The sequence below is a fragment of the Leptonychotes weddellii genome, chromosome 4, assembly GCF_054177405.1.
Source record: "Leptonychotes weddellii isolate Sample4059 chromosome 4, ASM5417740v2, whole genome shotgun sequence".
Taxonomy (NCBI): domain Eukaryota; kingdom Metazoa; phylum Chordata; class Mammalia; order Carnivora; family Phocidae; genus Leptonychotes; species Leptonychotes weddellii.
Window position 1 is genome coordinate 15,261,076 of NC_138372.1, and position 141,088 is coordinate 15,402,163.

General features: G+C 49.6%; 2 protein-coding genes, 2 long non-coding RNA genes and 1 pseudogene across 10 annotated transcripts in view; 4 read left to right on the plus strand and 1 right to left on the minus strand.

Moving 5' to 3' along the window:
* The first annotated feature begins 8,964 nt into the window (after positions 1 to 8,964).
* ZBTB40 (zinc finger and BTB domain containing 40) lies at positions 8,965 to 82,132 on the plus strand. Of its 5 annotated transcripts, XM_081817694.1 has the most exons (20): positions 8,965 to 9,133; positions 31,909 to 31,999; positions 37,469 to 37,523; positions 45,133 to 45,887; positions 46,893 to 47,026; positions 54,944 to 55,133; positions 55,755 to 55,897; positions 59,517 to 59,709; positions 61,458 to 61,594; positions 62,001 to 62,202; positions 62,543 to 62,676; positions 64,319 to 64,487; positions 64,786 to 65,244; positions 66,033 to 66,239; positions 69,977 to 70,141; positions 72,689 to 72,903; positions 74,095 to 74,257; positions 74,970 to 75,056; positions 76,242 to 76,468; positions 78,193 to 82,132. In XM_081817694.1, the coding sequence occupies exons 4-20, from the start codon at positions 45,209 to 45,211 to the stop codon at positions 78,385 to 78,387; spliced, it is 3,699 nt and encodes a 1,232-aa protein (XP_081673820.1). In that variant the 5' UTR covers positions 8,965 to 9,133; positions 31,909 to 31,999; positions 37,469 to 37,523; positions 45,133 to 45,208; the 3' UTR covers positions 78,388 to 82,132. The 5 variants fall into 5 exon arrangements, with proteins under 5 accessions (XP_081673820.1, XP_081673821.1, XP_081673822.1 ...); XM_081817695.1 differs by lacking the exon at positions 37,469 to 37,523; XM_081817696.1 differs by lacking the exons at positions 31,909 to 31,999; positions 37,469 to 37,523 and having other exon boundaries at positions 76,242 to 76,459.
* Positions 32,441 to 36,557, minus strand: LOC145721031 (small ribosomal subunit protein eS24 pseudogene; annotated as a pseudogene).
* On the plus strand, positions 59,730 to 61,409 carry LOC145721197 (uncharacterized). The gene is made up of 2 exons (XR_014144713.1): positions 59,730 to 59,801; positions 59,898 to 61,409. It is a non-coding gene; the product is annotated as an uncharacterized LOC145721197 (long non-coding RNA).
* Positions 82,133 to 99,459: 17,327 nt separating the features above from the next.
* LOC145721082 (uncharacterized) lies at positions 99,460 to 105,880 on the plus strand. 2 transcript variants are annotated; one of them, XR_014144548.1, is made up of 5 exons: positions 99,460 to 99,545; positions 100,806 to 100,911; positions 101,814 to 101,977; positions 105,269 to 105,390; positions 105,703 to 105,880. It is a non-coding gene; the product is annotated as an uncharacterized LOC145721082 (long non-coding RNA). The 2 variants fall into 2 exon arrangements; XR_014144549.1 differs by having other exon boundaries at positions 101,858 to 101,977.
* Positions 105,881 to 115,688: 9,808 nt separating this feature from the next.
* The window catches only part of EPHA8 (EPH receptor A8), a 30,330-nt gene continuing 4,930 nt past the window's right edge, over positions 115,689 to 141,088 (plus strand). Inside the window, exons 1-10 of one of the 2 annotated variants that reach the window (XM_081817691.1) lie at positions 115,689 to 115,745; positions 121,513 to 122,176; positions 129,990 to 130,145; positions 132,236 to 132,571; positions 136,615 to 136,739; positions 136,817 to 136,979; positions 138,217 to 138,310; positions 139,397 to 139,464; positions 140,304 to 140,468; positions 140,649 to 140,834. In XM_081817691.1, the coding sequence (XP_081673817.1) occupies positions 121,579 to 122,176; positions 129,990 to 130,145; positions 132,236 to 132,571; positions 136,615 to 136,739; positions 136,817 to 136,979; positions 138,217 to 138,310; positions 139,397 to 139,464; positions 140,304 to 140,468; positions 140,649 to 140,834 (1,891 nt within the window). In that variant the 5' untranslated portion in view covers positions 115,689 to 115,745; positions 121,513 to 121,578. The remainder of the gene's footprint in view (positions 115,746 to 121,512; positions 122,177 to 129,989; positions 130,146 to 132,235; positions 132,572 to 136,614; positions 136,740 to 136,816; positions 136,980 to 138,216; positions 138,311 to 139,396; positions 139,465 to 140,303; positions 140,469 to 140,648; positions 140,835 to 141,088) is intronic. The other variant, XM_081817690.1, reaches the window with a different exon arrangement.

Here is a 141,088-nt window from a genome sequence, read left to right on the forward strand (position 1 = left end):
AAATTAAATAAAATCTTTTTTAAAAATGTTAAATTCATCAGTCTTTTCTCATTTGGTTTTTGGATTTTGCATCAATTAGAAAGAACTTCACTACCTCAAAGTTATAATTTGCCCACTTTTCCCTAGTACATTAATGTGTACAATTTTTTAGCTTTAAATCTTTGATCAATTTTTAGCTACTGTAGCATAAGATGTGGGATATAGATAAAACATCTTTTTCAAATGATGAACCCAATTATTCCCAAACCATTAATTATAAAATTTACCTTTTCTTTCTTACACTTTTAGCATATACTAAATTTCTATGTGTGATTTTGGTCTATGCTTGGACTTCTTATTTTGTTCCATTGGTTTGTTTGTCTTTTCGTGTGCTAATTGCCCACTATTTTAATTGCTGAGGCTTTAGAATATAGTTTAATATCTGGTAGAGCTGGTTCTCCAAATTCTTTGTTGTCTATTTTTCCATTTAAACTTTATAATCAGCTTCTTTGCAGAAAAAAAACCACAAACAAACCCTGTCAGTATGTTTGCTGAGAATTAATATTTTTATGATGTTTAGTTTAGTCTTCTTGCTATTTAAGAAATGGTATGTCTTCCTTTGCTTTTTTGTTTTTTGGTTTTTTTTAGAGAGTGGGGGAGAGAGAGAGAGACAGAATCTTAAGCAGGCTCCATGCCCAGCACAGAGCCCGGCACAGGGCTCAATCTCACGATCCCGATATCATGGCCTGAGCCGAAATCAAGAGCCAGACACTTAACCAACTGCGCCACCCAGGTGCCCTGGTATATCTTTCTGTTCAGGTTTTCTGTTGTATCCGTCACTGATATTTTAAGTTGATACGTTGGTATTTTTTTCTTTTGTTGCTATTGTAAATGCAGTCTTTTCTTCCATTAACTCTTCTAACTGAGTTCTATGTAAAGTTTACACATTGATGCATCAGTCATGGTTCTCCAGAGAAAAGGAACCAATAGCATAGAGATCGAGATTGAGATAGAAATATCTAGGAGGAGATGTATTTTGGGAATTGGCTCTCACAATTACAGAGGCTGAGATATGCACTGATATACCATCTGCAAGCTGAAGAACCAGGAAAGCTGGTGGTGTAACTCAGTCCAAGGCCAAAGGCCTGAGAACAGGAGGAGCTGATGGTGGGATTCCCAGTCCAAGGCATGGGCCTTTGTCTTCTAGTTGGTTTCTGTATGTTTGTCTAATACATCACCGCCTTACTTTACCACCTTCTCCTTCCTCTCCCTTCCCACATTCCCTCTAGCTTTCTCTCCCTTCTCTCTCATTCTTTTTTTTTTTTTTTAAGATTTTATGTATTTATTTGAGAGAGAGAGAGAGAGTGAGTGTGTGTGTGTGTGTGTGTGTGTAAGCAGGGGGAGGGGCAAAGGGAGAGAAAGAATCTCAATCCAACCGCGCGCTGAGCGTGATGCCGGACACGCAGGGCTGGACTCACAACCCTGAAATCATGATCTGAGTCAAAGTCAGGAGTCGGCCACTCGACCGACTGAGCCACCCAGGCACCCCTCTCGTTCTTTTTCTTATAATTGGTTATTCAGGAGATTCTCTAGGATTTTCCAGGTATATAATCCTATTATCTCTCTTTTCTCTTATCTGATGGTGTTGAGTAATACATCCAACATAACGTTAAAAAAAATAGGGGTGGGGGCGCCTGGGTGGCTCAGTTGGTTAAGCGACTGCCTTCGGCTCAGGTCATGATCCTGGAGTCCCGGGATCGAGTCCCACATCGGGCTCCCTGCTCAGCAGGGAGTCTGCTTCTCCCTCTGACCCTCCCCCCTCTCATGTGCTCTCTCTCTCTCATTCTCTCTCTCAAATAAATAAATAAAATCTTAAAAAAAAAAAAATAGGGGTGATGGTGGCCATACTTGTGTTGTTCCTAACTTTTACAGAGGAACGCACCAGGGTTTCCCCATTAAGCAGATGCATTGTGCTAATAGTTTTCCTCTTAAAAGGAAAAATCGATAAATTGGATTTCATGAAAATTCAAAGTTTCTGGTCTTTGAATGACACCATCAAAAAAAAAAAAAAATGAAAAGGCAAGCCAAGACTGAACTATTCATAATGCATAGATCTGATAAAGGACTTGTATCCTTGTATCCAAAATATATAAAGAATTTCTATGACTCAATAATGAGAAAACCAACAACATGCAAAAGGAAATGAAAATGAAAACCAAAAGCAGATACCCACTTCACACCCGTTACAATGACTACATTTAAAATAACTGACAGTACCAAATGTTGACGAGGAGGTGGATTAACTGGAACTCTCAGCATTGATGTTGGGAATATAAACGTTACAACTGCTTTGGAGAACTCTTTGGTTGTTTCTTATAAAGGTAAATAAACAGCTACTATATAACCTAGCCATTCCATTCCTAGGTGTGTTACCCAGGAGAAATGAAAAACACACATCTACACAAAGATTTGCACACAAATATTCATAGCAGCATTATTCATAATTCCCTAAAGCTGGAAACACCCAAGTTAACAGATGAACGAATATACAAATGGTGGCCTATCAATACCAAAGGGCCCAGCAATTAGAAAGAATGAAGTATTGATAAACTTAGCAACGTGGATGAAGCTCAACTAAGTTATACTGAGTGAAAGAAGCCAGGCACAAAATACTACATACTATATAATTTCAATATATGAAATTCTAGGACAGACAAGAATCATCTATACTGACAGCAAGTAAATCAGTTTTTGCGGGGGGTGGGGGTTGCAGAAGGGCAGTTGAACAGGGAAGGGGCAAGGGAAAGAGTGCACTTTTTCAGGTGATGGAAGTGTCTTAGGACTCTGGTTTCTAGTCTAGCATGAAAGAAACTTGGAAATAGCCACTCTGTCCTAACAAGTAAAAATCTGAATAAACAGAAAAATCAATTCCTCTTAGATCCATCAGAGAAGTGAGGTCACAGGGCAAACTGCCCCCCCCCCCCAAATTGAGAGACAGACACGTGGACACAGAGAATCACAACTTATCTGAGCAGAAACCCATGAGCAGAAACCTTGGTGGGAACCAGTGTAGGGACAGGGAAACCTGAACTGTAGTTGATAAATGCTGGAGGCTCAGTGTGGACAAATCTGAGAGTTAAAAACTCCAGAGGGACGGGTCATGGGGAGGTTAGTCTTGTTAGTTTGTGTTAGTGTTACCTCGTGGAGCTCCACTAATGAATATCAGAGAAAAATCCCTTGGTGCTTTTGTCAGGGGGAGCGGAAAGGAACAATTGGGAAATACACCAGAGCATTCTATCCTTCTTAAGAATAAGGTCTGCCCTTGTTAGGAAACGATTTAACCAGAATCTAATCTGTTGAGGTTTTTATCTGAGCCTAACTGACCTGGGGGAAGGGAAATACCCAATTCTAACCCTCTCTAGATATCCTGTACCATTTAAGGGGCCAAAGTGATTCCAGAGTTTATATGGAAAGGCAAAAGACCCAGATTGGCCAACTCAATATTGAAGGAGGAAAACAAACTTGGAGGACTGACAGGACTCAACTTCAGGACTTACTATAAAGCTACAGTAATCAAGACTGTGGTATCGGCAAAAGAATAGATCAATAGAACAGAATAGCCCAGAAAAAAAACCTATATGGAGTTAGCTCATATTTGGAAAAAGTAGCAGAAGTGATACAATAGAGCAAAGATAGCTTCAACAAATGGTGCTGGGAAAACTGAACATCCTCGTGCAAAAAAAAAAAAAAAAGAAAGAAAAAGAAATCTAGACACAGACCTTACTCTTCATAAAATTAGCTTAAAGTGGATCACAGATCTAAATGTAAAATGCAGAACTATAAAACTCCTAGAAAATAACAGAGAAGAAAAATCTAGGTGACCTTGGGTATGGTAATGACTTTTTAGATACAACGCCAAAGTCATGATCCATGAAAGAAAGAATCAACAAGCTGGGCACATTAAAATTAAACTTTCTGCTCTGCAAAGGCACTATCAAGAGAATGAGAAGATAAGATACAGACTGGGAGAAACTATTTGCAAAAGACATACCTGCAGAAGGACTTTTATCCGAAATATGCAAAGAACTCTTAAATCTCAAAGAAAACAAACAACCTGATTAAGAAATGGGTCAAAGGCCTTAACAGACACCTCATCAAAGGAGATATACAAATAACAAGTAAGCGTATGAAAAGGTGCTCCACATCATATGTCATCAGAGAAACACAAATTAAAGCAACAATGAGATATCACTATACACCTATTAAAATGGCCCAAATCCAGAACAATGACAACACCAAATGCTAATGAGGGTGTGCAGCAATAGGAACTCTCATTCATTGCTGGTGGGAATACAAAATGGTATAGCCACTTTGGAAGACAATTTGTTGGTTTCTTACAAAACTACACATACTATTACTGTACACTCCAGCAACTGTGCTCCTTGGTATTTACCCAAATTCAGAACTTAGGTCCACACAAAAGTCTGCACACAGATGTTTATAGCAGCTCTATTCATAATATCCCAAACTTGGAAGCAACCAAGATATCCTTCAATAGGTGAATGGATAAATAGACTATGGTCCATACTGATGATAGATTATTCAGTGCTAAAAAGAAATGAGCTGTCAAGCCATGAAAAGACATGGTGGAAACTTCAATGCATATTACTAAGTGAAAGAAGCCAATCTGAAAAAGCCACATACTGTATGATTCCCATTATATGACATCCTGGAAAAGACAAAACTATAGAGACAGTCAAAAAGTCAATGGTTACCAAGGGTTGGAAGGAGGAGGACAAATAGGTGGAGCATAGAGGATCTTTAGAGCAGTGAAACTCTTCTGTATGATACTATAATGGTGGATATATGCCATTCTACATTTGGCCAAAACTATAGAATGCACAACAAGAAGAGCAAACCCTCACATGAACTGTGGACCTTGAGCGATAATGATGTGTCAATGTAGATACATCAACTGCAAGAAATGTATCATTCTGGTGATGGTAGGGGAGGCTATGCATATGTATAGGCAGGGGGAATATTGGCAATCTATGTACCTGCTGCTCAATTTTGCTGTGAATCTAAAACTGTTCTAAAAAATAAAAATGTTCTGTATCTTGATATAGAGGTGGTTACACAGGTGTATGTGTTTGCCAAAACTCCACTTTAAATGAGTACATTTTCTTGTATGTAAATTATGCTTAATAAAGTTGATACTAAGTGACATGAAAAATTATGCTGGCTTGCATCTGCAGAACAAAATAAAGGATATCAAAAGAGCTGGAGAATGAGGACATTATAGTAGGTGAGAGATAAAGATCAACTGGACTTTGGCCATGGAAACGGAGGGTATATATTTAGAGGTAAAATCAGTCAGACTAGGTGACTGATTGAGGGTGAGCAACGGAAATGTCAAAGGCAACTTCCAGGTGTCTAACCTGAGCAATCAGACAGAGAATGGTGGTGGGTGGGTTGTCCTTTCTGAGCTAAGTTGCTGAAGAGGAGAAGCAGGTTTGGCTGGAAAATCATAGCCTCTGTGGATGCTCCATCTCCATGGAGATGTCAATTTCATTTCATCATTCTAAATGAATGAATGATGAAATAAAGCATCTTTTGTTTCGGCGGGGGGGAAACCAAGGCAAGGGATTCATTCACAATAAATGATATTGGTAGGACCAGACCCACAGAAGGGCTCCAGATTCCATTGGCTGGGCAGCCCCTTTGCAGCGAGGCACTCTCCCTGCAGTGAGGCAGTCTCCCTCCCCCGAGTCTTTTGTCATGCCGGATGGATGAGCAGGCGGCTGACCTTTCTGAGTCATTCAGCAAATTCCAACAGCTTTCTCATCTGAGACTCACTGGTCTCCACTGGGCAAGATCTGAAGACCAAGCTTCATTTGGATTTGAGAAAAGGGTAGTGGAATTTGAACACTTAAAAAGCCAGGAAAAAAGAATGCCAAGGCCCAATACCTACTCTAACAAATAAAAAGCGTATGTCAAGCATCTAGCAAACTTCACCTCTACAAATACCGCCACGGCCTGAGGGAACAGCAGAGACATTTGACCGGGCAGCAGCTGTGGAGAGGGTGCTATTTAAAGACTCAGCTTTTGCAGCCCAAGGACTCTGGGCTTAGGATTTGATTAGAAGGCAGAGAGGAGACAGCAAAGACTGAGAAAAGAACCAGATTTGGGGAAAAACATCAGCGGGTGGTTGGCTGCTGATGTGAACCACGAGTATGTGAAATGAGTTCGTTTTAATAAAATTATGTCTCTCCATCTCTCTCTGAGTAAATTAAATATGTTAATTCATGGAAAGCGCTTGGAACAGTGTCCAGCACATAGTGCAATACTGGAGGAAAACTCATTATTATCATTATTATCCCTCCATCTACCCACCTACATATATATGCCCCGGGATGGAGAAATGCTTCAGCTATAGTGATATGTTACTGCTAAGTGCTAGGATTTATAGTGATTCTGTTTCTAAATCTCTCGTTCATTTTTTTTACGTGTAATCCTTGAACTCTTTATAATGGACACATATATTTTGTAAAACCCTCAAGTCATTACTCTGAGGGGAAAAAGTGAAGACTCTGGAATCAGACTTCCTAGGTTTAAACCCCAACTCTCCTTCTTGGGAGCTGTGTCACCTTCTCTGAATCTGTTTTCTCTTGCATAAAAGAGGGTAATAATGTCACCTACCTCTTTGGGGGATGATGAGAATTCAATGAGATAATCTAGGTAAAGCTTGGCCTGGTACCTGGCAGAGAATAAGGGAGAGGTAAATGAGGCCTGGCTGTTATTAGCAGTAGAAGTGGGGTTGGCTGTTCTATTACCTATGCCAGGGACCATGTCTATTCACCTCAGTGTCCTTGGCATATAGTAGTCACTCCCGAAACAACTGGTGGTTTAGCTGGAGCCCCCTCGGGCATCAGCCTGGGAACATTCTCTATCAAGATACAAGAAAGGGTGAAAAGTTCTCAAGTACCTTCCTCCTTTAGGTCAAGGATTGGGTCCTTCTGGCGATTGGGAAGCACAAGTTATTTCTCCAAAAGTCCTTGAGGCTCTCTGGAGAGATGAAGTGCTTAGAGGTTCCCGTCTTTGTTTTCTTATCCTCCCATGTGATGGCCAGACGGAAGCCAGTACCATTGTTTCCATGACCCTATGCTGTTCTTCATGAACTATAGGCAAGGCAGTCCCCTGGGAACTTCTAATAATGCAAAACCTCACGTAAACAGTCATGGAGAAACTGCAGCCATTGACCCATGACTCTGTATGAGTGTGTGTTGAGGGCTGGTATTCTTTGTTTGTTATAGCTAAAACAGTCCTTCAGAAAGAAAGAGTCCTTCCTATATTTTATAAACATATATTCCTTTTAAAATAAGAAATACAAAATTAAGAAATCCTGTTCTTTGTAACTGTGGTCCCAGGAATTCATGTATGTGGTAGCCACATTTCTCGTGTTTTCTCCTAGTCCCTGTAGGATGCAGAACCTTGTTAAATGGAACAGGGAGGACAGATCATGGCTGCAAACTTATTCCTACTGTTTGAGCTGTTTGAACCGCAAGCCATTCACATTTACATACAGTACATCAGCAATAATCCTGTTCTGCAAAAAAAAATCCATTAATTTGAGAACTATTTTTTGAGCACCTAAGATGTGCCACGTACCATTCTAGGTATTTGTTGCTTGTTTGCCAAATCTGGCAACCCTGTATATTGGGGGCTCCTATTAAAGGAGAATGCAGAGACGGTGGAAATGCATGATCGGGGGGATAACAGCTGGGGTGTAGCTCTAGGGACTACAAAAGTGACTGGGTGTCAGCTATAGTAAATCTGACCCTGAATATGACAGGGACATGTGTGTATAATAGTGAAAGTGACTAATTGGGCAGTAACGAGGACAGCTGTGCACCCAGTAGGGGCCTGCTAAATACTGGCTTGACTATGGGGCAGCGAAAGTAGCTGAATGACAATGACGGTGAGAACAACCGAAAGGGTGACAGCTGGGCACAGGGTCCAATTGCTACACTGCACGGAACTGTTTGAAGTTTGTGGTCATTGACAGTGGTCGCCTACCGGACAGTGACAGTAAACAATAATGAACCCAATGACAGCAACAATGCAAGTGACAGTTCTGCCCAGCAGATTGAATTTGTGACTAAAAACGGTGATGGAGTGGGAGTCAGTCTGACAATGACAGCTCTCAGAACGACCGAATATTGACGTTGTGGATTTAACAGCTGTAACCACAGAGGGAACTCGGCATTGTACTGAGACTGCTGGATTTGGGCGGCATGACTGGCAGTGACAGAAAAATTGCGCGTCAGTGACAGAGTGACAGTGTGAGGTTCAGTGGCCCAGCACTGATGTGACTTAATTTGTCGGATACTGTCTGGATCTGACTTAATCTGTTGGGCTGTATGAGGGTGGCAACAGGAGCTCCAACGTGGAACGCTCACTGTGCAACAAAGCGTGAGAAAGAGTAACTGAGCAAAAAAGCTATGATCGCCCCCCTACACACACCCCCTAAATTCCTGAGAGGGACGAGGGAGAGGCGGGATCAAGGTATCTTCAAGACACCACGATTGGCTGACGCGAGCCTGTTAGCCTATCACGGCCGAGCCGTGCCAAACCTGTCCACCAATGAGGATGCGTCTGCAGACGCGGCTCAGGTCACGTCTCCGCCTCGTACGTGAACGTGTTTTGGAAAAATGTAGAGAAACCTTTTGTGTCTACTTCTGTGCCATTCTTGAAATAAGATCCTAAGCCTAGCACTGCCCCAGCAAGAGTCCGTGGAACCCCACTAAAACTTTCAAAAGAGAGTGTGGGGAGAGGAGGGAGTGGCCAAGGGTCATAGGTCAGAGAACAAGCCCGCAACCCGCTAGCCCCAGCACCCTGGCATTGGTGGAGGGCGCGCGCGACGCAGGCCCCGCCCCGTGAGGCCCGCCCCCGGCACGTGACTGTGGCGCGCGGGGCAGGCCGGGCCGCCCCCTCGCCGCTTATACTCCTTACGCGCCGGCCTCAAAATGGCCGCCTTCTGGCGTCTCTGGCGCTGTTGAATGGAGAAAGCTTTATTGTTCCCTTCGGGCAGGAGTGTTCGTGTCCTCTATGGCGCTGTCAATAAAGAACGGCAGTTTGAATCGGTGCTGAACAGGTAACCATAGAAACGGGGCTGGGACTCAGCTTGGAGACCCCTTTAGCAGCTGAGGCCCGAGAGGCGCCCCAAATTAGGGGCGCGCTGAGACCCTTCGGCGTGCGACCTCCGCGGGGCTCTGCCAAGTCCCATCCGCCTCCTCTCGCCCGGGACGCGGACCCCCTGGGGCGGCTCCCACCCCGAGCGCAGGCTCGGCTGTAAGTCTGCGGTGGGGAGAGGCCGTGGGGCTGCGTCGGGGCGCACCCGGCTTGGCCCCAGCCTGGGGCCTGCCCGCCGCCTGGGGCCTGTCCTCGCCCCTCACCGTCTGCTGTTTGGCGCGATCTGAGGCCTCCTCGCTGCTGCTTCTCGAGTCTCTTCCCCCGCTCTTCTGCCAAGTGCACCAGGCGTCGGGAAACTCCGGCCTTGGGCCAATCCCCACCCCACCGTTTTTGTCTGTCGGGAACTAATAGTGGTTTTTACATTTTTAAATGGCTGGGGGGCGGGCGCGAAGAAGACTTTCATGTAATTTGTGAAATGTATATGAAATCAAATATCAGTGTCCTCAAGTGAAGTTTTATTGGAGCACAGCCATGTTCATTGTTCTGTATCATCTATGGCTCCTTTCTTGCTACAAGGGCTAAGTTGAGTAGTTGGGATAGATACGGCATAGCCCACAAAGCCGAAAATACTTAGGCCTGGCCCTAAGCAGGAGAAGTGTGCCAGCCTCTGCCCTGGACACAAGTAGACTGGTCAGTGTTGTCCAGCGGTTCTTCTGATCACTTCTCATGGAATGGGAAACTTCAGTTAAAGCTACCCCGTACACCTAAAGCTCTGGCCTTATTGATCTGTTATTCAACGTGGGAATTGTTTCCCCTATTTTTGATAACAGTACCATCCATCTAGCGCCTACAATAAGCCAGGATTTTCTTTATGTTCATACCCAGAAGTTTTTTTGTTTGTTAACAAACTTCGTAAGTAAGTGTCCATATTTCCACCTAAGAGAGGAAGCCCAGATTCTGAGGTTAAGCTTCCTAAGGGTGCAATAGATTATAGGTCTGGCAGATTGAGCTCACCCTAGGGAGCCCTCTGCTTGGTAACCCACCCCACACAGCTTCAACTTCTTTCAAGTCTCAACCTGGGGCTCCTTGGTTCTGGCTTGAAATTGTATCCAAATCTGTGTATGGTTTATGGAGATATAATTACAACCTCAAAATGAAGTTTTTCTTTCCTTAGCTAAATCGTCAAACTTCTGCCACACCTTCCTTTCTAATTTAGATGCCTTTCTTATATGGCAGTCGTTCCCAAACAGGCTATGCATCGCTAGTTTGCAAATGATTTCAGAACACTCCATGCCTGCATGCATGCTTTCATGAATCATTCAGTATTAGTTGAGCACCTGCTATGTACTAGGGATGATTCAAATCCCTGGAAATAAAGTGGTGAACAAGATCAACATGATCTTTAGCCTTTCACAGAATTTAAATTCAGCAGGGTCTTGGACAGATGGTATACAGGTAAACAAAGGTAATTTCAAATACAGCTGTCATAGCATCATAATAAAATTAGTAGTTAGTTATTAAGTGATTTCTGCATGCTAATGCACTATGTGCTTTATTTACGTGGATTATCATTCAGTCTTCTCGCTAACACTATGACAAAGGTAGTATTAGTATTTCCATTTTAAAGATGAGGACACCGAGACTCAGAGAGGAGAGATGTCCAAGGTTACATAGCTAATATTCAAGGGAGCTAATATATGAACCTTAGCTGATCATACCACCCTGTATTATCCCATGTGTTTATTATCTTTTCTACCAATTTGGGATGCCCTCAAGGACAGGACCACACCTTACCTGTTTTTGTATCAGCTGCTAGCCAGTGTTCACAGCCTGTAGTCTGGTAAGTATTTAAACAAATTCAGGCCATTGGTTGAGCAAATATTTGACTGCCTGCTATGTACCAGACACCACTGTGCTAGGCCTTACGATTACCATGAGCAAGATGGACCTAACACCTCTTGTCTAAGGCAAATAGTAGCATCTGTGATGAAGGTAGTCAAATAATGCTAACCTGGAAGACCCCCTTTTACCGGAATGGCCCAGTAAGCTGCTGGAGAAAGATAGCTGAAGCTGAAACAAGGATCCAGTCCAGCAAGAAGGGAAAGGGGAGACAACTGGGAAGGAAGAACTTTTTAATAGGATCAGAGATTGTGAGGTGGCAAGAATCTGGGGTGTTGGAGGGCTGGAAGAAGTGAGTAGTGGTGCTGTGATTCAGTCCCGTGCTCCCAGTCTCTGGCCCCTGAAGCCAGCTTTACTGCTGAGAGAGTGGCCCGCCCATGGGCCAGTTACAGATTAATATGTGAAAGGCGGATGATGGTACCTCCTCCAAGGGTTGTTATGTGGATTAAATAAGAGAAAATGTAATAACAGGTTGGGTGTTTTCTTTTTGTTGTTACACATGTTGCTGAGTTCCAGTTAGAGAAAACTAACCAAATTTGGCCCCAGATGGAAATTTATCTGAAGTGCTAAATAATAACAAAAATCCAGGATTATGTTATCAACAGAACTGAGGATGTGTATGTATGTTTCTATATTTGATGGGGTGGGGGGACAAGAACAGATCTTATTTTTTCTTAATGTTTCTGTTGAGAGAGGAACTCTTCCAAATGGCTTTTAATTTTTTTTTCAACCAAATTATACAACTGTCTATTCAGAACACTTTTCATTATTTTAGTGTGTTCCTCCATTGAAGGCATGTGCATTTTCTTAAGGCAGTCTAAGAAAATGATAGGTTTCTTCTAGGTAATGGTCATTTCAGAGTTTGTTTGCAAATGATTTTGGGTTTCCTCCAAAAGTTCAAAATAATGTTGCGTACTTTATGCAAGGCATTGAATGCTTTAAAGCAAGTAGCAGACTTTCTGAATTGGTAAAAATTAGAAGGTATTTGGGTTCATGAATGTGAAAAATTGCAGAGGCAGTAAGAAATCAAACTGTATAAGAAGATCAGCCATGTCAAGTTTTGCTTTAAACTGTGTCTAGTAACTGGATCGCACATATCCTTAGAAGATGTAATCCCTCCCAGCAAATGGAGCAAGGAACTGGACAGAGAGTGGCATGTTAATGCAATGCAATGTTAACAATAAGCCCTGCATTAAATTGCTGTTTTAGTTTTGGGTGGGACCTTCACATTTCAAGTATTCAGTTTTACTCTGTGATTTGGGTCTGTTGGGTTCCAGTAAAGAGAAGGTGGTAACACTAGTTCTGAAGGATAATATAAAACTGCAGTAGGAGCGAGGGCATACCAATTTGTTTTTCAATCTATTTTATTTCAGTTCAAAGCATCATTGCAGACAGGCACTGCAGGAAAACAAGCCACACTTTGGCAATACTCAACTGCTTTTGGAGATAGAAGAAGACTGAGTATAACCAAAGTGTGGCTTGTTTTCTTGGGCTATCTGTCTGCAAAGAAGCTTTGAACTGAAATAAAATAGATTGAAAAACAAATTGGTATGCCCTGTTGCCTCATACGGAGTATTTACGTTACCCTTCCGGAGTACTGCCTACACCAGCACCCCGGAGGAAGACAGTGACCCCTCAGCCGCTTTCAACTGTTCAAGAGAGTGAGCTCTTTGATTTTCACAAGGAAATTGAATTGGAATTTATGGTTTTCCGGATCTCCAATAGGCTGCTTTCTAAAGCCATCATCTCGATAATTCGAAGAAAGCAAGTTGTAACCATGTAGAGGAAAGAATTAAATGTTAAGGGCATTTAAATTTAGAGAGGAGACTGTCACTTTCTCTAAGTCATGGAAGGGATACGGTATGTCATTTGCAGAGACTCTTGCAGTTTTGAGGCTTCTGCAGCCCTCAAGGGAAAGAAGGGTAAGGAAAGAACTCTAGCTTTCCTTGTATTTCCCTAATGTTGTTATTTAACCCCAAATCCTCAAACTCATGACACCAAGTATTTAATTTCCTTAGATGAAGTAAATACATTATAGCTGATCCCAGGTTGTTAATCTGGGATAAATGGTTGAGTTGCAGGGGACCCACAAATCCTTTAAATTTGCCTGCAAATTTGTCTGAGTGTCATTTTTTTGGGGAGTGAGTCCATTTCTCTAATCAGGTCTCAGAGGGATCCTTGACCCTCGAGGTGCAGAGCCAACAATGAAATGTCACATGTAATACCACTGGCCCAAAGTAGTGTTGAGAATCCCCCTGAAACCAGTTATTTCTTACTGCTGTATGGTCTTGACTGCAGTTTTGAAAGTATCTTTTCGGGCCATGTTTCCTGTCAGAAGTGGCCAAGCATAGTTGAGTGATCATGTCTGGTAGAGGTATTTACCCAATGAGGTACTTCAGAAATGCCTCAGAGGTCATTGTCATGATTTTACAGGAGACTGCCACACTGATGATGTGTTGTCTTGGCAACCTTGGTAGCAGTTGCCATATTTGTTTCTTCTGACAGGTGAAAGGAAGAGTGGTAGCAGCCTAATACTTTGGCTCTAGGCATCAATTTCGTGCAGATGGACTCGGTTCCTCAGGACCTTAGGAGGGAGAGAGGAGAAGGAGAGGGATGGATTCAAGGAGGCAGAGACAGAGGAGTGAAGGAGGAGAGATGCTGCCCCTGCTTTGTCCTGGCATCCCTCTGTTGTCTGTGGAGGGAAATAGAGCTCTTTCTGAAACCAAATTTATCTCACTTACACTAATATTAGGACCTCTGAAAAAGTCAACTCAAAGATGCAATTTCTGGTTTATTAGAAAAATGGAAAGAAAAGGAAGGAACTGTCTTTAAGTCTTTATCTTGGGATGTTTTGCAAACATGGGACCTCAGTAGAAAACTGCTGTGGGCCACAGTTTGTTTGGCCCATACAGTGTTTGTCAGTGAGTTGCTTGTATTTACAGAGAGAGATTTTACATCTGTCTGACCCCTGGAGGTATTTGCATGAGTGACCTCTGCTATTAGCAGAGAGTCTAATTCTGGGACTCTCAATGTTTGATGAAGTAAATTTTTATGAAGGAAAGGGCCCAAGAAGGATAGAGGGAGATTAGAAACAAAGGATTACTAGCTTTTGGGGCTCTAAATATTGGTTACTTGAAATTTATTAAAATAAAAAACAAAGTGAACAGTATGTGGTTCTATTTCTGACTTTGAGAAAATATTGCAAGAGGTCAGCTAACCTGCTAGTTTCATCTGTTTCTCAGCTTTCTAAGACTGCAGCCTGACTGTTGGATCTTCGTCCTTGACTCCTTTAGCTCCTTGTCCCCACTAGCTCTGAAGGATGATGTCAGGGGCTCTGGCAGCAGTGAACTTGCCATTTTTCTTCCATCTGGTACTTACCTTCGGTTCCTAATCTCAGTGGATGGCACCACAGAGTTGCAAAAGGCAGAAAGTCCCCCCATGTTCTTCCCCTTCTGTCAACCCCCTACCCTCCTTCCACCCCCTACCCACAAATAGCACACATTTATTTAGGCTACAAGCCTACTGATGTCCCCTTTCTCTTTTGGTTAAAGCTACTATAATCTCTTGCCCTGAATTACTACAACAGCTTCAGAACTGGCCAGCTGGCTTCTTCCTTTGTTCCTTTCTAATCTATTTTGTACACTGTTGCCAGTGATCTTTATAAAGCACAGATCACATGTGACTGTTTCCCCCTTGCTTAAAACTCTCGGATGGCTTGCCTGCCCTCAGGACAATACAGTTCCTTGGCTTGGACTGTGCTGCCCTCAGGCTCTGGCTAGGCCTGTCTCAAGCCTCATCTTACTCTCTCCCCTCCTCTCACCCTTTCTACTTGAGTACCCAGTCCATCATGCTCAGTGGGCCACAGAGCTTCATCCTTCCCAGGACAAGTGGGCGGCACTCTGGGGCTTTGGATTTTCCTGGCCCTGTTACTAACCAGGCCGGTAGCAGTACCGCTGTCTGCACTGACTGTTAGATCACCGAATGTTGTTTGAGTTTTTATGTGGTTCCTTTGTCCCGGGACTATGTGCTGTTTCAGATGTGTAGTCAAATACTGTCCTGAGGTCAGTTGATGTATTTATATTTATTATGCCACCAACTTGATAAGCTTTATCAACAGGCTCATTTGTTTTAAACTTTAAGAATTGCTTTTAGGGCACCTGGGTGGCTCATTTGGTTAAGCGTCTGCCTTCCGCTCAGGTCATGGTCTCAGGGTCCTGGGATCGAGTCCCGCATTGGGCTCCCTGCTCGGTGGGGAGTCTGCCTCTCTCTCATTCCCTTTGCCCCTCCCCTGGCTCCTGCACACTCTCTCTCCCTCTTCCTCTCTCTCTTTCAAATAAATAAGATCTTAAAAAAAAAAAAAGAATTGCTTTTAAAAATCTAATTTTGTTTTTTAACTATGTAAACCATTTATGTGGTTCAAAAATCAAAACTACATAACAAGGTGCGTTCATAGAAGTTTTTATTTCATACCTGATCCTCCTCCTCTGTTTCTCTTGAGTCTTCCTATCAAAGTTTTGGGGGGTTTGCCCATCTGTTAGGTAAGAAATCATTTCAGTATAGTTTAAATTTGTTTTCTCCTTTAATGAGATACAGGATATCTGCTCAATGTCTGTGGTATAAGTTGCAAAAATATTTTTTCCAGTATGTCATATGCCTAACTTTGCATATGTTGTTTTATTGCTGTACAAAAGTTTTACATCTTTATATATTATATTTATGGGTCTTAACAGTGTATTGCTTTAGATTTTGAGTCACAGTTAGGAAGTCTGCCCTGCTCTTAATTTATGGGGAATTCATTATGTTTTCTTCCAGTATATGTATGGTTTCACTTTTTATTTTTTAAACATCTAAGGTTCTTATCCTTTTGGAATTTATCTTTTTTTTAAATTTATTTATTTGACAGAGAGAGAGAGAGCGAGAGAGGGAACACAAGCAGGGGGAGTGGGAGAGGGAGAAGCAGGCTTCCCACCGAGCAGGGAACCTGATGCGGGGCTTGATCCCAGGACCCCGGGATCACGACCCGAGCCGAAGGCAGACACCCAACGACTGAGCCACCCAGGCACCCCTGGAATTTATCTTGACATTTGGTTTGAGGAAGGATCCAATTTTATCTTTTCCCACGTATGAAAAGTTCTTACTAGGGGGCCTCGGTGGCTCAGTCAGTTAAGCGTCCAGCTCTTGATTTCAACTGGCCCTTCCAGATGTTAAAAAATTACAAAGCGTCTAAAATTAAGATGGTTTTGTAACGGCATATGAATTGACAATCAAACCCATGGAACAAAATAGAAAATCCAATAAGAAACCCAAATGTATACAACAGTTTAGTATCCAATTAAAACAGCATCTCAAATCAATAGACAAAAAATAAGAACTTTCTTTTTTTTCTCTTTCCTTTTTTTTTTTGAGAGAGAAGAGAACGGGGCAGGGGGTGGGGGGAAGGGGGTGCTTGTTGATTTTCAGTCTTAACTTAAAAAAAAAATTCCTTTTAGAATCCTTCCAGAACTTCTCAGAGGGGTGTACACACCCACATACTCAAAACTTTTTATATATCATTTCAGATAGTTCATAGATGTCCCCCCCCAGCCCATCCTGTTATATTGTCCCCTCAGAACCCCTTCTCTTGTCTGTTCTCCTCCATTCTCAGTACGTAGCTCTGTGATCTTGGGGTCATGAGGCTGGGCTCATGACCTGAGTTGAAATCAAGCAGGAAGGGGAAGATGAAAGAGCGAGCCTGTAAGACCCATATATGGGAAGATTGTCCTTGTACAGGGCACCTGGGTGGCTCAGTCGTTGGGCATCTGCCTTCGGCTCAGGTGGTAATCCCAGGGTCCTGGGATCGAGCCCTGCATCGGGCTCCCTGCTTGGCGGGAAGCCTGCTTCTCCCTCTCCCACTCCCCCTGCTTGTGTTCCCTCTCTCGCTGTCTCTCTCTCTCTGTCAAATAAATAAATAAATAAATAAATCTTAAAAAAAACAAACAGTGACCTTGTACAGACATCCAGATATTCCTAATTGTACAGTCTGTGGCTGTTAATTCACTGCTTTGTAGTATGTTGTTCTCTTTGCCCACATCCCAGAACTTTAATAAATAGCATGTTGATAATGATAGTTATCATTTATTGAATACTACAAAGGCCAGGCGCTGGCTAGGTATTTTCCATAATTATTTCTTGTAATCCTTATAGCAACTAAGCAATAGGTTTTAGTGTCTCCATTAAAATATGGAAGTTTCAAACACACAAAAGTGTGAATGGCATTATGAGCTCCCATATACATGTTACCTCCCTTTTACAGTTGAGGAAACAGGTTTTGAAAAATTAAGTAACTCAAGGTTACAAAGTTAAAGTCAGGTTTAGAACCCAACTCTTTTTAGCTCCTTATTAAGATTATTTTTCAGGGGTGCCTGGGTGGCTCAGTTGGTTAAGTGACTGCCTTCGGCTCAGGTCATGATCCTGGAGTCAGGATTGAGTTCCGCATCAGGCTTCCTGCTTGGCGGGGAGTCTGCTTCTCCCTCTGACCATCCCCCCTCTCGTGCTTTCTCTCTCTCTCAAATAAATAAAATCTTTAAAAAAAAAATTATTTTTCAAATTTTAAACTCCCAACTGGCCAGGGAAAAGCGAAAGCAAGGGAGACAGTTAAGAGCCACTCCATTCTAAACTCCAGCTCATAGTATTACATTAGTCTTCCCTTCTAATTCGTATCACAAAGATTTCCCTCACTTCTGTTTGCAAACAGTAAGCCCTCCTATCACCCCTTCCTCCTCGTTCCCTAATGCTCTGCTCTCACTTGCCTTCTCTTGGCCTAGTTTTATGAGTGCAGTCCAGTACTAGTTGATTTTTAAAGGCCTGCCAGTGTTTTGAGTACCTGGCTCCCAGCATGATATTGGGAACATAGTAGGAACTTGTGAATTTAAATAACAGTAAAATTTGCTGCTCTTATTCATTTAGCCCATAGGTTTAGTGTGGTACTGTAACTTGTGAATGATGCTCTGAAGCCCTGGCAGTCATTAGATCTGACCACCCTAGATACTGGCTGCTCATATAGCTGGTACTCTGCTGTCAGCTGCCTCAGTTCCAGTCAGGTTCAAACCTTTCTAAGGTCAGAGTCCAAGACAGCAGAATAATTGGCCCCTAGAGTTCTGGATTTTTTTCTCAGGCAGTGAAGTGTTGAGGATAAAATTTTCATGTCTTCCTTTGAACATTTTTGAGCAAATACTATGGGATCCCATAGCTCTTTCCCAAAGTTAGAAGCAATAGAGAAGTTATCCTCTTTTGCATTTTTTGTTGTTGTTAGCTCCTCAAGTTAACCCTTTTGTCATACTCCCTGGTGATAGACAAGAGAAAGCTAGAGATGAAAATAATTCCTGCTTCTTCAAAGACAAAAAACTTCCAGCACTCGGAGGAGAGGAGAATGGAGTTCATCTGCGAAGTGTGCACAGAGGTCTAGCGAAGGTTGGGTGATCTGCATGGTGTCCTAAGGCAGTAATGTGGGCAGTGGGAGCTCCATAGTCTTCAGTGCTTCTGATACTCAGCTACTGAGGTATAAGAAGAGTAGGATTCCAAGCTGAAAGTGATCTGTTCTTACCTGTGCCAGTTCTTTGAGAGCAGGATTATGCTGAATTTCTTCTCTGTAAGGACAGCTTTAGTTAAGGGTGTTTGGCTGGGCTCAGTAAAGAGCTGCTGGATGGACAGGCACACACTGTTCCCTGACTAAGGAAATGGGGCTGTAGAGCCCCGCTGGGGCTTTATGGGCTCCACCTCCCCCAGCAGCACCATCACCTTCTTCGTGGCCTTGGACAAGTCAGGGCCTTGACAAGTGTGTGTGGTGCCTCATATAACACAGGATGAGTAGCCCCTAAATTAATGGCATCTCTTCTTTAAAAACACTTTATTTATCTACACTATCAATGATGAGCACTGGGTAATATATAGAATTGTTGAATCTCTATATTGTACACCTGAAACTAATATAACACTGTATGTTAACTATACTGGAATTAAAAACAAACAGCAGCAACAACGAAACCCCACTTTCTTTACTATGTATCTCTGCACTGCCTCTGAACAGAGCAGTTACCAAAAAAGTAGGAGAAAGACTGAGGGATCAAGAGCTTCACAGCTTTTTCAGTCCCACGTTTGGGCAGTATCCAGCGGTGAAAGTTCCGGCTCTGGAGTCAGACAGCGTGGGTTCATTTACGGACTCTGGCACTCAGCGGCTTTGTGATTTGGGGCAAGCCGTTTACTTTTGATAGGATTCTACTTTCTCAGTTGAAAGTGGAATTAATAATGGTAACTACCTCACAGGTTTTGCAAAAATTATATAAGGCTACCATGCAGAGTGCTTGGCATAGTGCCTGGGATATAATAAACCTTTGCAAATGTAAGCTCCTATTGTTAGATCCCTCCCTTAACCCTTCTGAACTGTGTCCTTTTCCCTTTCCAAAATGTGTTCTTCGTTGCTTTCCACTTACAGAGTGTGTACCAAAAATACAGGTAACAGGAAGAGTCTCATTTCTGTCATTACTGATTTGGAAGATCTTAAGACACTTGTCAACACCTTCGTTTCCTCATCTACAAAATGTCTGAATTGGACCAGGTGATTTCAAACTTTCCCATATCTCTGGCTAATTTTCAATGAGTTTAAGGCCTTGAATTCTCTCAGATTATAGCCCAGCACTCTCTGTTATGAGAGGCCTAACCCAGCCCATTTTCTCTCCCTTTCCTAGCTGACTCCCATCTCAGACCAGCTGTTTGAAACTAGCAGTGTGGTTGTCTATAAAGTTTATTCTTTTTTATTTTTTAAAGATTTTATTTATTCATAAGAGACAGAGCGAGAGAGAGAGAGGCAGAGGGAGAAGCAGGCTCCCCACTGAGCAGGGAGCCCGATGCGGGACTCGATCCCAGGACCCTGGGATCATGACCTGAGCCGAAGGCAGACGCTTAACCATCTGAGCCACCCAGGCACCCCAAAGTTTATTCTTTTTTTAAAAAAAATTTTTGCAGTATTTGACATATAGAAGATACATATGTAACTTAGATAAGTGATGAGGCAGAGTGATTTTTTAGAAGTACATCTGTGAACGGATTATCCAACCTAAGAACTATAAAATAAAATATTTTGGCAGGTGGATTTTATGCTTCCTTTTGACATTTAATGAATGTTTACAAAGTTATAGGAAATGTCCTTCACGTATTGACTCATATACATGCAGTGGCTTATTAGTGCTTATAGCTACCCCACTAATAAGCACTAACATCCCTATTTTACATATGAGGAAAGTGAGGCCTAGAGAGGCCACTGGCATAAAGCCACACAGCCGTTGAGAGGGACAGCGCTGTGATTCGGCCCCTGGGCAGCGGGCGGGCTGGCTCTAGAGCCTCTGACCCTTACTGTTAGGCACCTAGTCTCTTGAGTCACCAGGCCTGGTTTGGTATTGTGTAGTTGCCTGAGTTCTCTAATTTGTACATTAAGTGGGTATCTTTGAATTTGAACTTTGGTACGGTGTTACCGTGTGTCCAGATTGATTATTCCCAGCTAAGGAAAAGTGTATTCTCAAAATCAAGTTGGTGAAACCTTGGAACTTATCCACATCTTCAGTCACTGAAAAATGCCTATAAGTACCAGTGACAAAGCCAAGAGTTTGTTTGTTTGTTTGTTTTTTAACATCTAAGAACTTGGATATAAAAGCATTGGAGTGATGATTGCTTGTTGAGACTCTCGACTGTCGGATGGAAGAGTCCCAGTAGGTGGAATGCAGTCACTCGTTAGATGACTGTGTTGCTCCAGAGCTTTTGCAGTTTGGCCTGTGAGTCATCTTGGGTGAACTATTCAATCAGAGCAGCATGGCCGGAAAGGCAGGCAAAAGACAGATAAGCCTCTCAAAGCCTCCTTCCAAGGCTAGCCTTGAAAAATTGCTTGTTTCTAGGAGTTAGAAGATAAGAGGATACAAGCAGTTTGTTACGCTGACTGTTCTGATGTTTTGTCTCATTGTGTTTTATAGAATGCCTCAAAAGAAGAGTTTCATTAGAAATTGAGAGAATCTGGAAATAGAAATTAGTTTAATATAACGGTTATTATAGGCTTATCAAGAATCAGATGCTGCCAGTTTTGAGATGTGGAAAACAACCTTTCTAGTGGTCCTTAGTCCGTTCTGTCTCTGCCTCCTTGAGAATTTAGGTGGGGTGGTGGCCCTGGTAGTGATGATAGTGGCTAGCAGCTGATGCATTTATTGAGCACTTACTGTGTCCTCAGTGCATACTGCTGATGCTTTAGGTGTATTAACTCCTTTAATCTTCTAACCACCCAGTGAGAGAAGTACTATTATTTCCCCTATTTTGTAGATGAGAAACCTACGCCCCTCAGATCACATACTTTGTGATTGGATGTTCAAGCTTCACACCAGGTAGTCTGGCTCCAGCTCCATCCTTAACCACTAAGCTACACTGCTGCTCAGGACAGCCGTGGGCCCTCTGCCCCAAAAGTGTGCAGTTGGACAACATTGCCTGTAATTTAGAGAACACATGGACTCTTCTTTCCTTTCCTAGTCCATGGACTCAGGTTTAAACCCCAGGCTAGACTTGTATAAATTCCCTGCAGGCAGAGATTATATCTTATTTAATTTTGCTTGGCACATTGTAGGAACTAAATAAATGTTTAATGAATGAATAGGTTGTTGGAAATGACACTGGCTTTGAAGCCAGCCAAACCTACCTGGGTTTCTATTTTTAAATTCCATAATACATGTTTACTATAAAAAATTCTGAAATGTATGAGGAAGAAAATAAATCCCCCATCATAACACTACCTAGGAACCTACTGTTAGCATTTTGACATATTTTCTGTCAAATGTGTACATTTTTAAATGCAAATGTGTACATACATGTACATAAATTTTTTAAATGCAAATGTGTACATGTGCATATATTTTTAAACCAAATTGGAATTATATATACAATTGCATGCTGGTTTTTTTTTCCTTTTGGTATATTGAGAGCATTTCCTCATGTTATTAAAAATCTTCAAGAGTCTAATTAAAAAAATTTATTTAGCTATAATTCACATACCATACAATTTACTGTTTTAAAGTGTACAACTTAAAAGTCTGTGTAACCATCACCACTTTTTAATTCTAGAACATTTTCATCACTCCCCAAAAAAACCCCATACCCATTAGCATTCACTCCCCAACTCCCCCTCCTCCTAGCCCCTGGCAACCACTAATCCACTTCCTATCTCTGTGGATTTGCCTGTTCTGGACAGTTCATATAAATGAATCCTTCAGCATGTGGCCTTTCATGACTGGCTTCTTTCACAGAGCATAGTGTTTCTAAGTTTCACCCCTGTTGTATGTTTTCTGTATTCCATTCCTTTGTATGGCTGAATAATATTCCACTGAATGGATATACAACATTTTGTTTGTTCATTTATCAGTTGGTGGACATTTGGGTTGTTTCCAGGTTTTGGCTGTTATGTATAACGCTCCATGTGTGGATATATGTTTTCATTTCATTTGGGTTAGACCTAGGATTGGAATTGCTGGCTCATATAGTATCTCTGTTTAACTTTCTGAGGAACTTGTAAACTGTTTTTCACGGTGGCTACACATTTTACATTCCCACCAGCAATGTGTGAGGGTTCCAATTTCTCCACATCCTCAGCAATACTTGTACTTTCTGTGTGTGTGTTTGTTTTATTATAGCATCCTAGTGGGTGTAGAGTGGTAGCTCTTGGCAGTTTTGATCTCCATTTCCCTAATGGCAACTGATATTGAGCATCTTTTCATGTGCTTATTGGCCATTTTGTATATCCTCTTTGGAGAGAGATTTATTCCAATCCTTTGCCTGATTTTAATGGGCTTATTTGTCATTTTGTTGGTGAGTTGTAAGAGTTCTGGATACTGTATTCTGATATGCTAATATTTATATATTCTGGATACTACACCCTTATCAGATAAAAGATTTGAGAGTATTTGTTCCCATTCTGGGGTTCTCTTTTTACTTTCATAAAAGTATCCTTTAATACACAAAAGTTTTTAAATTGGATAAAGTCCAATTTAGTTATATATTTATTTATTTTTGGTTGCTTGTGCTACAGGTATCCTATAGAGAGCCTAATTTTTTACTGGCTGCATATTTCATAATATGTCTGTAATATCATATTTACTTAAAAACCTCATATTGTACATCTAAATTTCCAGTTTTTTTTTTACCAGTGATGCTATTCTTCTGAATTCAGTATACATAAATATTTCATTATATCTCTAATTAATTATTTCCATATAGATGGATTCCTAGAAGTGGGTCTAAAGGCATAAATATTAAAAAAAATTTTTTCTTCTATAATGGGCTTCTCATTCTTTTTTATTTATCTATAGTTATACAACTGATATATAAACATCCTGGTAAAACATTCAGACAGTGAGCATAGAGAATATCCTCCCCAACCCCCACAAATTCTCATGTCTTCCTCCAAAGACACTTTTTATAGCTCTAGATGAGATTACTTACCGTATTATTTTCCTAAAGGATTTTTACCAGTTTATACTTTCATCAGCACTGTGTGGGCACCTGTCTCAATGCTCCCTCCCTTGCGTTATTAATGCAAGTAATATTTTTATAATAATAGCAGCTAACACTGAGCATTTACTGTTGACAGGAACTTTGCGAAAACAATTCAGATGCATTATCCCATTTCATCTTCACACACACACACAAGAACTGTAAAGACATTAAGGTCACAGTGATTAAGGTGACTTGCCCCAAGGTCACTGAGTGTTTGAGGCTTTAAACTGAAGTCTGCCAAATCAGAGTGCGTGGTCTAGAACTACTGCTTCTCAAATATTATCACTGCAAAATTTTTCCAATTTGATCGCCCCAAAATAGCATTAATGTTTTAATTTGCATTTCTTTAATTATTCATAAGGGTGAACTTTTTAAATCAGTTGGTTTGTGAATTTTCTTTGTCCATTTTAAAAAACTGAAATGTTAATGTGTTTTCTTTATTGATTGTATGATCTTTCTATTCTAATATTAACCACTTATTTTTCACTTCATATGACACGTTTGTCATTTATCTTTTAGTATTGTTGATACTGTTTTTTGGAAGTTTGTTTTTATGTAATCACATCTATTGATTATTTGTGAATTTCTTCTGTTTCCTTTATGTGTAAAAAGGCCTTTTCCATCATGACCTCAGTTACACATAAATTCAATAAATACGTTACCTTTTAAGTATCTTAAATAGTCACTTTAAAAATGTGTTTTTTCTTTCTATTCTTGTTAAGTCATAAATCTACCTTACAGTTCTACTAATGACAGTGGTTTGGGGATTTGCAATCATATATTCCCTGAGACACTTTTGGGCAGTTTTCTGGCTTGAGGATAATTATTTTCTCATTGAAAGAGCTATCAGTGGTTGGTATTTAATCAACATTCAAAGAAAAAAATAGCAAATGTGCTGTGTAACACCCCTAGTGCTAGTGGCCCGCCAGTCTGTGAGATACCTAGGAAGCCCTCCGCACTGCACCCCTTCCCTGTTTTGTATACTTAGGAGTTTGGTATTTTGGTTCAAATGCTGTCTTGAAAACCCAGAAATCTGGATCCTGGGTTTGACCCTGCCATTATCTAGGTACATGACTTGGCAGGTCACTTAATTTCTATCAGTTTTTTCATCTGTAAAATGACAGGCCTGAATTACATAGTCTCTAAGGATAATTTTAGTTGCAAAATTCCCTGATTTTTATTATCCTTCTGATCAAGAATCATTTCACGTATGTTTGGTATTGATAAATACTTTTAAAAAGTTGTCATTAGTGATGTGTGGCAGAGTGGCTGAAGGGAGGCAGAGTGACAGGTGACAGAAGTGCATGGGAGGGGGGAGGGGGTGAGGAATGGGGAAAGAAAGGGAGTGAGGACTGAATCTGGTAATAGCCAGGGAGAAGTTAGAGGGTGGCTAAGTTTGAAGTGAGCTGGGAGCTTCAGTGGATGGAGCTCCTTGCAGGAGGGGTAGTTCTGATCTGATAGATGCTCAGAGCATTGAGTGGAAAGCCTGTGGGCAGGGGCAATAGGAGGGCACTGCTTGCATTTGAGAGAGACTGAAAAGTCAGCACATGGGCAGTGCTACTAAATACCTGCACAGGGTTACCTCAGAGACAAAGCTGAGTCCAACTTTTTCAAAAGAGAGACTGGAGCCATAGAAGAGTCCAGGTGATAGAAGGGACACGACAGAACGCCTTGTGGTTCCTGTGTAGTGTACATTGATGCTCAGACTCTACCTGCCCGGGTGAAGACAGATGCACCAAGTTTCCACTGAATGTTGGTAGCATACACTCTCTTCTGATGATACTTGACCTTGCTGCTTGAATTTTTTCACACGTAATTGTAAAGAGTAGGCCTATTTCACTAATAAATGAACTAATAAACTCACTTTCTAATTTATACTTCTTCTCTTATGAGTTTAGGCTGTGTTATCAAACCTCCAAAGTCCAATTAACTGTGGGACTTTTATAGGATGGAGTGTTTGTATCTGCAAGGTTGACAACCAAACTAGACCTTTTGGTAAATTAAGTTCAAGCCATCAAGGGAAGTCTCTTGGCAGGCAGCCAGCCAGCCTGTTCCAGTGGCACTCTTTCCAGATACACATCTCCATCCATCTTTGAGCAGAGACCAGCAAATAAATAAGGTGTCTCAAATGCAGGTGCTCCTGTCAGGCCAGCCAGCAGCACATCTCTCTCTGTGGAGAGGGGTTGAGGAATGCTAACACTGAGCCCAGAAATTCTGTCAAGACTAAAGTAGTAATTAAGAACAGGGAGCCAACAGATCTTCATTTGAACCGTGCTCAGACTTATTAACTGTATGGTCTTGGGCATAACCTGTTAGACATTAGTTTCCTCATCTGTACATTAGGGGTAATAATGGTATCTACCTCATAGGGATGTTAGGGAAATTAAATGGAAAAGTATGTGGACAGTGCTTAGCACAGTGCTGGACATTATTACTGTCATGGAGCAGTTGATGACTTCGTCAAAGGCATTCAAGAGATTCAAGCATATGAAAAAGAGCAGAGACCAGTGGATTGGGCAAAAAGGATGTTTTAATCACCTCTTATTCACCCTGTTGCTGAGGGAAGAATTCCTACCCTAGGATTATGGGGATGGCTGAACACACAACAGTGGACACTGGCAGGTGGGACTGACCTCAGCTTTTATTAGTCACATATACTCACAGCCCCAGAAGAGGACACAGTCTGCTGCTCAGGGCCACACGGGGTTGCACTCAGGAGCAGAGTGAACAATCAGGGGCTGTGGGAGGCAGGCTTTGTAGTATCAAAAGGGTGAGGTGCCTCCTGGTTTCTGCCCGGGGATGTGATTGGCTTGCTAGAATAATCTTGGGGGCTGATAAGGAACTGAAACCCACTACTCACGGATAAACAGGAACTGGACCTTAGTCACTTTGATAAGGAGGATTGTTTGGCTCAGGGATCTTGTGTACTAGAGCAGAGTGGGTAATAGAATTTGTAGTTAGGTCATTTGAGGCCTTCCTGATTTCATCAGATGGCAAGGCAGCACATAATATTGAGCCTTGATTTTAGATTTTGTGCCACAAAAGAGAATGCAGGCCTTGAAATGCTGTTCAATACAGCTGTCGGGGAAACTGGGTAGAAGGCTATGGAAGATAAGTAGAGGTGTCTGATTCTGGGCAAGACATGGCATAGTGGCTGGAAAGGAAATACCACGGTAGTTCATATATAGTGTCATAAGCAGAGATCTCTTCATTGTTTTCGGTTCAGCATACATTCATTGATTGGTTGTACCATCCTAGGCCCTTCCAAGGCTTAACCAGGTTCAGTTGACCATGTTAGATCAGGAGCAGTTTGACCTCTAGTTACTTTGGCAGCAGCCAGGGAAGCCAGACCAGCCCTGAAGACCAGATTGCTGAAATGCATTCTACAGGAGTTGGGGTTGGTGCTAGGCCGTAGAGCTATTTGCCTCAGACATGGTTATTGGAGTCCTCCATATTTTGTAGGTTTTATTCCCAGAGCTATTACGGAGTTTGTTTTTCTGACTGGAGCCAAAAGCAGATGCAGAAGGAAAGGATCTGAAGATGACTTGAGATTTTTTAGAGGTGAAGAGTTGCTTAAGACATGTTATGAAAAAAGTGATTGGAGGGGCACCTGGGTGGCTCGTTAGGCGTCTGCCTTCCACTCAGGTCATGATCCCAGGGTCCTGGGATCGAGCCCCACATCAGGCTCCCTGCTTGGCAGGAAGCCTGCTTATCCCTCTCCCACTCCCCCTGCTTATATTCCCTCTCTTGCTGTCTCTCCCTCTGTCAAATAAATAAAATCTTAAAAAAAAAGAGAAAGAAAAAAGTGATTGGAGAACAGGCAGTGTTGTATAGTGCTTTGTTCCTCAGAGAGGGTTCCTGGACTGACAGTATCCATATCACCTGGAGCTTATTAGAAATGCAGAATTCAGGCCCCACCCCAGAACTTCTGGATCAGATTCTTTTCTTTGACAGGATCCCAGGTAAGAAACCTTTTAGTGGATAGAAGGGCAAGAGCTTTAGGTCAGGCAAACTGGATTAAGATCTCAGTTCCTCTACTAATTTGCTGTATGATCTTGGGCCTCTTCCTTAACCTTTCCACTATTAGGATTTATTGTAAATTGGGTTTACCTATCTTGCTGGATTGTTAGTATTAAAGGAGGTAACATAAAAAGTGCTTAGAAACATAGTAAGGTAGCTCTTATTAGTAGTTATTTGATAAATAATATCTTTATATAATTTGACAGAATATGAAAAGAAAGAGCAGGATATCATTAGGACTAACTCTGTCATGAGAGATGAGTTGATAATTGAGAAAAATATCCTGAGCTGATGGGGCAGTGGATGTGGTTGGCTCACTAACAATTTTCCCTCAGTGTGAGACCGTAAGTGTACTTGTTAAATAACCAAGAGTTGACAGCTATACTTCTTAATGGCCGCTGAACTCTTGGAAGGGAAAATTATCTGCGGAAGTGGTAGCTAAGTCTTGGCATCCAGCAAGTCCTTCACATTATAGAGGACAGAACCATGGCTTGAGAATTGAGACCTGGGCTCACTTCTGCCCCTTGGTAACTCATAACCCTTAACCATGCATTTAACATCTCTGAGCCTTAGTCTTCATCTATAAAATGAAGATTAATGGGATGAGGTGTAAATCCCAGTACACAAGCAAGGGATTATCATCTCCATATCATCCTTACTTGGTGTCTACCATATTGCTCACTAGACAGCATCCAAAGTCCCAGAGGTGAATTTTATACTTGATGCCACCAGCCACTTGAGAATCTTCACTCCTGGGGTTCTTTGGAGTTGTTCAGGTTACCTGGATTTCCCAGTGACCAGAAGGTACCTTAGGAAAGTACATAGGCCATTCAGGTATTGCTATAAATCTCAAGGACTGGAACCGTAGGAGACTAGACTTTGGAATGGAATGAGAATGATGGTGGTAATACTGTCAGAAACAACAATGACAATACATATGACAGGTTACTACCACGAATCCAGGAGTGCCAAATACGGAAACCTCCATCCCTTACACTACATGTTACTGCCTTTCAGGCCCTCCGTGTAAGAGACAAGACCAAATGACAACTGCTTTTAGACTTGAGAAATCTGCGCCCACTAAAAGCTGCAGTCACCTTTTCTGACCTCACCCATCCACCTTGTATTCTCAGAAATAATTGCTAGTAGTTCTCTTTTAACTTAGCTGATTCCTTAGATACCTTACATTTTAAATCATCTTTTTGTGTGTAGCAAATGCCCCATTTCTTGTCTCTGAATGTGTGATCTTTGCTCTAATTATGTTGAGAGTGCCTGTTATTTCACCTGACTCTGGTTGTTTGTGAGATACTAAATAGCCATGGGGTTAAAGCTGACTCGGATCAAAGAGCAACTCAGCCTCTCAGGACCTCAGTTTCCTCGCTTAGGAAGGGAAGAGATTGGACTAAGGTCATTTGGTCATGCGACAAGAGTACGTGATAGATAAAGTAATGAACTTCTGTTTGCTGAAAGCAATGAATAGGACTCTCCAAGGTCTCTTCCAGCTCTCTGGTTCCAGCAGAGCCCAGGCATCAAGGTAGAAGTAAAGATTTTATTCAGGAGAAAGGGATTATCAGCAGCAACAGAAAAAAAAAAACTTTAAGCAGATAAGGTTGCATTGAGCCATACCGTAAGAGAGATGTCTCAGACCATGAGATAGATGTGAGCAAAGGAGAGTGCAGAATTGTTAGGGCAACCAGAATCGAGTACCCTTGATTATGTAATAGAATGGCTTTTCTCTCTTGGATGTTGGAACACACAAATCTAGGAAGAGGTGGGCCCAACTTCTCCATGGAACTCCATAATACAGGATGTCTAAGGCAACAACCTGTATAGACAACATAATAGAGGCGACCTGTTCTTCCTTTCCATTGCTAGTCACTTTCCTTATTAGTCCAGCCCTCATGTCACTGGGAAAGCTCTGCTTTAATTGTGCTATTCCTATTTCAGAAGCTCCTCCCTCAAAACAGGTGGAAGTTCCTCTGCTTATTTTCTGGCCTCCCTAACCTAGGTAGCCTTGTGCTCCACCCTTTCTCTTCCGTGAGTGGTTTTGGAGACCCTCCCTAGCCAGCCCAGTGTCCATAATAATGATGGCAGCTAGTTACGGATGTCCTTCCAGAGCTGGGTGCACATACATGATCCTGGACACATACATGATTTCCAGCACCCAGGCCAGGTGTGCCTCTTCTGGAACGGAGTTCATGACTCTTCCTCTGTCTGGAGTTCTTTACCTTTCACCCTGGCCTGTTCGAGTTGTACCTCACTTGCGTTTACCAGCTGTAGCTCTTGCCTTTTCCTTGCCACTCATGGGGATCAGTCTGTTTGTTTGTTGTTGTTTTTCTCTTCCTTTCCTTCTTGTCTCTTACGGATTGAGTCCTTTTAAGAGATCTGTTTTCAATCATTCTAGCATTGGATCAACTTTATTACCAATTCCCTGTGGACAAAGATCTTGTTTTATATGCATTTGAATCCCTCACAGCACTTAGCAATGTGCTGAGTAAATAATAGGCAAATGACCCATAATTAGGAATAGGACGACATGTATATATAGTATAGTAATTGGGGAATGGGAGGTCCAGTTCCTGAGGTACAGAAAAGAGCCTCCTACTCTCCAGTAGTGACAACAAAGGCCTTTGTTTGAGTGCTTTGCTAAGGACATCACCAGCACTTGTGGATTTCAGAACATCTATTTTATTTAATTAAGCAGTGCATATCGAGAGTAAGTCTTCAGTGTTGTATTCCTCCTTGTTCATCAAAGGGATTGCATGTTTCCTACGAACTATGACTTAATTCTCACTTCTGCTTTTTCTGGTTTTTGTCTTGCCTCTTTTTAACTTAAAGAATTCTTAAACTTTCAAATCCTTTTTGGAAGTAGACAATAAAAATTTTAATAAATAATAAATAAACAAACAAACCAATAAATATTCTTTGTGCTCCTTTTAGAAAGCTGGCCTAGTTTCCACTTTGTGTTGAATTCCCATTTGTGTTTTGGGTCATTATGCAGCACTTGGTTCAGCCAATTAAGTTTTTTCTTTCTAAGTATCTTTATTCTATATCAGTATAGTCTTTTCTTAAGGCTTTAATATTGTTCCTTTGAGGAACGTCCATCTTTGTGGTGCTCTTTTGTTGCTTAAATGTTCTTCCCTTGGGACCTTTGGCAGTTTTCCCAAGGCTAGCAATTTCAGTAAGTGCTTATTAATAACATAATTTAGGTTGCCTCTATACAAGGACCTACAGGACTTAGAGATTCCAACATGCCGTGTTCTAACTCTGAAAGGTACACTTTCACAACATTATATCTAATGCTGTATTCTCTCCCCTCAGTTTAACTTCCCCAACAAAGGGAATTAGGGGAAACAGTAAAATATGTTAGAGGCTCTTACATTTTAGTTGTGAGATCAGCAAAGTATAGTTTAGCCTCTATAGTACATTTCACTAGCCCCCAAATCACCAGTGTATCCCTCATGATTATATATTAGATTTATTTAATAATAGTATTCTGTACCTGAAAGTGGTCTACGAAGATTATATAGTTTATTTACAGATAGATACTTGAGCTGTCAAGTCAGATGGCTAGTTTCAAAACAATTTAATGAGGATGATTCACAGTCTAGTAATAACAACTACCACATGTAGTAGTTTCTATGTGCTAGGCACGGCTTTAAGTGTAAACACGCCCACTCATTAATTCTCTTATAAGTAACATATAGCTGATTTTTTAAAAACCCAATCAGAGAACCTCTCTGCCTTTTAAAGATTTATTTATTTGGGAGAGAGAGAAAGAACGTACGCATGTGTGAGACTTGAACACAAAGCCTAATGCTGGGCTCGATCATGATCATGACTGAGATCACGCGACCTGAGCTGAAACCAAGAGTCGGACACTTAACTGACTGTGCCACCCAGAGGCCCCATCTCTCTGCCTTTTAACAAGAAAGTTCAATTTGTTTATTGTGATTAATAATACATTTGGACTTATTTCTGCCATCTTCAATTGTTTTCTATTTAATGCGATTTTCTTTTGCCTTTCTTTTTTCCTTTTCTCACTTGCTGTTGGATTAATCACATTTTCTTTATTTTCTTTTGTACCCCCTGTTTGCAAATATTTATCTTTCTATTTTCCTACATCCTTACCTGTTAATATACATACTTCATTTAGGCTAAAGGCTAAAGTCAGTCATTGTTTTTGTCATCCTCTTGACTCTTGGAACACCCTGACTCTGGTCTCTCATCTTCCATGTTGTTGTTGATTGTTAATTTCAGAGAGGCATTGGATTTCTACGAATACAGAACTTTAGAGCCTGGCTGCCTGAGTTTGGACCCCAGCTCTGCCACACATTAGTGTAAACCCTAGGTAAGTTATGTAACCTTTTTGTGTGACAGTTTTTTTAATCTGTAAAATGTGGATAATAAGAGTACCTACTCCATAGAGTTGTTGAAAGGATTAAATGAATTAATATATGCAAAGCATTTAGAACAGTGCTTGGCACATAGTAAGCTTCCAGTAAGTGCTAGCACTATGGTTGTCATTATTCTGTTTTGTTTTTAACCTCTCCTTCCAGTACCCATTTTTATTTTTTATTTATTTTATTTATTTTTTTTTTAAAAGATTTTATTTATTTATTTGAGAGAGAGAGAATGAGAGACAGAGAGCAGGAGAGGGAGGAGGGTCAGAGGGAGAAGCAGACTCCCTGCTGAGCAGAGAGCCCGATGTGGGACTCGATCCTGGGACTCCAGGACCATGACCTGAGCCGAAGGCAGTCGCTTAACCAACTGAGCCACCCAGGCGCCCTCCAGTACCCATTTTTAAACAGTCAGTGCATTTTAAGTATACCAACACATTTCTTAATTTTTTATTGAGATATAATTAACAACTGAGCTTAGATGTTATGTTTGAAGAGTTTTGACAAATATCTATTCTTTAAACACCACCCAGAATAAGATGTAGAACATTTCCATTCCCCAGAAAGTTCTTTTGTGTCTCGTTCCATTCAGTCCCTTCCCTACACCATCCCAACAACCTCCACACTACTATCTGATTTTTATCACTGTTAATTAGTTGTACCTGTATTTGTTTCCTATAAGTTGAGTCATATGTGTGTACTTTATGCCTGGCTTCTTTGACTTAACATAATAGTTTAATGGTTTATCCATGTTGTTGCATTTATTAGCAGTTTATTCTATGTTATAAGAAACCTCCACGTAGTTCTCCTACGTAGTTGTACCGTTTTACACTTCTGCTAGCAGTGTATGAGAGTTCTAGTCATTCCACATCCTCACCAGCATTGATGTTATCAGTCTTTCTGATTTTACCTTTTCCAGTGGATTTGTTTAGCAGTTTCTTTGCTTGCCACTTGCTATTTCTTCTTATGTTCTATCCTTTTTTGTTTTTTTCCTGGTTTAGTTTCCTTCTTAAAGTAATTCTTCCAGTGATGGTCTGTGTCTGTTTGTTTGAAGATAATTTTATTTCAATCTGGATATTGATACTTGATTGTTATTTTCCTTAATATTCAAAAACTGTTATTGCATTTTCCTCTGGCATCTGTTGTTATTTATTTATTTATTTATTTTTCACATTAACATTCTTAGTTTATTAATCCTCGCATGAAAAATCTGCACAACCACCACAGATAAAGCCACTGCAGCATCTTTACTCCTTCTTTTTGCCAGCACCAACATTGGCTTTTGCAGTCCCCCTGACTTTCTTCATTCTGTTCTTGGCGTTCCTTTCGCTTTTTTCTTGATGTCTTCTTCTTCTCATACAGGCCATGTCTTGCAAGTCTGTGTTTGGGTTCATTTTTCTTTGCATAATCCAAGGAATCATAAATCATGCCAAAGCCAGTTGTCTTGCCACCACCAAAATGGATTCTGAATCCAAACACAAATATGACATCTGGTGTGGTCTTGTACATTTTGGCTAGTTTTTCCTGAATTTCTGTCTTAGGTACTGTTGCCTTTCTGGGGTGAAGAACATCAATGACCATCTGTTGCCGCTGAAGTAGTCAGTTAATCATGAACTTCCTGGTCCAGATAGTTACTGTGTCATTTATGATGGCGGCCAAGCCTAATGTTATTTAAATAGAAAGTCTATATCAGCCTAGTTGTCATTCTTTTGTAAGTAATGTCTTTTCTCTTGGTTTCCTTACAAATTCTTTTTCTCCGTGTTGTTAATATTTTGAAGTTTTCTTCTGAAGACTCGTGTTTGTCTTTAATTCTAGAATATTCTCAGAAATTATCTTCAAATTGTTTCTCCTGTGCTTTTTCCATTATTTCCTCTGGAACACCTTCTCATTCTGTCTTCTGTGTCCTTTAACTTCCTTTTCATATTTCTGTTTTTATAAACTCTGCTACCTTCTGAGTAATTTTCCCAGACTTCTCTTCTTAATCACTAATTTTTTCTTTAGCTGTGTCTAGTTTATTTAATTTATCAATGTGTGAATGCCAGTGACTTAATTTTTTATAAGTTCTTTTTCACATCTGACTATCCTTTTTCCATATTATCTTGTTCTTTGATTTTGACTTCCTTCATTTTGCCTGTTTATTAAAATGAAATATAATTAATTTATAGCATTTTTCATAGTGTTCTATTGTTTTTATGGTTTTCAATCCTTGGGGCTGCTATTTGTGCTGATTCCTGCATTTAGTGACTTTCCTTCTGGTGATTCTCATCTCCTCATGTGACTTTTTAGTTTTACTTTTTGCCTCTTGGGGGTGGTGCAGTGAGCCCCCTCATCCATGACACTCTAGCATTTCTCTGTCTGAGCAAGGCTCCCCTTGTTTGATTTTATTTTTTATTTTTCTTTCTCACCTCCAACACCCTCATTCCCCTCCCACACTATAGGCACCTACTCTAATGTATTTGATAAAATGTCTTTGGCTACATATGTGGCCTTATCAAATATATGGTATTGTTCTGATTATATGTTTTTAACTTATATAAATGCTATTATGCTCTAGATCTCATTGTGGTTGTTATTTTTTCACTCAACACTGGGTTTCTATCCATGTTTCTGTCTTAGTAGCTAGTTGTTGCTTCTTTCTAATGCACTGTTTTCCATAGTATACCTCCTGTACATTTACTTAATTCTTTTAGTGATGGACATCTAAATTGCCTCTGATCTTCCTGCTACCAAAAACAATGCCCCAGTGATCTTTCTGGCCTTGCTTCCTTATGGACCCATGTAAGAATTTTTCTAGGATATGTACGGAGGAATATGATTACTGGGTTACAAGGCATATATATACAGAAAATTTCACTAAATATTAGCAGAATGTTTTTCAGAACAGCTATATCAATTTATATACCCACCAAGTGCCCTAGATTCAAACTCAAGTTCTACCATGTGTTAACTGTGAGATCTTGGAGAAATTACTCAACCTCTCTGGGCCTTAGTCTCTTCATCATAAAAGGGGATAATTACAGCATTTGCCCCATCAGGTTGTTGAGAGGGCAAAATGAATTAATATGTGTAAAGCATATTCCTGAATATAATAAACACTTCCTGAATACAATAATCATTAGATAAATGCTAGCTGCTATTACTACTATTATTTTTTTTAAGATTTTATTTATTTGAGAGAGAGCACAAGCAGAGTAGAGGGAGAGGGGGAGAAGCAGATTCCCCACTGAACAGGGAGCCCGATACAGGCTCGATTGGGATCATGACCTTAGCCAAAGGCAGATACTTAACTGACTGAGCCACCCAGGTGCCCCTATTACTGCTATTTTAACAACTACTATTACTGCTTGTTGATTAATTAGAAGTAAGCTTTTCCTTCTCTGAATTGCCTGGTTACATCATTTGCTCCTTTTCCCCCCTTGGATTTTAATTTTTTTCTCTAGATTTGCAGGAATTTCTTATATCTTCTAGGTATTAATTCCGTGTTGCCTTTGTGCAATATTATCTCCTGAATTTACCCTTTGTCCATTGTCTGTTAATCATGTCTTTGATAGAAACCTTCACTATCACTGCAGATTCATCATCCCCTCCCCCCCCTTTTTTTTTTTGGCATTTGGGGCATTAAGAAGTTTCCCTACCCTTGCTTCAGAGATACCTTCTGACATTTTCTACTGTTAGCCTTTATAGATTTACCTTTCACGTTTGTGTCTTCCTCATATGGTATGTAAGAGTGAGCTCTGTTCTGTGTTTTTCTTCTTCACTGTGTGAGTCTCTGTGCCTTGGGTTGTGAAAGTACTCTGGTTTTTTCTGTTGCATGTCAAAGACCAGTTTTTATGTTAATTTCTCAGCTCAGGATTCCTGTATGATACAAATTTACATACCCACACTTGCCTCTGTATGGCATAGGCCTGCATTTTAGATTTCTTATGGGTGCTTTTTCCTCTTCTTAAGGCCTATATAATTAACAACTTTTATTGCTGCTTCCGAGCCAGTGAGCAGAGATTTTCTCAGACTGCATATCAAGGAAGGATAGGTATTTGAGCCTCTGGGCTTTGTGCAAGGGTCTCAGCTTCAACTCGCCCACCTTCTACCTGCCTGAAGCTGTATTTCTAGTCTCCATGTGAGGATTAATGCTTTCTCCTCCAAGCTCTGGGCCTGTATTGGTGTTTGAAACCCCTGTGGGCCACCATGGTCTCAACACCCACTTAATGTTCCAGTTTTGATTTTGATGTCTCTTTCATTTTAGGTGCCTGAGGATTTCTTTTTTTTTTTTTTTAAAGCTTGACTATATATTTTAAAGGCATTTTAAAAGTGTTTTATCCAGCATTTCTGTATGAAGTGGGAGAAAAGGTCCATTTACATCAGCTTGGCATGCCGTTTTGCCAAAAGTTTGCTCTTCAATTAGTTATTCCTATTAATCTTAGTAAAATTTCAACTTCTAACATTGCCAGCTTACATTCATTAAGTAGCCCTTGATCACCCTTGAAAGTTTTCTGCCTTACCTATCTCCATTCTCCCTTTATTGCAAGTTTATGACCATGTTTTTAATATCTGTGTATTGATAAGCCACATAATTCAGTTCACTTTTTTTGAACCTTGCTCAGTTGCTTATTCTGCTACAGTTATTCTATTATTTTCCCATCTAATTTTTCTTAAAGATTTTATTTATTTCAGAGAGAGAGAGGGAGTACACGAAAGCATGAGCCAGGGGAGGGACAGAGGGAGAAGCAGACTCCCTCTGAGCAGGGAGCTTAGCTCGATGTGGGGCTCGATGCAGGGCTTGATGCAGGGCTTGCTGTGGGCTGGATCCCAGGACGCTGGGATCATGACCTGAGCCAAAGCCAGCCACTTAACTGAGTGAGCCACTCAGGCGCCCCCCCCATCTAATTTATTTATTAACAAAAATATGAAATAGCTCTGACCACAAGGTTCTGTAGTGAATGCTCAAAATACCTACCTCTGGATCATTGCTAGATCTTTTTTTTTTTTTTTTTTCAATCTGATGAAAGCTGTAGATAACTTCCCCAGAAAAATGACCAAAAAACATCTTAAGTAAGTTCGTCCTGAAAATAGAATCCCAATCACTTGTTTCATATTAATAAGAATATTTTAAAAGATCTAATATATGTCCAGGTAAGTGTTTTGATTTATTGAATTCATAAGGCCTATGGTTTCTCTTAGGGGAAAAAATCACATTCTACTGATATAATTCATTCTTTAGAAAAACTTTAGTGTCTGTTTAATAGTTTATACTTTTTGTTATTTGCAAGTTGAATTCTTGTTCTGATTTTTTCCTCAGTTATTAAAATAAGTTAATTTACAAATTTTAAGAATTACCTTCTTTTTAAAAAAGATAGTCCCTACTTTTGCCTGTTTTAAATCTTACAGAATCTTTTTTGTTTGTTTGTTTTGTTTTCCACCAGTACCAGGAGATAGGAATTCCAGTCCTGCCCCTTCCGCTGCTACTAGTAGAGCAAGGTGGGTAGCTCCTAGTCTGCAGTTTATTTGTTTTTAAAAAATAGGCATTTTTATAATACAGGTATCAAGACAAATTGTACTCAAACAGTAGGGCTAGATGTTCTTAAATATATTCTGAGTAAACTAAAAATATTATATAAATTCATAAATGTTCCATAATATTAAATATCATGGTATAGATAGGGTTTGGGGTGATTAGAACTGAAAACTTTACATTCATTTTATGAAGTCTTATAAATAAGTGAACTTTATTTTTTAGAGCAGTTTTAGGTTTACAGCAAAATTGGAAGTACAGAGTACAGTAGAGTGTTCCCCACACCCACACAGCCTCCCCCACTATCCCACAACGCAGTTTGTTACAATCAGTGAACCTACATTGACATATCATTATCACTCAAAGTCCACTGTTTTCATTAGGGTACATTTCTGGCATTGTGCATTCTATGAATTTTGACAAATGTGTAATACAGGAATCCACCATTGTGGTATCATAAAGAATAATTGCACTACCCTAAAAATCCTCTGTTCCTCGCCTATTTATCCCTGCCTTCCTTCAGCCAGTGACAACCACTGATCTTTTGACTGTCTCCTTCGTTTTGCCTTTTCTAGAATGTCATATAGTTGGATTCATTCAGTATATAGCCTTTTCAGATTGGCTTCTTTCACTGAGCAATATGCATTTACCTTTCTTCCATGTCATTCTATGGCTTGTTAGCTCATTTCTTTTTAGTGTAGAATAATATTCTGTTATCTGGATGTACCACAGTTTATCTACCCATTTACCTACTAAAAGACATTTAGATTGCTTCCAGGTTTTGGCAATTATTAGTAGAGCTGCTATAAATATCTGTGTGCATGTTTTTGTGTAGACAGTTCATTTGGGTAAATATCAAGAGCACAATTGTTGGAGCATATGGTAAGGATATGTTTAGTTTTATAAGCTGCTAATCTGTCTTCCAAAGCAGCTGTACCATTTTGCATTCCCATTAGCAATAAATAGGAGTTCCTATTACTATAAATCCTCACTACATTTGGTATTGTCAGTGTTGTGGATTTTGGCCATCGTAATAGTTTGCTTTAATTTGCAATTCTCTTATGACATATGTTGAACATTTTTTATACTTGTTTTTTATACTTGCTATCTGTATCTCTTGGTGAGATGTCTGTTAAGGTTTGGTACATTTTTGAATCAGGTTGTTTCCTTATTGTTGAGTTTTAAGGGTTCTTTGTATATTTTGGATAGTAGTCCTTTAATAGAGGTGTCTTTTGCAAATATTTTATCCTAGTCTGTGGCTTGTTTTCTCATTTTGTTGACATTACCTTTCACAGAAAAACGTTTTTTAAAATTTTAATGAAATCTAGCTTATCGGTTATTTCGTTTAGGGATCATGCCTTTGGTGTAGTATCTAAAAAGTCATCACTGTACTCAAGTTCATTTCCATTTTCTCCTATGTTATTTTCTAGGAGTTTTATAATTTTACATTTCACATTTAGGTCTGTGATCCATTTTGAGTTAAATTTGTAAAGGTTTGGTGGTCTGTGTCTAGATTCATTTTTTTACACGTGGATGTCCAGTTGTTCTAGCACCATTTGTTGAAATACTATCTTTGCTGCATTGTACTCTTTGCTTCTTTTTCAAAGATTAGTTGACTATTTTTGTGAGCTAATTTATCTGTTCTTTCACCAATACCACATTGTCTTGGTTACTATAGCTTTGTAGTAAATCTTAAAGTTGAATAGTGTCAGTCCTCCAACTTTGTTACTCTCCTTCAGTACTGAGTTGGCTAATCTGCCTCTCCATATACACTTTAGAAACAGTTTGTCAATATCCACAAAATAACTTGCTGGGATTTTGATTAGGATTGTGTTGAAACTAGTCAAGTCGGGAAAAGTTGAAATTTTGATAGTACTGAGTCTTCCTGTCCATGAACGTGGAACATCTCACCATTTACTTAGTTTTTTTTTTTTTTTTTGATATCTCTCGTCAGAGTTTTGTAGTTTTTCTCATATAACTCTTGTACTTATTTTATTGGACTTATCCATAATTATTTTTTATATTTCATTTTTAGGTGCTAATTAAATACTAATTTTTAAAAGATTTATTTATTTATTAGAGAGAGAGTGTGCACGCAAGCGTGAGCATGTGATGGGGATGGGTAGAGGGAGAGAAAAATCTTAAGCAGACTTCACACTCAGCACGGAGCCCAATGCGGGGCTCGGTCTCATGACCCTGAGATCATGACCTAGCTGAAACCAAGAGTTGGATGCTTAACTGTGCCACCCAGGCTCCCCTTAAATAGTGATGTTTTAACTTCAAGTTCCAGTTCATTGCTGATATATAGGAAAGTGATTAATGTTTGTATATTTACCTTGTACCCTGCAGTCTTGCTGTAATTGCTTATTAGGGTTTTTTTGTTGTTGATTCTTTTGGATTTTCTACATAGACAAACATATCATCTGTGAACAAAGACTGTCTTATTCCTTTCTTCCTAACCTATATTCCTTTTATTTCCTTTTCTTGTTTCATTAATTAGCTAGAACTTCCAGTATAATGTTGCAAAGCAGTGGTGAGAGGGAACATCCTTACCTTATTAATGATTTTAGCAAGAAAGCTTCAAGTTTCTCTCTATTAACTATAACATTAACTTGGTTTTTTTGTAGATGTTCTTCATCAAATGGAAGAAGTTTCTCTCTATTCCTAGTTTGCTGAGAGTTTTTTTTTTTTTTTTTAAGGTTCTCTGAGCACCTTTTATGTAGTTTGAATTCTAGGTTGGTTGGGCTTTTTTTTTTTTTTTCCTTCTCAACACTTCAATTATTTTATTCTATTCTCTTCCTACTTGCATGGTTTCTGAGGAGAAATCAGACGTGATTCTTATCTTTGCTCCTCTACAGGTAAAGTGGGGTTTTTTTTCCTCTTTTTCTGAGATTTTTTTTTTTTAAGCTTTCATTTTTTTGTAGTTTGAATATGATACGCCTAAGTGTAAGCAAATGAATAGAGAAAGATATATCATGATAATACTAATCAAAAGAAAACAGGGGTAGCTATATTAATTTCAGACAGAACAGACTTCAAAATAAGCAAAGTTATCAGGGATAAAGAGGGGCATTATATAATCAAAAAGGGGTCAATACTTCAAGAAAACATAATCTCTCACGTGCATATGCCTAACAACAGAGTATCAAAACAAGGAAGGCAAACTGAAAGAGCTGTAAAGAGAATTAGGTGAATCTACTATTATAGTTGGAGACTTTAAACATCCCTTTATCAGAAATGGACAGACCTAGCAGGCAGAACACCAATAAGAACATAGTGGAAGTCAACAGCACTATTAGTCAATTGGATATAATGGGCATCTATAGACTACTTCATCTAACAGCAGCAGATTACACATTCTTCTCAAGATCACATGGAACAGTACCAAGATAGACCAATTCTGGACCAAAAAATACCCTTAACAAATTTAAAAAAAAATAAGAAACCATACAATCTCTGCTCTCAGACAACAATGGAATTAAATTCAAAATCAATGACAGGGTGCCTGGGTGGCTCAGTAGGTTGAGCGTCTGTCTGACTTCGGCTCAGGTCATAATCTCAGGATCCTGGCATTGAGCCCTGTGTCATGCTCCCCACTCAGCAAGGAACCTGCTTATCCCTCTCCCTCTGCTCCTATCCCTGCTCATGCTCTCACTCTCAAGTAAATAAAATCTTGGATATTCTGTTCTGATTATATCCTCAAATTCAGAGATTCTTTCCTCAGCTTTTCTCAGTCTACTAATGAGCACATCAAAGGCATTCTTAATTTGTTGTTTTTGACTTACAGCATTTCTTTTTCATTTTTTTAATTTACATCTCTCTTCCGTTGTTCATCTGTTCTTGCATGTTGTCTGCTTTTTTCCATTAATGCCTTTAGCATTACAGTTTTTAAAAATTCCTGGTCTGATCATTTCTGACGTATCTGACTGTGGTTCTGATACTTGCTCAGTCTCTTCAGACTGTTTTTGCCTTTTAGTGTGTCTCGTATTTTTTTCTTGAAAGGTAGACATAAAGTACTGGGTAAAAGGAATTGTGGTAAATAAGCATATAGTGATGGGATGGTAAGATGTAGGGGAGGAAGTGTTTTATAGACCGATGATTAGGTCTCAGTCTCTTGGTGAGCCTGTGCCCCAGGGCTATGAACTTCACCAATGTTTTTCAGTTCATCCCCTCCTGCAGGGTATTTCTCTTCCCCCAGTTAGGTTGGAATCTGGTAAAATAGTTTCTCCTGAAGCTAGGCCTTGTTAAGAACAGAGTGCTCTGGCATATTTCAAAATGGTTAGTTCTCCCCCGCTCCTTCCAGAAGCAGGAGGGAATTTTTCGCCTGTATTCACCCCTTAGAGCTCCTAGAGGTAAAACTCAAAAGTTATGACTTGGTCCCTCTGGAGTTTTTAACTCAGACTTGTCCACCCTGAGCCTCCAGCAATTTGTCAATTTCAGTTTTTGTTTTCCTTTTCTGGTACCAGTTCCCTGGGATGTATCTGTTGGTGGGTTTCTGCTCTGAGAAGTTATGATTCTCTCTATCTGCCTTTTTCTCCAGTTTGGGGGACAGCAGTTTTGCCCTGTGACCTCAGTTCTCTGACAGATCTAAGAAGAGTTGTTGATCTTTCCATTTGTTTAGCTTTTTACCGTTGTCAGGATGGAATGGTGACTTCTAAGCTTCTTACGGGCCAGACCAGAAGCCAGAACTTGGAAATAGTTTTATTTTTATTTTTTCTTTAAAGATTTTATTTATTTATTTGAAAGAGAGAAAGAGAGCACACAAGCATGAGTGGGGGAAGGAGCAGAGGGACAAGCAGATTCAGTGCTGAGCACGGACCAGACGTGGGCTCCATCCCATGACCCTGAGATCATGACCCAAGCCAAAATCAAGAGTTGGATGCTGAACCAACTGAGCTACCCAGGCACCCCTATTTTTATTTTTATCTTTCAGCTTCAAATGTGGGAAAGTGAAATAGTGGTGGAAGGGAAAGGGGATCACCCACAATCTTGCTAACAAAGAAGGCAGCCAGTGTTATTTTGACGTTTGGCTTTCCACCCTTTTGTCAGTGTATTTTATTTTCTTTCTTTTTTTTTTTTTTTATTTTATTTTCTTTATACAAGTGAGATTATAGGATTTGGCTATCATCATAAGATCCTCAAACCCAAAACTGAACCACATGTCTTCTTCCCAAGACTGTTTTCTTATGTTATCTGGATCATCTCAGCATCCACTCCCACTCGACCAGACCAGGACCTGGGAGCGGTCTCTCTCTTCCCTCACATCTACTCAGACTTTAAATCATGACAGTTACATGTTCTAAATATTTTTGGCTGTCTCTTTCTCTCTCTTCTCTTGCCCCTTCTGTGGGTCAAAGTCCTTATTGATTTATCTCTGAACTCCTGCAATAATAGAGCCTGTCTCTAGCATTATCCCCCTCAATTCTGTGCAGATGTCACTTAGGTGATCCATTTAAGATGCATCTTTGACCATGTGACTTCCCTGCTTAAAGCCTTTCAAACCCTTCAGTGGCTCCTCGTTGCCTTTCGGATAAATCCAAGCTCCTAAGCATGGCCCGTGTATCTCTCTGTGGCCACAACCCCTGCCTGCCAGATTTAGCTCCTGATACTCCCTGTCCCCTGCTTATGTTCCAGGATCACTGAATTCCTTCCAGTACCCCCTGCACCCCTTCCTTCCCACTACTGGAGATGTTTTCTTGTCTGTGCACCTCATGCAGGCTCCCTGCCCGGAGCGCCTGTTGTCTCACTCCCTTCACCTCACCAGGGCCTACTCATTTATTCAGGCAGCTCAGCTCCTCCTCCAGACCTTACTCTGACGGCTCCACACCCCTTTTCCCTAAGCTGGGTTTCTGGGTACAAATCTCTGCCATTATATCTCCTTCCATTCATTGATTCATTACACCAGCTAATCAACAACATTTGTGTGAGGCAGAATTTTAAGCACTGGGATATAGCAGATGATTTTTAAAAGTTCCTTCCCTAACAGAGCTTACATTCCAGTGAAGGGAGATAGATGATAATAAGTAAAAATATATGTCAGTAGGTGATAGTGTAGTGATGATAGAGTAAGAGGGATGGAATGTTCTGAGGTTGGAGAGGAGGCTGGTATTTAAAGGACATGGTCAGGGGAGCCCTCAGTAATGATGTGGCCTTAGAGCAGAGACCTGCTGGAAGGGAGAGTGAGCCATGCACACGTGTGGAGACACCTGTAGATGAACATCTACAGACTGTTCCATGATCGGTAAGGAAGGCAGTGTGCTTAGGGCCGAATGGGTAAGGGGGAGGGTAGTAGAAGGTGGCGTAGAGAGTTAATGCCAACCAGCTTATGAGGGCGGTGTAGGCCATTAGAAGAACTTTGGCTTTTTGCATTTACTCTGAGACCAGAAGCCAGGGAGGCTTCTATGCAAAGAAGGGACAAGCTCTGGCTGCATGCCAAAAAGAGCCCTCTGACTCCTGGATTGAGGTAGGGTGGCGTAGGGGTGGGGCTAGAAAGGGGCAGGGGTGTGGAGACCAGTTAGAGGAGACTGCTGCAATAGGCCAGATCCAAAGTGATGGACGCTTAGACTGACGAGCGCAGAGCCAGTGGAGGCAGCAGGAAGTGATTGGGTTTGGGGTATATTTTGAAGGTAGAGCCAACAGGATTTATAAAGGATTGGATAAGGAGTATAAGAAAAACCCTGGAGTCAAGGATGACTTCTAGAAAGACAAAATTGCTGTGGAGTAGGAAGATGGCAGGAGAGTTTTGGATATAAGTTTAAGCCACCCATCAGGCCTCTGATCGGAGACGCTGAATGGGTAGCTGGAGGTGTGCATCTGGACTCCAGAGGAGAGGCCCGAGCTCAGGATGTCAGCCTGCAAGCTGTCAGCATTCGTTGACATTTCAAAGGTGTGGAATCGGATGAGACAGAAGACGAAAGGGGAGATGACTGAGTCCTGGAGCATTCCAAACTGTAAAGGCCAACATGATGCAGAGGACCCAGCAAAGGATGCTGGGAAGACGTGGCTCGGGAGGTCACGGGAGAACCAGAGAGAGCAGGAGCGAGCGAAACATGTGTTTGAAGCGGGAGGGAGTGACGACCTGTGTGCGTGTTGCAGATAAGTCAAATGAGATGAGGACATTGTGTTGCAGATCTGTTTATATAGTTGCCTCCTTCCGTTGGCTGAGAATTCACTGGAAGCAGGAACGCATCCAGCAGTGTATTATCTACAGTCCTGAAGTGGGTGATATACAAACGCCATTTAACGGCTCCTTTGCCTCAGGCTGGTTGTCTCAGTACCTCTAAGCTTCAGTCTCATCTGTAAAATGGGGAAGGTGTGGTATCTTTTCCATTGAGTCATCATGAGGATCCAGTGAGACTGTCCAGATGAAGCACGAAGCATAATCCCTTTCATAGCATTACGCCCGTGACGCTCTCGTCAGCGTTATTAATCTAGCGTCCCTGGCGCAGCGCCCCTCCTGTTGAGCAACATTGGGCGAACGCATGTGTGAGTTGACTGTTTGTTTGAATATTTCATTCAAGGTCTTTCCCTGTGTGCTTGTGATATATTAATATAGCACTTTTGGGGTTTCTCTAGGAGACAGCACTGATCCTCACAGAGTGGGTTCTGGAAGAAGAGAGGGCGAGAAGTCCTCGGGAGCAGAGAGGAGGCGATGGAGCTCCCCAACTACAGCCGGCAGCTGCTGCAGCAGCTCTACACTCTGTGCAAGGAGCAGCAATTCTGTGACTGCACCATTTCCATCGGTGCCATTTACTTCAGGGCCCACAAGCTCGTCCTGGCTGCGGCCAGCCTCCTGTTCAAAACCCTGCTGGACAACACAGACACCATCTCCATCGATGCGTCTGTGGTGAGCCCCGAGGAGTTTGCCCTCTTGTTAGAAATGATGTACACTGGCAAACTACCCGTGGGCAAGCACAACTTCTCCAAAATCATCTCTCTGGCCGACAGCCTCCAGATGTTTGATGTGGCCGTTAGTTGTAAAAATCTTCTGACCAGCCTTGTGAACTGCTCTGTTCAGGGTCAGGTGGTAAGGGATGTCTCCGTACCATCCTCAGAGGCATTCAGGAAGGAACCGGAGAAGCCTGAAGTAGAAATCCTTGCCTCTGAGGGCGCTGCAGAGTCTCGTCCTTCCCTGGAGGCTTCTGCCCCTCTAGGGGGCCCTGTGAAAGCCGAGACTGAGGACGCAGAGATGAGTATGGGGCCTTCCAGTGCCCAGGAGATGCAGGGGAACATAGATACCCCAGTGGAGACTCTTCATCCATCTGAAGTTTGTTCCCCCTCTCCTGCTGTACAAGCCTTTAGAGAGGCAAAGGGGGCAAGCACAGAGCCAGGTAATCTTCATTTAATAGTTCTTTTATAATCTGTCCTTCTATTGTCAATTACTACATCCAGTGATCTTTATGAATTTTTTTTGTTTCAATGATAAATTTACTAAAATCCACTGCTAGATAGGAAACCAAAATCCAGTCCAATCCAACACAGAATCCAAAGCAAAACTCCCACTGGGGTATTCTTCTTCTTTTTTTTTTAAGATTTTATTTTTTTTAAGTCATCTCTGTACCCAACATGGAGCTTGAACCCATAACCCTGAGATCACAAGTCGCATGCTCCCCCAGCTGAGCCAGCCAAGCACCCCAAGGGGGCATTCTTCTTTTTTTAAAGTGTCTGTGTTTTTGAGTGATGGAAGGCTGAGGATGAGCTACGGAGCAGAAAAGCAATACTAAAATAACAATGTACTGGGGAGGGGGGTGGGAGGATGGGTTGGTCTGGTGGTGGGTGTTGAGGAGGGCACGTTCTGCATGGAGCACTGGGTGTTGTGCACGAACAATGAATCATGGAACACTTCATCTAGAACTAATGATGTAATGTATGGGGATTAACATAAGAATAAAAAAAAAAAATAACAATGTACCAGCGGTGTTTTTGTTTTGAGAAAGAGAGAAAGAAAAAGAGAGCGAGTGGGGAGGGGCAGAGTGAGATGGGGAGAGAGAATCCCAAGCAGGCTCCATGTCCAGTGAGGAGCCTGACTCAGGGCTTGGTCTCACGACCCTGAGATCACGACCTGAGCCGAAATCAAGAGTCGGATACTTAACCTACTGAGTCACCTAAGCACCTCCGATATACCAGTTTTGTTGCTTACCCATTATTCTAACCAGGATGAGGACGGCACAGAGGAGGAAGCTGGTAGGGACACTGTTTTCTGTTACCCACAACTGATGTGCTAGGTGTCAGTTATAAATGCAGCATACGACCTAAAGGTTGTCAGCTTAGACTTTTAAAAATCATCTCAAGTAATGAATCACTGATATTTTTTTTTTATTTTGTTTTGTACTCAGAGTATGAGAGGAAACACCATCAGCTGAATTTTCTTCTAGAGAATGAAAGTGTCTTCTCTGATGCACTCTTGGTTACCCAGGATGTTTTAAAAAGACTAGAAGAATGTTCGGAAATTAAAGGTGCACAGGAGGAGGTAGGTACCATGAGTTTTATTTGTTTGCGGATGTAGTGTTCTCTGGATGCCAGACCAGCTTCCCATACGGGGCAGAACTATGAAAATGCAAAATACTCCAGGGTCTTAGTTTTTTCAAACTTTAATTTTTTTTTTAAAGATTTTATTTATTTATTTGTCAGAGAGAGAGAAAGAGAGCACAAGCAGGGGGAGCGGCAGGCAGAGGGAGAAGCAGGCTCCCCGCCGAGCAAGGAGCCCGATGCAGGACTCGATCCCAGGACCCTGGGATCATGACCTGAGCCAAAGGCAGACACTTAACTGACTGAGCCACCCAGGCATCCCTCAAACTTTAATTTTTTTTTGATATTTATTTTCTAAAGGGCAGTCTTGCAAAAGTACTAGGCAAGATGCTTTCAAAACTAAGTTATATTCTGATCACCAGGCTTACAACCAGTTTTGATCCAGGATACTTAACTGATCATACCGTTTCCTCCTGATTAATCAGGATAAAATGAGGCAGAAAGTAGTCATGGATAACCCCAAATCAAGACTGAATGATAAAAACCAGAGCAGAACAATAAGAAATACTCAAAACAAGGTATGAAATGGACTTAATGTAAACCTTACATAGTAAATTGCATCCAATGTTTAAGAATACAGTGGCCATTTTCTGACATAAAACCACTAACGGTGAACATTTATTGAATACTTACCTTGCTATGCTTGGCACACACGTTACCACATTTAATTCTCACAAAAATCACCAGGGTGGGTACTATTTTACTATTTTTTAGCCCCGTTTTACAGATGAGAAAAATGGTTTCAGGTATATAACTTGGCCAAGGCCGCAGAGCTTGTAGGACTGAGCAAGAATTCAAACTCAAGCATTCTGACTTTAGAGCGGTTCCCTTGCACACTGGGTTTTACTGCCAGTAGGGGAAAATGATACATGTATGTCATGTATGTAGAAGTGTTTAGGAACGGCCCAACAACGGCCCAGTGGTTATCAAGCTCTTATTTCTTAAATAACTGGCCTTTTCTTTCTTTCAATATCTCAGTGAGACGCATCCCCACAGGTGGGCTTCCTCACTGCCTGACTTCCCATCCCTTGAACGTCCACAGCCACTTTAGAACTCTTGCTTCGCCTTTCCCCCAGCTGTGTGTCCCGTGCTGAGCGGGGCTGGCAGAGCCGGTGGGCACTGTCCCCACAGGCTTGCTCATCTGCGTGGTGGGAGGCCTCCCATGTCGCTGTAGGCAATTGCATGACTGTTAGTTACCTTCATCCAAGCAGTGAATGCCTTTCTACTATGTAAGTATTTCCCAGATTCATAGCAAGTGACTTTAAAACAGCAACAACAACAATTCAAGGTCAGGTATTTCTTTTAACCATGGTTAATTGACAGTTGACTGTAAATTACTTTCTTGAAAGAACAGCTTTTCATAACACTGGGTTAACCCCAATGACTCTGTTAGGGAGGTGACAAGTTGTAAAACCTTGATATTCTTTATACCGATAATGCTGAAGGACATTATGGTTTTATATTTTTGCACGTGGATGTTCTCTTAACTGTTCAATCTATCGTTTTTGTTACAAGTTTGTTACCTGGATGGCTTAGAGACACACCTCTTCATTTTCCCTCTTGGGACTTCTTCTCTACTTAATTCTGGTGCCCGAGGAGCAGCAGCATAGATCAGCAGTACTCAGATTATTAGGGTTGCCTGGATACTCACTTGAACTGTGTGTTAAGCATTTTTTTTTCTAATGCTGATACCTAAAAGTGTCTGGCAAATAACAAGTGCTCAGGGGCGCCTGGGTGGCTCAGCTGGTTGAGCGTCGGTCTTCAGCTCAGGTCATGATCTCAGGGTCCTGGGATCGAGTCCCGCATCGGGCTCCCTGCTCAGTGCAGAGCCTGATTCTCCCTCTCCCTCTGCTTGTGCTCTTCTATCTCTCTGTCAAATAAATAAATGAAATCTTTAAAAAATAAATAAATAAATAGCAAGTGCTCAAGAAATTTTTGCTGTACATGGTTTCATCCAACATTTTTTTCCCCTCCCAATTCTTGTCCTAATCTTTTGGTGACAATAACATTAGTAGTACTTAGAAAGAACACTGATTCACTGTTGGGGATCATTATAGGCTTATGTTATTTCTTCCTCGGTTTTAGAGGTCAGAGTAAGAGCTCTACAAATCACTTGGTGGTGGTATTTAAAACTGATTCTGTTATATTCCATAATAAGCCTTTCAGCTGTAGAAAGAAAGAAAAAATGTTTGAAGAGCATAAGCTTCCATTAAATAAAGTATATAGAGTTGGTAAAGTACTGCTTTGTACTCAGGCCCTGTGCTTCTCTTTCTCTTTTTAACTTTCTTTTAGATCAGTTTATTAAGGTATGATTGACATACAGCAAGCTGTATGTATTTAAAGTGTACAGTTTGATAAGCTTTAAAACCTGAAGCCATCACCACAAGCAAGATATGAACATATCCACCACCCCTAAGTTTCCTTATGCCCTTGGTAATCCCTCCCTCCTACCCCTTTCAACCTGCCCATCTCCAGGTGACACTGACCTGCTCTCTCTCTGTGGATGAATTTGCATTTTCTAGAGTATTATATATGAAGGGAGTCATACAGTCTATATTCTTTTTGGTCCGGCTTCTTGCATTCAGCATAATTCTTCTGAGGTTTATTCATGTTGTTGCATATTTATTCCTTTTTATGCCTGAGCAGAGTTCCATTTAGTGGATATACAATTAGTTATTCAGCTCTACCATTTGCTAGTGTTGTGACCTCAAACAACTTAATCTCTGTAAGCTTTAATTTCCTAATTTGTAAAATGGGAATGTTGTCACCTACATCACAGGATCATTGTGAAATTAATAAAGATTATTGATGGAAAACTCACATTAAAATGCCAGGCACAGAGAAGGAGCTCAATTGGTGGTGACTGCTATTGTTTGTTTATACGTTAACTTTGTATTTTTAGACTTAGCTGACCTTGAAACCCCCTTTTTACTTAATGCCTTATAATATCCTAGTGCCATGGTCATCTGTTCTGACACATGAGATGGATTGCTGTTACTTTAAGCTTAATTTGTAAGTCATGCTTTCAAATAGGGACCATTACCCATTTGGAAGTACCTTCCTGAACTGAAGGGGTAGTGTCTGGTACAAAGCCATCAGTCTCTAGAACAGTGGTGCAGTGTATATAAAAATCATCCGGTGCACTTGTTAAAATGTACATCTCATTTCCAGAGAGTCTGATTCTTAGGTTGTGGTAGAGCTTGGGGATCTACATCTTTAACAAGCTCCCCGTGTTGCTGTTTTGGTATCAGTAGACCACATTTCTGGGAAGCACTGCTAGAGAAGTTAATGGCTTGCACAGTTCTTAGTGTATGATGGCAGATGTCACAGTGTCTGTGCTGACACCTCAGTGTTTTGAGGGGCCACCGAGTACACATTTTTCCCAAGTGTTATTCTTTGCTTACCCCTTGATTCAGCAAATATTTACTGAGCATCTGGTGTGTGCCAGGCATTGAGCTGGTTGCTAGGAAAATACATATAAATAAAACTGGATCCCTATCCCTGTAGAGTGTCTTGACAGCAGAGAAGTCCTGCCACATATGTAATTATTTTTTTGGAGTCACCAAACTATGGGAATCCCCAAAAGGCTTCAGTACTGAAAGCATTTGCAAACTGTTCACTTGGAATATCAGTCTGCATTTCAGCTCCAATTGTAAAGGCTGGGGGTTTGTTTGTTGTTTTTCTGTTTAAAGAGTTTTAGCTCCCAAGGAGCTTTGAATGCTTTTTGTTGCTGTTATGTGGTTAATCGGCACAACATTAAAAAGACAACTTAATGTTAAAAATGATCTGTGCTTAGATGTGAAATTTGGAGGCTTGTGAAGGCCTGTGAGTGTTCTGGTTGAGATGGACCAGCCTGTTCCTTTTCTGAAACACAGATACAAGGTGTGCACCTGGCCTGGACCGCCCCGAGTTTCAGGAGGACACCACGAACTAATTAGTGTCCTGCTTATTTTATTTCCTGAGATAAATGTTGAAAGGTGGCAAAGCCATTCCCTGAACAGTGATTGCAGCAACATGGGACGAGGCTGGGCCGCTTGGATTGTGTGAAACCAAAGCCAGAACTGATTAAGGAGAAATCTCTTGGGTGCTGGGATGGGAAAGTGGCTTCTGCCCATCTTTATCTCGGTGTAATATCCCTACCCATTAGAGAAAGCAGATACTGACCTAACAGGCTTTCTGGCTGAGCTGAGCAAATCCTGTGTTTAAAGGCAAGCTCATAATTTTTTTTAGCTTTTATGCAGGAACTTTTAATTGTCTTCTTTCTTTATTCCTAGCCATGTTCCTGCTTTTAATTAATTGTGTATGTAGCAAAGCGAATCTTTGACTAGAATAAAGAGATAACTTCTACTATTGATTTCCTTGCTGTTTGATCCACTTTCCACCTAAAGTTCTAGAAAGATTCCCAAAGCTTAAGGCCTAGTAGCTTTTTTTTCTCTTTCAACTTTGTTTCAAAGGCAAACAAGTCTCCTCTCCTATGTGAATCTGATGTTTTCAACCATGTCACCACTTTGGAGATTTGTCAAGAAGTGCAGGTCTGTGTTTTGTGGACTGTGTTCACTGACAGTGTAGGGTTCATTTTACAGGTCTATGAGAAATGGAAGTAAGTTGTTGTTTTGCCATATCTTCTCTGTGCTAATTATGAAGTCTAAGATAATGCAGCCATTGGTAGAAAGGCTATTGGTTTTATGGCAAGGGAATATGGCAAGATATTCATTTGGTTAAACAAATATTTATGAAGCATCTACTGTGTACCAGTCTGTATACAAATCACTGGGACCAGGAGGAATTGTACAGATTGTCTAGCTATGACCCAGTGTTCAACATGATGTTGACTCTAGTAAGTCCAGGAGAATGCAGTGTAAATGGATTTGGTTACACTCAAAAACTAGGGGTGGGAACTGGTGAAAGGGGTGCTGAGTCACTGGAATAAGCTCAGGGTTTCTTCCCTGGTACTCTACTTACTGGCCACGCAACCTCAGGCAAGTTACTTCACCTCTCTCTCATTTAAGTAGTTGTGGTAATAATGCCTCCTAGGACTGATGTGAGGAGTTAAGTAGATGGCGCATACACACAGTGTCTGGGATGATGTCGAGCTCTTGTGGTCTATGTGATGAGTGCCATCATCTGGCCCTTGGCATTCAGGGGAGACATGGGTGAGTAAGAACACAGCATAACTCAAACAAATCCAAAGGCAGTAGGCAGACAGTTGGGAAAATAAGTAAATTCAATTAAAAGACCTTAGTGTAAGGCAAAGCTTAAATTTTAAAAGGAAAGGAAACTGTCCCATCTTTAAATATATTGACCTATAGTTCATTCATAAATCAAAGTATGTTGATTACATGTGTGACCATAATTTGGTATGAATTTATTGAAGTACCTTTAACTCTAAGAATCAAAGGAATTCCAAATGTTTGTTTAAAGAGCAAAACTCTGTTTTGGGCTCATGTCTTAGAGTTCTGTTACATGGTAGCAGTCAGTGAACCTTAGTCTGCCACAATATGGGACGCCCTCTGTTTAGGCAGATACACTACTTCAGAAAAGGGCTCACTGCACGGAGGAGCCCCAGGCAGCTTAGGGGGCTGATGGAATAACAGTTAAAACGCTAGCTCTGGTGCCAGGTCCCCAGTAGGTTCTGGAAGAAAGAGCAAAGAGCAGGGCTGTCCAGGCAGCTGACTGCTCCCTCTGGCCCTTTCAACCTCTCACCCCTGCTCCTCTTCCCAGATGGTCACACCCTAGTGTCACTGCTGAGCAATGAAGTTAACAAATGTTTTAATTTCACTGCTGAGCAGTTCTGCAGAGGAGGAGACAGCAGAGAGGATAATGAGAAGTGCATCAGATGCCACCATTGATGAAAGCGCCTCTTCCCCACCGGCTCAAATGATAATGCCAGACAAATTGGATACTGAGATTCAAGAGAGCTTCAGGTGAAAGCACACTGGCCTAGGATAGAAGACGGCTAAATGCTGTGTCCGTTAAGATGCATCGAAGAAAAGGGGGAAGGAAAGGAGAAATAAAGAGAGAAAAACATGTTTACTGAGGGCATTAGCATTGAGAAGGTCTGTATTAGGTATCTATTGCCGAATAACAAATTACCCTAACATTTAGCAGTTTAAAAGAACACACACTTATTACCTCACCATTTCTGTGGGTCAGGTATCTAGGCATCCTTCGCAGAGTCCCTGGCTCAAGGTCCAAGACAAGGCTGCAGACAGCTCAGCCTTGAGTGGAGGAGGGTGAGGGTGGGGTGGGGATGGGGAGTGTCTCCTTCTAAGTGCACTCATGTGACTGTTGGCAGGATTCTGAAGTTTCACTTCCAAGCTCACTCACTGATTGTTGGCCAGAGACATCCTTTCCCTGCCACGTGGGCCTCTCTGTAGGGCAGCTCACAACATGGCAGCTTGCCTCCAGAGCGAAGGCAGAGAGTGCCCACATGGACAAGAGGGAAGTCAGGGTGACTGAGCCTCAGAAGTGCCCTCCATTACTTTTGCCATATGCTTTTCCTTGGAAGCACGACATCAGGTTCAGCCCAAGGGCATGAATACCTGGTGGCAGGGATGTTAGGAACCATTTCGAGGCTGCCTACCACAGGTCCCTACTGCTGTCAGGGAAAAGGCATTCCTTAAAGAGATTTTAGAGTGACTAAAAAGAGCATGGAAGGTTGAATGAATATGACTGAAAGCGAGTAAGCATTCAGCTGAGTTGGTATTTCATTTGTTTATTATTTTCAAAATGTAGACAAGATGAGTTACTCAGGTTCATGGAAGTTACTTAATTTAGTTAATGTGTATTCCAAAACTGGGCTTTATCTGAATTTACTTTTGTATATGACTAAAAATCACAGGAGCCTTTTTTTTTTTTTTTAAGTTTAACTTGGCTTTATATGTTCATTCTGTGATCAGGAAGCAAGCTTAAGCAAAGCCAAGAAACACAGTCTAACTTGTTCATAATTTCTGTTTATTTGGGAGGAGGAGAGAAAGATAAAAATCTCTCTAAACAAAAATTTTAAACCTATAATTACTACCAGAATTTATAATAACTGTCTAGCTGAACTTTGCAAGTATAGATATTCATGAGATCCTTTCATGTTGTATGTGTGTGTGTGGTATATGTACAGAAAACCATGACTTTTTGCTTTCTTGTGAGGAAACTCTTCTTTTATAGTATTGACACTAAAAAACATCAAAGGTAGGTTGTAGTTTTGCCAAGTAGAAATATAAAGGCTATGCACATAAAATAAACTTTTGGTTCCAGATTTTTTTAGAATAAATTTATTATTGCTAAAATAGAAATATTAACCCTTCCTTCCAGTTGGCCTTCCTCCCACTAATTTTGTTTATTTCACCACTGGAGTTGCTGATATTTTAGTACTCCAGGGTTAGAAGAGTCCAGATGGTGGCATGTGGTGCCAAGACCTCTGGAGGATAAGGCATTTCTAGTAGAAACTGTGTGGCTCTAGATTTAAACAGAAAGCTTAACATTAGGGAGCTAGTTTTCAGGGTTATCGGCCTAGAGGTGATATGAAAGCTGTATATGTAAGAGTTTTTCCAAAGGGAGATCATACAGGAGAAAAAATAGAGTTGGGATCAGTTTTCGGTACTGCTTATGGTTAGGGATTTGGAAGGAGAACCAGTGAGGAAGGCCGAGTAGGAGGGATCAGAAAGGTGGGTGCTTATCCATCCTGACTGCTTCAGTGTTCTGAAGTCAGAAGAGCCGTGATACAGAAGCCATCGGAATGCCAAATACCACGAAAGGCCAAAGAGGCAGGGATCAAATTGTTGAGGGCCTCACTCACCAAATCCAAGGAGCATGGGGTTCTTGTGGCTGGCTGATCTCTCTTTCCGGTTACTTGTGTCCACAGACTATAATGGGATGTCTTGAGGGTGAAGAAGGACACTCGGCATTCCAGAGAATCCTGGATAAAGTAAGAGATGAGAGCCTGGATGTTCAGACTGTCGTGTCACTCTTGAAGCTGTACCAAGATTCCAATCCTGCAGTAAAGGCAGCACTGTTAGACAGAAAACCAGATGTCGACATGGTGCAGCCAGAAGGTAGGAGAAAACCCTGTCCACCTGGGTGGCTTGAGTTTTATTCTGGGAAGGTGCTGTCAAGTTTGCTCCGGTGATACGTTTCCTCAGCGGCTTAATTATCATTAAGTGATTTTCACATCAGTTCTACACATAATTCCAGAAGCTGCCTGTTGAATATATACAAGCTAAATTTGAGTCTCCATTCCTCTCCCCTAGTTAACTAGTCTGACACCTTGAAGTTGGAGAGGATCATCAGTGTTCTCCTGCCCTTCACAAGCCACACATCCCGGGTGATGTTTTGAGTGCCCAGGGTGAACTGGTTTGCCGGCAGCACCGATGGCTGAAGTTTCTCTCGTTTGGGTTATAGGTGCAAAGCAGTGGCCTTGCCAACCGGAAGTTAACCTCTGCCTGGCTCTGCAGCTTTGTGTTTCGCCAGATAAATGAAACATTTTTCCTTTCATAGCGTTTAAACAGAATAATAAAGTATTTTCCTCTCCAGAAAGAGATTCTGCATTTGGGTGCTCAAAATAGGCTGAGAATCACTTTACTATTCTGTTAGATCTCTCTTGACAAACCGTGCTGTCATCTTCTTCAAATTGACTAGCTTCTCCTGTGCGTCTCTCACACTCTCTCTTCCCCCAGGGAGCACAGAGGAGGGAAAGACCTTGTCTGCTCTGTTACTAGAACACAAAGAGGACCTGATCCAGTGTGTCACACAGCTGAGACCTATCCTGGAGTTCCTGGAAACAGCCAAGGAGGAATTCCTGACTGGCACTGAGAAAAGGGTAACTGCGGTGTCAAGCATCCCTTCCTCCTTCCTGAGTTTATGTAGCGCTTTTTTTAACCTCCTTTGTGGCCCATAGCACTTTTTCCCTTGCAGTGTTTTTATACCTACTGCATAGTAAGCACCTAGATGTTCACATTCTTGAACCGTGTCTCTTTGTACCCTTGGCAGCAGCTGGCTGAGGGGCTTACACATTGTGTCGTATGACGAAATGTTTAGATATGTGGATAGGGTGGGGATAGTCCTGCTCTGACTCAATGAGTTGTTAATGTAAAACAGTTGCCCCAGGAGTGAAAACGTTTAGGCACATTTGTAACTATAATTTTGGCACTTTTCTTTTTTACAGAAACGATACACTGTTCACCTGTAGGAAAAATTGGGGAAACAAGCAAAAAGAAAAAAAAATCTCTCGCCATCTCACCACTCAGAGATGATCATTGCTGACATTTTAGAGCATGTGCTCCCACTTTTTCTCGTTTGAGTCATCCTGGGATAGGCTTATGCAGAATAACTTTGGGTTTTTTATTTAATGTATTGTGAATATATTTCCATACTATAGTATGGGCTTTGGTAGCTGCGTTGTATTTTGTTTAATGAACATACCATAATTCGTTAGTTGTTTGTTGTTGCACATTTGTTTCCAACTTTCTGCCATAATAAATGATGTAGAGAACATCCTTGCACACAAGTCTTTGCATACTTCTCAAACTATTTCCTTCGAGTAATTTCTAAGAAGTGGAATTTTGGAATAGAGAGTATAAAATTTTTCAAGTGTTTGCTATATATTGCCAAATTGCCCTTCAGAAAGGTTGTACCAGTTTACTCTCCCACCAGCAGCTACTAAAATCCTCATGAAACTGCTGTCATGACTTCTCAAGTCAACTAGATAACTGTGTTTGTTGGTGTTATTGATTTCAACTTTGTGCTAAAAATATTTTTATATCTGGAAGGAAGGAGTAGGGACGGAGAACTTCTGTGGCATCAATTCTTAAAGCTGGGAAGTGGCTTACATGTTTGGGAGAGAAAATGTTTAGAAAGCAGTGGTAGAATGGATCAGTAGTAAAGACTGGATCCTCAATTCTCTTTTTCTCAGTGGTCATAAATTGTAGTTTTTTCATATAAAATGGGAACAATCCTTAATCTCAAAATTAGACTTTATAAATTATGTGTTCCCAAAATTATAACTCCTTTGAATTTCTTAGAGAAAGATAATATACAAAATAAGATTAAGCTTCCGGTTTCTCCTTAGGCTTAAGACCGAATGTAATTTCAGGCACTCAGTTTAAGTAAGTTGCTTATAGCTCTAGAAGTACCTGATTCCCTGTTTAGGGATTTCATTCGATTACTCATTCAAACCTTTTCCTTATTAGCTAGATTGAATGTGTCCTTTGAACTGTTTCATTTTCTTGGTAAAACAGCATTTATAGGAAGAGCCCAGACTCAGCCTCATTCTCTGCACCAAGACAGACCACAGTGTCATTTTCCTCTGTCACTTTCAGTTTACTTGACAGAAAGGACTGAAGCAGAAGAACTGTAATTAGTTACAAATCACAAAAACACCTCTTAGAATTGGGGTTCTACCAGAGCTTCATTAAGCTACTTCTTCTCATGAAAACTGAAGCGAAACAATAAACCAGGACCATAGAGGTGAATGTTGATTGAATGGCCACAGTGTGTGGGCATCACATGGAACATGCACTCGAGCCTTTTAGAACTCTCTTCTGTTACAGAATGATGCTAATCAAGGCACCACGGCCCCTATGTATACATACCCTGGGTTCTATAAGAAATGGTAAATAGAAATGTCTTTACTTCAGGATTGGAAACAGATACAAAAATAGTAATTATGACAGTTGTTAACTTACTGCTTACCGTGTGCCGAGCAGTGTGCTGAGGACCTTTTAAACGTTACTAAATTCTACCCTCACATCAACTTTATGAAGTCACGGATATTACCCTCATTTTAAATATGAGGAAACAGACACTTAGGAAGGTGAAGCAGCTCACCCAGAGACACAGCTGCTGGGCATCCATACTGGAGCTCAGACTTGGAAATACGGCACGTTCTCTTAACCGCTGTGCATACAGCTGCCTAAGGGTATCAATACCAACTATCATTTAAAGATCACGTATGTCCTAGACGTTACGTCAGGCTCTACAAATAGCAGCTTCACTTCAGAAACTCCTAATAACAAGTGTGCAAGAGTTGGTATTATTCTCTTCTTTCACAGATGAGGAAGATAAGGTTCAAAGAATGAAAGGACTCACTGAAGGTCACACCGGCTGTGCATTTTAGGACTGGGGTTCCTCCTAGGCTTGTCTGCTTTAAAGCCCCTGCCCACTCTGGACAGTATCTGGCTGCCTCATTATGTATCAGGCCATTGCTTAGGAACTAAGAGCACTGAAATCAGCATGGTTTTTAGATACAGGTGCTTTAATTTTAAATTATGATTCATTTAGTAGGAATCTAGTTATATTAGACATTAAAGAGAATGACTGTGTTCTGTATTGATGAATATGACAGCTTAATATATAATGTATGCATTCCTTTCATATATATAATATAGATACTCCTTTCATATACATGAAACTAATTTGGTTTTATAGCTAAATTTATTTTTCAATGGGAGTTAATTTGATAATGGCGTCCTCTGGCATGCTACTGTGACTGATCTGCTTGACTGTTTCTCCTGAAAGCTGGTATTTTCCCAAAGGAAAGCTCAAAATTCAGTTACTTAAGGAATCTGTAGATTATATGTGTTGAAATAACCTCCCACGTTATCTGTGCCGTAAGAGCCAAGTTATACATAGTGAGTTGTAGTACATTAGGAAATAGTTCTCTTGTAATAGGAAAATAACTATAAAATAACAGTCGTGTGTTTTATTGTTCAACCTCTTGCTGGAGCCCTGTGCCCTCCTGACTCCAGCACACCAAGGAAGAACAAGGGGGTGGAAGTGGGGGATGATGACTGGAGCCATGTGTGTGTGGAGCTGATAAGAGAGATTGAGAATACAGAAACTACAAGAAAAATTATCCAGAAATGCACTTTAAATCTATTATTTTGGAGACCAGACTAATGTGTAAATTATCTGGACATTCAAATTGCTATGAAAATTAAGTAAAAGGAAGTAAAATAACAGGATTGGCCTGAAATTGCAACCTCTTACACAATCATGTAGTTATTGAACGGAGGCTGAAAACCGCTGTAGCTGTATTCATTAATTGCCCGTCTGTTTCTCAGTCCCTGTGTCTGAACGAACCCAGTCTGAAGAACCGGGGGAGAGGTAGGCTGCCTGCGCTGCCATGTGGGCTTTGGGTAGAAATCTCACAAAATGCAAACTGGGGGGGAGGGATGGGGGGAACCACAAAGCGTCTACACAAACCTGCAGTTGAGGAGGAAGGGTTTTCACAGAACTGTTCGTTTGGAGAAAACTTGGGCTTTTTACTGACATAGCACAAGGAGGAGACTCTGGGAATATAAGCGGTGCTGGAGGCCGCGGAGGGGGACCCGGGGACAGGCGCCCCGTCCTGCTGAGAGCCTTGCTGGGTTCCCCGCGGCGCATCAGATGCATCTGGAAGTGCCAGTAACCACTGTCTGCCCGATTGCTTGCCGCTGCAGGTGATCCTGGATTGCTGCGAGGGTGGGACACCCAAGGAGACGATGGAGAAGCTTCTGCACAGTGTGTCTGAAGATAAGACTCTGACTGCAGAGAGTTTGGTAAAACTCCTTCAGGCTGTGAAACCGACATCACCACACTTGGGCCTTCTGCTGGAGAATTTGCAGCGATTAGCCACCTCGTCAGGCACCCCAGGTATCCGTTAATTGTCGGCTCTCTGGACTGGAACCTCTCCCACAGAAAATTAGAGCTTCAACACCCTTTGGGCTCCATGCTGGGGAGATGAGGTAATGGTGAGAGATGCCCTTGTACAACAGAAAGCAGTGATTCTCAGTAGTTCTGGAGTTAAGATCTGAAATCTGAGAACGCCTCTTGTCCATCAGGCATCCCCGTGATGTTCCCGTGGTTCGGCGTTTGTGAAGGTGTGGCTTTTCCAGGGCTGGCACCTGGCACTTGGGAATGCCGAAGGAGCCAGCCGGCTCACAGAGCTCATGATTTTGACAAGCTGGGTTGATAAATCTGAACAGCCAAGACTCTGATCTTGATTTTCCCACTCCCGTGTGAGTGCTGTTTGGTTCTGGCGGTCCCCAGAATTACCCACCCCTCGTGTACCTTCAGTCTGGGGGGACGGGAGTCCCTGTCCCAGTCCTTAGAAAAATGCACCAAGTCTAGCCAGTTCTCCCCATTCCCAGAGCATTTGAGACCGAGGTGGTTTTCAGAAAAAGGGTAGTTGGAAAAGGAGAGAACTTTCTTCTAGCTTATAAAAATCATGAATACCAATACAAACTTGAACCATTTACAAAATAAAGAAGAAAACAACCTCAAACCCTTCCACTTGATTATGTCAGTACTAGCCCATTGACGTATTTGTCACATTATTTTTACAATGGTGAGATATTCTACTGTATTTTATAATTTTATAATTTCCTCTGTTTAACAGTGTCATATAAACTTTCTCCCCCACATTGCAGAAAATGCTCTATAACCCTATTTTTGAAGGCTGTGTAGTTTTCCATTATAGGGATGTATATCATGCATTACTCATGCCCTGTTTAGGGGTACATGTGGTGTAACGGTTAGGGCTATCAAGACTGCCTGATTATTTTGTAGCTGTGTGACCCTGAGCCAATGACTTAACCCTTCTGAACCTCGCTTTTTCCTCTCTGAGATGGGGGTGAGAATGGCACCCATCACATCCATTTTTGTGGCTACTGTGAGACAGTGTATGTGCAGCATTTAGCAAATCATAGGTCCTCAGTGAATATTAGATGTTCTCTTCCCCCTCCTCATCACAGGTGACACAGTGACAAATATCTTTGTACACAGACTCTTTGCCTCCAGAGCATTTCTTAAGGCATGATTCCCAGAAGCAAAGTTAACTGGGCCAAAGAGGAGAATACATTTTTAAATATCTATAAAACCAAAGGAAATGCCTGATAGTGTTTATTTTTCTTACTTTGAAATTAAATAGGACCTTTTAAAAGAGAGTAACAGATTGGCTCAAAGGGCATGAAGAACAATGGGTCAGCTTCACTACCGGAGTCTTGACTCATGCCTGCTAGTATTTTGGATTGCCACATGGATCCTTAACCTCAGGCTCGAGGAATAACATCCCTTGAATCTGTATGTCTGAATCTCTTACAAGCACGCCTTCTAATTACCTCCCTGTTGAGTAATCACTGGCTTTGCAAACCCCTGACTTTGAAAGTGTTAGTGGTTTTGTGACCCGAAGCACCAAGTGATTAAGGGTAAACCAAAGGAGATCTGAACACACGTATATGAGGCCCCAAGCCAGGAGCCGAACTTGCCTTGCAGAGGAGACAGAGCACTTGTGTGATAATGCTCTTCCTCTGTCATTTGTAACTCCCCTCATCCTCTGTAGCAGAAGCCCGTAAGGACATTTTGTTGTAGCAAACATTATTGTTTTGCTAATATCCTTGCAGTCCAAGCAAGCCCTGATGATTATGGGACCGAGCTGTTGAGGCGGTATCATGAAAACCTCTCGGAGATTTTCACAGACAACCAGATATTACTAAAAATGATCCCACACGTGAAGGGTTTAGCCCGTGGAGAAAGAGAGGTAAGAGAAAAAGAGGGGGAGAGGGAGGGAGGGTGGGTAAAATGAGAGAAGGAAAAAAGATGACATATATACATACTTTAAAAATATATTTGTATTTTACATAAATGTACACACACAGCCGTGATGAGAAATGCTAAGGGGTCCGTAGAGAAGGAGAAAAACAAGGTGATTTGATTTCTAGGGCAGAGTGATAAGTCAGAGGTTGTAATTTCTGCAGTAATAAGAAAGGCATTCAAAAGGAAGTGTGAAGAGCTTTGGCAGTTATAAAAGTCTCTCCGGTTGAGAAGTGATGCTGAGAAACCCCCAGAAGTACGTCCACTATAGCCCAGGACTCAGACTCGCAGCTCTGCAGCTGGGCTGGTGCCTAGAGGATCCCTTACATATATTTCTGTGCCACATCTTGAAGGTCATGGAGAAGCTCGTGAAACGTGACTCTGGCTCGGGTGGTTTCAGTTCTCTGATGTCAGCAGTTCTAGAAAAGCAGACTCTCTCTGCAACAGCCATTTGGCAATTGCTGCTGGTGGCTCAGGAGACCAAGACCTGCCCCCTGAACCTGCTCATGGAGGAAATACGAAGGGAATCTGGTGCCGATGCCTTCTTCCGGGCAGGTAGGCGTACCTGATCTCTGTCAGAGCCTTGTCCCCAGTGGAGAGTAGCGTCAGTCTTGCCAGAAAAGAGCAGCAGCTCTCATGGCCATCTTCCACATCCCCACCATCGGAAGTAAGGACTGATAGTTTTTTTCAAGGACATGGGAGTTTGTGCACCTCGTAAAATAAAATACGCAGGAAATAGTCTAAGCTTGTATTAATTTGCCATTTTCCCCACTCCCAGCCCCAGGAAGGAGATTGGTGAAGTGTATCCTCCCTGTGAAGAGTTGAGTTGAGAAGGGTGAAGGAAAAATGGTGCTCATAGCTTCATTCATGAGTTTTCAATCCCCCTTTCTTTCAGTGGCCAGCCCAGAAAGTGCAGCCTTGGAAGCCGTCCTGAGGCATCGCAGACTGATCCTAGAGGCCATCCAACAGGGGGTGGGACTCAAGTGCTTTACTGCAGAGGAGGAACAGCTGGTAGACGCTGTGAAGGAGGTGCGGCGGGGGAAAACCCGTTGTTCCAGAGAGTTCTACCAGGCTAATGCCCTGGATGGTCTCGTTCCTGAGGGGGGCACCAGATTATGCGGGGTGCCTTTTGCGAGCCGAGCCCCGTGCTGAGCCAACACTTCTTTGTTTTTTAATTCTCCCAACTCTGCATGGCAGGATGGTGTCATCCACATATTACAGATGAGGGAACTCAGGCTCCAAGGGGTTCAGTAACATGTCTAGGATGCTCCAGCTGGTCAGAGTTGAAGTCAGGATTTGAACCCAGGCTCATGTGACTCAAACCTAGATGTATTTCATTTGCCTAAACCTCAGTAAACTCAAGGGGAACCATGATACTGTTCCCTAACATGTTCTCAAAAGCAACTGCTTTCAGAGGAAGAAAAGTAAAGTTGGTCATATTACATACTCTGTTCCAGCGTCTAGGAAGAGCCAAGATAAACATAGATAGAACAAAGCTTTTGCCCATATGCGGTAGCAAACAGTGCCAGCTCATTTTCTGTAATGCTTCTCAGTGTGGCCAGCATCCCAGAAAAACCAGGTGGGGACAGTGGGGGGATTCATGGATGTCCAGCCCAGGATCATGGGCATCTCAAGTGGGGAAGAATTATAAAGGGACTAAAATTAGGTTCACCTGCATGTGCTTTTTAATCCAGGTAGGCGTGGAAGGTGTGCAGAAGGGCAGGTTTCTAACACTGTCCACACAGGTGACAGCGCCACCTTGGTCTGACTCTCAGATGGGAAGAAGGTGGAACATATTTCTTTGGGGCTTCACAGGAAGGATGCATCTGCTAGACTCTCTCTAGCATGCTTCCCGCTTCAGAAACGGAGCTCCTGCAGTTGATGAGTTTGAGCCTTGCTAATGAATCTCAGGCCTGCCTCCAGGGACATTAGGTTTATTTAGATAGACTTGAAAAGAGCAGAAATAAAATGTCTTCCCAAACGAAAATTCCATTTGGCCATCTGTGGATGGTTTTGCTTTATTTTCTCAGTGTACGGACTCTTTCTGCTGATAGTTCTAACATTCTGAAAGAGGATGGCTTTGAAATAAAATTCTTGGCCTCTTTAAAGCCCCTCTATTTGAACCGTTCTTTAAAAAGCTGAGTTTTTTTTTCATGAAAGAAAATGTTTAAAAGGGTACATCTAAGGGTCTAAAAATGTGAAGCCACTGATCATGCAGAATTACTTCCAGACACTGAGACAATTATATATTATGAAAAATTATCTTGATCTTCAAGACAGAGCCACCAACTACCAAATCCTACAGCTTTCCAAGCTTTTAATATTAAGATCTAGAAAAGTTCTTGTGGAGACTCCTGGCTTCTGAAAAGTTGCTTCTTGTAGAAAATGCGCAGTGCTTCCTTGCTGGTACCTTCTTTGTATTTGCACGTTTGTCTTGACACGGGCCTCCCTTTTCTTTTCTTTCTTTCTTTTTTTTTCTTTTTTTAAATTTTGCCAATTTCCCTGTTCTCTGGAAAAGAGGGTTCTCCACTACATTTATCACAAGAAATGTAAACTTGTTATAGATGGAGCAGTGCCTTCCTGAAAGTAGCTTTTTTTCCCCCTAAGTTGAAAACCATGGAGAATACTGCTGATATTAACCACAAACCTTTGTCTCATGGTGTTCATTTAGATTCTGAGCATTTCCTCTGAGACAGCCAGCCCTGAAGCTTCCCTGAAAGTAGTGCTGAGCAGAGCCATGGAAAAATCTGTCCCGGCCATCGAAATATGTCACCTCCTGTGCAGCGTCCACAGATCTTTCCCAGGCCTGCAGCCTGTCATGCATGAGTTAGCATACACTGGTAAGGAACAGAGTGGGGTGGGGCTCGCAGGTTGTGTCCGTATTGGAGAGAAGAGGCAGCAGTTCTTAGAAGGGTTCGTCCGTTGCCGCCTTATTCGGTATGCTCTCAGTACCTAGATAGGTCACAAGCAGAGATGTAAACTGATGCTATGGTCATGTATCGGAAAGTAAAGGTGACAGTGGTATTACTCCAGAGTTTTAGAGGGTCCCACATAGTCTGCAGCCTTCTCTAAGAGAAGTTAGGAAGCAAAGTAGAAACGCAGAATTTCCAGAGCCATGCAGTTTTTCTCCGTCTGCAGGCTTCCTTACTCGGGAAAGTGGAGAGAGGGAAAGATGGAAGGTGAACACCAAATTTCACCGTGAAGCCAACGACAGAACAGATGCCGAGCCAGCAGAGGAAGGCTGCCAGCCTGGCAAACAGAGCGGTCAAGGCGAGACCGGTTCCTTGCCAGAGCAACAAGACAAAGACACGTCTGCCTCCCCCAACTCTGCCAAGAAGAGCTTCGTCTGTAAGGCCTGTGACAAAAGCTTCCATTTCTACTGCCGCCTGAAGGTGCACATGAAGCGCTGCCGGGTGGCCAAGAGCAAACAGGTGCAGTGTAAGGAGTGCAGCGAGACCAAGGATTCTAAGAAGGAGCTGGAAAAACATCAGCTGGAGGCCCATGGTGCAGGAGGAGAGCCCGATGTCCCGAAGAAGAAGAAGAAGAGGCTGCCGGTGACATGTGACCTCTGTGGAAGAGAATTTGCCCATGCCTCAGGTACTTTAAAGAAGGCGAAGTAATTTCAGAGGGTGAGAATTCTGGATATTGTAGTGTGGGTCCTAGGCCTTGCCTCTAGCTGTGTGCAGGAAGGGCTATGGATGGGCCTGGGAAACAGAGCAGACTCCTACAGGGGCAGGGTAATGTTTTGAGAAAAGCATGAGCTGTGGAATCAGCCCTCCGAGCTTTAATTTTCCCATCTGTTAAATAGGCACCCTGACACCACCCACTTTTTTGAATTGTTATATAAAGATTTAAGATAATATAGTTAAACACCTACGTACAAGGCCTGCAGTAGAGTTAGTAAATTGTGGCTACTATTATTTATAATAATAACCAGCTATTTAACACCTGACTCTTAGGTTTCCATGTATCGCTTATTTCTTGATAATAAACGAGTCACAGAAACCCTGGGATGTGTAGTCAAAATTGTTTACCCTTGTCCCGGATGTTGGATAAACCCAGTGAAACATAAAAGTGAGTTTTGTTTCACTGTTTCTGGGTGGTGGATCCTATTTAAGAGAGAGAGGGGAGGGGAAAGATAAACCCAGAACACTTGATGCCTGCCCCAAACAGGAGTGGGACCAAGGTGACCTCTGGAGTGCTGGGCAGTAGGCGGCTGAGCAGCATGGCTGAGTGAGGTCCCAGTGAGCATGGCCTACTGTCCTGTGGTTCATGCTGTGCTTCCTCTTGGGGTCTGGCCTCAGACAGTGCTGTTACGTGTCCTCATGCTGGAGTCCTCACGTTGATGACTGGTGTCCCTCTGGTCCCTGGCATGACTTTCCTAGGCATGCAGTACCACAAACTGACAGAGCACTTTGACGAGAAGCCTTTCTCCTGTGAAGAGTGTGGGGCCAAGTTTGCAGCCAATTCTACCCTGAAGAACCACCTTCGCCTTCACACGGGGGACCGCCCGTTCATGTGCAAGCACTGCCTCATGACCTTCACCCAGGCTTCTGCCCTGGCCTACCACACCAAGAAGAAGCACTCAGAAGGTAAGGCGTGAAGAGTTTCTTCATTTTTCCTGCCAACTTTAACTGGATGAACTGCCCAAAAACCCATTTGGAACTAGGCATGACATGTATCTCAAGTAGATTAAAAACAAAAAAACAATGCAAAGTCTTTGTCTGGAGTGATGACGGAAGTACATAGATACACAGGCATGTAAGATGCTCATGGTGAGAGTTTGCGAAGAGAGGCTAGCTAAGGTAGGATTGTGACCGTACAGTTGCAGACTTGGCAGAAAGCCAGGAGTTCCTTGGGCTTGGAGGTGGAGTTCAAGCATGAGAAAAACCCTGGCTGAGCACCTGCTATGGGTCAGGCGGCGGCCGCGGCCGAGTGACGAAGCTGGAACTGCTGTGCTCCCAGAGCTGATGGGCCAGGGGTTCCCTGGTGTAGAGACCAATGCAGTGCAGAGCCGTCGGCAGTGGGATAGGGAATAACCCCAGCCAGATGAAGGATGGAGGAGGGGTTTCTAGTCCTGTCAGAGGCAGGGAGATGCGTGGTCAGTGAGGGCTTCTTGGAGGACTCTCTGCCTTGTTTGTACATTTATGTGTAAGGAAGAACCCCACCATCGGGCACCTGGGGGGCTCAGTCGGTGAAGCGTCTGCCTTTGGTTCAGGTCAGGATCCCAGGGTCCTGGGATCGAGCCCCGCATCGGGCTCCCTGCTTGGCAGGAAGCCTGCTTCTCCCTCTCCCTCTGTATGCTCTCTCTTTCAAATAAATAAATAAAACCTTAAAAAAACCAAATAAAATCCCACCATCATCTCACGTGGATTGTGGTAGCTACGGGCCACCTAACTGGTCCCCTTGCTCTCCTCCTCTCCCTAGATGGTGCTCTCGGGACACAGGCCCCAGTGGTTCTTTTAGTGCTAACCCATATCCTGTCACTCCTCTGCTCAAAACCTTTTTGCAAAGGCTCCTCACCTCACTTGGTGTAAAATCTGAAGGCCTAACGATAGCCCACCAGGCTCCCTGTGACCAGGTCCCCTAAGACCTCCCCTCTTACTCCTCTCCCCACCCTCACCCCGTTCTCCCCACTGCAGCCTCCTTGCAAGGCTCCAGCCCTGCAGGACACCTGCTTTCTTGTCATCCCTCCTCACCTCCTTCAGGTCTTCATTCATACCTCTTCCCCGCGAGTCCTTTCCCGACCACCCCGTGTAAAATCTCAGCCCCAGCCCCAGCCCCAGCTCCAGCTCCCCTGCATCGTTTTCCTCTGTGGGGCTTGTCATAGGATATATTATCTACTTCATTAATTTCTTGTGTTTCTAGTCAGTCTCCCCCTGTTAGAATGCAAGCTCCATGAAGGTGGAGCTGTTAGTCTCCCCCCCGCCCCCACTTGTGTATGAGTGGAATAGTACCTAGCAAGAGTAGAGCCTCAGGAAACATTTACTGAGTGAATGAATTTCTGCAGCACTATTCCAGGCACCGGGGAGAGTGTAAGTGTACACACATGGTCCCATGGAGTTTGCATTCCAGTGGGTAAGAGAGACCATAAGCAAACATGTAATATAAGTTCAGACAGTAGTCACTGCATAAAGTAGGGGAAGCAGCAGGGGAACGTCAGGGTTCGCTCTCATCAGAGGCAGCCCCGGAGACGTGAGGCTTGTGTAGGAAACCGAGTGATGTGAGAGCCTACAGAAGATCTAGAAGAGCATCCCAAGTGCAGAGCCCCCTCCCCAAGTGGGAATGAGCCTGACCTGTTAGACATCAAGAAAACTAGAAGGAGCCAAAGCAGAGTAGACAAGGGAAGAGTGGTAAGAGAGAAGGCCAGAGAGGTCACCAGAGGCCAGGTCTTGTAGGGCCTTAGAAACCAGGGTCAGGATTTTGTTTGTTGTTGTTGTTTTATTTTGTTCTGTTTTTAGGACTTGGGTTTTTATGCAGAGTGTGCTAGTTTCTATTGCTGCTATAACGGATTACCACACACAGTGGCTGAAATCAATGCAAATGTATTATCTCGCCACTTCAGAGGTTAAAAGGCTAAAAGAGGTTTTAGGAAGAGTCAAAGTTTTGGCGAGTGTGTTCCTTCTGGAAGGTCGGGGGGAGAACTTGTTCCCTGTTTTCCCAGCTTGTGGAGGTCGGTCGTGTGCCTTCCCTGGCTCATGGCCATGCCCCTGCAACCTCTGGGTCCCCTATCGTGCCTCCTCCTTTGACCCTCTTGCTCCCTCTTCCAAAGACCCTGTGATTATGTTGGGCCTGCTGGTATAATCCAGGATAGTGTTCCCATTTCAAGATCCTTAACTTAATCATATCTGCAAAGCCCCATTTGCTGCGTGAGGGGACGTATTCCCAAGTTTCGAGGGGTTAGGACATGGGCATCCTTGGGGGCCATTATTCTACAGCAGGAAGCCATAGGACAGTTGGGAGCAGAAGAGCAGTAGGATGTGACTATGTTTTTTGGAGTTAATTCTGGCCACTCTCAACAGTCTGCTGTAATAAGGCAAGAGTCGTGTTCACAGGGAGGCAGGGCAGGCCATTTGTCTGGTGTGGAGGTGACGGGGCTCTCAGCTGGAGTGTGCTAGGGGCGGTTGTCAGACGTTCAAGTTTGGGGATGTGGTATTGAAGCGGAAGTGATAGATAGGACCCATGGTGGGCTGCGTGTGGGTGTGCGGGGAGGAGTTAAGGATGGGTGTGAGGTTTCTGGCATGAGCAGCTGAGGACATGGCCCTGCCATTCACTGCAGCGGAGGAAACCAGAGTGCATGGGGGCTGCTGGCAGGTTGCGGGAGTGCCAGGGATGGAGCCTCAGGAGCTCTGTCTGGGGGACCGGTGACACCTCCAGGCAGAGAAGGACAGTCGTAAGAGGTTGGATGTGTTAAGTCTGCAGTTCTAGGGGAAACTGGGAGCCAGAGATAGAACTGTGGGCGCTATCAGGGTACAGATGGTATCTGAGCTCTGAGATAAGGTTATCTACAAAGGGAGGATAAAGAAGAAGGCCAAGGGCTGAGTCCTGGGCTTCTCAATAATTTCAACTCTTGATTGAAGAAACCCTTTTTCTCCTAACAAAATCTTATTTCAAAGCCCAACATGTGAAAAATGCAAATGACGTTGATTGCTCTAGCTGAAGTAGGCCCTAGGATCTGGGGGATCTGGACCCTCACCTCACTGATTTCTCCACTTCTCTGCTGGCCCAGAAGGGAGCCTGGGGGCACAGCTGGTCTGGTGGTTTCTTACAAATGCCAGTTTTCCAGCCTTGCTCCTTACCTCTATTTCCTAACAGCCTTTGGCAGTCTGGCCATTGTATCCTCATTATGTGTGTGAGAGAATAGAGAAGCCAAATGATTTATAATAACTTTATAGCAAGTCAGCAGGAGGAGGCTTCCCTTCTCTGAGTCCCGTCTGTCACCTCTGTGTGCAGGCGCGATTTTGCACAGCGCGTGTGGCGAGGGATCCAGACCCGGGGGTTTCTGGGCATGAGGATATATATTCTGCTTCCTGGGAGTGGAATGAGCTCTTCCTTACTTGGGGTGGCCTGGTTAACAGATGGGTGGCCTTGTGTGATGAGCTGTCCTTATTCCTCGGGGAGGGGGGCCACACTGCCATCAGCTGTGTGTGAGATGCCATCCGATAGAAGGGCCCAGACCTCTCACCCAGTGTGTTACAAATTGCGTGTGGTTCTAACGCCGTCTCCCAGATCATATTCCCCAACACGTGCCTTATAGTGTGATCTTGTGTTAGGGAGGCCATACATGTTTGGTGCTGTTTCTAATAAGGAAACTCGTGCGTGTTTCCAGGGAAAATGTATGCCTGCCAGTACTGTGACGCTGTGTTCGCCCAGTCCATTGAGCTGTCCCGCCACGTGAGGACCCACACCGGCGACAAGCCGTATGTCTGCAGGGACTGTGGCAAGGGCTTCCGGCAAGCCAACGGCCTGTCCATCCACCTGCACACCTTTCACAGTACGTACGGAGATGGCGGCTGTCAGGCTCTCAGCGCCAGGCGTGGCTCTGAGAAGGCGTGTAACCATCATGACAGACGTTGTCACTCCACCAGAGCCAGGCCCCATTTGGTGCCTTCCCCTCCCCTATTCTCCTTCAAAACTGAGTCCCTCGTTTCTGTTTCTAGAAAAATCCCATTTTAACATGTCATTGTGTAATGTCCGGGCTGTTGCCTTGTCTCCTTTTTAGCCCACCTGGCACTGCTTGGCTGACAAAGGCAAATTATGCTTGAAGGAGAGCCTCAGTAACAGACAGGCCGTAGAGCAACAGAATATTCCCATTAGGTCCACTGAGCGGCTCTTTGCACGCCCCCTCCCTCCCCCGCTCATCTTGGAGTCCTACCCGCCTTCCCCATAGGAGCAGCCAGACGCTGTCTGAGTTAATATCTCCTGTCGTGAGTGGTCCCTGCTCAGGCCTCCCACCTCCCGCCCCGGGAAGCCTACTGCACGGCATTCTGTCCCCTGTGCCCCTGGGGCCACGCAGGTAGTGGGGTCTGCCCCCGCCTGTCTCCCCTTTTACCAGAACTTATACAGACAAAACACACTTCTGGTCAACACACGCACAGGAAGGCAAAGAGAGCTCTGTGCGTCCTCATCCCGGCCTTGGGAAATGGCCAGTGTGGTCGGGCGGCCACGTCCCACCTCCCCCAGCAGACTGGTTACAGCGGGAGTGAGCAGCATGGTGCAGCAGGGGGGTTAGGAGCTTGGGCTCTGACACCACACGGGCCTGGAACTGGACCTTGACCCCGCCATTTACTTCCTTGAGACCTTAAACAGAGTTCTTAACCTTTCCAAGCCCCCTCTGCCCCTTCTGTAAATGAGGAAAAATAATAATGCCACCACCTTGGATTGCTGTGAGAATTAGTAAGGTATCCCATGTAAAGCATGAAGCTCCCTGCCTGACACACAGAAAATGCTCGATAAATGCCAGATAGTATTATTGGTGGTGAAAGCAACCCTCTCAGGTGCCATTTGTCACCATCAAAGCCTGTCTTTCTGGCGTCCCATTCACCCTGCATATCCTTCTCCCCTTCTTCCCTCCCCACCCCTGTTTCCCACACACCAGTTTCTAGCTGTCAGCAAAAACAGTGCCTCACAAACACAGGCTTTATGTCAATACATTCAAATATATTATCAGCCAGCCAGCAAAGGACGTTGCCAGGGCTCCTATGTGCCCGACATGGGGCTAGACACTGGGCAATGCAGGAGGTATATACATTGCTGCCCCTTTCCCCCAGAGAGTTCACAAGTCCCCGTATCCAGCTGCAGTAGACTCCCAGATGATGAGATCTGGCTTAGATCTGGTGCCATAAGTTCAGTGTCCTTTCGATCTTTCTAAAGGTCATTCTGCTCTAGTCTCCTTTTCCTGGTAGCATTACCTGGGAGCCAGGAGAGGGTGGGACTAATCAACTGTCAGGATGAAGAGGAGCCCCAAGACTTCCGTGTCATTGGCAGCAGGCCAGCGGCCAGGCCCCTCTCCTGGACCACTCCTTGCCTGTCACAGGACCGCGTCATCGCGGATGGACAACTGCTTCACCGTGCCTTCAGAGACTGTGTAGACTGAGATTTCAAGAGCTCATGTCCACAGGGACACTGGTTAATGACACCAAGTGCTGCCGTGTGTCCAAATTCCAGAATTAATTGGACTCCGTGCACACGTAAGATTGGCTAGTAGGCAAAGGATTGTATTATTAAAACATTCTGCTTTCTGTTGCTTTCAGAAAAAATAAATTGAAGTCTCTTGCCATAGGGATGGCAAATGTATCCTTCATCAGTGCTGCTGCTTATTTTTGAGGCCTCCCTGCAAAGTTGGCGTGTCTAGTTAAGCAGGTGGCTCAGAGCACGGCCTTGGGAATGAGAGCTGGACTGTCACCCACTTCAGCCATTTCCCACTTGTGTCACTGGGTGCTCTCTAAGCGTTGCTTTTCCTAATCTCTAAAATAGGATGATAGTAGATCCCACTCATAGGGTTATTGGAAAGATAGAGTGAGTTTATGTTTGTAAGGCACTTAAAACATGCCTGTCATACAGCACTCATTAAACATTGAAAATGTTTGTATTGTTGAATCTAAGGTGAGGAGGAGGGAAGCATTCTTCCTGTCAGTCAACGTTGACAACAAAGGAAATAGTGAGGCTCTGGGGAGTGTGTTGGAAATCTCTGCAGAAAATGAGAACACTCAGAAATGCCCAGTGCAGGCAGGGGAACAGCAAGGGCAGTACTCCCTGCAAAGTAGTTAAGTGGAATTGAACTTGTAGGATGTAATGTGAGGAATGGCGATGAACTACCTGGTGCCACAGAGGGGGTTTAGTACAGAAGCCTCAGAGGAGGCATCCCCCTTCCTGGGATGAGACGAAGGTAGGGGGTAGTCAGGTGATCGCCGTGCTCGTGGCCGGGCCTGACCTCTGAACAGTCTCGCACCTGGAGCCGTGCACAGCAGCCACGTCTCCCTGACGGCTGCCTGTGGTGTTTTTCCCCTCCCTCTCTCCTCACGGATGTCCGTGAAACCAGACATAGAAGATCCGTACGACTGCAAGAAATGCAGGATGAGCTTCCCCACTCTGCAGGACCACCGCAAGCACATCCACGAGGTGCACTCCAAGGAGTACCACCCCTGCCCCACGTGCGGCAAGATCTTCAGTGCCCCCTCCATGCTGGAGCGGCACATGGTGACCCACGTCGGAGGGAAACCCTTCAGCTGTGGGATCTGCAACAAGGCCTACCAGGTGACCGTGCGCTCGGCCGGGAGCACCACCTCCCCCTCCCCGTCCCCCACCCCCGTCCCCATCCCCATCCCCAGTCCCCAGCCTATCCTCCCTTACATCTGCCAGGAGTCCCAGAGAGGACGATGTGGCTGCTACCATGAAGGATGCAGCTTGTAATTACTCAGATTCTCTAAGGTGATCTGGTCAGAGTAATGCAGTTGGGAGCTTTAATTGGAGCCGAAAATTCCTACACCTCTTCTCTTGGATTTCAGCCCTGTCATGAGCTGAATGCTGCTTTTCCCCTTGGACATTCACACTCTGTGGAGCCTATTGACCCCATGTGTCAAGGGATGTGAGAGTGACAATGGACTGTATAACATTGCCTGGAGTTACCTTGTTTAGCACAATGACTGGGTTGTTATTGCTGTTTTTAAACTCCTAGGGAAGGGGTCTGCTTTTTCACCGTAGAATTTAGTATGTAATTAAAGGGAAACCCCGTGTGGAACTAAAAAGAAACCACATATGAGAAGCTCAACTCTAAAACTACAGAGAAAAAAATGGTTCTTGTGACGTCTGTAGGATTTGGATGTAGGGAGAAAAGCCCAGCAGCTAATTTCAGCTCCACAGACATGGAGAGCTAACTCCACACCTGGTGCTGTGACCACAGAGCTGCGTAAGGCCTTGGCTTGGTCTCTGGGAAAGCCTGGAACTGTAGGGAGAGTTTCCCCGGGCTGCTCTGGAACCCGGGAAGGAGCAGGGACAGCACATGCTTCTGCTCCATCGGGCTTCTCTGCTGCTTCCCGGGGCCTCTTGGAGGCAGGGAGATACAGCTCAGACGCGCCCGTTGGAAGGCCAGGGTTTGAATCCTCGGCCTGCTGTTCACTAATGATATGACCTTGGGCAAGTCTTCTAACCCCTGTGTGCCTCAGCTTCCCCCTCATTAGAAAGATTCTGATGCCTCGCTCATAGGCTTGTTGTGAGGGGTGAGAGTTTCTGAAGGACCAGGCTGTGCCCTGCCCTGTAGTGGTCTCTCAGTAAACACACAGGTGCCTGCTTCCCCCGAACACCAGCCTTTCCCCTCACGTGAGCACTCAGTGTGACAGGTAGGAGTGTGATTCTAGATCCATAAGCTCATTTGTCTCACGAAGGCCTTGGGACCTCTCCAGCTTGCTGGAACCTTCTAAGACTTAACGTTTGCCATATTCCTTGCAGCAATTGTCTGGTTTGTGGTACCACAATCGGACCCACCACCCTGATGTGTTTGCTGCTCAGAACCATCGATCTTCCAAATTCTCGTCACTCCAGTGCAGCTCCTGTGACAAAACCTTTTCCAACACCATTGAACACAAGAAGCACATCAAGGCAGAGCACGCAGGTGAACTTTGGGTGCCTAGAGACCGCGAGTGGGAGCTGATGAGTGGGAGCGGCTCGATGACAGTGTCCTGGGCTCCAGCCCCCAATCCCAGCTTCCGGTGCTATAGTGTGGTGTGTGTGGCAGTGGCTTTTGTTCTGTCCCGGCACACCTGAAGGAGGCCACACCGGCCCATCAGTAACAGGGAACAGTAGCTTGAGTGGCAGTGGTTCTCAAACCCGGGGGCCTGGAGCACGGTAAGCTCCTACCAGCCCTGAGGGACACTGGTACATTGTGGGACCTGGGACGGGTGGTGGCTCTAGAGGCCGATAGGCTCGGGTGGAAATCCCGACTCCCGCACGGAGCAGCTGCATGACCTTGGCAAGTGACCTCTCTTTCCTGAGCCGGTTTCCTTCTCTTCAGAAAGTTAATACCCACTGTGCCGCTCAGTCTGGGGATAATCACCATGGTCATGAAGCATCTCCTATGTGCAAGGCACCTGCTAAGCATTGGTGGGCGCTTTCTTATTCCATTCTCGTAGCAGCCCTACTTCCATCCAGGCGGCCTGGCTCCAATCTGGCATTTTCTTTACACTAGACTGCGCTGCTAGCTCATAGCTGTGAGGTTCCTGGCACTTGGCAGACGCTTGCTAAGTGTCGGCCCTCACCACCCTCCCCAGCCTGAGAGAGCTGTCCTCTGGTTGGTTCCCACCACTTCTTTCCTGTGTGCTCCGCAGATATGAAGTTCCACGAATGTGACCAGTGTAAGGAGCTCTTCCCCACGCCAGCATTGCTACAAGTTCACATCAAGTGCCAGCATTCAGGTCAGTGCCCCTCGTGAGATGCTCCTGGCTGGGACTGCCCCGGTGCTTCTCGTCTCCACCATCCACAGCTGTGCAGTCCAGGCCAAGGAACTGAACTGACTTGTGCCTCAGTTTCCTCATCTATAAAACGGGGACAATTATAGTGCTTCCTTCCTTCTAGGGTAACTGCAAATTGAATACGTTAGTACACGGAAAACACACAAGGCCCGGCACCCGTGAGCATCCCTCTAGCGTGACCTGTGATTATTGTTGTCACTGCCATGTCTCCTCAAATCTAAAATGCTAGTCTTTCATGAACCATTAAGAAAGAAAAACTGCTGCCAGTTAAACTATACTTTATTGTCACTTAGAATTTGCAGGTGATTCTAAGTGCTGTTTTGGACTTAATTTGGCATAGATTGTACACACTCTTGTATGGGTGCATCAGAAGGAGAATCACCAGATAAATCATGGTGAGCATTTCGCTTCTCAGAGCAGCTTTCACTTCCGACTGTCGAGGCGCGTGTCATCGCACGTGGCGCTGTGATGGGGCACAGGCGGGCCGTGGGCTTGGGTCCCTCGAGCATGACGTGGAACTGGTCTACTTTTGGTGCACTGGGCATGTAGCTGGACATCCACCCCTTACTCATCCCTCCTAAACCCTCCTAAACCCCCGGTTCCTGGGAGTTAAAAACGTGCACCACTCCTGTCTCAGGGATGTTCTTCGAAGCCACGGACACACGCCCCACAGGTCTCGGTGTTGCCCTCATAGCCGCCCGTGTGTGTGGTCACTGCTAATTTTACATCCCACTGCTGCCTAGCCCGTAGCGGTCATAAGATGCCATCGAACCCAGGTCAGAGATGTTAAAGCACGCCTCTTAGACTTGATGAAGTATGGCGTCCTCAGCATCCTGATCTACAGTTGAGTGAAGAATGGCCTTCAACCAAGGCCAAGTCAGTCTGAAGCTAATACTGACGAAGCTGTGGTTGCAGAGCCCCTTGCTTGCGTGGGACCTATTCCTGTATTTGTAACGTTGCCTTATTTTTCCTGAAGAGGATCCCCCAAACTGTAGAAGCTTCAGGTCCCACAGAACCCGAATCTGCCTCTGCACCTCGATCCTGGTTGCTCCTTCCTCTCCCCTCTCCCTGCTCTTGTTTCTCTCCGGCATTCCGTCTAGCCCATCCTTTCTGTCCGCCCTCTTCCAGGGTCCCAGCCGTTCAAGTGCTTGTACTGTACGGCCACCTTCCGCTTCCCGGGAGCACTGCAGCACCACGTCACCACGGAGCACTTCAAGCAGTCAGAGAGCACCTTCCCCTGTGAGCTCTGCGGGGAGCTCTTCACCGCCCAGGCCCAGCTGGATGCTCACTTGGAATCTGAACACCCAAAGGTGATGGGCTCTGAACCCCAAGCAGCAGCCTCGCAGGTGGTGCAGGTGATTCTGGGGCCATCAGATACGAGGGTGCTAACACGGGGTTCCTGAGGCTTCTGTGGAGGCAGCTCTGTCACACCACCCAGCCTTTCTCTTGGGGGCTCCCGGAAGATCCCATTAAGTAATAACATGACCAAGAGGCCCTTGTAGAGGAGTCTCTCTGGTGGACCTCTTACCAAACAGAACAGAACATTCTAGTCTCCTGGCAAGCACCTGCAAATGGCCCCTGGGTAGAGGGAGCCTGGAACGAGAATTTCCAAAAGCAGAACACCTTTGGTTTGTCCTAATTCACACACTTCCCCCACCTTCTGCGAAACACCGTGGGGTGTGACAGGAGTGGCAGGAAATCTGAGAGAAGGGGGTGAGCTCTCTGTTGGGACCCCCTGCCGCTGAAACACTTTGATAGCTCCTCTAGTCTGGGCACAGGACACTGGGTACATCAGGGCTCCTCGCCTTTACCTGGGGGAGAAGCTCGCCTCTCCCTGTCTTCTCCAGAGAGGGTGGGCGGAAAAGGAAAAGAAACGCAGTTCTGTGGATTATCTGTGGATGGACAGGAGCAGTGCTGTTAACTGATTGGACTGCCCCGCTGTCCAGCCCCACAGAGGAGTCCTTGATGAACCATGTTCTCAGGGGCCTCTGCAAGACCAGAGAGCAGGTCAGGTGGGCAGGCTGCAGTGAAGTTCCTGCTACCATGTCACCCAGAATGGCTCTGCTTTGGTCTTTTTTTTTAATATATATAAGGATTCTTGGTAAGATGTCCTTTGAGGAAAAAGGAAAAAAAAGAGGCTTCCATTCCTAAAGAAAAAGAAAGAAAACCAGTTTGAAAACTACTATCCTAGATGATTTTTGATTAAACATCATAATCCATCTTCTCACCCCTCACAGCACCGTGGGGCTGAACTTGGCTTTCCCCTTCTGCCACTCAGGCCTAGCGCTCTGCTCTCCACTCCTGGCTAGTTGTCAAGGGCCAGGGTGACTGTGCCCTCTGTGGGCTCCCTGGTTTGAAAATATCAAGGGGCACCAAGCTGCCCTGAGTCCCCATAGGTCACAAGCATCAACTTGGAGGTTGGGACGGGAACTGGGTGTGCTTCACCATAGACTGGTTCTCCCTGAGTCATCTTGAGCAGGTGACACAGATTTGGAAGGGGTCTGTGTGGCCTTTGGAGAAGGGCTGCCTGCTGGGGAGGCCGAATGAGGGAGTTGATAGAAGTCACATTTCCTCCACTCGTTCCCGCTTCTAAGTTCTATAATGATGTAGCCTCCAAGGAAGGCTCTTCTTCACCTGAGGGCCAGAGACACCACCTTTGGCCAGCCAAGGCTGCTGATAAATCCTTCCATTTCTGTGGTCAGGCCTGAGACTAACTACTTTCAGTAGCCTTCCTTTCACATGGTGCTTACCTCTGCGGTGTGATCCTCAAGACACGAAAACCCAGTGTAAGAAACTGAGCCGGTATTCACTGGTGTGTAATCATAGAGTCCGGGCACCCTGAGATGGCGTACTGAGCTAAATTATAGCAATTTAGCACACAGAGTTATTTAAATTGTTTGCTTGCCTTCTCTTTTGCATCGCCTGTGTTAGACTTGCCTCTTCCCATTAGGCGCATGTAATTGCTCTCCTCAGGTGAAAACATAAATATCATCATTACAGCATGAGACAAAAACCATGTAAATTCTGGGGAGCTCCCTGTGGACACTGCCTAGACAGCCTCACGGTCTTTCCCTTTCAGGTGATCCAAACCCCAGAGCCGGCAGCCCCGACAGAGCAGGTGATCACTTTGGAGGAGACCCAGCTTGCTGGGTCACAGGTATTTGTGACGTTGCCAGATTCGCAGACATCTCAGTCCAGCTCTGAGCTTGTGGCCGTGACCGTGGAGGATTTGCTAGATGGTACTGTGACCCTGATCTGTGGTGAGGCCAAATGAGTGGCCAATCATCCCATGGAGGCTCCTGCGTTTGCAGCAGAGCGAGCGTTCCGCGGCTTGCCGTTGGCCCTCAGTCCCTGGCTGTCCTGAGTAGCGAGCATCTCAGCCTGCACCAATCAGAGCACTCTCACTTTGTTCTCACAGAACCAACAGTGTTGGGGTCCTGGGCACGGACGCCACTGCCCTCCCCAGGGGACAGGCCTACTTCCCACAGGCCTGCTGCTGTGGCCTCTGATGAGCAGTGGGATGGGAGCTGGTGACCGGGGCACTGGAGAGGTGCCGCAGGCCGGCGGCCTTCACTGTGCAGCATGGCGGGTAGAGGTGGGCCTGCAGCCCACAGACTGGGCCCTCCAATGGTGCCGGTGCTTCCTGGCCATTTAGAAGTGAGAGAAAAGCACCAACACACCATCCAGAGACCCCCCGGCTAGAGCACACTTGGCTCCTTCCACACTCTGTCATTACCATCCTCTTGGGTGGCCTGGCCCTCTCCTGGTGGCAGGACAGGGAGCAGCATGTTCACACAGGCCGAGTCCCAGCTCATCAGTACAGTTAGCCCTTGCCCAAACCAAGCCTTGCGGGGTTTCTGCGGGATGCGCTCCCTGTGGGGCCGTCCAGCTGCAGACAATCCCTGCCCTTCCAGAATCTTCTCCGCGGTGTTCTGTACCGGAGGGCTGTCCCCGCAGCCTTCCGTGTTCTCCTCAGAGCCGAGACTGTCTTCCCCTCGCTCCAGAGCCTGTGGAGGGCTCACGAACCAGCGCCGGGTGCCGGGGTGCCCCGGCTCCTCCCCCTGCCACGGTCTCCCTGCCTTGTGAGCGGCCTGCTGTCCAGTTCCTCCAGGCAGCGCCTGTTACTGCGGGCTAGTGATCTTTTGGCGTCAGAATTTCACAAAGCTTTTTTATCTTCAGTTCCTAAAATATAATCTGATAATTAATGGTTTGTGGAATGAAGTGCAATTAGATGGATGTAGGTTCCTGCCGTTCGGAGGGAATGACTAGCATTTATCTTCCTTTCCTCGATGCTGGAAAGTCGAAGACTGCTAGTGCAGTGTTTACACACCGGGCAGGGCTGCCGGCCACCTGGTGCAGCGTCACCCCTGACTGAGCGTGACTACATCACTCACCCTCCAGCTACGGGCTGGCAGAGGACAAGCCCACGCCTTCTTTCCAAGCGCATTTCACGTCACCAGGTACAAGCAGGGGCAAGGGGTCAATTTGGGACACAGTCAGGACTTCCACTGCCTCCGCACGCTGCTGGTAGGACAGAAGGCAGGGCCCCGCCACTGCCTGCTGTGGCCGCCGTGGCCACGCGCCAGCAACGAGTTCCAGCGCGGGCCTGCGCACGCAGGCAGCTAACTCCTCCCGCCTCCAGTCGTGTCCTCGTTTTGATTTGCAAGTCACTTGAGCTTGTCGGCTCAGGGATCTTCCCATTCTGGAGTAAATGAAGTTTTCAAAGGCAAGTCCTCAGAAGCCGAAACCTGACCAGAAGATGGTGCTCAAACCTTGAAGACGTGGCCTCCACACGAAGCCCTCCCTGCTCCTGCCACAGCTGGCTCGTCTTCAGCTGGTGCGGTCCCGGGAGCTGTCAGAGCAGGGGAGCTCTTGATCTGCAAGTGGCAGAGTGGCACCGAATCTCCCGTTGGCACCAGCTGAAGCCCTCTGAAAGGGACTGGAGTGGCCCAGCCCAGCGGACAAGGATGCTGGTCCGCCGCGATGGTTGGGGGTTGCGGCGTCATCAGAATTTCTGCTCACCGAAAAATAACTGAATTGCTGAGGGCCCGTGGGGGAAAGTGATTTTTTTTTTTAAGAAGCCTTGTGATGAAAGAAAGCTGTAAGTTTTTAAACCAAGTTTCAGATCCTTTCAAGTACCGAGAACTCCTTGCTCGGGTTTCCGTGGGAGCCCCCGATGGTGGCAGGGCACGCTTTCCTTCAGAATCGCGGGCCCCGCAGCTCGCTCGCTGTGCGGGGCGCACGCAGAGAGGTGGGCGCTGTCGTGGATGCGCGCTCACCTACCCCGTGGCGCACGCGGCAGGAGGCACAGACGCTGTGCTGCCTCTGGTCAGGAATGAGGAAAGGTGCGTCCTGAACTTAACCTTTGCTCTGAGTGGACCTCCGCAAGGGGCTGCCTTGGTGGCAATTTTGTAGTGTCACTCCCTAGAGATGCCCAAGCGTGGACTTTATTGTAGGAAGACTTTTCCTAGCTCTGCTTGGCCATTTTGTTCTTTCCTCCCACTGCTGCCTGAGAGACCTTCTGAATGTCTGCCACAGAGGACATTGTCATCGTGCTCTCCTCGGTCCCCCTCACTTGCTTTCTCATGGCAGAGGTGTCTCTGCCTCATTGCCATGGGTGCGTCCTTCCTGGTGGCCTCCAGGCTGAACCCTGGGGGCATTTGTGGTGGTGTGGAGGAGCCTGTGGGCTCCTTGGAACCCCTGCCCGAATATGTCCATTGGGACCCCAGACTTTCTGTGCTCCCAGAGCTCATGAAGCAGCTGGTGAGGAGAGATAGGCAGTCAGATTCCAAGCTGGAGTCTAAATCTGTGGGAGTAATGGGGATCGCTTAGGGAACAGGATTTGCCATCCCAGGTAAGTGAGGCGACAGGTAGGAGATTGAAGAGCAGGGGTTGCCAGAGGAACATGGGACTGTCCCAAGGACATGACAGCACCTGGCCACAGGGGCAGCAGAAGGGTGGAGGCAAAGGCAAAGCTCCTGCTTCTGTAATAAAGCCTGTCTCTTCTGTCTCAGAAGCTTTGTGTTTAGAAAACGTGGAGCCCAGCAAGTACCAAGGACTGCGCTGTGAATCCTGGGTTCCCCTGGTGATCCAAGGCTTCTCTGTGGAAGCGCTCTGACTCTCCCCTCTCTCCGACCACCGGCATCAGCCTCATCCCTCAGGGAAGAGCTCTGATGGTCAGGTGCTGAGGGACAAAACGGGGTCTAGTCTGACAGGTGAATGGGGGGGGAAGGTCCCCTTCTCTCCTGGTTTAAGTAAGTCAGGGATACTCTCAGAATCAAGAAGAAAGATGAGATGGACCCTAAGAGTTTCTCACCCCAGGTGATGTCACGGTCACCACAGGCTGATGACATATTAATGAAATGGGAGGGCTGTGCCTTTAAATCTCATGTGCCCGAGATCTTTGAATTGCCTAAGGGATGGAAGAAACTGCTAACCTCACATAGAACGGTTCTAGGGGATAAGGAGTGTTTGTATTAAATCGGGGCTAGAAAGCGGGACAATGATGGAGAAATGGCTGAGATGCTTTAATTATTTCTCCCAAAGAAAGAACAGCAGCCTCAGCCCCCTCCACTTGGTCCAGTATTTCCCAGGGACCCTTGGGAGGTAGGGAAAAAATGGGAGTAACAGTAAGATTTGGGGTTGAAGAAGGTATCAGAGGCAAACTGATGATTGTTTTGTTGCCATGGAAAACCTTGGGGTTGTAGGACTTGGGCCAGAAGCTCAAAACACAGCCAGAGCTCAGAAACTTCCTGCATGTACAGCTGTGCCTATAAGGACGAGAGAAGCTGCCTGTGCTCTGGGATCACGCTGTTGAGAAAAATGATCCCCTGGGCTAATTCACATTGTGTCCAAATCATGGAAATGTTCGTCGTTTCTCTTCCCAAGGCCAGCCACACCTCCCACGACGGTCAGGACAACCAGCCAGCACCTGATGCTGTGTAAATTAAATTACGAACCATTATTTTCATTTAACTTTTGCACTATTCTATATAAATAAAATATGTACTTTGAAAAAATTGTGCTGCATGAGTTTCAAACAGACTGTAATGAGACCTGTTTCCTCTTTGGTTCTGGCCAGGGGCACAGCCTTGACCAGGGATTCCTAGGGGCTCTTGTACCTTCAGGTCAGGCCAGCATGGCGGGTGGAGGGGATGCTGTCCTGTCAGGGGGAAGCTCTTCCTGAGAGCCCGCTTGCCCCAGGAGCAAGTGTGATGCGGTGTGTCGGAGGCGGGCGTGGGTGTGCAGCCTGGGCATATCCGCGCTGTGCCACTTGCTGACTGCGTGGCCTTGGGGGAGACACCCTCCCAGCCCCCTCCTCGCAGCTGCCATCTGTAATGGGGGACAGTGCCGCACAGAATGGTACGGGGAATTCCAAGGCTGGCTTCAATGAACTTAGTGTTGAGACTGTAATTGTTGGCTAAGTCTTTCATGTGGCGGTCAGCCATTCCCCGAGATTGCTGGTGCTGAGTGGTGTCCATTTCTGCACCTTCGCGTTTCTCTTCTCCCTCCCTCCCTCTCCCTCCCCCTCCCTCCCTCCCTCTCTCTCTCTCTCTCTTGCTCTCTCTCGCTCTCTCTCTGAACCCTCAGGGGACCTTATAACACCCACCACTTTTCATTTATCTCTGGCATCTCAACTGCCCCAGAGCACAAAGTGCTGAGCAGATGAGTATAACATAAGCAGAAACCTTTTGTGGTAAATAGCTGAACACGTCACGTTGCTGGCAGCCAAGGAGGCAACAGAGAGGCAGCCCACGGGCGGGATGCACATCATTTCTACAGGAAGAATCTGCGTGAAAGACAAGGGGAGGCACGTCCCCGCTATTCTGTCTGCTAGTCCTCTAAGGTCGGGTCAGCCCCGAAGCCAGGGCAAGCAGGGGTGAGGCGGCTCTGTGCTCGAGTCTCCCAGGACCGCCCTAGAGTGGCACGAGTGGACCCTTGTCCAGAGCCCACAGGGCCTTTATGAAGGAGTACCCCTGCCTATGCGGTGTCTGGAGACAGGCTGGAGCACTCCATTGTATTGGGAGCAATAACCCTTACAGTGTCCTAGGCAGCCTTGGATAACTGTAACACACCGCGGGGCTCCGGCCATGAAGGTGAAAGTGTGAAGAGGTGGGAAGTGGGCCGAGTGATCCCTTGGCAGTCCCATTATCCCTGGGCCTGGGGGGCTGCTGTAGGAGGCTAGATGGCGCAGGGGGAAGGGCATGGACTAACTAGATGGATGACCTTGGCCAGGGCCTTCCTGAACTCCTAACGGCATATAGATGCTTTGGAAATGATGTCTGTTACTGTTTCCAGCACTTCTAAAGAGCCTGGGGGGAGAGGGCAGAGAAGCGCAAGAAGGAGTAGGCCCAACATATCCCTAAGTTGGAGGGCCTGGAATAGAGTGCCGGGGTGCCCAAGACCAAGGTAAGACTCACCTCTCTGAGCTGTACTACAGTAGTCCCAGGGCCCCTGTCCCAGACCCAAGTGAACGTGGCGGGGGTGGGGGGGCGGACAAGAGGGGGACCGGACGTCCCGGCTTGGAGCAGCACAGCTGAGGGGTCTATTCTGAGTACAGGGGCAGCCTCTGAAGGTCAGCTGGGAGCACATGCAGTGAGAACTAGGGAGTGGAAACACGGAGTACATAATGGTGTCTGGCCTTCCCACCCTGCCTCTGGAGTGTTCTCTTCAGTGTTCATCTTACCTTCCATGTGTGCTTGGGGATGTGTCTGGGTGAAAAGAGAAAGGTAGCTTCTGGCTGCCTCCATGTGAACTTGTCCTAGACTAAGGGGCCTCGCCCTTCATTGGAAAATAGCCCAGAACTCAGGGCTTCACTAGAAGAGAGGGTCTAGGTTCATTGCTCCTTGTGAACATTCTTTTTTTTTTAATTTTTATTTATTTATTCATGAGAGACAGAGAGGCAGAGGGAGAAGCAGACTTCCCGCAGAGCGGGGAGCCCAATGTGGGACTCGATCCCAGGACTCTGGGATCATGACCTGAGCCGAAGGCAGACGCTTAACCATCTGAGCCACCCAGGCGCCCTCCTTGTGAACATTCTTGAGGCTTAATTCTTGTGCATCTGTCCCACCTTCTGCCCTGTCACCCGGCGCTACCAGAGCATAGCCCCATGCCCACTAAGACACTTGTGTCTGCTCTGCCCACTTGGTGCACCAGACAGCACGCTCAGGTGCTTAGTAGATGTTGCTGCTCGTCTCTCCTGCCCTCACAGCCTTCAGGGAGAAACCAACCTCCCCATGTCACCCCTGCCAGCAAGGCTGTTCCCCAGGCTACCTGTGGGCTGCTCTATCAGAACATCCCCCGTTCTTTGTCCTCCGAGGAGAGACTAGCAGAAGGTGGAGAGCAGCTAGCCAGGCCCAGAGCTCCCCAGCTGCTGATCAAACACCACTCCTGCTCACCCTTCCTGCACGGGTTCCTCCAGCGTAGGCCAGAAACAGCTGATCAAACACACCAGGACAAGGTCAGTCCAGGGACCCACAGTCCCCTCCAGGGGAGATTTCATAGACCTGCCATCAGGACGGTCTGATAAAAATGGGCAGGGGGTGGGGAAGGGGGCCCACGGGGCTGGCACAGGACCAAACAGCTTTTCATTCCTTTTAAGGTTGAGACCTCTACGCTCCACACAGGGTCCAGAGCAAAGCCAGCACGCGCAGAGGCCAGGGCTAGCCCTGCCTGTGAGCCCGGGGACCTGAAGTAAAATAAGGAACAGGGTAGCTGTGCACACACGCATGACGGGGTGAGCGATGTCAGGCAAGAGCCAGTGTGGGTTTGGGAGCATAGGATTATTAGATTGTCACAGGGTGACTTAAGATCCTCCTTCACTAAACTGTGACCCCTTCAAGGGCAAGTGCTGTGCGTCATCCTGTTAACACACACACACACAGTGAGCCGGGCACATCAGGTTCTGATTGCCCAGGTCTGTTGTCCCTGAAGTTCTGGAGTCTCTGAGGTCCTGTTGTGTGCCCAGTCCCGTGCTAGATGCTGTAGAGGTTGGGTTGTGCTGGGCTGAGATGGGGTGTGGTTCCTGCTCCCAGGGACTGATCATCTTGTTGGCCAGGCAAAGATTATTTATGAGAAATAAGAACGAAAAACATCCATGCAGGTCCAGACCAAGACCTGAAGTACCTATAAATGCTGTGTTTCTTGCTCGCTTGCTCTTTCTTTTTTTTTTTTTTTTGGTTGTCTTTTTCATCGGGATGGTTAATATTTTTTAGAAATAGTCTCAGGGCGCCTGGGTGGCTCAGTTGGTTGGGCGACTGCCTTCGGCTCAGGTCATGATCCTGGAGTCCCTGGATCGAGTCCCGCATCGGGCTCCCTGCTCGGCAGGGAGCCTGCTTCTGCCTCTGACCCTCCCCCCTCTCATGTGCTCCCTCTGTCTCAAATAAATAAATAAATAAATAAATAAATAAATAAATAAAAAGAAATAGTCTCATAATAAGTCATGTCTGTTAGGTGCTTAGTGTATGTTGCACATGGGGCAGAGATCCTTGTGTAGTTCTTCCTTCACCGGCACCGTGACGCAGCTGCAGTTCTCCTGGGTTACAGACGAGGAGACCCACAGCAGGGAAGTCACGTGACGAGTGACAGAGCCAGGGAGCTGCGATTTGAACACGAGCAGTCTGACTCCAGAGCTTGCTCTTAAACACCGTGCTGCATCCCAGCAGTTCTTGCTTAATACCTAGTCAGCTAGAAAAGATCTAGTCAACGGTGGTTCCCAGTCCTTAGCAGCCGGGTCTGTCATGCCTGGACTGTTGTCACAGGAACTACCAAGGCTCCCTGTCTGCTCTGTCCTTGCCTTTCCCCTCCATCCATCCTGCCTGAGACGGCCAGTCAGACCTAAACCTCTGCTTCTATCTGCTAGAGATGTGGTATCCTGGAGCAACAAGTCACGTCCTTTTGCTTTGGCTTCAGGACCAGATGGTTTGTTCACCAGTCCTCAGTCCAGACTCTGCCCTGGAGAGCAGAAGGAGAGCCGCCGGAGGTGCCCAAGCCCCCGCAGGGCCAGCGGAGGCCCACAGAGCCTGGCGCGGGTGTGCGAGGGTGGTTCCTCCACGCACACAGCTCTGGAAAGCATCTTGGCCTCTCTGACTTCCCCACCTTTCCCCCAGTCCTGGCCTCCTAAAAGGAAAATGTTTTCCAGACAGCAGCCACGTCATTGGAGAGGATCTGATTAGAAGCCAAGATGAAATGCAGTGGTTCAGAGCCACCCTTTCGAGGTATTCAGATCCGAATTCAAATCCCTGCCCTGTCCCTTGTTAGATGTGTGACTTTGGGTGCATTAAGCTTCTCTTTACCTTGATTCTTTTTTTGTCTGTAAATGGAGGTTATAAAAATTCTCACAGTAATTGTGGAGATTAAAGGTAATGCATATAAGACCTTGGTATAGGTCATGGCATGTAGCAAGTGCTCAATAGAAAATACCACTCACGCCAAAAGGGGGCCCAGAGCTCTGGGGTGGTCCCTGCCCCAGTGCAGAGACCCCATGGGTACCTCTGAAGCTCAGATCAGGGAGGTTTCTGGGTGGGGGAGGCAGATGAAAAACAGGCCAAGCTGGACAGTCCTAGGAGAGCAGGACCTCCTCAGCCGCCTCTCTGTGCTGCATTTCCCTGGCAAAACCAGGGGTAGCGCTGGGGTCGGAGGATGCCGAGGAGCCGGGCTCCTTAGACTGCATCCTACCGCACCGCAGCACCACCTAGAGCAAAGTCCTGCAGCCCAAGGCACGTGCCACAGATGCAGGCCGCCTTCTTGGATCTGACCACACCCTGAGGTCCTGGCCGTGTGGCCCCAGTGGAGTTGGCGTCTTGTTGTGGCATCAGCAGAACAGATTGTCTTGGTCCATCTGGTGCCTCCATTTCTGCTTCAACCTGGGGTGCTGGCTCAGAGCAGGAGGGCTCTCAGGCAGGCGGAGCACAGAGGAGACAAGGTCACAAACGCTTGGCCCAGCTTGGCCTCCCTCTTTTTAGTACGGCCACGGTAATCCAACAATGCCTACTTATTCTTGGGCTATTTTCAAGTCATTACTGAGCCTCACAGCAACATGGAAGTTTAGGTATCTTCATTATTACCCCTTTTACAGTGAAGGAATTCAGAGGCAGCCGCCCCTGTGGACGTAAGGGTCCTCAGCTAGTGAGAGGAAGTAGTGCAGTCCAGTTGTCTGACACCAGCTGTAGGCTTTTCCCATTCTACCGTGCTATCCTTTTGTCACCATGGTCCTCATATTTCAGAGCATTTTGAATCATTTACTCGCTTGACTCTGGCAGCAGTGCTCTGAGGCTAAAAGAACATGAATTATTATTTTGCCAATGAAGAAATTGAGGTTCCAGGAGGCAACATCACTTGGTCACCCAGTAAGTCGGTAGCAGAACTGCAATCAGAGCAGCTGGACCCAGCATTATATCCACTTTGCAAGAAAAAGCACTACTTAGGCCCGGTGAGTAAGGGGACACGGGGCTCAGCCAGAGTCCTCGTGGCAGGGGTGGGCCGAGCCCTCCGGTTTGTTGGCCTCAGCCTCGGGCCAGGCTGTGTGCATCATCCCCAATGCAGGTATCACATCTCCGTCCGGGTGGTCAGACGAGTGCTGCCCGATCCCAGTAGGATTCTCTGTGGTGAGGGAAAGGCTCTGTTCTGCACTGTCTGGTGTAGGAATCACTAGTCAGATGCGGCTTGGAGCACCTGGAATGTGGCTAGTGTGCCTGAGAAACTGAATTTTAAATTTTAATTTAAATAGTCACCTGTGGCTAATGGCTATCATGCCGGGTGAGAGTCCTACGGGGAGTGGCCGAACCCAGATTCAGGCCCAACCCTGTCAGTCCCCAAAGCCTGTGACGTTTCCACGGGTGCCCGGTGCCATGGGGCGATAGGCACTTGAGCGGTAAACGGCGGCTGCGAGGTCGAGAGTGCCTGCTCTCGTTCACTAGGGCTAGCCCTCGCGTGATGCCCCTGCGGTGAGCACCAGCCCCATCCTGTGCCTCCTCCGTCTTCATCCTCATCGTCATCCACACCAGGGGCTCCACCTCCACTATGGATGCTGAGACTCCACAGTGACATTCCTTTTAGCCCATTTTACGGGTGAGTACATCAGAGCTCAACAGGGTTGAGGAACTTGTCCAAGATGACCCAGCATTTGCTAGAAGGGTCTCACTGGTAAAATACCTCGTTCTTGCTCCTCTTTGTCACCAGCTCCAGACCAGAGCTAACCTGAAACAAGGTGCCAGAGGGCAGCCAGGTAACCCTCTCCCTTCCGCATCTTTGAGAGGACACCATTACACCGAGCGTGCTGCCCCGGGGGCCGATCTTGTCCACATAGAGTGAGCGGCCGGGGCCCATCGTGCGCCCGGGGCAGGCTCACCCTCTGTGTCTGTGGCATTCTGATGACTATGTACTAGGAGGTACTTGCCTCAATTAAGCACTTTTTTTTTAAAGCATACCATAAATTTACATGCGACTTTTGTTTATCTTGGAACTAACAAGATTTGTGGCAACGCATCAGCACGTTTGTAACGGAAGCCTTGGGAAAGCTAAATGCGTTGTCACCCACGAGCCGCGCGTGACATTGGACGAGTCTCTCCAGCAGCCCCCGCCCAGTGACTGGATTGGACAACCTCTAAGGGCCCCTCTCCAGTGGTCTGGGATCCCCTACATAGCCCTGGTCGTGGAGAAGTCAGGGTTCTGGGCCCGGCTCTGCCACTGTCACGTGGTGCGACTTGTCGCTGAGCCTCGGTTTCCTCGTCAGCGGTGGCGATGGCCCTGCAGAGAGCTGCACGCACTGAGCCCGGCCCGGGGCTGCCGCCCGGTAGGCATGCAGTAAGGGCCCTCGGCAGCGCAGCACCCCAGCTGTACCTCAAGTGGGAGCAGAAACACGTCCTCTTTGGGCCAAAATGCTGGCCCAGGAGGAGAGGGGGACACAGGGACAGTGGCTCTGGCCTCCCGGCGAGCCCCGGTCTGAAGCAAGCCTAGAGCTCACGGTAGCCCGGGAGTCAGAGGGTCAGATGCCAACCTGAGTGTTCTGGCTTCGGGCAGGCCGCTTGGCCTCGCTGAGCCCTCTTTTCCTTCCCTGTGAAATGGGGAGGGGGACAGTCCTTGCCTCTCCCTCAGGATTATAAATTAACATGTGGTGCCGGGCACAGAGGGGACTCAGTGAGTGGTTATTCCTCGCTTCCCTGGGCCTGACCCTAGAAAGGGCAGCTGTTGCAGGGGGAGGCTCTGCTTTGCAGTCTGGACTGTGGCGGCCGCAGGGCAACAGCGAGGAGGGAGTCCGGGCTTGCTCTACCCTGACTGCTGACGCTGTGCCCTCAGCACTAACAGGGAGAGTCAAGGCCTGAGGTCCGGTGTTTCTGTGCCCCGAGTCATCCAGGTGAGGCCTACCTGGCCGGTGAGCAAGCCCAGAACCCTGGCTTTGTGGGGGCGCCCTCACCCTCCACTTGGCAGGCCTGAGGAGATAGGATCCTCCAGATACCATGAGCTGCCCCCTATTTCCTGGTCAGAAGCTTCCCCACAAGCCTTCCTAGGGGCTCAGACCCAGGCTGGCAGGGGGACGTGAAAGGGCTTCAAGGTTCCCGGCCATGTACCCCAGCCAAGCACATGTACACAGGGCCAAACTTAGCTCCTGGCCTTCCTCTTCCCCCAGCCCAGCCACGTCCTCTGCCAGACTTTTCCCACCCACCTTCTCTGCGTCCTTCAAGGCCCATCCCAAATATCGCCCACTCCAGAAAGGTGCCCCCAGTCTCGCCAGCCAGAGTGTCTTCTGGACTTCTCTTGTGTTAACTTGTGTGACCTACAATACTGAGCATGTGGTAATCTCTGTTTTTTTGTGGTTGTTTTTTTTTTTTGCCTTTTTTTGTGGTAAAATATACATAACAAAAAAATTTTCCATTTTAGCCATTTTTAAGTGTAAATTTCCATGGCATTGAGTACATTCACACTGTTATGCAACCATCACCACCATCCATCTCCAGAACTTTCTCATCATTTCATACCGAAACTCTACCCACTAAACATGTTCATCACCCCTGAAAGAAGCCCCAAATCTGTTAGTATCACTCCCACCGCCCCCCTTCTCCCAGGCCCTGGAAACCACTCTACTCCCCCTCTCTATGAATCCATCTGGGTTCCTCACAGAAGTGGGATTATACGGTATTTGTCTGTGTTCATGTCTTAACCCTCCACAGAGCCCGGGGTCTCTGGTGAGTGACTGAGTACAAAGGGCACATGAAAGGGCCAAAGAACAAAGATCATGCCATGCCTAAGGCTTCCCGGGTCAGGCAGGGCCCCTGCCACACCCCTCCCACATCCCCAGACCAGAATTCATTCATTCATTCACTCGACAGGTATCGATCTAGCACTTACTAAGGGCTAGACCATGTTCTGGGCTCTAGAGACACCACAGTGAATGGAACAGAATAAGATCCCTGCTCTCATATTTTAGTATGGGAGACAGACCATAAGTAAAGTATGTAGGATGCTAGATAATGCGGAGTGTCAAGGAGAACATTGGCAATGTCGTAATGATGTAGTTTCAGGTGAGGTGGCCAGGAAAGGCCTCGCTTAGCAAATGACTTCAGCAAAGACCTGATGGCTTAAGGGATTGACTGTGTGAGTGTCCAGGGGAGTGACCCTCACCCCCTCAGCAGAGAGAACAACCAGTGCAAGGGCCCTGAGGCAGGAGTACACATGGCCTGCTTGAGGAATACTGAAGAGGCCATGTGGCCAGAGCAGAGTGGGCAAGGGAGAGAGTAGTGGGAGAGAAAGCTAGGGGAAAAAATCAGGGCCCAGAGGATGTAGGACCTTTGAGGTCACATTAAGGATCCAGCCACTGGCAGATTTTAGGTGTGGTGCTGCAGCTATGGGTAGAGAATAAATATGGGGAGAAGGGTGAATCCTAGGGGATTAGTTAAGGGCTATTATCATATCTCATCACAGCAGAATTGCTCGAAATTTTAAAATGAAAGTGAGACGGTGACCAAAGTCAGTTTCTGAGTGGCTCATTTGTTAGCCAAACAAGGGAAAGGGATGATGGCTTGTACTGGGGTGGTGGTGAGGAGTGGTCAGATGCTGAAAGTAGAGCCAATAGAATCTGCTGATGGACTGGATGTGGGATCCGAGGGGAAGACAGAGGAGCCAAGGGTGATTCCCAAGATTTTTGGTGTGAAATTAGCTATGTGCTTTGATGGGGAGAGCCACAGGAAGGCGAGTCTTGGAGGGAAGACAAGGAGTTGACTTTGGGGCTTGCTAGGTTTGAGATGTCTATTAAATGCCCAAGTAGAGGTGTAGGGTAGGCAGTGGAAGTGTGAGTCTGCAGTCAAGGGCATTAGAGACCACTCTGTCCAGCGTTCCTATTTTGTTTTCTGAGGCTCACCTGGCACCTGGCATCACCAGAGCTTTCTAGAGACCTGAGCTGCATGTTGGACTCCACTTCCTTAGTGTGGGGAAAAGACTGGGCATCAGTCTGCTCTTCCTTTGTCCGTCCATCCATCCATCCATCCATCCATCCATCCATCCATCCAACCATCCGTGTGTTCATCCATCCATCCATCCATCCATTTATCCACCACGCCCTGCATATCTAACTCTGGTCAGACACAATGTCAGGTGCCAGGTGGGGGAGGGGTGGGCGGGATTCAGGAACGAGTAAGACGTAGCCTCCCCTCAACAGACTCACAATTTGGTTACAAATTCTCTAACCCCCATGCCTCCACATGCATTCTTTGGCCTCAATCTCTCCATCAGTAAAATTAGTTTGGACCAGACAGTCTTTAAGAGCCTCACCAACTGAGACCTCCCATAAGCCCAGTGAGGCCAGCTTGCCCTTGCCCTCTTCTGAGCTGGGCCCCCACAGTTTGGGCAGAGCTTCCTGCTCCCAGGACACCCATCTGAACAGCACATGTGCCCTGACATCAATGTTGCTCTCTTCATGTTCCATCAAGAAGTGATTAACTGTGATGAAGCAATTAAGTCAACCTAGCAAGGTGGCTTGCAGTCCACAGAACACACAAGTGACTTGGGTTAAGGTTTGCATTCTCCAGCGGATGATAATCGGCTGTTGGAGGGTGAAAATCATACTCTTTACGTGTATAGTACATACACTGATAGACAGTGTATCTGTACTAGAATTTCATAGGGGTGGAGATGAGGGGAGAAAATGTCTTACAAGACTCCATGGGGAGCAATCCTGAAATAAAAGGATCAGAAGCACTAGGTAAGGGAAGGAAAGGAGGGTCAGGGCTTAGAGCACACACTCATTTGACCACACAATAATAGAGGGCTCAGTTCTGGTGCTGGGGACAGAGGGGACCAAGCTAAGTAAGGGACACTGCCCTCAAGGGCATAATCTAGTGAAGGGCAGACAGGAAAATAGGCAATCATTATACCCAACGACAAGAGCCATGCCAGGGGCAGGGGGTAGAGGTGGGGTCCTAGCATCAGGAAGGTTCCAGAGACTAGTCCACGCAGGACTTCACCAATTTGCATATATTTTATAGGTGAGGGACTGAGGCACAAAGTCATTTGCTGAAGACCACGCTGGGAGTAAGGGGGGGAGCTGGAGTTTGAACCCACTGGCTGAAAGCAGGCATGGGTGGGGTGAGAAGACACAGGTAGGGGTGGGTTTAGGGAGGCAGAGGCCCGGCCCCGACAGGTGCTCTGTGCTCAGCTTTCCCGTGGACGGCTCTGGCTGTCCATCTGAGAGCCACAGTCTCTCATTTCCAAGTACAGGGCGTGCTGAAGAGGTGGGAGGGGGACAGCCAGGGGCCCTGGAGACCCGGAGCCGGAAACGGGAAGGCCGGAGGGGCCCGAAAGCTGTCTTCACAGACCTTTCAACTGTCAGAGGGATCTGACTTGGTCTCGCCCTGGCTCCACCCGGCACGGCACCCAAGATGAAGTCAGCCAGGCAGGGCCCTCGCAGAGCCGACCGTGGCCGGCCTCTCCTCTCTGCCAGCCCCCTCATCGCTCCCCACTCCCGCATACTTCACTCTCCGGTTCTCAAACTGCCCGAAGCCCCTGCCGCACACTGTGTGCCCAGCCCCACTTCTGGGGCGAGAAGGAGGAGCGGCTCCCTGCTCCCCGGACCCAGGCCGGAGTGCCGCCATCCGTCGTCCTCTGTGCTCTGGGGCCCCTTCTCCTTTCCCCGATCCTGGGACTGTCGCCGTGGCTGCCCTGCTCGCCCGCGCAGGCCTGGCCAGAGGGGCCTCAGTGGGTGGACTGCCCGAGGGGCCCTCACCAGGAGCAGGTGCAGCCTCGGTGTTCCTATCCCCAATACACAGGTGAAGAAGTGGGGTCTTGGGGAAGGAAAGGAACTTGCCCAAAGTCACACAGCTGCTGGCCGGTGGAGCTGGGATGGAACCCTGGAAGTCCCGTGTCAGAGACTCTCAGCTGTGCTGGGAGAGCCCGCCTGGAGTGGGGGGGACAGGGAGGTGGGGGTCCCTGTCCACACTGCCGAGAGCCGTCCCGAGCCACCGTCCGCCTTCCGCCCTCCTTCGGTTTTCTGATGGCGCTTATCGCGATCTAAGCTTTCATAATACCCATTGGTCTCTCTCCTCACCTACGGCGCTGCCGGTGGGGGGACCTGGGCTGCCTTGCTCACTGCTGGATTCCCAGCGCAGGTGCCCCGCCGCTGTTCGCCGAGCCAACGGGTACTTGCCGTGTGCCGGCGGGGCTGAGCGCTGCCCGGCTGTCATCTGCCCATCCTCCCAGCGATCCTTTGAGCTAGGAGTTAGGCACACTTTCAGATGAAGAGTGGGGGCCCCAGAGAGCTGAAGTGACCGGCTCAGGGTCACTGATAAGTGGCAGAGCCGGTGGCCGGGTTCGTCGGGTTCCAAAGCCTGCACTTACAGACGCTAGGCGACAAACGAGGAAGCTGACACCCAGAGAGGCTCACGGCCTGGCCTGGGATCACCCAGCCAGCTTCGGCTGAGGACGCTGGCTTTGTTCTTCACACAGCCCTCTGCCGGGTCCCCTGAGGGTCTTCGTCCAGGAATAGGTCATGTTCTCAGGGCTCCCATTCTGCCTTTTATGAAGGCTTCATAACTGCCCACCGTTCGGCTACGCCTCCCCCCCGCCCCGGCTTTGTAAACGAGCACACTCCTCCGCGGGGGCAGTGGCTCTCTGGCCTCAGTCCTTGGGGAGGAGCCCCGGTGGGGATCCTGTGCCACCCCAGGTAGGAGCCTGTCCAAGCTCCTCACCCTCCTTGCAGCTGTTGGAACCCTCGAGACCTATGCCTTCTCGCTCCTGCTGACGAGCTGGTAGCCCGCTAACACCAGAGACCAGTGTTTGTCTCCCCAGCTCTGCTCCCCATTGCTAAGTATGCATCTTCCAGATGCCCCTTCCCAGCTGTGTGACCTGGAGCAAGACCCCTTCCTTCTGGGCCTCAGTCTCCTCCTCCTCCTGGAGGCTCGGAGTCTTGGAGGTCTAGATGTTCTAGAACAGTGCAGCCCCACAGACAGATAATATGAGCCACATGGAATTTTAAATTTTCCAATAGCCACATTAAAAGAGTAAAGAGGAACAGGTGAGATTAAAGTCATATATTTTATTTAACCAATGCATCCAAATTATTTTCATTTTAACATGTAATTAATACAAAAATACTCATGAGATATTTTAGATTTTTTTCATACAGAGTCATTTTAATTCAGGGTCCCCACATTTCAAGGGCTCGATGGCCAGTGGCTGCCAGCGCAGTGGGACTGGGCGGTGCTGGGTGGGAACTCACATCTTGTCCTGCCCGCCACCTTCACTCCCATGCACCCAGGAGCACTGTGGGGGACTGGGGGCTGCCTGTCCCTCCTAGTCCCTCCCCACGCAGCCGAGTGCCCTCCTGGACCGCAGTCACAGGGGCTCTGAGGCTGGAGACTTGCGTGGCCTTGAAGGTATGAGCTACCCGTAAGGCTCCCCTCCCCTCCTCCCTGCCTCCTCGCCTCCTCACCCTGCTCACCTTGGAAGGAGAAGAAGGAGGGGTGATAGGCACTGCCTTCCTCTTCCCCCAGGAAGAGCGCACGTTGGGAAAAGAGACCTCAGAAGCCAGGGTCCATATGTTTGGTTGGGTGTCCCTTCAGCTGAGATTCACCTGAGCCAGTGCGGGACTGAACCCTGTGCATGAGTGATCTCATCTCACCCTCCCCAGACTCCACGGGGTGTGAGCAATTCTCTCCCGAGTTTCTGCAGAGGAGGAAACTGCATGCAGCTCAGAGACGGAGTGACCTTTCCTTCGCTCCTAGATCCCTCTTTCCTTCTGTGTCTCCCTTTCCTCTCTCCTTCCCAGTGCTCTGTGTGTGTGTGTGTCGGGGGGGTTTCAAGTGTGTGTGCCCACATGTGTATGTGCCCGTGTGTGTGCGTGCACATGCGTGGGGCCGGCTCCGTTGAAATGAGGTCCATTCTGCACACTGCCCTGGGGTTGGGCCCCAAAGGTCCCCATTGCAGGGCCCAGGCTGGGATGGAAGGTGCTTCTGAGCAGCCCCTGTGGGAGGCACAGGGCTTAACCCCTCACCCCTGGAACAGCAGTGTCAGCTGAGGGGGGAGAGGTTGCGGGAGGGGAGGGGCTGGGAGACAGGACTCTCCTCTTCTGCCTCCCGGTGCCCCCAACCCTGTCTGTCTGGTTCCCCTGGAACCCCGACCCTGCCCGTGGGCCTGGCACTGAGCTCGCTTAGCAAATTCGAGTTGGCCACGGCATCTTTCTTGGGGTCTCCTCACGCCTCTCCCATCCTCCATTCACCCCTCATCCTCCTCCCCTCCCTCTTTCCCTGACCTCTACTGTTTTTCTGGGTCTCCATCTCCGCCTCTGTGCTTGGGCTCCACTATTGGTCAGGTCTCTCTTGCTCACTCCTTCGTCTGGATTTTGGCCGTCAGTCTGTCTCTCTCTCTCTCTCTCCTCCTTCTCTCGCCTTTTCCCCTCTGGGTTCTATCTCCCCCCCTCCTGCCTCTGTTGTTCTCTGTGCCTCTCCTCCTCCCAGCCCCCAACCTCACCCCTGTCCAGACTCCCTTTCCCTCCTCTCCAGCCTCCTGCTTCTCTCGGCTCCTGTCTCTACTCCCCGGTCCCCTCCCTCGCCCGCCCTCTCCCTGTCACTGGCGTGTGCCTCTCCTCCCTGAGCTTCAGTGGGGTCCCAGCTCCTTTCAGCCTGCCGTCTCTCCTCCTCGGGAAGGCAGGCGGCGGCGGCAGCCAGCAGAGGCCCCACTGGATGACAGCCGAGCCGAGCATCCCTCGGAGCTGTCACCGAGGAAATCACACACCAGCGCCTGAAATTCAAATTAGAGTTTTGCTGAAGCTGCTAAAACTCATCAAATACTATCTTTGAAGCCCCTAGCAGGCTGGTCATCGCTCTTTAAAGAGTCCCTGTTGGAAATGAGAGGGTGGCCAGAGGGTTTGGGCAGGGCCACCATGCCAGGGACTGGGAGTGGGCTCCCCACATGGCCAGCCTCCAGGGGTCACCCTCGGGGGGCCGCCTCAGAGCATGCTACGGGGTCAGCCACCAGCCTCACCAGGCCCCCCAACTCTCCCCGGGTCACCACCGAACCTTGGGAATCTGGAAACCGGGGGCCAAGGATCAGGAAGGAGCCCTGGGCAGAGAGCCCGAGGCCCTGGGGAGAGGGCTGAGTGTGGACTCTCCACAGACTCTGCTCTGGGGTCCTTGGCTCTCTGCTGCTGAGTAGCTTCGTGACCCGGGCAAGGGACCAGGGCTCTGGGCCTCCTCTGCAAGCCGGGATGAGAGTTTTTGCACACAGAGCGTGCCGGGAGCGAAGCAAGCTATGACATGAGTGGCGCCTGCCCACCGTTGCTGCGCAGGAAGTGATCGCCATTCCCCTAACATAACAGCAGCCCCGAGCGGGATTGGCAACCGCCATCACGGACCCGCAGCTGCTTACGCACCAGGCGTTGCTCTAAGCTGTGTCTAGGAAAGCCCATTTCATCCTCATGACTGCCCGTGGGGAAGCTACTAGTATCCCCATTTTACAGATGAGGAAATGGGGCCAGAGAGATTAAGTAGCTTGCTCACGCCTCCTCCCTACCGACTGCCCCCCCGCCCCGCATCCTCCCCTCCTGACACCCTTCAATGTGCCCAACCCCAGGGTCTGGACTTCGGTCCTGAGCCTGCCCCTTGCCACCTGCCTGTTCTTAAATTTCCCCGGGCAACCCTCTGCCTGCCCTTCCGACAGACACGGCCTGCTGATCGAGAGCCCATCACCATTCCCTCTGGCTGCCTGGAGTCATCGGACCTTCCAGAAGGGCCTCCCTGCTTTCCCACCATGACCTGTCCCTCCAGCCTGACCTTTTCCACCGCAGATAATCCCTTGCAGTTTGGTCTTATTACAAGCTACCACCAGGCAAGGACAGGGAGTTTTCTGTTCAAATAAATGTTCTTGGCACCTTGCTTCCCGTATCTATGACAGGTGACCCCTGGAAAGATGGAAAATAACTGAGTCAGACAGAAGATTGGGCCCTGAGGCCCTTGTGGGTGGGCAAGAGGGGCCCGCCCAGGAAGGGAACAGTTCCCCGGGAGAGAGCAGCCTGCTTTTTTACCCTGGCACTTAAGAAGGACAGTGGCCCAGCTGAGCCTGTCTGAAGCCCTGGGCTTTCCAGAACAGGCAGCCCACGGAAGGCGTCTTGGCAGAACTGGCCCCATGTGGCAGGCCCGCAGGTGGGGGCCACCATCCTGAGGTGGGAACCAGTGGGAGCCACAGGAGTATACGCCAGCGTCTGCAACCCTGAGCTGCTCTTGGGTCATTCGTTCCTTCAGCAAGTCCAGGTCCATGCCCACATGCGCCGGGCCAGCCTTGGAGGAGACACCACCCCGGCCCCCTCACGCCCCCAGGTGCCCGGAGAGGAGAAATGGGGTCCAGCAAGGACATGTCACTGTGATACATTCTGTGATGGCAGAAGTTTAGAAGGCTGAGCGGCATGAAGACACGCCTCACCCAGATGTGGGGAACCAGAGGGGGCTTTCTGGAGACCAGAAGTTTGAGTAGGCCGAGGCTGAGTTCCCCAGGCAAAGGGACAGGGCAAGGGAAGAGGAGCGTCCCAGCCGAGGGAGCACAGCAGATGGCAGGGCGGAGGGACTGGAAGTTCAGAGTCTGAGTCTTCTACTGGAAGTAGGGGTGGTGAGACCCTCACCTGGAGAGGAAAGCAAGAGCCAGGACACAGGACTCTTGGTGGGGAATTGACCCAGAAGAGATTGCCCAGTGCTTCCTGAAAATTCACTGTTACAGGATTTGGTGGCTACATTCGGCCTAACCAACCCTCCCTGAGTATATTCCACATGCCTTTGCTAAGTGCTGTGTGAAGATACCTGATTGCCCACGGAGGAAGCTCCCCTCACGGAGCCGCCGCAGCCCCGAGTGCCCAGTGGGCTCCGAGCGGCCCCCGCACCCAAGCCGCCATCGCTGGCCAGGCTGCCCGAGCCACAGGCCCAGATGACCGATGACCAGGGCAGGCCAGGGACTTTTCACATAAGGAACTAATGTCCAACAGGGGGAGGCCTTGGTCACACAGGCGTGAGTGGTGAGGCCAGAACTCAGGGCCCAGACTCCCCAGGCAGGGCTTTCGACTCAGCTGCGTGGGCCTCAAAGCGCCAGGTTCTCAGGAATCCTCCTTGAGGGTTGATGCAACTGCCTGTCTCCCTTCGGTGCCTCCGTCCAGAGCCTGCGGCGGGCCGGGCACCACGCTGCTTGTTCGGAGCCCAAGCCATGGGGCAGGAAGAGGCATGGCTATTAAACAGCATCTGACCCACAGCAAGGCCTCCGGGCAGGATGCAGGGGATGGGCGAACACTGTGCAAACACAAAGCGCCATCCGAAAGAGGAGGCGGCCATGAGGGACGCAGGCTAGGGCCTCCACCCCGGCCCCCATCTCCCCATCCTTAGGCCCAGGGGACTATGGAACCATTCCGCAGGGTCCCCTAGCCCACCCTCTGCGGTGCTCCCTGAGCCTGTGTGTGCACGCACGCGTGTGCACGCGTGTGCACAGCCCGCACGTGTGATGAGCCAGAGCTGCTGACAAGTGCCCCAGGTGTATTTCGGGGGCCGCTAAAGCTCCGTGCTTAATGGCTGGAGCCACAGTGGTCACGGCTGTCATAGGGGATTTCACGAGCTCGTTTACATCTTTAGCTTCTTCCTTCTGAGACGACTCCATCATCCCCAGCAACCCCCCCATCCAGCCCCTCAGCAGCGCTGGGGAGAGGAGGTAGGGCCAGAGTACTAAGCGCCATGTTGGGGTTCAAAGCTCTGGTGGGGGGCACAGGCTGACAGAACAAGCTCAAGGCCAGACCGAGGGCCTGGGGGCAGGGCTTCTGGCAGGCTCCAGGGTCGGAAACGCTTATCCTCCCCCTCCAGCCAGCACAGGGAGGTGGGGCTAAGAGGCTAGTCTGAAATGTGGGGATAGGATTGCATGAGGGAGGCAAGATTGGAAGGCAAGATCCGGACGGAAGCCCAGAGGTCACGCCTGAGCGAGGTCAGGAACTCCAGGATCTGCTGAGGGGCTGCAGAAATGGGGCCAGGAGAGCCAGAGTGGAGACGCTGTGGATTCCCAGCTGTCCTGGGAGCCTCGGCTCCTCCCTGCCCCTGCCCACCCCCCCAATCCCCACCCTCCATGGGAAGCTGCTCAGAGGCCCAGAGCTGCCGGCGGCGGGGGATGGGGGGGTGGGGGTGTGTGCTGGTCCCTGCCAAAGTCTGGCTGAACAGGGCTGACCTTCAGCCAGAACCGGGGAAAACTCTTAGAGGCTGAAATACCAGAGGTGGGATGTGGCATCAAGTGTGGACAGTCGGGATCCTGGAATTCTTGGCTCACTTCAGCCACTTACCTGCTGGTGCCTTTGAGCAATCACTACCCCCTTTATAAAGTGGGTAAACATAAGGCACCCCAGTTTGCTGGGTGAGATGGCCACATGGGCATTTACCATGCTCTGGTCAGAGCCAGGAGGGAATGAAGAATGTGGGTGCTCCAAACAATGAATCATGGAACACTACATCTAAAACTAATGATGTAATGTATGGGGATTAACATAAGAATAAAACAAACAAACAAACAAACAAACAAAAAAAGAATGTGGGTGCTCAGCACATGCCCCGCACCCGTGAGAGCCTACCGCAGCCACACATCAGGACGGGGAGGATGACGAAGGGGTAAGTGCCGGGGACCTGGGGGGCCCTAACCCAGACTGCAGGGCTTCTGTTCAAGGAAGGCCTCAAGGAGGAGGTGAGTCCGAGCTGAGACTTGTGGGAGGAGTAGAGGTTAGGCCCCATGGGGAGGTGGCAGGGCGCGGCAGGGTGCCACGTGCAAGGGTCTGGAGCAGAGAGAGAAGGGTGTGAGATGTAGCCCCAGAGAGAAGCAGAAGCCATACCATGAAGGGCTTGGCTTTGCAGGCCGAGGAGCTGAGCCTTCTCCTGGGGCAGTGGGCTCGCTGCACACGGTAAGCAGGGGCGTGTGGCCGTTCAGAAAGATTCCCCTGGATGTGTGTGGGAGCCGGGTTGGAGGTGGGGCACCTGGAGGCAGGGAGGCCGAGGCCAGGAGAGGGGGAGGCGATGGAGTTGAAGAGGGGACAGATGCAGTGGACGGTCCAGAGCCGGGACCAGGCCGGTGACTGGGTGATTCCCAGGGCTTCAAGGAGGAGGCATCAGAGAGTCTGAGGCCCTGCCCAGAGGCCAGAGCTGGATCACTGTCTCCAAGCCATGGGGCCAGGCTGTCTCCACCTCATCAGCACTCCCTCCACAGCCCGGGCCTGTCACCAGGAGCCCCAGGAAACATCCCCTCGGAGAGGCGCCTGATGGACCTGTCACCACAGTGCCATCCCGCCCAGCCGGCCCCTCACACTGGCGGGGTAATCTGCTTTCACCGGGAACATTGTCCTTCAGCCTCCCCCAGCTCCCAGCTCAGAGCAGGGAGGGCGGGGCACGCAGGGCTGAGAAGCTGCTTTCTTCCCCGAACAAATGACCTTGGGCCAGGAGTGGGAACAGCCTGGCTAGAATTCAAACAGCTTGGGCCCCCAGCAGCCCCGTGCTCTCAGCCCCCCTTCCACTTGCATCCCAGGGAGTAAATCTGCTTTGGGAACAATTCCAAATCAAACTAGACCCTTGGGAGCTCCTTCTAGGTGACCCCAAGCCACTGAGGGTCTCCAGCTTCCAAGTTACACTCTGTCTCCTTCCCAAGAAACCTGCCCCCAGGGGGTTGTCTGGCCAAGAGGGACAAACCCAGATCTGAGGATCCAATAGCCCTGGGTTCACTTCTCAGTTTGCCTGCTTCCTTGGCTGGGTGACCTTGGAGGCTTGCTCTCCCCCTCTGAGCCTTCCAGGAGCCTAGTGTAAGAGGCATGATACCTGAAACCTTGGAGTGAGGTTACTGGAAGAGAGGGGAACTGCAAAGCATCCAGCCTACCATGGGTACCCCACAAATGAGGACCCCTTCCAGCTGACTATTTCCTCCTGCCCTGCTGGGGAGCAGGACAGAGACTCCCCCACCCTGCCTTGCCCCAAGGCTGACGTGTGAGCAAACCTACAGCCCTGCCCTTTCTCCACGTTCTGGCTGCTCCACGGTGAGATGGTCTCGTGTGAAGCACTGGACGAGGAGCTGGGCAATTGGGTTCTGGTCCCACATTTGCTGCTGGTTGTGTGACCTTGGGGAAGTCAGCTGCCCTCTTTGGGCCTGTAAGGACTCCCCTCCTCCTCCCCACATGTACACCATCACCATGCTGTTTAGCATTCCTTCCTTTTGACCCTTCCTTAGCTTCTCGGAGTTCCCACCCACCCTCTGGAAATGGCCTATTCCAGGTCAGACTAGCAGTTCCCGGAGAGCACCACCGGCCCCTGCCCCGACATCGCCCGGCCTCAGAAACCATGGATGAAGGGCGCCTGGGTGGCTCAGTCGCTAAGCGTCTGCCTTCGGCTCAGGTCAGTCCCACGTCGGGCTCCCTGCTCGGCGGGAAGCCTGCTTCTCCCTCTCCCGCTCCCCCTGCTTGTGTTCCTGCTCTCGCGGTCTCTCTCTCGGTCAGATAAATAAATAAAATCTTTAAAAAACAAAACAAAACAAAACCATGGATGGAAGGAATGGGACAGAGGTGGGACAGGGGTTCTTCGCTCCTACGACAGAGGAGCATGGGGGCCCAGGAGGCGGGGGGAGGACGATCGGCCCACACGGAGCAGTGGGTGGCAGCCCTGGGTTCAGCTCAGCGACCTGGCGGCTCAGTGACCAGGATGGCCTAACGCAGGGCCAGGGTTCCCTCTGGGCCGCGGTGACTAGTGACAATAATAGCGGTGCTGGCTGGGAAGGTGGTCATGACCCTGGCTTTGGCTCCTGTCGTCAGACCTTCCCCGGCAGCTGCCGCCCCTCCCAGCACACCCTCTGCCTCACAGCTTTAATGAAAATCAGACAGAGATCTTTGGAGCTGGTTAGCATTTCAATACTTTCAATAATGGGTATTACCAAGTCACCCTCCTAAAACTATTCCTCTGCTCTGGAGAGGTGCCCCCGCCACCCACCCGCCCATACACTCACACCCACACAGCCCCGGCCTCCCCACCCACAAGGCACTGTCACCCAGGCTCACTCGCGCTCGCTCACACTGTGTGCTTGAGCTCCCCCTCCCTCTCTCTCCTTCCCTCCTTTCCTCCTTCCCTCCCTCTCTCCTTCTCTGTCTCTCTCTCCCGCAAATACCCGCAAACACAGAGAGCTGTTCCCATCTGTCAGAATGCTGATGTGGGCTCATCTCCTCCCGACAAGGCAGAATGATGATAAGGTTATTTTTTAATATCAGGGATATTAATACTCCTCTTTCTGATCATGAGCCATGGCTGATCCCTCCTGCTCCCTGAGGGAGGTCTTGGGGTTGGGCGGGGGGTGGGGGTGGGGGGAGTGAGGGCGAGGCTGAGATGCAGGAGGGCCTACTGTGTACCAGGAACCCTTTCAATCTTCATAATATGAAGGCAGTGGTGGTGTCCCCATTTGACAGATCGGGGGCTGAGGCTCAGAGAGGGAAAGTGATTTCCCGAAACCACAGAGCGCACAGCGAGTGTCAGGCCTGGGATCCCAACCAGGTCTGACTCCAGTGCCCAAGCTCTTTGCTGCCTCCCAACACATTTAGAGACTTTCCCCCACCTGCTGCCAGGAGCCCCATCCTGATACTCCATAGGGAGGGTCCCTGCTCCACCCCATGGTCAAGCTGAAAGGTCAGGCCCCGTTTGGCCCTGGCCCCAGGCCTGGCCCCATAATCCAGCCTTCCCAAAGGGTACGGGGCCCTGCAGACCCCAGACTTAGCAGAACCTCCCTGCCCCATCCCCTGTGGTTGCCCAGCCGTAGCCTCTCCTTGGGGCCACGAGCTCCTTTACCTTCCCCCAGAAGTCTGAGGGGCTTAGGGAAGGGTCAGCACACGCACCGGGTAACCCACAAATCAGTAGCCAACATGGCATCTGCTTTCTCCCTCCCTGAGACCAACCCCAAGTTCTGAACTTTCCCCTCTTCTGAGCACCCACCACTCTCCCTGCTTCCAATGCCTCACGACTAAATGCGTGGGCTCTGGAAACACAGATGTGAATTCAAATCCCAAGCCCGCCACTTAGTAGCTGTGGCATCTTGGACAAATATGTCACCTCCCCCCATCCCCGATTATTCTTTTATAAAGTATAGATAATAATAGAACTTACTTCAAAAGGCTGTGGTTAAGATTAACAGGTATAGTGAATACTGGGCCATGTCATCCTAGATATTCGGAGCCCTTAGAGACCTTCCCCCAGGCTGAGCAGCGCCCCAGAGAGGTACCGAGAGTGGTCTAAAGTTACATAGGCAGTTAGTAGCAAAGGGAATCTAGCTCTAGTTCCAGGCCTGGGCAGGGCTCAAAAGGGAGCGAGGGACGGGGCAAAAAAGCCCTTACGGAGTGTGCCAAATGTTGAAGGTCTGGTGCCCAGGAGGAGCAGAGGAAGTCCCTGCTCTCACAAGATGGTGTCTCGAATCAAGGAATCAGATACGTGCAGGTAGGATTCCGAACTGAGCCAAGGGTGCTGCTGGAGATGGGCAAGATTCTGCGAGAGTGCTGACCTGGCCCAGGGCTCAGGCAGGGCTCCCTGAGGATGAACAGGGGTTATAGAGGTAGGAGAATGTTCCAGAAGAGGGACCTGAGGACAAAGTCTGTGTGCAAGAGGGGGCACAGTACATTCAAGAAAGTACAGAAGGGGAAGAGCAGGTGCCTGGAGAATGTCCAGACCACCTGCACTGGGCCTTGCAGGTGTGCTAAGGATTTGGGTCTTTATCCAGAGAGAAGAGTAGAAGGCTCTGGAAAGGCTCTACTCAGGGGAGGAGAAGGTGTGGGGCAGTGGCTGATCATGATCTTTGGCACTGAATGGCCTTCTGGCTACAGTGTGGGGTGTGGCTGAAGGGACCCAGGGAGGGTGCACGGAGCCAGTCACCCCGGTGAGAGGTGAGGGCGGCTCAGACCAGGCTGGTAGCCATGGTGAGGAGGAGATGGATTCAAGGTATGTTTTGGTGGTAAAATCAAAGGATTTGGGATGTCCTGGATACTTGGCTGATGGAGAAGGAGGTACAAAGTTCAGTTTCCTGACTTGTGCAGCTGGGTAGATGGTAATGCCAACCGAGGCCAGGCACGGGGCAGAGAAGCGGGTGCGTGGGTCTGGGGCAGGTGGTGTTTGAGGGGCGGTGGAGGTGATGGGAGTTGAGGCGGGACTGAGAGAGAAAGCCGTGGAGTCTGTGGAATACACAGTTCCAAGAAGTTTCCTGGGAACGGGGAGGAGAGAGGGAGACAGCATAGGCCAGGGGAGTGAGGGACAAAGGGATGGCGTGGTTTGGTTTCTCGGGACAGGAGAGACTTGTGCACGAGGAATAAGCAGCCCAGATCTCAGAGACCCATCCCAGTGTGGTCCTCCTTCCCCCCTGTTCTGCTGCTTCCTGTGGCGCCAAACTGTGGAAGTGATTGATTATATATAAACAGGAGGAAGCAATTAGTCTGTGCATGCCCGGCCATTAATAAGCCTCTTAGGTATTTATAACAACACCTCATTTACCCTCCAACCTGAGAACAAATCTCCTGAGAACAGTGAGAGATACCTGAAGCGACCTCTGAGCCACCACCTCACTGACATTAAACTCGGTCTCCACTAACAGAGGAGCCCCTCGCTTAGAGCCCACTGAGTCTTACTCTACGTACAATTCTAATAGCATTCGTGTTTTTTCAGGCCACCTTAGAAGCAGCAGCTCAGGAGGCCGTCGGGACACGCAGAGGCAGGAGCCCAGCAGCGGGGAGCCGGGGAAGACGCGGTCACACCAGGGAAGCAGAGAAGCCCGGGGTCACATCAAGGTGGGTCAGCCCGCCATCAGCTGGCCTGCAGGCGCCTCTGGCCCACACTGGCCCACCACCGGTGGCTGGGACGAACTCATCTCGAAGTCCTTTCCCACATCAATATTCAAGGATTCTTTGTTCACAGGGATGATTCTGAGCCACCGAGCAAGGGCTAAATTACATTCAGTATTTTTTGCTTAAAGAGGACTTTTTTTAAAAAATATTTTAAATTGTAAACTTTATTTTAAGTTTTCCTACAGTTTCTGAAATATTCCCTTATGTGGAAAGGGATTTTGTAATTGCCTAGTTAATTATCTGCTTCCCCAGTAGGCTGAAGATCCGGGAGAATGAGGACCACGTCCGTGTGGCCCCACCATCTTCATCCCAGCACCTGGCACAGTGAGCCAGGATGGGCTCGACAACAGAGTTGTTGAATTAGTGAACTGATTAGTAAATTAACATTGCATACCAGGCAACATTCACTCAACAAATACATTACGATGTTCGATGCGGCCTATTTCTTGTTACTTTTATAATATGGCTACTAGAAAAAATGTGAATTATAAATGTGGCGCTCACTCTATTTCTACCTGACAGGTTTGTCTTAGGCTTTCCTGCCCCAGCTCTACAGGCAAAGTACGAAGTGTAAACACACTGCCCACGTTCCGGGTGAATCTTTCCTATGTGACGTGAGCTACTTCCTCCGTCGTGTTTGGGGGGCTGCCTCCCCTCTAGCCTGCGAGCATGTTCCTGGGGGGGTGGTGGTCAGATCTCCAGCGGAGTGCCAGCACCACGTTCCCTCCGTGCCGGTTACAACTCGGGAAAACAGGTGCAGTGGGCACATTACAGATGGGAACACTGAGGCCCTAAGTGAAGAGGCAACATGGGCCTCATGCCAGGAATCTGGCTCTTCCTAAGACCTCCCAGGGCTCCATCCTCCAGCCTGGGGAGAAGGCAAAGTTTCTATATGCAAAGGTGAGGAATGTGCCCCCCTCCAGTCCCCTGACAGTGGAGGGTGAGAAGGGACTGTGGGGTGGGCTTCTCTGCAGGAGTCTGGGTGAGACAGCCTGGGGCAACAAGACATCCAGGGCAGGGCTTAGAGTGGGGGTGAACCACAAACCACTGTCCCCGCTCCGAGCACTCACACCCACCCACCTCCCACCAGAGCATCTCTTCTACTTGTCCCTGAAGGGGCGCCCCGCGGAGTTCTTCCCTTGGGGTGTAGGACTGCCCAGAGCCAGCCCCATCCTCTCAAATACAGTAGCCCCTTCCCACCCCAGATCTCTTGACAGGTTGCCAAGCATGTGTGCAACTCACTCATGTGAGCCTCATAGCAACCCTTTGAGTTGCACATCCTCATCATCCTCATGTAGCCGGGGAAACTGAGGTTCCGAAAGGCAAAGTGAGAATAAATACTCCTGAGAGGGTATTTCTCCCAGGAAATGGAGAATGTCATGGGGCTTTTGTCATGCTCCCTTCAACCTTCCTTCCCACTCCTGGATGGAAAAGTCAAAAAGTCGTGGGTTGGGGGAGGAGCCATGAGGTGGGGGAAGGAGTCAGAGGCTGTCCTGCTTGGCCAGGTCCAGTTCTCCCCACTCGCCCCGCACCTTGCCTGTTCCGCTGGAGCGAAGTCCCAAGGGGCCCACGTGCTGGTGGGAGAAGGTGAGGTGAGCACTGTTCCGATTCACCCCTCGGAGAGTTGAGGTCAAGCCCACGTAGCAGGGCTGGCTAGCATACCTGCACAGTGTTCTAGAAAGCAAGCTGTCCTGCAGCCCAGAAATGGCCTTCGGCAACGGCGGCCTCAAGCACTTGGCCAGTGAGGCGTGGGCCCCTTGGGTGGCTGCTCATTCATTCACTCACTCAGCAAACGTTCCCGCAGCACCCAGCCAGGACCCTTCATGGCTGCTGCCCTTGAGAGGCTCAGAGTCCGGTCGGGGAGGAGACACAAGCTAACCACAGTCATCCCAGATCCCACCCGTGCACCTCACAGAGCTTCCTATTCCCTCCTTCCGTCCTCACGAATCTCACTCTCCTTGCCTTTGAAATGGGGAAAAAGCAGGGATTGGATGAGAGAAGGGATGCAGAGTCTAGCCCGGGAGATGTGCTGATGGTGACAGGGACGCTGGGGAAGGCTTGTCCCTGCCCGGGGGGGTCCTCCGCAGCTGCCCTGCCTGCCCGACCACTCAGGAGAGGAGAGAAGGCACCATCTTCCCAAAGGCTCTCCTGAGACACCCATTTCTTTAGGAGAAGGGTCTAATGGCTTCTTTCTTCCCACTGGCGGGTGGGCAAGTTGCTACTTTGCGGCACAAGGACAGGCGGAGGGGAAAGGGTGGGAGGGAGAGGCCCGGAACAGAGCACACCAGGGCTGGGGCACCTGGGAGTTTTGGGGGTCGAGGAGACGCCTGAAAGCAAGCGGCTCTTACCCCCATGGAACTCCAGTGAAATGCAGTTCTAATTTCGCTAAAGAGCATTCGGAATATGGAGCAGACCCCTGACAGAGAACCGCCCCTCATGCTTACGGAGTCCTTCAAGGAGTCCCCAGCTCCACAAGACTGCAATAAGGGCAAAACCCAGGCTCAGCTGGCTCCACCTCGACCTGGAAATGCAGAACCCCAGCCCGCAGCAAAGCCTCCTCCCATCAATAAATATTTCTGGGAGCCCTGGCCGGGGTAGGCGATGCTGCATCCTGCACTCTGTGTGCAGTTTCCGTCCCGCCGCGCCCACTTCCCCAGTGCCCCAGGAGCGAGTTGCCAGCCACGAACTCTTGCACCTGAGGAGCCCTGCAGGGAGGTCTAGAGTCCTGGGAGCTGTGGCCGCTCCACCTCAGGCTTGCCCAAACTGCGTTGTTATGAAAATGTTTGCATTAGCTGCCAACTTTAAATATTAGGAGATAGCACATAAAGATTCCAGCTATAAAACCTCACTTGAAAGCACAGAAATCGGGCCCCCATCCCTACAGCGATGTGAGCTAGAGCTCAGAAGACCCCCCCCAGTGGGTTTCATAAGGATGCCCGCCTGTCTCATGTGGGCATTTGAGTTTGCCTCTCCGGGTCTAGTCCAATCTGCTCCCTCTAACCCCCACCCCCTTCACAGCATCCCTGAACAGCCTTTAGCTAGTGTCTGCTTGAATGCCTCTGGGAACAGGGGGCTTACCTCGTCTTTGAGACAGTTGTTCTGAGCTGTTGGTGCTAGGAAAGGGCTCCTAATCTGAGCTATCTCCCCCCTTTCTGTAACTAAGAAAGATGCACAGGAAGGAAGTGGGTTTTAGAGTCCAGTGGATCTGGATCTGAGCTCCTCTCTAGCATTTAACCAGCTGTGTGATGTAAGGCGAATGATGCTCTTCCTTCACTTCGGTTTCCTTAGCTGCACCTCCGCTGCAGGACTGCGTGAGGCTCAAAGTAGAGCAAGTTTATAAAGCGCCTAAAGCAGGGTCTGGAACGCCCTCCCCAAATGGTCTTGATCATTCTATGTAACCTCCAGCCATGGGTCCAACCAACTCTTCCCAGTGAGTTCAAGGGCTGGGAGTGCAGCTGGAGAGAGCTGAGCAACGGTCTGTGCCAGCAAAGTCAGAGGCAGAGTCCCAACTTGAGGGCCAGCCCTCTAGGAGCTGCAGGTCTCTTATCTCCCTCCCGGACAGCTTGGCCCTCCAGGTGCTCAGGGAGCTTGAAGGTGGTAGGAAGGGCCCCGGGAGGGAGCCCCCACATCCCTGTCTCTGCTGTCTGCACACAGCCTGTAGCCCTCCCAGGATGGGATCCCTACTGCTGGGAATGGAACTGGAGGTGGGGGAAGTCAGGGGAGGGAAACACAGGGAACGATAATCACCATCATCTGGAACGGCTGCCATTACTGGGCACCTGGCCGTGTGCCTGGCAGTATGCTGGACCCTTCCCTGAGTCCTTGAACAGGATTCTCATAACAACCCGAGGACATAGAGACGGTTGTTCCTGTTTTACAGATACGGAAATTGAGGCTCAGAGAGGCTAAGAAACATGCCCAAGGCCACACAGCCAGGATTTAAAACCCTGTACGCGTCTGGTGTCTGAGCCTGCGCTCCCGACCACTGCACTCTACCGCTCCCTAAACTCGGGGTGCCTTCTTCATGCCCTCTCATTGGGCTGTGGGAGGGGAGGGGGAGAGAGTTTTTACCCCAAAGTGCTTCTGAATTGGTCTCTGAGCCTCTGCCGCGGGAACTAGCGAGGGTGCATCCGAGGGTGTCACCGTGCGAGGCACTTCGGGCGCGTGTGTCTGAGGGTCATGCGTGTAAGCGTGAGTGTGCGGGAGGACGCCTCGCCTGTGCGTGAGTGTCCACGCGTCCCGGTGTCGCGGGGGGCGTCCTGAGCGCGGCTCGGCGCGCGGTGGCTCCGACTCCACGTGCGGACGCGGGGCGCGCGCCGCCCCCCGAAGGTGCGGGCGGGTGAGTGCGAGCGTGCGCACGTGCGGCGGCGAGGTCCGCGGGGCCGGCGTCCGCGGGGCGGCTCCGTGTCTCCCACCCCCACCCCCGCCTCGGTGCTGATTGGCTCGGCGCCGTGACGGGCCGGCCCCCGCCCGGGGCGGCGGCGGCGGCGGCGGCGGGCGCGGGTGCCCGCGTGTGCGCTGTGTGCCGGCGTGTGCGCCGGGGTGTGCGCCCCGCCGCCGGCTGTGCGGGAGAGCCGCGGAGCGCGCCGACGCGCCGGCCGCTGCGGCCGAGCTGGAGGGTGCGCGGCGCTCCCGCCCGCCCGGCCCGGCCATGGCCCCCGCCCGGGGCTGCCTGCCCCCCGCGCTCTGGGTCTTCACGGCCGCGGCGGCGGCGGCCACCTGCGTGTCCGCGGCGCGCGGCGAAGGTGAGCGGCGGCGGCGGCGGCGGCGGGGCGGGGGTGGCCGAGGGGCCCGGGGCGCGGCGCCCGCTGCCCGAGGCTCAACTTCCTTCCCCTCGACCCTGAGAGCCAAAGGGGACGGGATCCCTGGGCTGGGGGGCGGGGGGGGGGGGTCAGGGATGGCACCGCGAGAGAGAGCCGAGGTCAAGGGACAGCGCGATGGAGATGGGGACAGGACTGGGGGATAGGAACCCGAACCCGAGGGCTTGAGGATGGGGGACAGAGGCCCCCGGGATCTGGGGGGACGGGGAGGGAGGATAGGACTGAGGGATTGGGAGCTGGGGACGGAGAACTGAGGGTTGGACCCTGGGGATGAGGGAACAGGACTGGGTACAGAAGACAAGAGAAGAGGTATAGAGGAGAGAGGGGACAGGACCAGGGGACATGGCAGGGACAGAGGACAGAGAACAGAGGGACACAGGGATGCGAGATGAGGTTCAGAAGGCTGAAGAAGAAGAGGGAAGGGGTGCCATTGAGAAAGGAGACCAAGAACTAAGGAAGGAGGAGCAGAGAGCAGGAGCGGGTTGCGGGAAGCCCGAGAGGGGCAGGGAGAGAGAGTCTTAGGTGGGAGGGCTGGACGGCTGGGGAAGTCACTGCTGGAGGGGAGGGGCGGGAGGGTGGCCTTGGGAGGAGGGGACAGTGACGAGCAGGCCGCCGGGGCTGCAGAGAGGCTGAGGCAGGCAAGGCCCTGGAGAGCAGAGTCCTGTCCAGGGGCAAGGCTGGGGCAGTCCGGTCACTCAGGGGACCCAGGGGTGGGGGGCAGGAGCAGGAGCGTGGGCTGAGCAGTCAGGACAAAAAAGGTCTGGGAGGTGACCTCCTGGTGGTGGGAGGGAACAAGGAAAGCTGGGACGAGACACCCATCAGGGTTCCCCAACACCCAGGGCCTCACATCTGCACATGTGCACACACATGTGCACGCGCGCACACACACACACACACACAGTTAGCCCCACTGAAGTCCAGGTCCAGCCCCGGATGCTGCCCTGGGTTCTGTTCTGCACCCCACCTCCTATCCTCCAGGATCTCCTCTGCTCCTACAGCTCAGCCCAGAGGAGGCCTAATGTGGTGCTCTGGGCAGGATCCAGGGGCAGGATCTACAGCTGGGTGGTCCAGAGCTGTGTTCTTGCCCTGGCAGGATGAACTTCTTCCACACACAAGGGAGATCCAGCGCCGGTGTTCCTCATCCACACTCAGATACGCCAAAGATCCACCCCCTCACGCACGAACAGCTCAGAGACATAGCCGTCCCCGAAAGCACACATGCACACACGGACTCACATCAGGATTTACACACACAGACTCAGGCCTGTAGAGACTCACATGCATGGACAGCTCCCCACCTCCAACATCACCTACAGTCAGACACACAGAAGTGCAGCCAGGATACGTGTGCACAGACACGCATGTGCACACACATACGTGTGCAGAGGCACGCACAGGAGAATATGCACAGCCATGGGCAGATACTACATATATAAGAAGACTCCCAAGCTTGCATTCATGCCCACGGAAATGCACGTGCACATAATAAATGCACGCGTAGTGTCTCCGGTGGGAGAAGGACTAGGGCAGGGGAGCTGAGAGCTGAGGTGAGGCGGCAGGCAGAGCAGGGCCAGCTGGGGTGGCTGGTGAGCAGGCGCAGGTTCCTGGGACACCAGAAGAGAATTGAGGTGGGCGCCCGGTGAGTAGGGAAGAGGGCAGGACTGGGGCACAAGGGCCTGGGGGCTCCCAGGTTTGGGTTGGGGGAAGGGGACAGTTTCTTACCAGCAGGATGCTGTGGGGTCCACATTGAGGCTCTGGGCTTTGGACAGTACACCCTCAACTCCTCTAGGAAGGAGGCAGCATCTTCCAGAATGGCAGACTGGCACACCCCAGATCCCCCTGGGGAGGTGACTTAGAGCAGGCTCACCTGCAGAAGACAGGCCATTGGCCTGAGAGGGAGAGGAGGACATGTCCGGGGGGAGGGCGCAGCAGCTGGGGAAGAGGCAAGGTCCACAAAAAGAGGCAAGCGGGGATGTCTTTGTCCAGGGCTGAGGGAGGCATAGTCCAAGAGCCAGTCCTCGCCTGTCCAGCCAGTGCAGCAGAGGACCCACAGTGGGGCGGGGGTGGACCGTGCAGGCTGGAGAGCCTGGGGCCGAGGTTCCACAAAGGCCGGCCCTCCCTCCCGAAGGACAGGAGTCCCTCCCAGTATCATTCCTGGGCTGGTGCAGTGCCAGGATTGGCCAGGGAGACTGTGGGCACTCAGAGAGGGCTATCTGCTCCGAGCTAGGCTCCCGAAAAGGAGCAGTGCCCCAGCCTGGTCATGTGCCCCCGTACCAGGTCCCTCATAGGACAGGAGAGGGCCCCACACCTGCAGAGATGCCTCCCAAGCCCCATCAGGCTCATAGCCCCTTATCACTCTCTGGTGTGGATTATCCACCACTTTGGGGTGATCGCTGAGGCATTCACATCCTGGCTGACATCCCCTGGCCACCGGAATTCTCTAGCCTCACCATCATGCACTGCTTCCTCAGGGAATGTAAATCAATTTAAGTATTAGTCTCAGCGAAATGGAATGGGGGAAGATGACGGTGCTGGAGAAAAAAAGAAATCGCATAATGCTTTCCACAGTGGAACAGGAAAGGCTTAGGAATTATCTGTGCTTCTCAGAGCGGGAGAGGGACCCGTTTGATCTCCCAGAACAGCCCGGGCGGGTAGGCCCAAGAAGGATGCCTACAGACATCTTGCAGATGAGGAAACTGAGCACAGAGGGGTTAAGTGATTCGCTTCATGAAGGCCCTGAGAAACCATGAGTCCCGTCCTCCCATTGGCAAACGGTGAGATGGGCCCAGAGAGGAGAACTGACTTCACGGATGGCACACAGACCTACAGGCCAGCAGTGCAAGAGGGGGAGAGAGCCCAGGCCGGGTGACCAGAAAGGTTTGCATTTCCAAGGGGATGCAGGGGGAGTGGGCCTCATGCTGGACTTGTCTCTGGCCCTGAAGCAATCTCCTGTGGGCCCGGAGCTTCCTGTGACAGGCATTCTGGGTCTCCTCCCCAGCCCCCCATGGGACGGCATGTGAGGTAGGGAAGAAGGGGGACAAAGGGAGAGGAGAGGAGGGCAGGGACAGGGAAGCGTCTGGAAGGAGTTAGAACAAGCAGCCCTAGAATCCTACAGCTCTTCCCGAATCTGATAGAATCGACTTTTGACTTATCTTTGGATTATCTGAGCCCCCTGGCTGGCTGATCAAGAATCAGCTGCAAATGTGGTGAGGTTTCCAGGGGTGGGAAGGGCCTGGAAAGTGGGGTCTGCAGGCGGCTGCCCTACGAGTCACGAGTCACGGTGCTCCCGCGGGGAGGAGTCTAAGTGGTGGACATTTATGCTGACTGCCCCTGGGTTAGGGGCAGGACTGAGCTGTGTTCAGGAGACTGGAGAGCGGGCCCTCCAGCTCTGAGACCACATCTGCAATGTGGGTTGGAATGGGGGAGCCCACCGGTCCCCTGTCCTCATCCTCTCCCCTGACGAGGCTCTGCTGGTCTGGGGGAAACTGCAGTGCGGGCCCCCTCCCCCTCCCACCAGCCAGCAGGAGGAGAGAGCTTGCCTGACCCAGTTTTCTCTCCATTGCCTGAGAGGGAGGGAGGGAGGCGGGAAGGCTTCTCTGCCTGCGCCCCTGGCGTGGGGCCGGCTGGGGAGGGGAGGCCCTTCTGTGGACACTGGTTCCATCCCCTGATCCCACCTGACCCCTGGGGACCCAGGGAGGAGGGCAGAGGCCCCTCCCCTGGTTCTGCAAGCTCTCTGCAGCTGGCCTCCCCTCTGGGGTCCCTGACAATGGGGTGGGAGTGTAAGAGGAGGGAGAAAATCAGCAAATAAGAGCATCCTCACTCCAACGTTTCCTGAAGACACTTGTCTCCATCTTTGAGGGGCAGACGCAGAGCTATGCAAATTTCAGGCAGCAGGACACCCAGCCTCCCTGCAGAAAAGTTCTAGGAGGGCCCCAGCAGTGTTGACCCTCTGGAACCTGCCCCAGCCAGCCTAGGTGGCAGCCCGTGATTGCAGGCTGGGAGAGGGGGTATGTGGAAGAGAGCGTGAAACGGGAAGGCATTGGGAACATGGAACCAAGAGCCCTCTCATATTCCTATCACCAGATAGATCAAAGGGAGCAGGGGCCCAGAGAGGTGAAGGGACTCACTGGAGGACACACAGCAGTCGAGACTCAAACCCCGATTTCTTAACAGTTGAGTGCGCCTTCATCACCTTAAAGTGAGTGGGTAGGTCTGAGTACAAGGAGAGAGGCAGGAGGGGCAGGACTTTGGGAAAGGGAATTAGCTTTAATAAGGCAGCGACTCCAGGCTTTACAGTTTACTTTCTAGGTGTTATTATCCCCATTTTACAGATGAGGAAACAGGATCAGAGAAGCCAAGGTCAACTACTATGTAGCCGCACTGCGATCTGAGCCCAGCCGTGTCTGGCTCCAAAGGCAGGTCTTCTCCATTGTGTTGTTGAGACTTCGCAGGGTCCCCTTTGGGGGTTTGGCTTGGAATAGACTTGCCTTTCGGGCCAGCGCTCCTTACCAGCCACGGTGACTTGCTCACAGGTTCTGCTTCCTGGCCTTAGGCTGCCGGGGCTCGCGGCGCCGGCTGTGGTTGCCTCCCCGGGTGTTCTGAACACCAGGCCTGCCGACTACCCCGGGAGCGGGGGGCACTGAGCACGTTCCCGAATGTCCCCGAGGCCCAGGGTCTTCATTGGTCAAATGGAGACGAGAGTCACCACCTCGCGGCGGCTGTCATCCTGCAGGTCGGGGGCGAGACGTCTAAAGCGCCCCTCGCAGAGCTCAGCACACGGTGGGGGCCGGGAGGCAGTTCTTACTGCTCCAGGTCCCCCCACCTCAGATGTGCTCAGAGGACCTGGTAGGTGCCAGGCATTTCCTGTGGGACACTGGTGATTGCAAAGCTGGGACCGGTCCTCCCGCAGGAGGTATGACCTCATGGTGCAAACCTTGCTGGGTGCTTTTGAAAGCCATCATGTCCCATGAATGAGACGAGGATGAGGCTGTGTGCAAAACAGGACCCATGGTCACGCCCATTTTTCACAGGAGGAAACTGAGCCTCAGGGAGGGGCAGGGACTTGTTCAGGGACACACAGCCCCTACGTGGCAGGGCTGGGAATGTGGCCCGGGCCTCCTGGACTCCTGAGGCCATCTCTTAGTCATCCCACTGCATCACCAACCAGGGAAGCCCCGCGCTTGGGGCAGCTTGTGTTCCAGGGGTTTGGAAGGTCACATTTGGGCCGAGGTGGTGGGGGATGGCCTCAAGCAAGAGGGACAACTTGAACCGGGCCCCAAAGGAGAGGGGAAGCAAGGCGTGGAGCTGGCGTGTTCGGGGCTGAGAGCAGACCAGTGTGGCCAGGTTGGGCTGCGCTGTGGGACTGGGGAGGAGTGTCCTAGGCTCTGATGCTCTCTCCTCTCCTGTTTTACAGTGAACTTGCTGGACACGTCCACCATCCACGGAGACTGGGGCTGGCTCACATATCCGGCTCACGGGGTAGGTGACCAGCTGTGGGGCCAGCATCATCCTCTGTGAGCAGAGAAAGCCTGTGACTCATGCTCTTACCATCAGATAGATCAAAAGGAAGCAGATGCCCAGAGAGGTGAAGGGACTTACCCAAGGCCACACAGCAGTTAGAAACAGAATTGCTGATTCCTTCCCTCCCTTCCTCCCTCCCTCCGTCCCTTTCTTCCTATCTTCCTACCTTCCTACCTTCCTTCCTTCATGCAGACCCCTGGGATTACAGAACCAAGCCTGGTGCTGGGCTCCCGATTCTTAAGTCTAAGGCCCTAGGTGTGGGATCCTGATGTCTGTGTTCTGGGCCTACAGATTCACGCTGGGCCCCAGCCGGGCCTTTCACCCCTTCGGGATTGGTCCCCTCCCTCGTGCCCTGCCTTCACCAGGAGCTGCCCGGGCCCCTGTTACTCTGTTCCCTAGAGTCATCTGGGCGACAGCTGCCAGCAGGTGTAGCCGAGCCCCGGGCCCCTCTGGCCTCCATGGTGACCCGGGGCTGAGCCCATCAGGTCTCCACGGGTCCCGTCCTCCTGGGGAGTGGCCATGGTAGCCCCAGGACATCCAGAGACAAAGCTGCACTGCCCGGCCCTCCGCTTCTCTTACCCAGACCTGGGGGCAGGGGGAGGATCCATGAGCCTGGCGGAGGCCCGATTCTGCCACTGACAAGCAGGGTGGCCCTGGTGGTCGCCACCTCACTCCCTGAGTCTCAGCTCCCCATCTGTGGCAAGGGGTGAGCATGTGACGACCTCGTGGGCTTTGCTGTCAGGCGGAGGGGAGGTGACACCTGGTCTTGGCGCTGTGCCTGGTACCTGGTGAGCCCTCACTGAATGTACCGTCGCTGTCACGGTCATTAGTGTGTGTTAGGGTTCTGTGTCACAGACATTTCTTCCTGCAGGCATGCTCAGAAATGCACACACACATCCCCCCCGCCCCACAGACGCAGGTGTGTCACATACACGTGACTTCTCTCGTGAACACTGGTTTCCACGGCTCTGGAGACAAGGGTAATAATATTAATAATGATGGTGACAATGACATCAAGAGTGACTATGTGTGAAGGGAGTGGGAGTATTTCTTCACTTCTCATCCGGGCCATTTGTGGCTGGCTGGGGGCAGGCTGGAGCCCCCCTCCCCTCCCTCTGGAGCAGAAAGCCGAGTCCGCTGTCATTAGCCCCCATGTACCAGGCTTCAGGAAGCTTCACAGCAGGCCACATGGGCCCAAGAGCCAGGAGGGAACTCCTTTCTGCCTGAGCAGATTAGCCCTGCCTAAGGGCAAAGGCTGGGTCCTTGAGGTGTCTTTACCTCCCTGGGCCTCAGTTTCTCCCTGTGAATTTCTCCTCTGTGTGTGCCCCAGGTGGCTATCTCCCAGGGGTGAGCAGGGTGTGAAAGGGCTTGAGAAAGTGAGCCAGCTCTGCCAGTGGCAGGGGGTTGACCCTTGAGGAGGTGACCGCCTGGCCGATGGCTGGGTCAGCTTTTCCCCCGAGACCCAGCAGCTAGGAAGGAGTGGGCCTGGCCCCAGGCCCTCCTCAGAGCTTAGGACTTGGCTTTTAGAGTTCCTTACAGGGAATTGTAAGGGTTTTAAGCAGGTGGGGAGCATGGCTGGACTTGTGTTTTCACTGACTGTGCTGCAAATCTAAGGTTCTTTTGCTTCCAAGGTGCCGTGAAGCATGGCTCAGAGTTACCTTATCCTGTTAGAACAAATAGCGTATATTCACACAGCTCTGAACAGTTCACAGGCATGATCTCATTTAATCCCCACGACCAATCCTGTGAGTAGGCACAGCCACCCCATTTCACAGATGAGGAAGCTGAGGCTCAGAGCAGCAAGGAATAGCTTGCCCACCATCAGACAGTTTCCAAAGGATGGACTCAAACTGCAATTGCTCGGGCCTAGAGCCTGTGTTGAGTCCCTGTTCTTCTCTTTGGTCTATGTCCTCATCGTGAGAGGGTGGGAGGCCCACCAGCGTTGTCTGCTGAGCCGGGGACCACCTTCCATCTTTATGGGGGCTGGAGATTGCGCTTGCCTGGAGGGGAAAGAAGGCTGGGTGAGATCCCTGGTTCCCAAACTCTAGACCTGGAACCTGTTCCAGGCTAGCAAGTGAGGCATACAGGGCCCCGTGTCCCGGGGGTATGGGGAGGTGCCTGGGAATCTGGTTTCATAAGCTTTCCAGGCGATTCTCCTGCCCAGCTGGCTAGGGAGCCTGTGGACATGGTCCTTGAGGCTCCCTGAGGTTCCTCTGATTCTGAAAGCTCTTAAACACCCTGGGAGCAAGGGCCATCCAGGGCTGTGTCCAGCATCAGCAGAGTGATTGGATTGTCAACCAGGGCCGCACAGCTTAAAGGCCAAGGGTGCTGCTGGGTCTGGACGAGCCCTTACTCTGCTGCCTCTGATCAGTGTGACCCAGGCAAGTCACTTCCCTGGCCTCCACCTCCCCGTTTATAACACGGGAATGAGCACAGAGCCTGCTCCGTGCACTTGTCATCCATGAGGATGCACGAAAGGGACATTTTCCTGGTGAGAAACCTGAAGCTCTGAGAGGTTAAGCAACTCTGCTAAGGTCGGGGGACGTCTGGCCCCAGGCCCCAGGCTCTTCATCAGGCCATGCGCCTCCCTCCACACGCTGGGACCTGCTCATGGCTTCTGGTGAATTAACAGGCGCTAACCAGCACTGCCTTAGATGAGAGGCACATTCTGTTGTCCCCCCTGACCCTCAGCACCCCCTGGAGTAGGGGGAAGGGGCAGGCATCAGCCGGCCCATTTCACACTTCAGAGAGGGGAGGGGAGATGCCCAGGGCTGCACAGCTGGGGCAGGGCATTCTGTTCCAGACGGACGACAGAGCTGCAGAGCAATGGTGGGGGTTGGAGGAGGAGGGCACCGGGGCTTGGGGGGGCGGGGTGGGGAGGTTTGCCCAGGTGGAGAACAGGGCTCATTCCATCCTTGCACCAGCCTCCAGGAATTCGTGCCACTCTGGGCATGTGCAGCAGCCCCTGGGGCTGGCAGGGCGAGGCCAGGCCCCTGGCCTCGGTGGAGCGGCTGGAGCAGATCCGAGGGAGCTGATGAATTTATCCAGGTCCCTGGCAGGAAACAGACAGGGGGCAGCTGGCTGGCTCTTTGGTGCTCCATTAACTGTGACAATGACTTTAACCCCAGATGTGGCACAGCACTGCCCAGAGGCCCTGGCTGCAGCGCGGGGTCCAGGGGGGTCCTGTGGGGGTAGGGGGTGTAGGAGGCATAAGCTTTTAGGTGAGGCTGGCACACCCTGGACCTCTTGTGCTGGGGTCCCTGGAGGCAGGCACAGGTGGACTGGGAAGATGCTGCCAGGTTGGCATCATGGCAGTCCCATTCCGCTGGTGCCCTACTGTGCCAGGCCCAAGCCAAGAGCTTGGCAGCCTACTTCTCCTTTCACCCTCTCAAGCCTCGCTGAGGTGGGCCTGTCTGAGCCCCATTTTACAGATGTGGGCCCCGAGGGTTGAGACCACATGCTGGCCAAGATGAGATGAGATGGAGGGGCTTTCGTCAGATAGGAAAGACTTGAGACCACCGTGGTCCCCACTTCAGCACTTGCGGGTCACTCAGAACCCCCCAGATTCTCAGAACATCACGAGGAGTGGTTTTTACCTCCCCCATCCCCCTTAAGCAATAGAATCTCTAGTTCAAGGACAGTTGCGCGTAGAGGCCCAAGAGAGAAGAGCAAGGCATTGCATCTCGGGCCAGCCCAAGGCAGGCACCCAGAGCCCATCCCCTCCATCTGCTCTCAGCCTCCAGTCCCTCCTCAGGGCTCTCGGGAGTCCATGGGACTCAGCCCACTGTGACTGCTCCCGGCCAACCAGCATTCTGCAGTTGAGGAAGCTAGGGCCCAGAGAGGAAGAGCGACTTGCTCAAGGTCACACAGCAGGTTAGAGACCAAGAGGTCTTGACCTCTAACTCCTGGCCTGTTTCGGCACTGGGTCTTGCACGTGAATCCTCTGCGGCCGATCTGGGCTATCTGGTGCTCGCTGAACATTGCTTATTCTTCCTGGCCTCTCGGGGGCTCTTCCCTCCCATCCCTGTAAGAGCTTCCTGCTTTAGCCTGCAGGAAGTTTCCACCACCCCTTAGATGCCCACCCACTTTGGCATGGAGCCCTCCACCACCTTGTCTGTTGGACTGTGAGGCACTCAAGGGGAGGGAGTATTTCTAGAGTGTTCCTTCCTTTCTTTTTAAAAAGGTTGTGGTAAAATGCATATAACATTTATCATCGTAACCGCTTTTTAAGTGTTTAGTTCAGTGACATTAAGTATATTCACCGTGTTGTGTGACCGTCACCGCTGTCCATCTCCAGAACTCTTTTCATCTTCCCAAACTGAAGCTCTGTCCCCATGAAATACCAGCTCACCATTCCCCAGTCCCCCAGCCCCTGGCCACCACCATTCCGTTCTCAGTTTCTGTGGCTCTAAGGACCTCATTTAAGCGGAATCATACAATATTTGTTCTTTCACAACTGGCTTATTTCACTTTGCGTAACGTCCTCAAGGTTCACCCGTGTGGCCGGGTGTGAATTTTCTTCCCTTTTAAGGCTGAATACTGTCCCATTGTTTGGATACACCATGTTTTGTTTATCCAGTCATCCAACGATGGACACATTTGGGTTGTTTCTACCTTTTGGCTACCGCGAATAATGCTGCTGTGAACTTGAGTGTATGCGTATCTGTTTGAGACCCTGCTTTCAGTTCTTTTGCGTATATACCCAGAAGTGGAATTGCTGGGTCACAGGATAGGTCTATTTTTAACTTTCTGAGGAACCTCCACTCTGGTTTCCACAGCAGCTGCACCATTTTACACTCCCACCAACAAGGCACAAGCATTCCAGTTTCTCCACATCCTCCCCAACATTTGTTATTTCCTGTTGTTTAGATAATCGTCATCCTCGTGAGTGTGAAATGGTCTCTCGTTGTGGTTTTGATTTGTATTTCCCTAATGATGAGTGACGGTGAGCATCTTTCTGTGGACTATTTAACCATCTGTATATCTTCTTTGGGAAAATGTCTATTCAAGTCTTTTGCCGATTTGCCAACTGGGCTGTTCGGGTTTTTTGTTGTTGAGTTGTAGGAGTTTTTTATATATTCTGGATATTAATCCCTTATCAGACACATGATTTGCAGGTATGTTCTCCCCGTTCTGTGGGTTGCCTTTCACTCTGTTGATCGTGTCTGATTTATTTCTGAATCACTGATACCTGGCCAGCACCTGGCACAGAAGCCACCACATTCAGGTGTCCCACTGGTACTCCCTTGCTGAAGGATTTGAGGCATAGTCAGGTCCATGCATTAGAAGGATCCCTCTGGCAACTAATACGGAAACTGGACCCGTGGGCTCCCTGACTTACCCAAGCAAAGTTGACCCCCCGGCAACCTCCCACCCTGGGAGTGTTTGGAGCCGCCATATAGACACAAGGTTGGGTTTTGTAGCTTTGGAATCAATTCCAGTCCTGGCTCCACCACTCACTAGCTGGGTGACTTCAGACGTGGGGCTCGCACCTATTTCCTCATCAGTAAACTGCAGCAAATAACACTTTCTCGGAAGGATGGGGCACCTGTGGGATCACATCTCATAGTCGTGGTCCAGTAGAAGGTCAGCAGCTGAAGGGCAGAGAACATTCCGTCTTCCTCCCAGGGATGCCCCCGGCCCCGTGCGCATGTGGCAGGGATGACTGGCAGGAGGGGGCGAGGTGCTCACGCTCATTTCAGCGCTGTGCTCCCTCTGCCCGCAGTGGGACTCCATCAACGAGGTGGACGAGTCCTTCCAGCCCATCCACACGTACCAGGTCTGCAACGTCATGAGCCCCAACCAGAACAACTGGCTCCGCACGAGCTGGGTGCCCCGCGACGGCGCCCGGCGCGTCTACGCCGAGATCAAGTTCACCCTGCGTGACTGCAACAGCATGCCCGGCGTGCTGGGCACCTGTAAGGAGACCTTCAACCTCTACTACCTGGAGTCGGACCGTGACCTGGGCGCCAGCACGCAAGAAAGCCAGTTCCTCAAAATCGACACCATCGCAGCCGACGAGAGCTTCACGGGTGCTGACCTGGGCGTGCGGCGCCTCAAGCTGAACACGGAGGTGCGCGGCGTGGGCCCCCTCAGCAAGCGCGGCTTCTACCTGGCCTTCCAGGACATCGGCGCGTGCCTCGCCATCCTGTCTCTCCGCATCTATTACAAGAAGTGCCCCACTATGGTGCGCAACCTGGCGGCCTTCTCGGAGGCGGTGACGGGTGCCGACTCGTCCTCGCTGGTGGAGGTGCGGGGCCAGTGCGTGCGGCACTCCGAGGAGCGGGACACGCCCAAGATGTACTGCAGCGCTGAGGGCGAGTGGCTGGTGCCCATCGGCAAGTGCGTGTGCAGCGCTGGCTACGAGGAGCGGCGGGATGCCTGTGAGGGTGAGCGGGCCGTGCGGGGGTGGGCAGCGGGCCTGGGGCTCAGTCCGGGAGGGGGCTGCCCGGCTATGGGGGGGCATTGCGGGCAGCACGCGCTGGGGGGCAACAGCATCTGGGAAGAGGGGTGACCCTCCAGCATTTCCGTGTCAGCAAATACACCAGGCGGTGCGTGCGTGTGCGTGTGCGTGTGCGGAGCAGGGGAGGGAGAAGACAGGGAGACACACGACAGCCAGATGCTAGGCTCTGCGGGTGTTGTGGAGACGTACCTCTGAGGACACCTGCAGGACTGGGCGTCCAGCTGCGTGAGGGGACAGTACTGTGAGCTAACTTAGCTCAGGCATCGTTGTAGGCACTTTTCACGTGTTAACTCATTTAGTCCCCAGAGCTGCCCTGTGAAATAGAAGCTACTGTTATCCTGGCTTTGTAGATGAGACTGAGGCACAGAGAGGCAAAGCAACTTGCCCAGGGGCACCCAGCTAGGAAGCGGCAGGGCTGTGATTTGAACCCGGAGGTCTGGCTCTGGAGTCCATGCTCAAAACCACTGAACTTGAGTGGAGGGAAGTGGCCACAGTCCCTGGGTGCAGGAGGGCAGCATGGGGCCCCTGGGAAGGTGTGCAGGCAGGGATGCCCGGGGAGCCCTGTCTAGGTGTGTCCCTGGGCCACCTGAACCGGCCTGCCTAGGTCTAGGGGGATCTTACCCAGGGACCTGTGGGAGAGGACAGCCAAGGTCCTTGAGAAGAGGAAGGCTGAGGATGGAACAGCATGTCACCTGTTCCCATGAGCGCGCTGCTCGGGTTCCCACGCCAGAGGCCAAGAGCAGGGCCCAGACCCCAGGCTGAGTGTGTGTGTCACACTTGGACTGTGTGGTGTAGCAGGGGTATCCCAAGCACCGGGGACACTGTGAGAGTTGGTTGGACAGACAGCTGGTGCCTCAGCTGGTTGCCCTCTGCCCTTCCGTGGCTTCCCCGGGGGGCTGGACACGTGGCTGCTCAGCACTCAGAGCTTAGTGAAGCCTGCTGTTGGGAACCCTGGTCTCCTGGGGTGGGGGAGGATGTTCCTAGGCAGGGATCAGAGAGGCTGGGGCCTGGCCCCAGAGAGGACCTGGGATGGGGCCCGTCCCTCAGCCCCAAGCGGGCAGGAAAGACCCCTTGATGCTCACAGGGCGGAGTAGGGCACGGGCCGAGAATTTCGGGTGGTGCTCAGGGTAGTTCTCTGGGATCAGGATACTCCATCCAGCCACCAGGCCCCTTCCAGCCCCTCTCTGGGGCTCTCTGGTTTCCGTAAGAAGTCCTTCACACTCCCAACTGCTACGAGCCTTCACCTCTAGGGGACCCTAACTTCCAAAGCACCTTCTGTGACGTTCGCCTGTTTCTGGACTTGTTCTGCCCCCTGTGGCCTCATTTGTCAGGCTCCCAGGCTTCCAGCCTCTTCTGGTTCCCATCACAGTCATCCCTGCACTTCTCAGCTCCCTGCTGGATGATAACCAACATCCCTAGTGCCTTTGCAGCTCACAAAGGGAGGCTCACACATCAATTCATTTGCCCCCTGGAGCAAGGCAGGTGTTACAGATCCATTTTACCAATGGGGAAACTGAGGCTCAAGAGGTAGCATCACTGCGTAGGCCTCACAGCTGGTGAGAGGTGGAGCTGGGACCTGAGTCGGGTCTGTCTTGCTGGGAGCCACGTGTAGGCATTTAGCTTATCTCTGGCCCAGCCTGACTGCTCTCCCCACCAGAGCTGGCTTCCAGCACCCCCTCCTGATGGGGACGATAAAGTCCCTCAGCAATTTTCGAGTGTTTGCCACGTACGAGGCACATTAATAAGCACTTTCTCCTTGTCATGGCAGTTACTCATTCTATTGAGCATCTGGTGTGTCCCAGGCATTGGAATTTAGGCACAGGGAGTCCCTGCACTCGGGAAGTTCACACACCTTCTCATGCTTACAGAAGTCCTCTAAGCTAGGTGGCATATCCCCATCTTACAGATGCGACAAACTGAGTCCTTCAACCTAAATCACAGAGTAGGGCTCTGATCCCAGGCTGGCTCCCTCCAGAGGCCTGAACTGCTTCCTCTGTCAACAGAGCCCTCTGCCAAATCCCGCTTCCCCCTTCCCTGGGGTAACAGCAGAACAGTTCTAACTAGTACAGCATAGGCCATAATAATCAGGCCAGCTGGTCAGTGGATCCCTGCTCAAGGTCAGCCACTGATGGCAACTCTGGGTTTAGCCAGCCAGCGCAAGGGAGCCATTTGTCTGTCCAGCGTGCAGTGGGGCACCCTTACCTTGGGAGGGAGACTGGTCCTCCTGACGGTGGGGTCAGAGGTCTTGGGGCCTACTCCAGCCCCTTGTTTGACCGGGGTGGGAAGTGGAGCCCAGAGAGGGAATGTGTCTTGCCCCAGACCCCACAGCAAGTCAAGGACAGGACTCCTGGTAAAAGCTCCCAAGTCCCGAGCAGCGGGACCTTCCCAGGGCTGGGAGAGGCCAAGGCCATTCCCATTGCCTGGCCCTGCTGGCGTATTAATAAAAAATAATAAAGAAATGTTAATGCAGGGTTAGGAAATTGCAGCATATTTTGAATTTTACATTTAAATCACAATGCAACATAATTATGCCAGTTGCAGGATAATTACAGGTTTTATAAAAAATATTAATTCCTAATGCACTGGAGGCAGAGAGGTTTGGGGACGGAATGCCAGTGGCAAGTCGCACGAGGAGAGACTTTTCTCACTCCTGTGAGTGGGATTCTGGGATTGTCTGTGTAACCTCCTTGGAAGAAGCAGCACGGGTCTGACACTGAGCCCCTCCACCAATGGGAGGCCCCGGCTGGCGGCCCTGCCAGGGGCCCCTGACCCCACCCCTCCTTGGGTGGGTAGCCCGAGAATGGCGAGATTGAGGACCAATCAGGAGCCGGGAACAGAGTGGGGTGCCTTTCTGGGCTACGTGAGTTGTCCTCTCAAAGCTGCAGCTCCCCTCTGCCGCCGACCAACCTGAGAGGGACACCCTGAGGACCGTGGGTCCCCCTGGCCTTCTCCATCAGGCAGTTGTCTCTGAGCAAACAGTTGAGGAGGAAGGGCTGGGCTCCGGGGCCCCGGCTTGCCCAGCCTGATCCCACCGCCTTCCTTCTAGCAAAAGGAGGGGATCCAGAGCCTGAGGCCTGCGGCAGGGACCAGCCCACACGGCGACGGCCACCCTCCCAGCCTGCAGGTCCCCTTCCCCCTGCTTTCACCCTCAACAGCTCTGCACATACGTGGCCAGGGAGCACTTGATTTCACAGAGAAGACAGCGGAGCCCAGAAGGGACCAAGCCAGTCACAGGGCTTTGTGAGGCCTTACCGAGGCTGCCCTCAGGCCTCAGAGACCCGCAGAAGGACGTCAGAGCCATAGGGAGCCCGTCCAGTTTACCAGTGGGGAAGTGAGGGCCCGGAGAGTTCAAGTGACTGGCCCAAGGGCACACTGCTTGGAGTGGTCGATTGGATCCTAAAGCTCCCAACCAGAGCGCCCCCCTCACGACACAGTGCCAGGCCCCGTGACCTGTCCCCACAGCTGGCCACAGTCCCCATCCCCCCAGTCTGGGCAGGGGAAAGACCTCTCAGAACATCACCCAACAGAGCTGCAGCCCCGAGTCTGAAGCCCTGGTTGCCGTCCTTCCCATCACCTGGATGCAGAATACAAACCACCCTCGGAGGCCCTAATCATTTTTCTATAAATATCAGAGAGTCTCGCTTCGGAGGGGGAACATGAGCGCCGAGCTCTTTTGCCTTCCTGACGGTGTTTAAAATCTGATTTAGAATTAATTTCCTTTGGTCATCCACCGGCAGACACCTTATTTGTCAAGTCTCAGGCTCCTGGCGGGGGTGCGGGGAGAGGTGGTAGGGCCACAGGCAGCTGCCGGCCGGGCGGGCGGCCTGGGCAAGGTGCCCTCGGCAGGGGCAGCGGCCCCGCCTGGCACTCGGCCCACTCGCCGGGCACGCGGGCTCCGGAAGCGCCCTGGGTCGGCGGGCAGGGCCGGGCCCCAGCCCAGAGCTGCTCCATCTGTCTCAGCCATTAATTCCCGGCTCTGTCTCCAGGTCTCCGGGCTCCCCGAGGCCTGGTGATTAGTATTCTTATTAAAGATTATTTTATTTTCATTGCACGGATTAATCTGGCTTTGACACGTTATAGCCATATGGGTATTTGCAGAGCGTGTGAGAACCACCCACTGGCGAGCGGCAGGAAGGCCGGGTCATCTCTAAGCCCTGGACGCGTGTTGAGAGGCTGGTGGGGGAAAGGCCCGGGCCCCAGAGGCTCCCCACCTGGGTTTGCCTTCTGGCCCAATGGGGAGCCTTGGGCAAGGTACTCCAAAAGAGATGTATTATCGCCACCACACAGCATTGTGACTAAGTGCCAGGCACGGTCCTGGCGTGAATTCACATGTGCTCACTCAGGTCACCCTGGCAACAGCCCTAGGAGGTGGGTCCTATTATTATCCCCATTTTACAGATGAAGAAACTGAGGCCCAGCAACCTGCCCAAAGTCCCATAGCCTAGGTGAAGGGGTCAGACCAGAAGAGGAACCCAGGCAGCCTGCTCCCGAGTTTCTGCTCTTAACTGACGAGAACAAGATGAACTCTGTGGTCGGTAGGGACTCGGGAACTGTGGGCCATCTCGCCACACTTCCTTCATGCCACAGATCGCCCCAAGGTGTCACCACATGTTTTCTGTGTGCCTGTCACGGCCCAGACAGCTCCTTGAAAGCAGGACCAGCTCTTGCTTATCTCGGCTCCATAGTAGCAGCTCAATAAATTTGGGGGAATGGGGCGCCTGGGTGGCTCAGTCGTTAAGCGTCTGCCTTCGGCTCAGGTCGTGATCCCAGGGTCCTGGGATCGAGCCCCACATCGGGCTCCCTGCTCAGCGGGAAGCCTGCTTCTCCCTCCCCCACTCCCCCTGCTTGTGTTCCCTCTCTCGCTGTGTCTCTGTCAAATAAATAAATAAATAAATAAATAAATAAATAAATTTGGGGGAAGGAATAAATGCAGGGTAGAATGAGCAAACGGTCCCTGAAATGCTAATCGACCTGGATCTGATCATGACAGTGAGGATTACTGTCATTCAGCTCAACAACGGGTTGAACAAATATTTGCTGATGAAGTGCAAAGCCCGATTTCCTAGGCCCCGAGGAAGGCTCTTCCACTTGCCCCAGGACTCTGTCTCCTGGGGGGGCTTCTGGGAGGAGGAAGTGAGATCATAGTGGGTCAGCTTGGAGCCCTACAACCCCGAGTTCCCAGCCCCCTGTCAGGCCCGAGACGTCTCGGGGTCTCTCCAGGTGGGAGGGAAGAAGTCTCAAAGCGGAGGTACATTTCCTTCAGCTCTCTAGCCTGTAGGCCCCGTCGGCTCTGCGGCCTCTGAGTCTGTGAAGCAAACGTGAGGGCAGAGTCATTCCTCCTGGTTCCAGGTTTTCTCTCGACCTGGGAGAATTTTACAAATCAACTTGATTTTAGCTATTATAATAAAGAGATTCTTTTTTTTAAACGACATGACATCTTTTCAAGCGAAGCTTCTCTCAAGCACCAAGTTTTCCAGAATGGGACTTAGTGGATAGAAATCCCATAAACTGCCCGGTGGTCCCTGTTGCAAAGGAAGTCAGGTCCATGGTGCAGCCGGGAGCCGCCCGGCTGGGTGGCATTCGGTCCTCCTGAACTCCCGGGCTCGCGCTCTGTCCAGAGCAGATAATGGGAGGATTAGCTCACCTTGAAAACTCCTACAAGTGCTGACAGCTTCCGCTCTGAGCCAGACACTAGGAACGTTGAGATGAATAAGGCAGCTCTGCCCTTATTCACAAGGAGCTGCCCACAAACACCTCTGGTTTAGGAGGTGAGTCAGACATACAGATAAAACAGTATAGCTATAGTGTGATAGGTGGTGGTCCTGAGCAGGGGCTGCAGAATTAGGGCAGGGAGCAGTGGCCTCTCTGTACCTCCGTGCGTGTGTGTGTGTGTGTGTGTGTGTGTGTAGGTGTAGAGAAAGGCTTCGTTCAAAGGGACAATTAAAATGAATCTTGGAAGAGTTCAACAGGTTGACCAAAGGGATAAGCCATCCCAGGAAGAAGGCACAGTACATGCAAAGGCCCTGAGGCAGGAAGCAAACTGCTGGATGTGGGGAATGGCCAGTCCTTTAGTTCGGCCTGCAGGTGGGGAGGGAGTGGTGACCCTGGAGGAGGCCGCAGGAGGGCTTCGAATGCCGGGCATTGCTGTTCAGGCCCTGGGGGGCCCGTGAGGGTTTGAACTGGCAGTGGTGGACCCAGGCATCATTTTAGGGAGTTCCTCAACCTAGAAAGTCTCCACTCCCTGCAAGGCTGACTTGTTCTTATTCTTTTTTTTTTTTTAAATGTTTTATTTATTCATGAGAGTCAGAGAGAGAGAGAGAGAGAGAGGCAGAGGCAGAGGGAGAAGCAGGCTGCCCGCCCAGCAGGGAGCCCGATGCGGGACTCGATCCCAGGACCCTGGGATCATGACCTGAGCCGAAGGCAGACGCTTAACCATCTGAGCCACCCAGGCGCCCTTGTTCTTATTCTTTAGACAAGACTCAAATATCATTTCCTTCTCCAGGAAGGTAGCTCCTCCCAGCACTCACCGTTTGCCACATCACCCGCTTTATTTCCTTCCTGGAAATGATCACAGCCTCATTTACTGTATGTCTCTCCCTCAAAGAGGCTGAGTCCCCGAGGGCAGAGACCATGTCGATCTCGTTCATGGCTGTGTCTCTGGCACCCGGATCAGTGCCTGGCACAGAGTGGGCGCTCATGAATGCTGCTTTGAATGAACTGTCCCTGGAGAGGTGACAGGTGATACAGGACAGGAGGTAGGGACCCCCTCCCAGAGAGGTCAAGGCCACCCCTGAGGAGTCAGAGTTAGAGTCACCCCCCCAACCCTATATAGGCCCCTGGTCCAAGACAGCCACCCATCCCTGCCTCACCCCCAGAGCACTGGCTCCCTGGAGTCCTGGGAGCACGGGGTCCTGGCCCGGTCTTGGTCTCCAGGATTTTGGGGCTCAGGGCGGTACTCACGGGTGCAGGCTGCAGGTAGTCAGGCCGGCAGGCGGGGCTGGGGAGGCAAGGCTGGAGGCCGGGGCATCCAGGTGAGAGATGAATCAGGTGTGGCGGAGGCTGGGGAGAGGGTCACATACAGGACAGGTGTGTCCCTGTCACGGTAACAGTGACGCAGGCTCTGGGAGGGTCGGGAACCTGAGATTCCGGGTAGTCATTGCTTTGGGAGCTTGGAAAAGAGAGTCCCAGGCCCCACGCCTGGCTCTTCTAACCAGGTGGCCGTGGTGGGGCCTGGAATCTGTACTTTTATGGGGGTCTTATCACCTGGGTCTCTTATCCGGTCACATTGCCACCCACCCCATTCCCTTCCAGCTTTCGTTTCTCCCCAAGTCACAACCCTTGGGTGCTTAGCCTCTTGACCCCCACATCCGAGGCAGTGTCTCACTCAGGGACCGGGGTCCTGTGATGGACAGATTGAGGCTGGAGACAGGCCTGGGCAGGAAGGGCCACTGGAGGAGACCTGACTCTGGTTTGAAGAGGCTCTTTCCTGGGCCGACTTCGGGGCTGGGACTCCCCTCAGCTCTGTCCCCCACTAGCTGTGCAACCCTGTGTAAGTCACAGGCCCTCTCTGTGCTTCAGTCCCTCCATCTGCCAATGAGGGTGGGACCGGGTGATGCTCAGGGTCTGCACCCATGTCCCTTGGGAGATCCCTCTGGAAGTCCTGGGTCAGAGTGAGAGCTGTCCCGGGGCTGGCCAGGGTGGCCCGGCTGACTCCTCTGAAGCCGCCTTGTCCCCCGCAGCCTGTGAGCTGGGCTTCTACAAGTCGGCCCCTGGAGACCAGCTCTGCGCCCGCTGCCCTCCCCACAGCCACTCTGCAGCCCCCGCTGCCCAGACCTGCCGCTGTGACCTCAGCTACTACCGCACAGCCCTGGACCCACCATCTGCAGCCTGCACCCGTGAGTACCGCCCTGAGCCCCAAAATCCTGGAGACCAAGACCGGGCCAGGACCCCGTGCTCCCAGGACTCCAGGGAGCCAGTGCTCTGGGGGTGAGGCAGGGACGGGTGGCTGTCTTGGACCAGGGGCCTATATAGGGTTGGGGGGGGTGACTCTAACTCTGACTCCTCAGGGGTGGCCTTGACCTCTCTGGGAGGGGGTCCCTACCTCCTGTCCTATATCACCTGTCACCTCTCCAGGGACATCTTTCCTTCCTTCCCTTTGTCTTTCCTCTCTGCTTCAGAGGGCAGATGAGAGGAGGCTTTGGTCGTCTCCTGGCCCAGCAGTGATACTGATGTCCCGGGAGCTGGGGTGGGCAAGCCAGAGGAGCCCCCCGATTGCTGTCATCCCTGATGGACCGTTCAGAGCTGCCTTAGTGTGTGGGGGGCTGTGCGTGCATGGGTGTGTATCAGGAATATGCGTGGCTGCCTGCTTGGATGAGGGCGTGCGTGTGTCGGACTGTGTGTGCCCTGGGACACCTGCAGCGAGGATGACACGTGCGTCTGTGTCGGCAGCTGCTCCCATAGAAGATGCCTGCGTAGTGTGTGTAGGCTCGAGTGTGAACATCGGAGTCTTGTGCCCGTGTGGGTGTAAAGGATTGTTAGGGGGGTGTGTGCACCTCCGGGTCCCTGGAGCTCCGAGTCCCCGTAGAGCTTGATTGAATGTGCCTTGTGGGTTCTGCGTGTGGACAGCTGGCCCTGCAGGGGAGGCGTGTGGGCCTGGAGAAGTGTGCTCCCGTGTGCTCGCGCCCTGTGTACCTGAGGGGACTCCGAGGGGCTCTGGCATGTGCCTGCCGGGCTGCGCGACCGTCTCGGCGTCCTGCTCACGGGGCCTGAAGGGGCCTCTCACACTCCCATCCCAGCTCAGCCCACCCCATCTGCCAACCCCGGTCTCTTGGGGTGGGGTGACAGGCGCTTCTCACGGTTCTGACCTGTTCTGCCCCCCAGTCCATCCCAGCCTCAGTCCCCAACCTCCCTCTCCCCCCACGTCCATCACGCCGAGCCCCCAGGCTCCCTGTACATGGCAGGTGAGAGTGTGTGTGCACGTGTGTGCACACACACACACACACACACACTCTGTCTCCCTCCCTCCCTCCCTCCCCTCTTCTGTCCAGACCCATGCATTTACCCCATGTGGGACCTGCCAGGGCAGAAAGGGTGGCTGAGTGACATGGTGACTACTGTGGGCTTCGCAGGCAACGTGAACCCCGCTCTAGGTCATGGACACTTGTACTCAGCGAGCCAGACTCCAGTTTTCCTCCAAATCCACAACTCAGTGCCCTCAGGTTCTGGAAATCTTAAGACTGCAGAAGACTAGGCTTTTAGTATTCCATATCCTTCAGATTCTATGATTCTCTATGATTCTGAGATTCTTCCCTTCTATTTTCTTAAGATCTAAGAGTCCCTGCCTGGGATGCTGAGAACTGAAATTCTAAATCCCAGGGCTCCCCACAGCCTCCCATGTCCTCCAGACTCAAATCCCCACCCCCAGGAGCCTACCCCAGCCCCCAGCCCCAGGTCTCCAGAATCTCTGCACTGCCCAGACTGGGGCTCCGTGGGGGTGGGCTCACCCTGCTGCGGAGACCCCGCCGGGCTGCCCGGCGCCTCCACTGCTCTCCACAGCAGTACTCAGTGATGTGCCCAGTAAACCCAGTACAGGGGTTAAGGAGTGCAGTGTGGATCGCAAATGGCAGGGGCCTTTCACACCCAGGGTAGCTGCTGTGGGCACCCCCCAGGGTTGTCAGCCTCTCACCCTGCTCTGGATGGAAACTGGGAAACACAAACCCGGGATCCCTGTGTTCCGGCAGTGGGATGGTGAGGGGCAAGGGCTTAGCTTTCTGGACACAGACCTGACCCTGTGGTCCAGTCTGATGCTACCTCTGCCGTTAGGGAGCAATCAGAGGCTGGAGAAGGCCATGACCTTACCCTTGAGGACCCCCCCCCGAAAATATCACGGGGGAGTCCCAGCCCTCCCCTGGCCTGATGGGGGGTTGGGGCTGGACCAGCCCAGATAAATGCCCTCCGCTGCCAACAGTCACTCTCTGCTCCCCAGGGCCACCCTCAGCACCGGTGAATCTGATCTCCAGTGTGAACGGCACATCCGTGACCCTGGAATGGGCCCCTCCCCTGGATCCGGGCGGCCGCAACGACATCACGTACAATGCAGTGTGCCGCCGCTGCCCTTGGGCGCTGGGCCACTGCGAGACCTGCGGGGGCGGCCCCCGCTTCGTGCCGCGGCAGACAAGCCTGGTGCGGGCCAGTCTGATGGTGGCCAACCTGCTGGCCCACATGAACTACTCCTTCTGGATCGAGGCTGTCAACGGTGTGTCCGACCTGAGTCCCGAGCCCCGCCGGGCAGCTGTCGTCAACATCACCACGAACCAGGCAGGTAGGCGGAGAGGCTCTGTCCCGCAGCTGCCCCAGCTCCTGGCCCTGGCGGGATCGAGTGCGATCACGGGCTCCCTGTGGCCTTCCGGGCGAGGGCCTGTCTCCCCTGGCCCTGCCTTCCTCCCCAGGACTCGGAGCTCCAGGCTCTCCACGCCCTTAGAAGAGTAGAACATACCCTGTAGGTGGGAGGAAGCCAGCCAGGTCAGAGACAGGCTGGCCCGGCATTCGTAGGTTCCAGAACTTTCTCTCCGCCTCTGTTTCTTCCCTGGTGCTTTGGCAATAACAGTACCTTCCTTGGGTACCAGGATGAAGCTTAAGTGGGAGAAATGAACATGCTTAGCCCGGCACCTGGCCCAAGGTCCCTGCTCCATAAATGTCATTAAAAGATAAAATCACTCCGATTATCATTTTCCAGAACACCTGCCACCGCTGCCCCTGGGATGGATTTAGTTGCATTGGTTTGGACAGCAGCCATTGATCTCTGGGTTCCTAGCCAGTTGTTGGGCTGAGTTCAGCCCCTGGAGCCCCTCTCTTTCCCAATTCTGGCGGGTCCTGCCTGTCAAGTGACGGCCCGACCCAAGAGCCCACCAGCCCACGGCAGCTTCGCCATCAACAGCCACCCCAGCACACGTCTAGGACTGCTGTGGCCCTCGCCCCATCCCTGGCCCAACAGAAACCTCACCATGTCACCGAGGAGGAGACCAAGGCTCTGTGTCACCACGTAGGAAGTAGCAGAGTTGGGATTCGAACCCAGGTCTGTCTCGCCCCCAAGTGAAAGGGGACTCCCGACTGTGAGCCCAGGGCACCCCCTCTCTGATGCCAGGGCTTCACCCACTCGAGGGACTCTCATCCGGCCAGCGTTTGTAGGGCACCCACAGAGTGCCCAGCCTTGTCCCTGGGGCTGGTGACACGGTGGGAATAGGCCTGTGTGTCTGGTGCTTGTGGCCCTGCCCTTGCCCACTGGTCTCCAGGGAGACGGGGGCAGGTGGCTGGCTGGGGGGGAAGGGGGAGCCCCAGAGCCCACCACCATTTCTGACAGCATCAGTATGCTTCATCATGGAGAGAAAAACCCTCCCTTGAAGGCACGCTCCCTTCTAGCCACCAGACCCGTTCTCTTCCCAGGGAACCTTCCTGAAAGAGCTGTCTGTGTGGCCTTCTCTGCGTCCTCTTTCTGTGAGCCTCTTCAGGCAGCTCCAGTCAGGCGCATTTCCCCAGCTGTCCACTGAAGCTCAGTGTCCCCACCTGGCCACATGCAGTGGGGACTTCTCTCCCTGGTCTTTCCTCCCTCGTGGAACACTTTTGTCTTGCCCCCATGCCCTGCCCTTCTCCATCCCTGCCAGCCCCTCTTCTCGAAACAGCCTCGGAAGGCTGGAGGACCCCATGCTTGTCCCGGACCCTCCTCTCTTCCCTGTTCAGCCGGGGCCACCTTTTCTGAGTGACCTTACCAGGGCCCATGGCTAGGAACCCCACTGTCATGCTGACATTTTGTCACCAGCACAGACCTCTCCCCTGAGGACCAGCCCCCGGCACCCCCAGACCTGCACCTCCCACAGGCCCCGCCCCAGGACATGGCACCACTGTTCGTGGGGTCGCTCAAGCCCCAAAGCGCATTGTCATCCGGACTCTCCCTCCCTGTCTCCGTACCACATCCACCCACCTGCCAGGCCCACTGGGCCTCCCTCCAGGTGACCATCTCCGCTTCAGCCTCCTTCTGATCCATCTCTCTAAGCTCAGGCTGCCCTAACAAAATACCATAGGTTGGGGGCTTAAACCACAGAAATGTATTGATCACAGTTCTTGAGGCTGGAGGTCCAAGATCAAGGTGCTGGCCAATTTGGTTTCTAGGGAGAACCTTCTTCCTGCCTTCTGGCTGTGTCCTCACAAGGCAGAGAAAGAGAGAAGTCCGGTGTCTCTTCTAACAAAGGCACTAATCCCACAGGGAGGACCTCGCCTGCATGACCCCATCTACACCTAATCATCCCCCTAAGGCCATGACGACAAATACTATCAAGTTGGGGGTTAGGGCTTCAATGTATGAATTTGGGGAGGGGACACAGTCCAGTCCACAGCACATCCCCACCCCCATCCTGTGTTGTCTGGACAACCCCAGGAGCCCGCTCCCCCTCGCCCCGTGATGCCGTCTCACACCACATCCTGAATGAGCTTTAAAAGTGTAAGTGAGGTCTGGTCACACGTGAGCCCTTTACCAGCTTCAGCCTGAGCTCAGATCCCACTGAGACCCTCCCAGGGCCAGGCCAGGGCGCACCCATGCCCCCACCCTGCCCACCTCTCCAGCCTCACCCACCTACTCTCGCCTGGCTCCCTCCCTTGCATCCACACCAGCCTCTCGTCCCTCCGTCCATCTCTTGGAGCCACCGAGCCCTTCCGTGCCTTGGCCTTTTCCGTCTGAGCGACAGGCTCCTCTCTGTGATGTTGGGTGGCTGGTTCCTTCAGTCCTCGGTTCCACTGTCATCCCTGCCCTGGGGAGGCCCACCCTGACCACCCCAGCTAAAATGGCCCCGTTTCCCCCAGCCTCCTATGCATACAAGGTCTGCTCCATCACACGCCGTGCCTTTTTCCTGTCCCTCCTGTGATTACGTATCGATTCGTTTTCTTATTTACTTTCTGTCTCTCTATAGATGATAAGCTCCTTGAGGGCTGCCTTGCTCACTATGGATCCCCAGGTCCTAGCGGACCACAATGCATGTGGAAGGCATTCAGGAATTCTGGGGGGGCCTGGGGCAGACAACAGCCTTGAGCAAATGGGTGAGGTCTGGCTTCAGGGACTGCAGGGCCTCCCCTCTCCTTCCCCTCCCCCTCCCCTCCTCCTTTTCCTCCCCTCTCCTCCTCTCTGTCCCCCTTCTCTACAGCCATCTCCTCCTTAGAGCCGCTCTGGTGCCCCCACCCTGTTTCCCTCCCACCTCTGTGCTCCGGTCCCCTCACAGGGCACCTCTTGCCTTGACAGTTCTTTGTTTTTTAAGGGGCACCCACATACTGCTGGCAGTATCAGATCCTTACCTACGGGCAGGTGGTGCTGCTGGCTTCCCTTTCTGGATGGGGAAACTGCCACCCCAGACAGTAACGGTCCCAGCCAGCCAGCCAGAGGAGGCCGGGTTGTGACCCAGGCCCGATGCCCAGGCTGATAGGGGCCCGGTACCACATACTCCAACTTAACTCTGGAGTTACTTCTTTCTCTTTCACATCAAAGTCACCCAGCAACATTTGGTGGGCACCTACCCTGTGTAACCCCTGCCTTCAGGGAGCTCCAGGTGTGTGGGGGGTGCAGGGGGGGACAGGATGCCCAGATAGGGGGACAGGGGAGGTGTTGGGCAGAGAGTCAGCCTGGCTGCACCCAGCTGTATCTGGCACTTTCCAGCAGACTCACCTCGGGAGTAGGGGCAGTGAACGCAGGAGGGAAGGAGGGAAGGGGTGACTCAGTCACTGTGTGAGGGGGTGAACGGGTGACCTGGTGTGACACAGGAATCCTGGGGCTCAGGTGTGCCCAGCTCATGGCCTTTCCCCGAGTATCAGAGCTGCTGCCGTCCTACCCTCCAAACCCAGGCAGTGAGGACGCGGGGTCCTTCCTTCTTCCCCTCTCCTTCCTCTTCCTCAGGTACTCCTGAGAGCCTGCCCCACCCCAGGCCCTTGGTGATAGAGACATCCGGTGATGGGGCCCCAGGGCGGCGAGAGTGTCTGCTTGACGGGGGCTGGGGGGGGTGGTCCAGCATTCTTCCAGGGGATGGGCCTGGCCAGCGAGAAGGAGGAGGCAGTGAAAGTTGGGGGAGTCGGGCATCGTCTGGGTCAAGGTAGCCCCAGCATCCTAGAGCAGAGCCAGGCTGTGCCGCCCCCAGGGGGGCAACCAGAGCGGCCGCCGATGATTTGCTAGGAGGATTGGAGGGTGCTGGCTCCCCTGGATGGGGGAGGGGGGGGCGGGCAGGACAGTTGGCAAGGTGAGCACGGCCCAAGCCAGCATCCCTGGGACAGAGACCAGTCTCCGTTATCCCCGATGCACCCATCTGACGGCGGCTGGCCTCCGTCCCCTAGCCCCGTCCCAGGTGGTGGTGATCCGCCAGGAGCGGGCCGGGCAGACCAGCGTGTCCCTGCTGTGGCAGGAACCAGAGCAGCCCAATGGCATCATCCTGGAGTACGAGATCAAGTACTACGAGAAGGTACCAGCGGGGAAGGGCAGAAGGGGGAGGGGAAGCAGGCGGGAGGACCCTGGGCTGACCACCCCTCTCCTGGGCAGGACAAGGAGATGCAGAGCTACTCCACCCTCAAGGCTGTCACCACCAGGGCCACTGTCTCGGGCCTCAAGCCGGGCACCCGCTACATGTTCCAGGTCCGAGCCCGCACGTCCGCCGGCTGCGGCCGCTTCAGCCAGGCCATGGAGGTGGAGACCGGGAAACCCCGTGAGTGCGGGGAGCGGGGAGGGCGAGGGAGCTGGGCCAGGCCAGGTGCCGGGGGGCCCTGGTGGCCAAGCTGGTGCTTGTGTTGGAGTGGCATTTTTACAGGTGGAACACGGAGGCCCAGAGAAGGGAGGTAACTTGCCCAAGGTGACGGAGCCAGGGACGGCCCACCAAACACTGGCTGTCACTGAGTTATCAGTGAGTCTGGCCGGCATCATGGTGCCCTTTGCCAACAAGATCACTTATGCTTGTCCTAGAGACCCTCCAGTGAGTTGCCATTATCCACATCCCCATTTCACAGAGGAGGAAAATGAGGACCAGAGCAGTAGAGTGAATTGGCCAAGGTCACTCAGCAGAGCAGGATTTGAACCTGGTCAGTCTGGGGACAAATTCCGTGCCCCTTCCCCAGTCTCCTCCTGCCCCCAGGCTCCAGAACAGTGGTTCTCACGGCACGGGCTGGGACCAGCAGCAGCACCTGGGAGGTTTTGGAAATGCTGATTCTCAGGCCTTACCCCAGACCTTCTGAATCAGAAACCCTGGGGTGGGGGCCCAATAATTCAGGTTTTATCAAGGCCTCAGGGTGATTCTGAGGCACATTCAAGCTTGGGAATGCCCTGCCCCCATCTCCAGCTTCTTGGAGTCTTCTCTATGCTCTCTATACTGGGGTACCCTCCCGGGTGTGGTGCTAGGATTGAAAGGTTCAAGGCCGAGTTGATGGTGTGTCTCAAGTGCTCTGAGGTCTCACACCTTGTTGAGACTGCCCCGCTCGGAATCCTGCCCGGCTCCATCCCATTTACTGTGTGGTCTTGAGTAAGTTCCCCAAGTCTCTGAACCTCAGTGTTCTTGTCTAAAAACTGAAGATAATACTAGGATCTCTTGTAATTGGGACTGGAACGTGCACCTCTCAGCACATTTGGCTTTGTTACTGTTTGAACAACAGGCAGGACAGGCACATTACAGGTGGAAAACACAGGCTCCGAGAAGTCTAGAGCTTCTCTGGGGCTCACACAGTCCCGGGAAGTGCTGACACCGGGGTGGGAAGCCGGGAAGCCTGCGGCAGCAGGGTCTTGAAGGGGCAGCTTAGTAGAGGGGAAGGTGGGGGCAGAGGAGGAGGCGTCCTGTGACCCTGACCCAGGGCTGACTCACAGCTGAGGATGCTGCCCACCGGGCCCACCCGGGAGAGCCACCAGATCCCTGGGCCTGAGAGGCCGGTTCCCCCACGCTGCTCTCCCCCAACTAGGGCCCCGCTACGACACCCGGACCATTGTCTGGATCTGCCTGACGCTCATCATGGGCCTGGTCGTGCTTCTGCTCCTGCTGATCTGCAAAAAGAGGTGGGTGGTCCTGGTCCCTGCCACCCGAAGGCCCTCCTCTGGAGCCCTGTGTCTCCAGCCTGTCCCAAGCCCCACCAAGACAGTGGTCCCCTTGCACCTAGGTCTGGGTTCACTTCCGGGTATACCTGTTCTTCTTTCCTCCCTCGTGGAACACTTTCGTCTTGCCCCCATGCCCGGCCCTTCTCCATCCCTGCCAGCCCCTCTTCTCAAAACAGCCTCGGAAGGCTGGAGGACCCCACGCTTGTCCCGGACCCTCCTCTCTTCCCTATTCAGCCGGGGCCAACTTTTCTGAGTGACCTTACCAGGGCCCATGGCTAGGAACCCCACTGTCATGCTGACATTTTGTCACCAGCACACACCTCTCCCCTGAGGACCAGCCCCCGGCACCCCCAGACCTGCACCTCCCACAGCCTCCCCCCAGGACATGGCACCACTGTTCGTGGGGTCGCTCAAGCCCCAAAGCCCGTTGTCATCCAGACTCTCCCTCCCTGGCGCCATACCACATCCCCTCACCTGCCAGGCCCACGGGGACTCCCTCCAGGTGACCTCCTCCACCTCATTTAATCCTGTGATGCGGACATTCTGGTGTCACTTTGCAGGTGAGCTAGTTGGGGATCAGAGAGGTTAGGCCTCTTCTGCCAAGCAGATGTCAGAACTGGGACAGAAACCCAGGTCTGTAAAAACTAAAGTCATCGTTCCCTCCCCCACTCCATCCCAGAGAGAGGTGGAGACAGGACACTGTGCCTCGTGGGGGCTTAGGAGCCCAGTCAGCGAGGCCTGGAAACATCGTCCTGTACATGGAGACACGGGCCCAGGGAAGAGAGGGGGCTGGCCAAGGTCACACAGTATTATAAATACCAGAAGCCTCCTGTCCCCACCCCCCAAGGGTGGTTTCATGTAAAATGGGGCTTATGGTGTGTAGACTGCTGTGCGGGCCAAGCGCACTTGACTTCGTAAACTGCAATTGTCAGAGATGTCACCCTCCAGCCGGGTTGAGAGCCTGAGGGCGGGGACTCCCCTAGGAGGGAGGGATTCTGATCTGTCCCCGAATGGGGTCAGGGCTGAGGCTAGGGCTGCCCTCCACAGGCACTGCGGCTACAGCAAGGCCTTCCAGGACTCGGACGAGGAGAAGATGCAGTATCAGAATGGGCAGGGTGAGTGCAGGGGCCCAGGCACACGGGGCAGAGAGGAGGTCATGGTGGGAGCCGGCGCTGGTCTGGGGAGGGGACAGGCGGGGAGGAGCAGGGTGCCCACGGAAAAGACGAGAGCCCCGGAGATAGCAGGATGTCAGAACCCCGAGACCTCAGAGGCAGAGTGCTGTTCACCCTTACTGGGTTGGCAGACTCCAGCAAGGATGCTAGAAATCCTCTGCCCCGGAAATGCACACATTTGTGCACTCACACACAGTTTTGCCTACAGTTTGGGAGGCGGCGTGTCATATTCTCTTGGATAAGAACCCATGCTACAGAGAGCTTTCCCAGGACCCTGCAGAGACCCCAGAAAACGAGGCAAATAGGAGAGAGCCTACCTCCGTGCTTCATGTCTGTGCCCGTGGTAGACATTAGTATAAATTGTGGTACCGATTCTCAGTGAGCTTCGTGCAGCTTCAGAATCCTTCTTAACGCAGTTTTCTAAAGAACTCCTTTCGATCAAATTTGGCGTTTGTGATGTAAACGTTTTTGCTACATTTCTACCCCAGAGCAATTTAAAAAGACCTTAAAGACTCTAGAAGTGACCCCCCAAAAACAACAGATATGCTCAGAACTCACTGGAGACCCCAAAGTCCCCTAGAAAGCCCATAGCTCCTCCATAGAGAGCCCATTTTCACTTGGTAAGCACGTATTGGACACCTGCTGTTTGCCCCCACAACCTGAGCTTCCTGGGGATGCTCCTTACCCTCCACGCCCCACCCCAGACCTATCCCAGGCCCACGGAATGCTGCGAGAGACAGTCTCCTGCGTCCCACTGATGGCCTTCTCTCCTGGCCCCTCAGCACCCCCACCTGTCTTCCTGCCCCTGCACCACCCCCCGGGGAAGATCCCACAGCCCCCGTTCTATGCAGAACCCCACAATTATGAGGAGCCAGGCCGGGCGGGCCGCAGTTTCACCCGAGAGATTGAAGCCTCCAGGATCCACATCGAGAAAATTATCGGCTCTGGTGAGCCTTGGGGGTTGTGAAGGTGGGGACAGCACAGAGGGGTGCCTGGGGGAGGGGTGCCCAGGGCAGGGCGAGGGGGGATCACGGAGCACACGCTGGGGAAAGGGGGAGTGCCGGGGTCCAGGTGCAGAGTGGAGGGTCCCACAGCCGTCCCTTGCCTACCCCACTCGGGGCCCACAGGAGAGTCCGGGGAAGTCTGCTGTGGGCGGCTGCAGGTGCCGGGGCAGCGGGACGTGCCCGTGGCCATCAAGGCCCTCAAAGCCGGCTACACCGAGAGACAGCGGCGGGACTTTCTGAGTGAGGCGTCCATCATGGGTCAGTTTGACCACCCCAATATCATCCGCCTAGAAGGTGTCGTCACCCGTGGTAGGTGCCAGGCGAGAGCAGCCTCACCCTACAAGGTCCCTCCTGCCCCAGGACAGAAGTCTGGGTCCATCCCTGGACCACCGTGCTCTGCCCCTGCCCTGCCCCTGTTCCCCCTCCATCCCCCTGGTTCAGGTCCCCGGATGACTTGGTTGGGGAGGGGGGCCAGAGGCCGGGACCCCAGTGGGAACCCTAGGCTCCCTGAAGCCCTCCGTGCTAGCCCACCTCTTGGCAGCTCACAGAGGGGCCATGTTCCT

Excerpts from the sequence above, each read along its gene's own strand:
- ZBTB40 (XM_081817694.1), top strand. The coding sequence starts at position 45,209 with ATGGAGCTCCCCAACTACAGCCGGCAGCTGCTGCAGCAGCTCTACACT. Across the intron at positions 62,203-62,542 it reads CGATGCCTTCTTCCGGGCAG|TGGCCAGCCCAGAAAGTGCA; the intron begins GTAGGCGTACCT and ends CCTTTCTTTCAG. Across the intron at positions 66,240-69,976 it reads CAAGAAGAAGCACTCAGAAG|GGAAAATGTATGCCTGCCAG; the intron begins GTAAGGCGTGAA and ends GCGTGTTTCCAG.